The following is a 144,179-nucleotide window of genomic DNA, read 5'->3' as shown; positions in this document are numbered from 1 at the left end:
CCAAAAGTTAATTAAAAGTCAAGTCTCGGGATCAGCACATAGCAGAGTAGAGTAGTGGCATCTTGAATAGCGCACACGGCAATTGGCTGTGTCAGTTATTTATATGATGTCAGGCGGGGCAAAAGCAATTTGCGATGACAAAATAAGTGCACTGTGCACTGTCAGCCAGAGGCCACAATAACAAATGATATGCTAAAGTCACAGAACTGCAGAAGGTGCACCCAAAACCGTTACATGTATCCTTCAACTATCCCACAACAGCTGCAAATTGAGAATAACACCAATTGCTGGACTATCGGATTGCCTGCGTATTTTATTGCGAAATTTCGTTACTCTATTGTTATTTTATTAAAATTTATTTCAATCGCAATATAATTTTTTTATATTTATTAAAAGTTTCATTTTAACACTTTCTTAAAAGGATCCAGGATACAGTTAAAATTCCTTATATTTGTTAAAGATTGGTCTTATTTTTATTTGTAAAGATCATCCTTTAATCTTTAATCCTTGTATTGCCTCTATAATATGTGATAAACAAATTTGATGCATTTAAACCTTCGACTTCCAATGCTACTTTTAAATATTTAAAATTTATTGTTCATTATTTTGAACTATGCCACATTTTATGTGTAGAGTTTGTTATCTATCATATTTTAAATTTCTAATGCAATTTGGAATTTTTGTTAATTTCAATTTATTGCTCTATATAGTTGAAGTTTTATACTTTCAATACTACTTTGTGTTTTGATTGCAATTTAAGTTAACTCGGTTTTTTAATAATTTACAGGGTATCATAACTAACTGCAGTTGGTTGAGGAACCCCTCTGGCTTGCAAGTCATCAGCGGAGCAGTCATCAGACAGACAGACGCTGCATGTGGCTCTCATTAATTCCATTTCCATTGCCTGTTGCCTTTTGCCTCTTGCAGTTTGCTTGTTGCCTGTTGCCCGTTCTCAGTTACCCGTTGCTGTTGCTGTGGGTGCATTTTTGCTGGCTGAATGCAAGGTGAATGCATAAATCATATAAAACTATGGTCATATTTTAAAGATCGTGCAAAACCGAATACACCACACTCGAACATGAATTGACTTTATGCCGTACATTTTTTACTCAATATTTTCTGCAATTTGCTGCACGAATGCAATCAAAAACAATTTTTTACGGCTTAAAAGTCGCATTTATTCGCCTCGAATAAGAGACATCTGCTGCAATATTGTTTGAACGTGGGAAAAGTGTAGTTGTGGCCTATCAGCAAAAATAGACAGCCTGTTTGTTGTCAATGAAAAGAAACCCGTTTGGGCTGCGAATCATTTGTACGGGTTCAGGAATTTAATAGAGACCATTATTTCCGTAGCCTTGTTATGCAGTACGTACATGGAAAAGATGCCATATTACCTTCAGGATTTTGAGCTTGCTGCTCGAAATTCAATAGAATATTACTTAGATCTGTAGGGTTATTACAGTGAGGTTCCTTATAAATTATATGGAATGACCAAATTTTTTGAAATTTTAACAGGTGGGTCAAGTGTGACATTTTAAATGCGGAAAATAAAAGGTTTAATAAAATGAATATTTCAATAGTCTGCTGAAAGTTAACATGAGAGAAAGAGACAACTATTCAAAACTGTAATAGTCTGTGGATGCATCTCAAATTTCCTTCGACGATTGATAAATGTTTCTTCTGGTTTTGGTAGACTGGCATTTTTGTTTATTAATAATAACATAAATACCACGAATATTAAATTTAGAGCGAAGTTAGCTTTTTTCACAAATTCTTTTTCTTAGATTAATATCAAAACAAAATGTTGAGGAATCAATTTTAAATAAATTAAAAGGCACGCAAAATGTTTATTATAATAAATATGAACAAAGTCTTTGAGTTGTACATATTTATCTAAGCGATCTCTTAGAAAATTGGCCAAACAGACAGAAAATTAGTGTTGTGTTAAGATAGCCCAAAAAGCAAAAAGGAAATTGTAGTGTTAATAGGTATAGTACGTTAATTTAAAAGATGTACTTTATCGAGCCAAGAAAAAACTATAAAATATGGATTAAATATAATATTATAGTACGTTAAAAACCTTGACCTCATTTTTAGAACTGTTGACGGAAATAAAAAAGGTTTATTAACTTTGTCTATCTATAATCTTCATTTGTTATGACGACAATTTTCCATGTTTTCCTTTACTTTTCACTGATAAAAATTTAACATTTCGGATTCAAAATTTCATATGAAGCCTAGTTAACTTAGTACACGGCAGCGGAAAACTGTTTAAAATATCAGTGCAACATGTCACGAATTTTGTGGCAGGACCTCGCAGACTCCAGCGGATTGTGTTTGTTGTTCCGGTGTGCAACATTTTGTTTTGTTTTAATTGCTAAACATTGTCAAAACAGATTTGTTTGGGCCGGCGGCAAAACGAACTGCGTTGACAGCATTATTAGTTGGGAGCTGAACAAGTCCACGTAAACCGAATGAGGGGAAACGTTTCGTCTTTTTCCTTGGCCACCGCATAAAATATTCACGTTGGTGAAATATTTTTAACAAACCATAATAAACAAATTTGTCGCACTAATTTAAAGTTGCATTTCATGCTCGAGTGTAAGGGGTTTCACTCTAATGCATAATTAAAACTAAATATATTTAATAAATTTAATTATTTAAAGTTTGTACTTGTGAAATGAGCTATTACAAACAAGAGCAGAATTGCTGCCTAATCAGCACATTAATTGAAGCACAGCAAATAAGACTTATTAATATTTCGAATACACTGTAAAACTAAAGTAGAAAAAATTTAAATTAATGCATAGAAAATTATATTAAAAATAATTACATTTGGAAGAAAGATAAATTTGCGTGTAATTATAATAATTAAATTCCCTGAGTTCCCATTTATTATTTGGCATTGGTTATTATTTTTCTTAAGTTGCCAGAGCGTGTAATCTGAAGCACACTGTTCTGAGCGCAATAATCATACGCCATGTTGTCCCCTTTTGCCGTCAACTGCTTATGTGAGATTTTCAATTTGTTTTGTTTTACACACATTTACACACACACACATACATATACACTGACGTACATGCGAGCACACAAATAGAAATAAAAATGGCAAGTTTTGCTTGCTCTGCCATCGCCATTTGGAGTTAAACTTTATATATTTAGCTATAGTAACGGTTATCATAGCCAGCGGGTCGGAGAAGGTCGTCTCTTTGGTGCTCGGTGCTTTCATCAACAGCAAAACGCGACTCTGCCATGTTGCCGGGCGTGTGCTGCTTGGCTGCTTAGATGCTGGGCTGCTTGCTGACTGTTACAGTTGGCCTTAATAACAACACTTGTCGTAATATCATTTTTATGCCCGGGGTGGGGCTGGTCGGGGTCCAAATCGTTTTTATGACACGCACCAGGCGCTCCCTTCGTCACTCTGTCTTTCTCTCTCTCCTACTCTCTCTCTTTCTCTTTCTTTCTCTGTCTATGTGGGTGAGATAAAGAATTGATTTTATAGCGTCAAACATGCGATTATGAAAGAGAAGCAGAGGGACCGAAGACGTCAAAGGGTGTCACCTAGAACAATGCGGGTGTCAGGGCAATAAAAACTTTGCACAGCTTTTTCTATTTTCTGTTTTCTCGTTTTCTCATTTCTCTTGTGTTTTTGGGGCTACATCTCCTAACTATTCCATGGCAGCTTAGTGCTGATCCAAGTAAAAATCCTACATACGCATTTATATTATTAATACCCGAAAAAAGCAACAAATAAACAACAAAGTAACAAACACTTTTCCGACTCTTGGGCAATAGCAATAAAATGATATTTATGACAAGTGCCACAATTGACCCGGGGAACTCTTCAGTTCTTGTTGTTGTGCTGTGGCAGCTATGGCAGCTATGAGCTGGACTATTTTACATAAATCAACTAAATACACTCTGTCGCGCAGCTGACTAATTACCAACTGTAGCTGTTGCTGCAAAAAAAAGTTACCAAAGTCAATTAAAACTTGTGGTTGCCCGAGCACCTGCAAAAACCAAATTGCAAATGTTGTTATTTTTTTAAGCAACAGAAAAAAATGCACTCAAATTAGTTGAGGTGGAAGCTGTAGGCAATGCTTAGAATTTCACTCTAATTTCGTTCTGCTTTGGAATATTTCAGGTGGTTTTATGATTATGTTTTCCATTCCTCCCTTTTATAACCATAACTCAACGCACATTTGCAATCACTGGCAAACAATATTGATAGTAATAAGGATTAGAGCAGAAAGAGGAGAGAAGCCAGCGACAAATGACAGATTAGCGCAAATATTTATTTTAATGTCTGACATGGCAACGTTGCGTTAACTGTGTCCACACACATATACACACAACGTCAGCAAAGGATCTGGGTTTGTCAGGATGCTACACGGTTTATTATGTTTGAGCTGCGCACTTGAATACCCTGGGCAATTGGCTATGCTGTCGGAGTTAGCTGTTGGAGCTGCGGGCTGTGCTCGGGTTGCCCGGGTTGCCTGGTTGCCGCTTCAGTGCTTATATTGCCCATTAAACACAAAGTCATAATGAGCAGTCGTCGGTTGCGGAAATGGGTTAAAATAACTATAATAACTATGTGAAACGTGTAGCGTGAAGCGTGTTTAGCTCCGTGCGGCATGTAGCTTATGTTATAAAAGTAAACAGTCAACAAATGGTGATAAAAAACTGCATTTATCAGCTCCAACTGGCTGAGAGGGTCGCACGACCAGTCTAAAAGGGTGAACACTCTAAAATTGATACGCAGCCAAGGGCTGAAATTGTTACTGTTGTCTGCTCTATTGTACGTTTTAGTTTCTCAACTCTCGGCAATTATAACAATAGCTGAGCTGAGCTCAACTAAAAGTTAATGACAGTTTTTGCTTTTGTTTCCGACAAGGTTATTGCAGGACATTGAAGCTTTGCCGTTCGATAGTTTGATATGCATCCGAAAGTTTGCTGTTTGTTTTTGTTTATGAAATTGACAGTTCATATGTAAACCAGCACATAACACTTATTGTTTTCTTTGCATTTTAGAGTGTTTATTTATGCACACATATTTCCTATTGAGCAGCGTCTTCTGCCATAAAATTGGCTTATGATAACTCAACATTATGGCTGAATAAAGCCTCTGCTCGCGGTCTAGAACTTATGGGCTTTCAATGGCATTTGTAATTAGGCGCAGATATCAGTAATCTTCATTAAATATGAGCAGCAATTATTGTGGCAGTCGAAACTAATTATGCGTGTGTGTAGGTGTGTGCTTAAAGAGACATAATGACATATTTATATGTTAATAAGAGAGCAGCATACGCGTATATGGGAGCAGCATTATATTCGACAAATGCTTGACTTAATTATCGCAACAGATTTGGGAGCAGGAGCTGTAGATACAGGATTGCAGCGAGAGCATAAAGAGAAACTTATCAAGGCTTAATTTTTTTTCTTTTTTTTGGTGTGTTGCCTAAATCAGAGCACAAAAGTTAAGTAGGTAAAGATCGGGAGTTGGCTTTGCCCTTTATGCAAGCCAAACAGAAACTGCTTACGAAACAAAAAAGTCAAACAGGGAGCGACAGCAGTTTCTGTTGAACTTGCCATAGATTTGACTTCGTGCCTTCTTTCCACAGACTTTGTCTTTTGCGCTAGCTAGAGATGTAGCTGTTGCTGTTGCTGTTTTGTGTACAATTTGGCAAAGTTTTTGCCTAAGTCACTTTCATGCGGGGGCTGCGCTTGGTTACTGGATAGGAGGAGGAGGCGTGGCAGGGATCGAGCCTTGAATTAATTATACATGCAGGTCACGTAAATATGATTGTCATGCCAGCAGACGATGGCAGATTGACCAAGAGACGAAATGAAACCTTCGTAGGCACTTCAAACACACCATTGACTCAATGCCTCAATGCTCCATTGCCCCACTGCTTCATGTGCCCCATTGCTCAATTGCTCCATTGCTCCACTGCTCCTTTGCCGGATTGGCATCATTGCCATGGCATTGCCTAGATAAACTTAAGGACTTAAGCGGCTTGCATGTTTTGCCTCACAGCTTAGAGCAGTTCAGTTGAGAGCAGCTTTTTCCTTCCCCCATATACTCGTATGCAGCAGTGATTGAGGCGCAAAACTTTACTTCAAATCCCTCAAACTAAAAGTATTTAGCTAATAAATTATACAAAAATTGAAACAAATTCCTTAAGCATTTGAGTGGTAAATCAGAACTTCAAGTTTCTTTTGCTGTCCGCCGCCCGCTTGCAAATTAATATTTAATTATGGTAGCCGGAACTTCCTGTATACCTCGAAAGGCCTTTCACATGCAACCATATATACATAGATGTTAAACTGGCTACCAAATTGCATTTGTAGTGCAAAAGAATTTGTACAAAAGGCTTTTATGGAAATTGCAGTAAATGTGGCAATTATTAGATGCGAAAATGGAACATGAACGGAGGCCCGCAGGATGCGGCGAATGAGGAACAACAAACTTTAATTAGCAGAGTAAATGCAGCATGCAAAACGTGTTGCTACATACTCCATTATTGCGTACTCGTATACGTAAAACTCTGCACACTCTGCAACATGTTGCAAGCCCAAATACCAAGCAAATTGTTGCTCATTAGGAATTGAGCTGCATTTTTAAATACAAACTCATGCTGCACAGTGTTGAGTAAGGTGTAACCTGTAATAATTAATAGTCAACAATTGCAATATCAACAGCAGCTACTAAGCGAGTTTGTAGTAAATATCAAGACCAAGTTGTCGCAACAAGGCCAAACACTTTGAGCTAAGTGTGAGAGAGCGAGAGACTCGACGGAGCGAGAGAAAGTGAGAAAAAGTTGGAGAGTCAACAAGGAGTGCCTCAGAGATATGTTGACATTGCAGCTGCAAGTGTTTGCAGTTAAATTTGCTTATAAAATTTGTGTAGACCTTACATAACATGGATACGACGGAGTATATTCATATTTATTGCGCATACGCCACATGGTCCCAAGCTCATTTCACACACATTAAAACTCATTACATTTGCCACTGGGGAGCAAATTTTAATTTCCTGCCATGCAAAACAAAACAGCAACAGCAACAACAACAAAAACAACAACAGTAACAAAAAACAGCAACAGAAACATTTCCCAAACTGACTTAAAGGGAGCAACAACTGGCAGCAAGGAATTCGGGTGTGGAATATATTTTTCGGGGATCCAGAGTCAAGTGGCCAGAAATGGCAACCACAGCAAGCGGCGGTTAAGGAATTCAAATAAAGTTCATGTCCTCGTCATTCTCACACTCACACTTACACACACGCATACACATCCTGGCACACGTATACAAATGCGTAACAGTCACGTTATAATTGATAGACAGTCGCAAAACGTGTGCGGCGCCTGAAAGTTGACAGGCCTTTTTTTATAAACTTTTCCAGTGAGTTAGGGTCGGAGAAAGGAGAAGGAGGTGGAGACGGCGATGAAGGTGAAGTCAGAGTCAGAGACCGTCTGCCTGTTTTGTTAATAAAAACGCAAACACAAATGAGCGTGCGTAAAAAAATTCAATTATGGCACCCGAGTTGTGACAGCCAGGCAGTAGGAAGTAGGCATCAGGCAGTGAGAAGAAGCAGCGATGAAGGAGGAGGAGGCGGCGAATTAAATAAACTTGCAGGTAAGTATGCTACATAAAAAGCAAAGCTGGCGAAGGTGCGGAACGTGCAGTTGCCCCAGAAGTGAACAATGACAGTTATGCGTAATTTCGCAGTCCTACTCCGAGACTCCTTTACTCCACCTTTGTGCGTAAGTGTGTGTATGTCCTATGTAAACATTGAGATGGTCTCACATTTTTCAGTATTGTGTACCGCATGACAATGCGGTTGCAGCCTTTATCACCAAGAGGGAGAGAGCGTGCACTTTATTTGTTTAATTAATGTTTCCCTGCGCACTGCAAAGTGTCTGCTCATCTGTCGTTCAACTTATCTCGCTTTCCCTTTGATGCTGCCTGTCTGACGTTGTCCTGCCGCGCTGTCTGTTTGTTATAGGCAAATAGACACTTGACATAAACATAGCTGAGTTGAAAACTTGATTAAATGTGCCGCAGCGACAACGCCAGTCAGTGTCCTTTCAGAAGCTGCTCGGCTGTCATGGTGCGTGTGGCCACCAACTGACAGTTGCCACCTTGACGCATACCATTTCCTGGCAGCTAAGTGTCACTCGGTAAATAAGCAAGTTGTACATGACGAGATGCTGTATGCAGTTGCATCATCATTAAGCTACTTCCAGCAGCTGTAAACCACGATAAGAAGCTGCTTCAATTGAAAAAGTGCTTCGTATTTCAGTAATTGATTCGCCATATAAATGTATATTAAAAATAGGATTTTGTTCTTGATTTTAAATGTTTATTCAATAAAATATTTTCGCTTATAAATAGCCACAATAAGTATTTTAAGAAAAAGGAAGTAAATTAGGTTAAAAAGTCATGTTAGCTTCCCGCTCAATACGTCTTCAATAAAAGCACAAAAGTGCGGTATAATCGTAGGAATGTACCAATAGCTATAATTGGTATATCGATATACTATTATATTCAAAATATACCATAGAGTTTTTTAGAATATGTAAACCAAATCAACTATGACCCCTTCATTACACCTCGGGTATAAAAATAGTACTATCAAATCGATCAATGTATGGATTTTAGGTAAAACACATTTTTTGGTTTTGGTTTTATACACATACATTTTAAACCTTTTTATGGGATATTCAATGCAATATATTCTATTTGTTTTTTTTTTGTTTTATTCATATGTAGTGAAATCATCTCCTATGTTATACAATTACAGTTCTATATCAATTTGTACTTAAAAAAAAAACAAAGAAGTTGCTATAAAAAAGCTTAAAACCCCAATTGAAATATATATATGTACATAGATACGAAGAAGGAGTCTTCTTTTTGTATCACGCCTGATTAAAACGTCAATCCTTTCTTTTTAATTGACCTTAAGTTTTTCATAGATTACTTCTTAATTTTAAAATCAAGATCGTATGATTTGCTTTTTTAAATTTCCATAGAACTTGAGAATCAATCATTTTAATGAAGCTCTTTTGAATATTTTAAGCTAGCTAGCAATATTTGTATTTCGTTATGGAGAAACAAATATGAATACAGAAATGCCACAAGTAGTGAGAACAGCAATAAGCATAACCAGGCCAGAGACGATGGCAACGGCAACGGCAAAACGGGCTACAAAAACAACAAGTGCGTGAGAACTTGAGCCATCAACAAGCCCATTTAAAACTAATTATGCCACGACGTGCTGACGTCGGCTGTGCTCAGATTTAATGGCAATGGCGTTAGCATTTTATTTACTACATTTAACTGCATAATGCGAATGCCGCCACCGTCGTCGACTGCTTCCGCCTCCCCTCGCTCTACATATATCTATCTCTGTCCCCCTCTCTGGTTTAGTGTTAGTGCCAGGCAAGCATTTTCCATGCACTTAACATGCACACATTGCCTTGGCCACACACACTTATACACACCCACTCACTGGCACACACACACATGCATGTACGCCTCAATCTAACCAAAACTACTTAAAACGAAAAGTAGGCAGTTGAGAATGAGTTGGAGACTCTGACGGAGAATGAGTCGCTCAGTGTCTCCAACTACTTCTTTGGGTGTCTGTCGCATTCCCAGTCTAAGTCTCAGTCCCAGTCTTTGGTTAAGACTCGTATGTCCTGGCGTTCTGTTTAATGGGTAATTACACAGCACAGCAGCCGTTTAATACGACTACAGCACTATAAGTATATGTTGAGTGTGTGTGTTGAAACTGCATCTACATATACACACTTGTATGTAGATGCTGTGAAATTGCACTCGAGTCGACTCCTTTCAAGTATCGTCTATGCTTGCAATACGAGCCTCAAGTGGCTGGCTCACAAAGTGCAGACAGGTTAGTTAAGAGTTTATTTTAAATGATATTTATTTATAATGTTGTCTTGGTTACAAACCCAGTAAAATCTCATTTAAGTTGCAGATTACTTTGAATTTATATATGTAAGCATTTGTGTGTGTATGTCGACTGGGTTGGGATGCATGTTGTATGGTAATTTGTGCCAGCCATAAATTCAACTACGAATATATGCCCTGCATTCATGCTGACTGCTTTATTGCTGGCCATGTTGTTTGTGCCATGGTAAATTTTGATGAAATTAGTTGCTGCAGATTGCAGAAGCAATGCATACTTAAGCTCTTTGACTCACTCATCTGCAGAAAGAATGGAATTTTCGGAATGTGTCAATTTGTATACCCGCAATCCGTAGGGTAGTAGAGTATTATTATTTTCGTAAAGTATATATTTACATATATCTGTAGAGTTCTAGTCGTTGTTACACGTGGGACAAGTCTTTGGTTTTTGCCACGCCCACTTCCAAAAAAACAGCTGCTGATGTCGGGTCTTAGTTGCTCTGGTTGACAATTTGGTATATTTTGAATGTAGTAGTATATTAATATACCAAATATTGTTATCGGTATAATTTATTGTTTTTTAATTGAATATTAATTTATTATATAATATTATCACGATGTTTTGCTTTTATTAGAAGTTGGTAGCAAGTACTTCACAGTCCAGCACACTCGATGGTAGCTTTCTAATATTTTTCATATACTCTTTCAAAAGATGTCAGCATTAAATTTAATTAAATTCTTAAATTTCATGGCCATAGGTTAAAAATCCACTTAATGTCGACTAAAAGCTTAAATTAAAATGAAATTACCCAAAAATTGGGGAACAGTGTTGTTATTCAAGTAGTAGATAAAAATATATATTGTGGAATGTGTTCATTAAGTGGCACTAATTTCTCTGCTCTTCATGCGCAATTATAATTTTTAATTTTTTGTTGTCAGTTCTGAAATAAAAATGTCAAATTGGTTTGGCGAGGTCAAAGGTCCTAAAGCAAATATTGCTGACTGCTCCCCCGATTGTGCAGTTGCCCCAAAATCTACTTAATAAATTTTGTTGGAAAATGAAAATGTGTAACTTGAGGATGAACACTGACAGCACCTGTGTCCACTGCCTCACTACCTCACTGCCGGTGCTGCTGGCTGAGCACGTGTTCTTCATGAAGTTGGTCAACAAAGTTGCCCATTTGTAGCTGGGACTTTGACGCCCAGGGCGCTCATAACGTTGGGCATTCGTCGGTGGCATTGGGCGGCGCCTGTGACTGGCCACTCGCACATTATTAGCACCCCAACAACCTGAAGCGCAATAAATAACATGCTGTGCTGCATGTTTCGTACCATTGACCGCTTCCCACTCCCTTACTCCATCCATCACATTTATGTTTCGTTGACTTTTGTCTCATGTCCAAAGGCGAACACTTCGCAGAGTTTATGATGTTACGTGGAAATTGTAGAAACTTCCAACTTCCATTTCCCAAAGTGAATAGTACGATTTTTAGGGCTTTTTCCCCATCTGATTCTGGGAAAATCTAATCTAATGTTTTCAAAATACATTTATTAGTAGAGCAAGATTTGTATTATTTATTAATATGTTTAGTATTGAACTATACATTAAAACTTCAGCAAAACGTATAATTAGTGCTAATATTTTTATACGAAAAACTTTAATTTTAATAAAATTTTACATTTTTGTTCTCATATTATACCGTTTTCTCATGGATGAAAGTTGCATTTTTTTATTTTTATTCTTTTATTTAGGGATTATTCGAACTTTATTTAAGGCTTTTGATGCTTCATCATCGATAATCAACCAATTATTTTGTAACTTTGTCAACAATCATTTACCATCGTATATCTAAAACTTTTATTAGGGTTGTGTACATATACCAAAAAGATTTAAAATCACGTTTGGAATCCCGTAGAGTCTCTGAGATCAAGATGTGGCATACAAAGAGAGTGGCAGAAGTACATGTCTACGTCGTCTTCGCTGATCAATAATATTCATGTGGTCAGAGATGCTTCCTTTAGTTTGTAATATATAGTACATATTATGTGGGCACACAAAAAGAAACCCCTCTATAAAAAGATAGTAAATTTTGGAATAGAAAGGATTTTGGGCTACTCACATTGGAAGTGTGTCAGACCAAGAATTTTTGAGGCGATCTGTTTAGGATGTGAAGTCACTGCAAGATGTCTACTAAACAAGAAACTTTTATATTAAGGTAACAGCAAGAAAATTAAGGGCGCTATCGGACTTGTCTCTTGAGTTCGCTGTTATATAAGAATACATTTTTTTCTAATAGTTTTTATAGTAAATACAGAAAACGATTTGGGATATAGGAAACTGATAAAGCTTATGAGAAAACACAGAGGTTCTTAACAAGAGCAACATCAATTTTGAGTCGGCTTTTGAATTTAAATTGTCGGTTCGCAATCTTTATTTTGTACCATAATTGAGGAGTCAACTAGTATCTTTTATTAATTCCAAATATTCTCTACATTTTAAGGCCGCTCTGTTAAATTTGAAATCTAATCTACGTTACATATAATGCATTGTTTAATATTAAAGCCGCATTACACTAGGTAATTAAAAAAAATTAAAAAAAAGTATTAACTTCAAAACATGTATTAGTTTAGCTTAGTTTATTAATAGCAATATCAAAACTTCATTTAAATCAAATTTGTGTTGAGTACAAGGATCGAGATTAGTTTGCCATGTTGTCTAATATATTAACACTTTTCCTACACAGTGTATAAAAAGTGAAAAAGAATCCCATGCTGATTCATGTTTTTCATTTTGCTTTCTGTGGATATTGGCGTGGGCGTGTCTGTGTGTGTTACGAGTATTTTCCCTTTAGCCGCAAAATTGCGTGACCCGTTTGTCTGGCTAAGCTCGAATCAAATGGAAAGCCAGCAATATGACATTTCAATTTTCATCAACAATGGGAAAACAGCCGCAGAGACACCTGCACATCGACAGACAGACCCACAATAACCTCGACAACAGCAACATCAACAGAGGCAACAACAGGCTCGAAATCGGCATCGACAACGACAACGACATCGACAGAGACAGCGACAGCGACATCGACGCACTTTTAATACAATACAAACGCAATAATATCGGATTTCCGTTTCCGCATCCGTTACGCAGCGTAGTTTACAGTTGCCAGTTTTACTTTGGACTCACAGTCGCATGTCAAGCATCCAGGGTTATTTGCAGGGATTTCTTCTCTCTTCGGTTATTTTTTGTCCCCTTTCCACACACAATACAATACAATTCGTTGTTGTTGGATGGCTGAATCAGAAGCAGAAGCAGCAGCAACAGGAACAGGAGGAACGGCAGCTATGGAAAAACAATTTACAGCTCACTTGCTTTCTGGCTGGCACTTTAAGCCCGCCAAAGCAATAAAAACTTGTTGGCCAAGTCTGTAACATATGAAATAGTGTGAAAACCTTTCATACTCTTGCCATGACAAACAACACACACACACACAACCTGCAGTCGATGCATGTTGACAATGACGGCAATCTGCGCGACGTTCAAGCGACTCAGAACTTTGAGTCCTGCATCGGAAATTGTCGCGCAAAGTGCAATAAATTTCTTCTATTCTTGCCGCCTCACGCCTTGGCCTGGACATCAAAAAACCCTTTGAACCATAATGGATATTGATTGAAAACTTTGATTGATTTTCATCTCTCTCTCTCTCTCTCTCTATGTGTCTACATTTGAGTCTAAGTTATGAGTCAGCTCAGCTCCCAATCTTGGCTAAACAAACAGAAATTTAATCTAGTTTACGTATAGTTTTATGAAATTTTGAGTCATGAGTTTAACTTTTTTACAATTTATATTTATACGATATTCACATATTCTTTAATTTTGTAATTTGCTAACAATATCAATTTAAAATCTAAAATAAAATAATTTTAATACATTACTTGTAAACCTTTTAATATTTTCATAAATAAATTAACATTCTTGTAATACGTAAGTTCAAATGACAACAAAACTAAAAGACTAAGATTCAAGTTATTTTTAATTACATATTATTTTATAAATCGCGAGTTATTTTAATCGTTAATCTCGTTTAATTGCTGCAATTGAAATTGATAAAATTTGCACAAGGTAAACGACAGTGCAAATATGCAGCAACCGCAGCCAAATTTGATACTGTGCGGCAACTAATAATGCTCGGAGCTGTTCGCTATGCAAAAATCAACTCAATTACAAATATCGGTGGCTGCTGTGGTGTCCAGAGTAGTAAACAATACGACGCAAACGGCCGCAATATTCTATGGTCGGGATGCGGGTTACATGCTCGCTGTTTGGTTGCCAGTCCAGCGAAACCCAAAACCGAATGAGTTTGCCCCCAAATGCACCACACACACACACATAACATACAATATATAAAATGTTTTTTAATTGTTTTACATTGGCATTCGGTGAGTGAAGGTGTGCATGTAGGGAATGGTGGCTTTTGTATGTGTGGTACAGCAAATATATACTCGGATGCATGAGGAGAGAATTCGAGTGAGATTTAATTTTATTCGGTTTCAAAAACGGCAACAATTTCCATATGCCGCAATTGCATTTATCTCCATGTTGTTACTTTTTGCCCAATGCTATGCTGTGGTTCGTGCTGATTGTTATTGCAAGGGGAGACAATGCACTGATTTCAATACATATCACAACACACAATTCGCCAAGTGTTCCACGAATAATATGTAGAAATGGACACAAAGTTCTGAGCCCGTTTAATCTCTTAAGGCAACCAATTGACTTTTGTTCTTGGTTTATTGCGAACTTTTTAGCGCTCGAATGGATCGCTTGGCCAAGTTTTTTTTATTGTTAATAAATTTTGTTTATTTTCAATAAGCAAATAAAAGCCAAGCACATAAAAACTGTGCGCAACTAACATTAAATGTGTGTCCCAAACTTGTTGTTGTGAGTGGAGCGGAGTGGAGTTAATGCTACAAAATAAACGATATAAATGACAAAGTTTTGTGTGAGCTTTGCTGTTGTTTTGTTGATTTTTATGGCATTAATTTGTTTAATGCACAAAGGTGGCGGGGTAGAGCTAAGGCTTGACTAAATATTTAAATGAAAGCAACGACATATTCGCATAGATATGTGGCAAAAGTTTTGTCCTATCAGTTGCACAAATTCACAACCACACACACACACAAGAAGATGGAATGAAGTTGTTCCCCCTAAGAGAAAACAAATATAAAATGCGTATACGTGATGCTTTTGTTTCCATGCGTTAAATCAGCATATAATCCGAGAGTATTTCCAATCTTATACACACACAAACACCCCAATGCTCAATCTCTGGGTCACGCAACGAACACACACAGATACACTCATCTACACACGATGTCAAACAAACTTAAAAACATAAAAAAAGCGAACCCCACACACACTCACACACATACGCTGACAATTTGCAAGTTGCTTAAGGTATACGAGTTTATACAAGAGTGTGGCAAAGTTTTGCGCCACGCTTTGGAGCCGCCACTGAAAGGCAACTAAGACGCACATTCGTATCTGCTTATGGGCCGTCAATCTAAGCCCCAAAATCTTGTCGTTGTCATGTCGTATAAATTAAATGTGTTTATATTAAATGTAAAAAACACAAAACAAAATATAAGCAAACGTCTCGACTCGTCTCGGATTCTCGGCTCCTGTTTGTGTTACGAGTCCTTTTGATAACGAAAATATCAGTTGCTTGTTTCTTTTTACTGTTGTTTTGATTTTTTGGCATTATGTATTATAATAAGTTGCAGTCGCTCAGCTGCTGCCAAACTGGGGGAGAGCGAAAACCGAGGACATCTTTGATAAATATTGACATGTTAGAGGTTTTGTTTTCTCGATGTCTGCCTCTGGAAGTGGACAAGGATGTGTGAGACAAATGCTGACACGCCAATCAGCTGAGATCAGCTAGCATTTCGGTATGGATTGAAATTGACTGTCGTGTTTATTTTACGCTGACAGTAAGTGACATCTCCTGTGTGGGTTTTACAATCAGAACGGTGTGCTTAGACGACGGTCGTATTGATGTAATAACTGATACTATATGATAAATGTGACAGAGATGAGCACACTACAGGTGTGAATTTAAAGATCCAAATAGTAGAAATAGTAGATAGTATTTTTAATATGTTCTTTAAGATGTAAGCTCATTTTCTTGCAGGTTGTGAAATAATTAATTATTGCCGCTTACACACTGCGTATACGTAATGTGTGTGTAATGTAAAACGAACCTGGCGAACGCTGTCAAAGTTGGCGCACATGTTGCGCACAAAGGCGGAAAATTCATGAAGTGAAACATTTTTCGCATTGCGTATTAAGCATTTCTTCGTTTAAAATTATTTATGATGGAATAATCCCTGGGGAAGCCTTATTCCCAATTGATTGATGGATCTAAAGAGCCAAAGGGACATATATCTGGCAGCTGATAATAACATTATACATTAAAGTTACGCAATCTATTTTAAACCCTTTTTGCAATCCGCAGCATTAAATGTTTCCGGTTTGCGTAATGAAATCACATTGCGAAACAATCAGCGACATTTCGACGTTTTGGTGACTGACCCAATCGCAATGTTGAAAGTAATGCCGCCTGTCAAAGATGCGCTGAAATTGAAATATCAACGAGTGGATGACTGCTGTGAGTGGTTGTGAAAATTTCAAATTATGCGTGCAGAAGGGAGAAGAGTGAGTGGCGAAGGGCAAAGGGAAGCAGCGATGGCCGCAAAATGTTAGCCGCATGCAGCGAACCGGAAGGAAGCCTATGACCAAAATGCCGCTTCCGCCTGCCGTGTTTCATGTCCGGTTGTGTTTGTTTCAAATGCTGTCGCTAAATTTATAACTCTAACGCTGACTCTGCCATCCATTGTCGTCGCCTGCTGTTGATGTTCATGATGGAAATTGTATCTCGCAGCGTTTTGTGGCACGCACTTTGCGAGCTGTGGCACCGCCAGAAGTCACCGTCATCGTCATCGTCATCGCCATCTCTGGCTCATCGTTGGCTCTGGATCACATGCATATTTAATGCGCTGCCGGCAGTAGCAGTTTTTGGCCATTTCACGTTGTTGGTATTAGCAGCATATTTCGCTTTTGGGTCACTTCCAGCAGCTGTCGACGACATATGCAATTGTAGCTGGTTGACCCGTTACACCCCAAAGCTGAGAACCGACTGAGAACTTGGCAAGCAAGAAAGTTTCTCATTGCAGTTCAGTGCAGAGAGAGAGAGATTTGCACTAAAACCACTTTGTGGTGACGCCAAAACTTCTAGCCAAGTTAAAAACTATTGTCATTCTGTTAAGTGGTCACATTTAACACTTGGGGCGCTGACTCGAAGCTGCTACTGAGCAAAAGACATACGAGTGTAGAGAAAAATAAACAAAAAATAAATAAAGGGGAAAGAACTAGAGAAGCAATGAGTTATGTGGCATGGCTTGCAATTTTGTTGTCTGATAAATGAGCACTGCGGTGTGGCGGGTGAGTTTCCCTCCTTTCGGGTATGTCGAGTATTTTGCTACTGCACAACATCAGCATGTAAAGCATATGTTCAATACTTACACATAGTGTGAAATTTGCAATTGAAACTGAGTTTAAGGTATGAAAATTTGGTCATTCTTCGACTTTATAATATACAGATTGACTTGCTTCCATCGCATTCCCTGCTAGCTGTCCACTTAAAATAACTTGCCATTCCCATGCTCCAACGTTTCTTTTTCGTCTCAACTTAACTTCATTTAAGTACTTCATCTGAAGTCGACCTGACGCACAAGCTCTGAAGTCTGAGAAGTCTGCTGTCAGCAACGTTCTGTACGTCATTGGTCGAACGTAACGTCAGGAGTTTCAGGACTTGATGAAGTGCCGAACGGTTGGAGCTGTCATTGCTTGCTGCCTTTCCTCATGCCTGACACGGGTAAGCAGCCCTTCCAATTGAAATTTAACATTGCTCCTTATTTTCCTTTTCTTTCTGCGCTTTCACTCTGCTGACTTGTTTTCTTGCTACTTTGCTCGAGTGGGTAATTAAAAAGAACGCACTCCACTTGCTTTCATATTGCTATATTTCTTTCTATTTCTTTTTGTTTATTTATTTCGTATTTAAAATATAATAAATAATTAAAAAAAAAATAAGAATTTAAGTAAATGATAGGAATTTAACGAAAACTATATTTATTTAGAATTAGAAATTAAATTCAAAATTGGCACTGAAATGTAAATTTTTAATCATTTCGTTGTGCTAACAAAATTAACTCTTCAGCTTAAAATTGAGCTTCGATTACCGAGGCTTTCGGCCTAAACAAATAGCAGCTAAGCCGCTAAGAAATTTTTTCTTTGCACTCCTGATTTTTTATCCCGTTTGTCAGGCAAAACAAATATTAATTTTCGCTTCAAACCAGCTCATTTCACGCTTAAATGACAGTTAAGAGGTTGAGAATCAAACAAAACTGAATGTTGAATTTAAAATTCAACTAAAGACGCTAACAAAAATGACTTAAGCGGAACGAAGTCAGAATACTCTTTGAATAAAAGTTGTTTAATTATACAATAATATATTCAGCTTAAAAAAATGTGTTCCTTAATAAGCTGCACATGTATTAAGTATTCACAGGACATTGCTCGCATTCCTGATGCCCACACACACACACTCAGTTAACCGATTGTGCCATCAAAGGGAATACATTGCGCGTGGCCAAAATGGTCAGGAAGTCCAAGTGCCAACGGAAACTTTTAATTGTTTCTGCTGTTGCTTTTGCGCTTCCGTTTCTTGCCAACAAACGATGTGAGGCAAAAAGAATAACTCGAATTGGTATGAAGCTAAAGCTGAGGAAAAACAAAAAGCCACATAATGTAAAAAAATCCAGCACACAAAAACTGAAGGGAATGGGAAGCGGAGCAATCTACCTCACATTGCACATTGTCGAGTTGCCTTTGGGTTATTTGGCTACTTCTTTTTCTTTAGCCAGCGAACGAAAGAACGACGCGCATGTCGTTCCGGCTTTCTTAACTTTATCGTTGTCCAAAGTCCTTGGCCATTGTCGTTGGTTAACCGGTTGCCGGTTTTTGCTTGGCGCTTAACTTGACAGCTGCAGGGGATGACTGGGCTCTGCATTGCTCTGTGTGCTGGTTGTGGGCTGTGTGAGGGGAAGCTTGCACTTTACGAGGTTATTAAAAATCTCATTATCATTGTCGTTGCGGCGTAAATTTTAATTGTCCGTTAAAAATGTCCCTTTTTTGCAGCTCCTTGTGGCTTTCCGAAATCAATTTAAACTTGTTTGACCAACTTGATTAGATTGAAATGAATTTGCGTAATGCGGCCACTGTCTCTCTCTTTTGTCTCTATTTCTGCTCTGCGGTTTATTTGTCCACTCTACTTGAAGTTAGGTTTAAGTTGCAAGCGCGATGTACATTCAAAGAGCATATCATGAACCTTTATGTATATGAGAGTTTGCTTGTATACATATCTACATGCAAGTGCGTCCCCAAAAGTGTGGCAATGTCTTCGTCCCAGCGGCGTTTTGCATGTTAAGCATGTGAATAATGCAAATTGTTCGCACACACATTCATCTATATCCGTTCATGTCCATCCAACCATCAGGTATCTAGCTGTGGGATTTGTTGAGCCCGCAGCTTACGTCTGCTTCGATTTTCCCAGCTGCACACGTCTTAAGCAAAGACAATGGCTCATAGCAGCGCTCAGCACAAAACTGATCGTTAAATTTACCCAGATAATGCGTAATAAAGCGGAGTGAAACATAAAAATATACTATTTTTCGAACATTTAAAGTCTTATTATATTTTAACGATTAGAAGGAATTAAGTTGCTTTAGTTAACGCTTTTAGTTATTATGGAAAAGCATTTTCCATGCCTCATTTATTCAATGAGATTGAAGCATTTTCCCCTTACTTATTATCGAATAAAGTCTGTCCTTATTTAAATCTGAGCTTTAAATAGAATATTATACTTAATGCCTCTTTAAGTTGAAATCTCTTAAATACTTGGCAACAACAAGTTAACAAAACTCTTTAAGTCCAAGCTCCAAAGTCATTAGTCAATTTTCATAGAGACAACAAGGCTGTGGAACCCTTCGTCTTTGTCTTCTCCTTCGCCTTTTCCCTTTTTTCCCTCTTTACCAACCAGCAAAGTCACGAAGCTGAGCTTTTTGAACTGATTTGTTGGGCCTAGACAACAAAAGAGGCAAACTCGACTTGAACCAACAACATTGGGAGCAGCAGCAGCATCATCCACTTGGGCACAAAATAATCCTTAATTACACATTGGAAGCACGTAAATGTAATTTTTTGTACACTTCTCGCTGGCATTGTGTCCATGTTTTTGGCCTGCCCTAAACGAGCATAGGGAAAATTATGTTAAGACACGATTTGGTGATTGGCCTTCTGAGCATAATAAGAGCAAGCGACGTCTGTGCAGCAGCAGCAGCAGCAAAGGCAGAGAGCGACTTTACTGATTGGCTGACTTTGTGGCTTAGTCCGCCATAAATGATTGTTGCCTTTGGTGATTTTGAAGGACAATGCCACGGAATGGCTTAAGCCCGATTGTTTCATTCTTCTTGTTGTCCCGCCCCGAAATTTGTAAGTGGTTATAGCTTATGGGTTATGGTCCGCTTGTTGGAAGACGATTGTTGCTACAATTTTGTACGCACGGGATTTTGCTAATTTGTGCTCATTTTGTAATACTTGGAATTTCTCTTATGGCCACTCGGATTGCTCGATAAATGTCTAACATACGTTATTTATTTGTTGTCTAGGTAGTTAATAGATACATTTTAAATAATATATTACATAAATGATTATTATACGAATTTACATTAATCTATTTAAATTATTTAAATGTCACATCCGATTATGCTATTACTTTTTAAATGATAAAAATTTTACACATGTAAATAACGAAGAAAAGATAAGATAATAATATAATTTATCAATTTAGTTTCAGATATAATCTTTATAAGTATTTAAAACATTATTTGCTTGTTGTCTGGACAGTTAATATATCATTACTCTGTATATTAATCAAAGTAAATGACTAAAATGTCTTAATTGACGTTATTTTAACTTTTTTTATTCAGCTGAAACTTGACATATTTTAACTGTGTTTAATACTCAATTATTGCAAAATAGTATTAAAGGTTTGATCTTTGGTATACATAATAACTACTACAATCTTTTTCACAATCACAAATTTAAAAAAGAATAATTTTAAATGACCAAGAGGCGCAGCTTTTCTTAAATGGTTTACCATTTAGTATATACAGTATTTAGTATATATAGTATATTTTGCTACTTGTGCTATATTCTGAATAGGGTAGTATATTATGTGGTAAATTTTGTTCGCTATAGTATATTTTGAGTCTGGTAGTAAATCGATATACAAAATATAACCATTGATATATTTTTAGTAATTTCCCAATAAATTGATTTGGTATATTTTAATGATTAGTCTTTAGTTGTTTATAATTTACATTTAACATTTTAATACCTTATTCGACATTTAATGTCGAACAAATATATGTATATCTTTAACATGCCAATAGCTTAAGTTGTGGTCTGGCATCCGAAAGAGTATTGTGTGTTGCAGGCAGACACGCCCATATTTATGCAGCTGCCCCATGTTGCAAATTGCGATTGCTGCTGCAAGCGGTTTGTGTGCGCACTGTGTACGCGTTGTATGCGTATCATCAAAACAGAAATCATATTTCCTTTTTTTCCGTCGGTTGGTTGGTATTTTATGATTGTTTAAAAAAAATGCAGCTTCCATGTATTTTTAAGGTGGTGTGCCGTATCCTGAATGTTTTCTTAGTAAATTAACTTTAATTAAAGTAGCTGGTAAAAAGAAAATTAAAATCTGCATCACGGGAAAGTTAGAGCGCGAAATCGTGTCCATACAACATTCTCTCACTTTCCACACTTTAACTTTCTGTGTGTACCCAACGGATTTCTGTAGTTTTTTCTTTGTGCGTTGAATATGAAAATCAATATGCGTATGGGAATTGCATATTCAAAGCGCATGCAAATGGAAAATTTGAGTTATGGTATTGAGTAAGAAAGGAGGGCTTGAGCGGGGCATTTGTGTTATGGAAAATGCATTGCTATTGTTTGCAAACCAAATTCCACATGCTGAGTTAGAAATTAGGAGAACTAGCTAAAAATGCATGCGGTTTTCTTTTGTTGTTGCTGCTGTTGCTGTCGCTGTATGAAAATTGAATTTCAAATGATTTAAACAACATTTATTTGTACACGGTCTACTCTACATACACATGTGTTGGCAAAAGTATGTGACTGGTTGCTGAATTGATAAACCTTCAATTAACTGAGTATGCCAATAGTGACAATTGTATGTATTTCGAGTGTCCTCGCTTCGAAATCGAAATGAATTTGCGTTGTACCCCGCTATTATTGAATTAATTCGTTATAGAAAATTCATGACAATAAAATGTGAGTAATGAAAACATTCGCAAAAACCTCACAAGCACATAGCACACAGCACATACCACACAATTGCACAATGGTCGCACGCCAAATTAGCAAACATTTGTCTATGAATTGCAAGTTGAAAACAAACATTTATATTTTTAAAATACAAAAATATAAAGCGAAAGACTGGCGTACATATTCTTGTGTGTACGGTCGCATAATGCTACCTATTTGCTGAGCGAAATTGGCCAATCGACTGCGCTGTTGGACGCCGAACAGTGTCGTCCTTTGAGTGTTTTCGCTGCAAAAATGTCAACTTTTAAAAACAGATTCATAACTCGAAAGATAGATAAATTATCAAGAGCTTTAAAATTCCGTCCTACGGGTTAATTTTTTTTATGATGTATTTTTTTCTTTTGGTTTCATACTTTCGTTAAAGTTTGTTTAATAATTATTGTTTTAATTTGCGTAAACATCTTATTAAATTTACTCAAAATAAGGTCCCTTTTTGGTTAACCATTTCAATTTTTTGTAAGAAAAGTAATTATTATGCTGAATTTCTTATTTTAGTTTATACATGTAAATTGTTTTTGAGCCATTCACAAATAATCAACAATTATGTATTCATTAAAATCAACGAAATGAAAATGTTCACCTTCAAAGCAATTTTTTTATTTGTTAATTTGTTAAAGCTCCATTTCGACTTGCTGTCCAATAATAGCATATTTAAAATCCAACAAACGGAATTTAAAGGCATCAAACTAAAAATGATTAATAATCGAAGTAGAACGCTGAACAATCCTTACAACAATAAATCGCACAAACGATCTAATCCATTGAACAAAAATTATCGAACGAACTTATTCATTTAATTCCAACAATGTTTACACAACACTATTGCATAATATTTGTATATTTACATATATTCTTAACTAATTCATCATCAGCAGAACCTAAATACACACGATCAATTATCTGCATAACGCGATTTTAAGAGACTTTTATAATATTTCAACCACATTTTATCTGTGGACTCTACTGTGACCCGTTTCATTGAGCGCTTAAGCGTGGGCTCAGCGTCCGTGTTTCTCCTTTTTGAATGTGTTTGTGTGTATGCGGTCTGTTGTCAATGTGCATAATACCGTTATCGCACAGTTACAGTATAGGGCTCAGACTTTCCCTGCGAGAAATTCAGGCAAAGAAGAATGCAGGGTCAAGTATATAAAGTGGAGCACCCAAAAGTATACTACGGTATTTTTCTTTTGGAAAACGTAAGTTTCTCTGTCAATGCATATGAATATTAATGAACTTAAATTAATTAATTTTAAGCGCAAAATTAAAGTTAATTTTAAATTACAAGTTTTGGTTGTTATTAATATTTATGTAGGTTTACTTTGAAAAATATCAAACCAATATTTCATTTATTTTCAGAAGATTGCTGCTTACACTTTTGCCCATTAAATGCTTATTTAAGTAAAAGTTTTATGATTACTTTGAAGACTTTAATATAAATATGAAATCAATGTGACCTTTAATAATTGCGCAAGATATGTTGACGGAAATTCAGCTGAAGTCTAGCAATCGAAAATACCCACACACAAAACATCAAAGTCAAATATTTATTTTCGCCATTCAGGCCGAAGTCAAAGCAAAAGTTGTGGCCAAAAATATAAAAGCGAGAAAAACGTCAACCGCCAAGCGCCATAATAAAGCTCAAAATAAAATCAATTACGCTCGATTAACTGAAATAGTTACATAAATTACAAATAACCAAGGCAGAATGAAACGGCGGACTAGTCGAAGCCAATGCCAACGCCATTGTCGAAGTTGGGACAGCACAATTGAAGCGCGAAATCCACAAGAGGACGCGCAACATTTTGTGGCATACTCGTAATGACAATTTCCAACTAGACAGCCAAATGAAACACATTCATACAATCGTTGAGAAAAAGAAGACTAGAAAGAGTGGCAAGAGCTGAGAGAGAGAGAGAGAGAGAAATCGTAGAGGATGAAGCGGCCGCGTAGAGATAACTATTAACATTATATAAGTAAGAAAAATTTCCGATTATTTTCCGCAACATAAAACAAAAGACAACAAACAGTACGAGGAGCACACTGAAGACGAAACCTTTGCCACTGTCTTCTCATATATAGCATAAACAAGGCGTGTGGAAATAAGGAAAAGGGAGCACGAGGTCGCTGGGGAAGGAAAAATAATAAATAATACCATTTGATGCTCAAAGCGAAGACAACGCATTTAAAATGAGCGCATTTGCACGCTTGTAGCATAGTTGCTTCCACAGCCCCACCACGTAATCAAAATAAACCCCACCCAACGCCCTCCCGTCTTGCTCCATCTCATTTCGAAACCTTTAAGCCACCCTCGAAATTTGCGGTTCAAACTCAGTTCCTTTGCTGTGGCTCTTCGCTCTTTGTGGCTGTTGCTGCTGCTGCTGTTGTTGTTTGCAACTTTACGCGCAATTAATCTAAAATAAATTCGTTTATAATTTGACAACAACAGCAGCAAAAGCAAAAGCAAAAAACAAAGAACGAACCCAGCAAAAGAAAAATTCAACTACTGCGATAATTTTGCTGCTTTAAAATAATCAAATGTCAAAGTTTTCCATTCAAGGTCTAAGCAAGCGTTCAGCTAGCCGCCAAAAAAAATTCAATTGCTGAGACCAATAAACGATGCCACAACACACATACACACACAAGATACTATGATAGGAACAACAATAACTAACTCCTGTTGCAGTCTATCTCTTTCGTTTTTTGTAAGCTGAGGAAAATTGTATGAGTTTGCTATTGCTATAGAGTCTGTCAGCACTTGGTTCAGGTTCAGGTTCAGGTTCAGGTCAACAAAGCAAATTCGTTTGAAATTGAAAGAGTCGACGAAATTTCTGCGAGTACAGCTGCCTCGGGGAGTTATTTTCGTCTCTGCTCTTGTTGTTTTTGTTGTTGTCGTTGTTGTAGCTCGTAAATTATTATTTAATGACAAACGAAATTGAAAATAAATTTAAAGCTAATAACCAATGAAATAAATGCGATAAATTGTATATTGTGTGGCAGTGTTAAGTTTAGGGAACGAAGTTCAATTGCAACAGGTTGCTCGTAATTGACGAAAGAATAACGATAGAAATTATTTATTTCATTTTTATTGCGTGATATATTATTGTACCTGAAGATATAAAGGAAATAATTGATATGCCGTTTTCCGATACCAATTTATACAAAGATTTAAATGTGCTTATATTTAATATATTATTTTTGTTAAACTGATAATTAATACTTTTATTTTAAAATATATTGAAGAATGAATAGCATGAGAAATTGTTTATAGGTTTTTATGTGTGGTAAAGAAATTCACCTTAAGATAATAAACTAGATTTAATAAATTATTAAGAATGTAGGCAATAATATATTTTATAAAACTTTTTAAATTAGATAATTTCAAACACATTTTTAAAAATGAAAATGTAAATTTAGTTCCCTCATAAAAAATATAAGAATGGTAAATTAAATAATATATTTACTTTTTATTGATTCTAGTTTGTCGTATCTAAAAGGAAACAAGTAAACTAACCAAATTAAAACCATCACATATACTAAGCAAGTAAGAAAGTTACAGTCGAGTGTGCTCGACTGTGAGATACCAGCTACCCATTTTTAATAAAAATACTAAAAATACTAAAAATATACCAAATAGTATGTTTGGTATATCGATATAGTACACCATTCAAAATATACCATAGACGGCACCATGGACCCGATTGTCGGCCAAAGCAACTAAGAGCCCTAGTTAGTAGGCGTTTTTGCCCATACAAAAGTATTTCTTTAATAACTTCCACAATTTTTATCTGATCGCAACCAAATTTTCAGGAATCATAACTACTATAGTAATTATTGTATATATAATATGTGCAACTCTAGCTTTAAAATACGATTTTTTTGATTTGCGGGGGCAGAAGTGGGCGTGGCTAAAATTTAAAACAAACTTGATCTGCGTGCAAACATAACAAATGCTGTCGAAATTAGAGCTCTATCTCTTATAGTCTCTGAGATCCAGTGTTTCATACAGACAGACAGACGGGCAGACACACAGACGGACAGACGGACATGGCTAGATCGTCTAGGCTGTTGACGCTGATCAAGAATATATATACTTTATAGGGTCGGAGATGCCTCGTTCTTCCTGTTACATACATTTCCTGCCGACACAAACTTATAATACCCTTCAACCCTATGGGTAGTGGGTATGAAAAGATACGATAGGTTATATTTGGTTTATTGATATTACTACATTCTAAATATATAGAATAGAGTGCAAAATATAACTGATTTTTAGCCAAAGCAACTAAGAATCGTAGTAAATGGGCGTTTTTGCCAAACAAAAGTTGTTTTTTTTTATAGCGAGCTCCTTTCGGCATTGATTTCAAAACTATTTTGTTCCTTTTGAGGGATACTTTACTTGACCGATCGATTTTTTTTTTGGAAACGTGGAAAAAATGATTTGATGAATTTAATATTGTTGTGTTTGATGATGATGGTTTTTCGTCAACATGTAACGCCTTTTTACTTCACAAATAAACCCACATATTATTTGCATCTACGTATACTTAATGTGCATTATAAACAAGTGTGGCAATATATGAACATCAATATGTCTGAATCGCGCTCGAATTTGGCCCTAGGTAGTCTTTTCCCGTCTGATTGAGTCTGTCAAGTAGCGTCTGGCATGCGGCTGCTGCTGCCCCTGGGCGGCTACACAAATAAGGCGCAACAAGCGCAACTTGTAGCCATTCAAGAGGGCCGCCCCAAAAAAACGGGCAGACACGTGTACCAGGCGCAACAGCGTAAACAGAAGTTGAAAAGAGAATTCGGCATTAGCCAAGAAGAACAACAACTTCAAAATGCCCAAGCGTCGACTGACTCCCAACGCTACGTGTGAACAAACGCACAAAGTCGGTCAGCGCACGCGGGGGGAAAACGAAGTTGGCGAAGATGAAGATGGGGATGGAGCGTAGTACTTGCCAAGGATGTTGCGCCATATTAGCGCCGCGTGTCGGATAATTTATGAAATGGCGTCGTCGGCCGCAGCAGGCGGATAGCTGGTAACAGGTCGCAAAGGTAGCTGAGGTAGCACTTGGCAGAAGGCAGTTGGCAGCAGTCAGTTCCGATGCGGGAGCGTCCTCTGACTCCGACTCCGATTCTGACTCTGACTGTGGCTCTACCTGGCTGGCTGTAAATATCTTTAAAAGGCGCTGTTAAAACAAATTACTGTCTGGTTGCTGTTTTTGGGGTCCCCAATGCCGCCACAATGCGTGTCCTGTACCGTAACCGTGTCGGGGCTTTGTGTATGCTGCTCCTCGCCTTCTTGAATTGAAGCGTAGCAAGGGCACAAACACACACAGACGGAGACAGAAACAGAGGAAACAAATCTGCTTCGTTCGGTGTGCTGGGGCACGCACAAACGAAAGTTATTAAGCGAATTTCTCAGGCAACATGGCATGAAAATTCCCGCGAGAATATTCGACACCCACGCGGCCGAACTTCCTTGTTCCCCATGTTGTGTATACGCACAGTTTGCTCTTGGATGTTGGCTTCGCAAGCTGCCGAAGTCCGTATCTAATTTTTTCCCTCTTTTGGCTGGGTTAAGAGACAAACAGATAGACTGATTGGCAGGCACACGGGGGGATAGGCTGACAGCTACTTGACAGTATTGCCAATATCATTTTAAAGTTATCGCATATGCAACTTTAACTTCAGATTCTTTTTCCAGGGGTTCATGGTGGTGGTTTATACGTTTTGTGGCCATGCATAGATGAACTTCGGTATAAATTGCAAATAGACTGATGAAGTCTCGGTGTCAGCAACTTGGTTGTCAAGCTGAAGATGTGCTCGACAATGTGGAGTTCATTAAAGTTAAAGATATTGAAGCTGCTCTGCGGCTGGCAATTGAGTGGTGGAGGGAGGGAAGGGGCATGGGCTCAGCCCAATAAACTTAATGCAAATTACAAATTTGTGCCAAAAATTAAGTTAAATTATGCCACAGTCAACGAGAGCGACGACGACAACAGTAGCAGCAACGGCAGCAGCAGCAGCAACAAAAGCCCATGCCCAATAAAGAATACCACAAATTGCGCTGAGCCCTGAGAGCAACGCCCAGCTAACGGTCGTCTCCTGAAACCGGAGCAACAACAGCAGGAGGCGCCAAGGCAAGAGGATGAGCAGAGAAGCAGAGGAGCTGAAGCTACCTTCGTGCCGCGTAGACAAAGAAAGTACAACATTTTTTGTGCTGGGCGCACAAATTGAAAATGAAAAGTCAGAACTTGAAAATGATAATCAACGTCAACAAATTTAGCCGAAAGGAGGCGTGTGGCGGCAGCCTCAACATGGAACATGGAACAAGAAGCGGAGGCAGTCTGTATAATGATCTAATAAATTTCATTACCGCAGTGAGCAATTTTTGCATTTGGTGAAGCAAGAAGTTGAAAGTGAAGATGGGGATGGAGCTGGGGATGGAACAGAATAGCTGCTAGCTACTACATACGTTTACTTATTGGAAGTGGCATGTATGAAGGCGGTACACGCATGTTATGCTCGTATCCTTGTTTCCCTAGGTAAGCTTTAAGCAACCCCTATCCTTGTCAGGTGCTTAAACTTTGCCAGATGCTCACTTGAGGCACCTCCAAATTGGCAGCAGCAAAGCTCGCGAGTGTCGCTGCTCTGCACTCTTCAAACTTGTGAACTCGAATCCAGTCATCGACCCACTTGGATCAGCCACAGCTTCAGCTTCAGCTATAGCTAACGCTTTTGCCAATGCCGGAAAGACGCAAAAAAGTATGCTGCATATGTCAGCACTTTCTTCCTCTTCGCTACATTTTTTTCTTCCTTTTTTTTTGGCATTGGGATTTGAAGTTGTTTTTGGCGCTTGCCATTTGCCATTGCCATTTGCCTGTGAATGTTTTGTGTTTATTTTAGTTATTTGGTTTATTGCGGAAATTTGTAAATTTGCTAAAGGGGTTATTCTTCGTGTAGAAACACGACCCTGTTGACTGTGGACAGGAGACAAGGTTATAAGGAAGGAAGGAAAGAGTTAACAATATTGATATATGTAGAGTATATAAGCATTCAACTGGGCTGCAAGGCAACGATCCAATTGCTACATGTTTATCGATACTTATTCAATTCAAATTCTATTCTACTTTCACATTCTGAAAAGTCTCTGGGTTATTCAAATTTTGTGTGACGTTGTAGAAAACATAAATTCTCATGGCATAGATTTAAAATATGCTTTAGGCAGCACTAAACGATTTTACTTAAGCAAGTATTTTTTCATAAAACGCAATATATTCTTCAAAATCATTATTATATTTTGTTTAATTGCAATTTATTGTCTTAAAACATATTCATTAAATTCAAAATTTAGTTAATTTAGATTTAAAAACACAATTATTCAATTCACATTCTATTCTATTTTAAGATTCTAAAGGATCTCTGGGTTAGTTATCTTTGATTTGATTACTGCAAAATATTTTCATGAGATAAATTTAAAATATTTATCAAACAGCATTAAATAAGTTAACTTAAACAAAGTAATGTTTCCTTAAATGGAAACGTTCTTCAAAACCATTGTTATATTTTGTTTAATGGCGTATTTTTTTTCATTGACTTCAAGCTAATTCTTTAAGAGAGAATGAGGAAATGTAATATTTACGTTAAAAATTCTTATACAATTCGTGTTCAAATTCTTCTTTCATTCACTTAAAAAGCCTTCGAGTTATTAACATTTCAAATTGTAATAGGGTAAATTTAATAACTTTATTTAATACAAAATATGTGCCACTAAAATTAATATGTTCTTCAATATTATAATTTTAATTTGTTTAATTTCTTTTGATTCGATATAGGTTGGAATATCTTAAAAGGTTAACTGTAATATCACAATTTTTATTAAACTGCATTAATTAGGTTTTATTCCATTTACATTAAACATAAACATATAATTTGAAATTTAACTATTTAAAATATAATTATCATTAAAAAATTATTTAATTTTCTTATTTACTTACGGCAATTGAGTAAGTCTTAATGAATTTGAAGTTTTCACATTTGTTACACTAATTAAAAAAAAAGCTTAGCAAATAATAACATCAATTCGAAGGACATCTACGACGACGAGTGTTCTGTTGTAGTAGAAAAGTTGGGTGTATAGATCATAGCTTACCCGCAGCCATTAGGAGGGTTCATAAATAAACTGTAGAGACACAACCCCTGGCGGCAGCAATTACGTATACTAACGCACCATTTGGCATTTTGCTCGTAAGTAAGTGGAAGACAGCAGTCGGCAGTAGGCGTGGGGTCAGCAGCCATAAATAATGCCACTTAATTGTTTTACAAAGCATAATTTTATCCTTTCGTAAATCCAGTGTTTTACAAACGTTTTCCCAGAAAAGAACAGAAAACGAAAAGCGGCAAAAAATTGGTAAGTGGAAAGAGGGAAACGGCGCCTTTTTCTTTTGCCGCACCAGCTTAAATATGAATTAATGGCCAATAAAGATAATCTTTTACACATTCGCGTACGCAGCGCATTAAAAGTTAAATTTATGTAGACCCTCCCTGCCGATTTCGATTCCTTTTTTTTCTTTTCCATTTTTCTGCACAGCCAGCAAATTTTACGTTTCTGCAATGCAATGTGACGCTGGAAAAGTGGTTAAACTTCTGGTACAAAGATTAGTTGAGTTTCCTTTTAGGAATCCTGGCCAAGTTCCTCTTTCAAATGCCAAATGAAGTGTGTACACCTCGTGCACACACTTGGAATTAACAGAAATCTCAGCTGACGCTGTCTGCGAAGTGATTATCTGTGGCCCAGCTGACCCAATCACTCCCAAAGCCAAAGCTAAACCAAGCCAGGCAGTGTGTATCATTTGCTGCATATTCAATTTTATTGCGTATACGCAGCGTGGCCGCAGGCAAAATCTACAAAAAAATGCTCATTAATATTTCATGTTTAGTGCAAATTATTCAAAACAATGCGGACCACGATGAACGCGAACAGCATCAACAAAACGTCCCGTCGTTGGCTTAGTCCTGTCTATCCAGTGGATATCCTGCGGCCACAGCGCGTGACAGCCAAAAGTCAACGCTTAAGTGCTAGGCCCTTGGGTCGCTCAATCTCTCACTGTGTATGTGTGTGTTTGTGTGTGTGGGATGATTTGCCGGTCGCTGTATCAATATTTGTGTTAATCTGTCATTTTTCGTCGTTTATGAGTATTTGAATTTGTTGCAGTGGCAACTGTGGTGTTCTGGCTGTGGCCATGAAATTTTCATGAGACTTCTGGCACTCTCTCTCCCTCGTTTCTTCTGTTGCCCCTGTCGAGTGTTTGCGGAAATGTGATGATTATTGGTTGTACAAATAGAAGTTCCTGTATTGACACAGTTGCGTTCGAGAGCCTGGCTGCGAGAGTCAGCTTCAATTGAGTCATCTGCAAAAATGCGAGAGTCGAGAGAAGCAGAAATATTTTTATTCGTAATTTCGTTCTAAATCCTTCAAATGTTACCATAAACTGGCGACAATAGGCCAAAATCTGGACCACTTATTACGCCCAATTGGCCTCGGAATAATGCGACAGTATAATGCAACATTAAAATATTTCGCACATTAATTTTGGGCCGTTCTCTTGACCAGACAGCAGAATGCCAAGATGCCAAAAACCCAAAAATTGCTACAAGAAATTTGCGTTCGGCCCACACAACAACTGGACTGGAAAACGAAAAAAGGAAAAAAAATATAGAAATAACAACAATTTTCATAAAGCAAAACATTTATTATATTTGGCAAATGGAGTGTGCTCTCCCTATATGTAGATATGCGTGTGTGTAAGGTCCCCTTCATAGACGAAACTATTCTGAATTATATGAGAAAACTGTTCACATTCTCTTTTTGTTATCTGTGTTTTTTTCGTTGTTGCTGCTGTATTTGACCAAATTAAAAAGGGTTGTGCTTGCACACATAAAAGAAATTTTGGTGCTTGCTGCTGAGGAGACAAATTTGCATATTTTTAATATTTTTTAGCCAGACAGACAATGGGACAGACAGACAGACGGATTGTAAAAGCAAAATTTATGTGAGTGCGTTTGAAACACTTAAGCAAATTATATTTGAGTGGGCGAATGGTGAGTGGCAACTGGAAGCTTCATTGTTGAAATTGTTTTCTATTTTGCGCAAAATGCAAATTTCTTACGCTTATTGGTCTAAATTTGGGTTCAATCAAACGCATTGCTCGTCTTGTCTGGCTGAGAAACTTGAATCGAGAGAAGTCTAATAAGAAATCTTCAGTATAATTAATTCATGTTGACGCTTGTTTTACAATGTAGCATACATATACATATACACAGATAAACCACTGATTGCATAAACGCTCTAAATAAGGTTTATATCTTAACTTAAAAATGTGTAAAATGCTTTAAATTCTTTCAGAATTATATATTTTACATTTATTATTTAAAAAAAAGAGTTCTTCAATGATTTACAAATTAAGCAAGAGTGATTTTGTATTTCATTTGGCTATTTAATTATAATACTAATAAGAAATTTTAAGTTGATTGATTGATTGATTCTATAAATGCTCTAAATATGGTTTTGCAAGTTTTGTTTGTATAACGTAACAAAAATATAAGTTCATTACATATATTTAAAACTTAATCGATTATGTATATTAAATTTAGAAGCTAATATTGACAATCAAATATTATATAAAGTTTGGATTTTAACTAAAAATGTGTAAAATGCTTTGAATTCCTTTATAGGTAACATATTTATTATTTTGACTGAAAAAATCAAAATGTAATTTAAAAATAGTTCATCAACGAGTTACGAATAATAAAAAAAGAAATATTTTGTTTGTATATTTTCGTGTGGCAATAAAGTAATAAATATCCAAAATATTAACTGCATAAGTGCGCAATCTGTAAACTGAATATTTGCCGCAATTAAAAAGCGCATTGAAAATGCAACAGTGAGGAAAAAAAGAGGCGCTTAAATATTTAAAAGGCATACAAATTTGGTTTTTGCTTTCTTTTGAGGCATTGCCTCTACTGCATGTCGCCATAGTTTTTGTGGCCAATAAACAAAAATTATTGTGCTCAAATAAGCGTAAATGCATGTAAATGGCAAATGGTTGATGTTGGCTGTTGTTGTTCTCCTTGTGGGTTGATTGGTTGGATGTTGTTGTTGTTGTTGCTGGTTGGTTGCATTGTTGCCAAAAGTGTTGAGCTGCGTTGCGTTGAAATGAGAATCTCCATTATGAGGAGAAACATGAGGATGATGGCGATGACGATGACGACAACGACAACGATGACGAGTATGAAGAGTGCAGCAGAGCAGCAACTGTTAAGCTGACGCCGACATCGCATATTATGCGAGAAATGAAATGAAATGGAAGTTGCGACTGCTGCACACGTTTTATTGGTATGAGCACACGAATGATTTGACAACAAATCCGAAAATCGAACTCCTCCATCATCCTTCTTCGCAACCAAAAAGAAACAAAAAACAGAGAACAGAGACGTGAAATCGGAGCGCAGTAGTGAGAAAAAAGGCAAAGCCACAAATCTACATATAAAAACGTTCGCAATGAATTTTTATAACCACCAAACAGGCACACAGGCAAATTAAATCAATCGAATTGAATGCAGTCGACGTCACAATTCAAATGGAAAATGTTATAAATCGAATGCAAGTGTAGACGGAGAGAGGAAGGGGTTGGAGGGGTTGCAAAACTGACGCCAGCTATCATTCAGACTGGCAATCATTTGTCGGCTTTGTCTGTCTTTTTTATACCCTCTGATCTTAACTCACTTTTTACGGCTTGTCAACACTTTGTTAGCAAAGGGGAAAACCATCTCAACTTTTGACCGTTTGCGGAGAAACTCAATTAAGCTGCTTGATTAATGGTGAGAGCAGCGACCGAAGACTTAAAGATACTTTCATTGAAGGTCTCGAAAGTATTAGAAGTCAAATAAATGATAATTATTACTTAGACTTTTAAATGACAGACTTTTGGACAACCTATTATACAACACAATTAAGAAATTTTATTCATATATATTCTTACTTTAAATTTTCTTTTTGATTAAAAGAATCACATTCTAAATAAAATTTATTTAGTACTTGGAATTTTCTGCTTTAAAATACGTCAAAAATGGAAATCTTGAAGTTAGAAATCACATCTTGATTTTAAGAACATTTTATATAAGGCCAAGTTTTTATTAGTAAGAGAAAAATATCTTATACGCTACAAGATATATAAAATCTGTATATGAACTTTGATAGATTCAAAAATTTTTGTAACCTAAATATAGTATGTTAGGTAATATTTAGAATTTTTAAGATTTAAGTTTTAATAAATTAATCTAAATGTGGTCTTTAAAAACAGAATTTTTAAGATAAATCCTCTTGATCTTAGACACCGATATTTTTCAGTGTATACATTCTTACTTTAAATTTAATTTGTAATTAAAACAATCACCTCATTAAGTTTGGATACTCATTGCTTTACATACAAGTTGGACCCACAAATACAAATACCATGTCCATAAACATTTCTAATTAACTGTAATGCGAACAACGTAACGTAACAATGACATCAATCATCAATCATCAATCATGCATTATGGCTGCCAGCAATGGAACTAAATTTAATTTGTAATTTGTAATTTTATTAGACGCGCTGACAAAGCAAATGCAAGTTTTTGAGACAAGGATGTGTCCATTAACGCCAGGAGCAGTCCTGTTCCTGGCTGCCTGTCTGCCTGTCTGTGAGTCTCTGTGTGTGTATTGATTGCTTGAGAGGCAGAGTCTAATTCAATTAATCAATTCATTAGAATATGGCGACGCATTTACCGCCTTGGCTGTCTGACGTCACAGAAACGCAAAACTAATAAACCTAATTTTTTAATGACAACTTAATGCATAATCATTAACTCGCCTTCGGTTAATGCAAGTACTTCCTCATCTCTTCATTTATACCCCATCTCAATTTGCTACACAGCTGCTCTGCCTGCCTAGCAAATGGCTTGTAAAAAAAATCATTTACTTTTTGATAGGCTCCCGCGACGCAGCGCAATAATAATTTTTATGTTCGACCAGGGACTACGCCTAGAAATGAGACTCGAATGTACTGTTTTTAGGGCTTCGTCTCCCAATAGGCACTTATTTGGCAGCCAGTACAACCGACCAATTCAAGTGGTCGCCTGTGCTCTGCTCTGCTGCCCCAATTCTGTTTATTGATGTCCCACTGTGGCCACTGACCATTACTTCTGCAGTTATTGTTGTCAATTTGTGGCAAAAAGTTTGTTGCTACAAATATACCCAACGATATATCTCTGCAATATTTTGAGCAAATATGAATTTTGAATACACACAGTATTTTCAAATATAGCATCAATTCGCAATCAATTAGTTGTCGTATTGACTAGGTCACTACGTTAGTTGCAGAAGCGTTGCGAAACTCAATTTATGGGATATGCAGAAAAGTCTGAAAGGAAGATGGACAAGTGAAAATAAGTAAGAACGCTTCAGGAGTGTTCTGAACTGTGAGATACCCGTTGCCTATTGTGTGCAGATGTACCAAAGGATGTTTTTGGTATATTAATACTCAAAAATATACCGAAGGATGTATTTGATATATTGATACTCAAAATATACCATAGATTCCAATATCTACCAGATTGTCAGCCAATACAAGTACACCCGTAGTAAGAAAGCGAAAAAGGTGTTCATACAGATGGACGGACGGACAGACCGAATATGGCTGTTGACGCTGATTATAATAAATAGGGTCGGAGATGCCAAAACGTTATAACACCCGTTTTCTCTATGGATAACATGTACAATGAAGTCAACACTACAATTAACCATGAGACCACAATTGAACGACTCGCTTCCAATCAGTCGCAGCTGTGAATGCCCCAAATAAGTTGAAAGATTCCGTTTGAATGCCTCAGAAAAGGTTGCATAATGAACAACATCAAGCGACAGAAACTTTTTGCTGAATAAACCAACAACTAGCAACAATTTAACAGCACAGCCAGATAATTAATATGTGTAAGCAGGTCGATGTTTGTGTCGCCATCTCGCTCTCTAATTAATTAATTAATACATGCCGCAAAATGCCAGCTAATAAATTAGGCTACTACCAGGTGAGTCCAAAAGGCAGCAGCAGAAAAAAATCACACGAATCTGCGTCCAAAAATTGGCCTCAGCTTTGGCTTTTAGCTCTCTCACACACTTCTTCGTGCCAGTGCGTGGGTGTGTGTTTGTGTGTGAGTCAAATTTATGGCCAGGTCCTGTGACATTTGAGCTCACATCCTTCGTCAGCTTTTGGGGCGCAATGTGGGCGTGACCATTCGCCATTCACCCAGCTCGCAGATATGTATGTACGTATGATGACATTTTAAAGTCTCTCGATGCCTTAACATTTTGGCATTGCCTTTAATGGGCTTAACGAGCATCCGCTCTCAATTCAACAGCAAAACGTTAATGAGAGCGGCAACAACAACGGCAACAGCAAAGGCTACAGCATCAAGCATATTGAATGACAGCGCCAAATTAAAGGCCCACAAATTGGATGGGGCCGATCGTATGACAAATGCTACCCACCAAAAACAAGCCAAGCCAAGCCAAGCCACCTGAACAGCAGTCGATGTTCGCTGTTATTGCAACACTGCGAACAGCTGATTGACCTCGGGCCGCGGCAAGGACATCGTCTAATTAAATTTTGTTAAGGCCACTTTACAAGCGAACATTCTGTAGGTACCCGAGTTTTAATGCTGCTCTCCGCTCTGGTCTTTCTTTTTTTCCTCTTTGCTCGCAGTTCAGTTTACCGCAATTACAGCAATTAACACTAAGCAATTAAAAGCAACAACAATGCAAATTACGTGCTGCCTGCAACGAGTGTGCGAAATGCAACAACAACAAAAAAAAAAACACAAAAACATCACGATAGTAAAATATACTAAAATAAAATAAAACTGCAGCACAATTAATGAAAACATGGCGAACTTTAAATGCTCTTGTTAAGGTGGTTTTCAAGTGTTTAATTCAACAACAACTTTTTTATGTTAATTTTAATTCGATACAAAAATAACACGATATTTGTAGTCCGCATTTTGTGTTTCATTAATCAGATAATTCAATCCACATAAGTGAGCGAATATTTTATTATTATCAATTATTTTTTAATTTTATTTGGAAGTTAAACACGAAATAGTATTCATAAGACTCTTTCATGTTTTTCCAAATTGATTTATATCTTTTAAGTATCTCAGTATTCCAAACAAATATTTAATTTTCATAATTACAGAATTGAACAATACTTGTAAATTCATAATAAATGGCATCAAATTTGCTTGTAAACTTTAAATAATTTCTCCCTTAAGGAATATGTTCTAATAGAACATATAATAGTCGATTTGAACTGTGTAATATTCCCACTTCGTGCCAAGTGTATTGCAACAAATAAACAACGTACTATTCGCAGCATCAGAGGGAACCTCTGGCACTGTCGGAAGCCGTGCGCTGCAATTTAAATATTGCCGGCAGAAGCAGATGGACTGAGGGACAGACGGACGAATGAACGGACAGACGGAGGGACAGATAGACGGACGGACAGCCGTGCGGACTGGCGGACAATCGTGTGGCTCAAAGCGACTCCGATGCCATTTGCTGTTGCCGGCGTTAGTGCCCGCTTTGGCGGTCGCTGCGTTAAATGCGGACCACAAAATGCAGCGCATAGAAGCACTAATTAAGTTAAACATAGACACATGCAAACAGACTGGCGGCATACGCACACACACACACACACACACTTGGATACACACACAGAGAGTACATCCGCACTCAGACAGAGTTGTACGTGCTCGTTGCTCAATAATTAACTAGCAACATGCACGCAAATGTTATCCACCCTCGCAATCCCCCATGTCATCCCCATATCCCCATCCCCATCCCCACTTCCCCCTAATGTTTGTTTACCGAGCTGTCGTCTAAAGACGCCAGTCGACATTGCACTTGAAAACAAACTCAACCGATGACACACTTTAGTATTCTTATGTGTATGATATATTATATGTTTACTTTATACGATGTGTATAAAATTAAATCAAAATTTTATTTAAATCTCTGTGGCTAGCCGTAAACTCTTAAAACCCAAAAGCAAATAACTCTTGGTTGAAAATTGTAATCATAGAATATTTCAAAGCTACTATCCAAGAGTATAATTTCAATTCATTAATTGCAACAAATGTATTTAAGCAAAAATTATTATTTATTTTGTAGTCTCTTCATTTATTATACAACTCTTAAGCTAAGTTATCGTTACTCACACTACTCAATATTTAAATGAGCTAATCATTACATACTACACAACACTTCAAATTAATTATAACTACGCAATAAAGAAAATATCGATAAGTGAAGGAGGGAATTATACAATCGATAATATCGAATCAAATGTGTGTGATCGACGCTGGAAGAACAATGTGAAATAAATATAACGACGAGAAATATATTAGATTTGCTCCTTCTACAATTTTTGGAATTTCAAAAATAATTTTGAAGTAATTTCTTAGTCAATATGATTTTATTATGTCTTATTTATTTACCTGTAATTGAAATTACTTTTAATTTTATTAAATCTTTTGTTAATCTTGTAATTTTGTATAGGAAAAATATTTATCATAATGTGTTTAGAGTTGTTTTAATTTAAATTATTCTGTAGTTTGAACTAATTAATAGTTACCTAATCAACAGTTTATTATGTACGAAAATGTACATATGTCGTGGAGCACAGTTAGTATATTAAGTTTAAAATTATACGATCTTTGAATTAAGTGGACCTTTAGAGTATTAGAAGCCACGGTTGCCATTGAAAAAATGTACCAATTTTGTCCAAAAATTTTTTCACGAAAAATTTTTTGATCTCACAAATTCACAATATACATATAACTGTTTACGTTGTGATGACCTTACATTGACGCATATATATTTTCTCAATTAACAAATCGACTGTATGCGATATATTCCAGTGTTAGTCATGGTTCAATTTCTAACTTATACAAAACTTGTGTCTGGTGGAACAGAGCCATTTGTTAAAATAATATGTGTGAACATAAAATTTTATGAAAAATTTAAATACTAAACCTGGCATATTGAAAATGTACCAAATGAAAAAAGTTATCCAATGTACCAACGCATAAAAAATGTACTAGTTTTGGTATATTTGTACCGTGTTAGAAGCTAAAAATGTTGCCAGTGTTAAGAAACGATTAAGTAAAGAGAAAACCTAACTAACATTGTGTTGGTAAATTCGGTAATGGCGAGTTCCAAAGTTCGGAGTCCGAACGAGAAAGCTATATGGGCTGAGCAGAAAAACGGTCTCGAGACTTAACTCGACTCGATACGCTCTACAATAAAAATAATAAATATTCAAAAACTATAATAACCATTGCTATCCTACATGTATGTATAGTATTACTTATCCTACTACTACTACTACAATGAATTCCTTTCTTAATAGATTCATCATAGTACTATTTTAACAAAACGATTTAATCAGTATCAATATATTTGGTTCTTTCGATCCTTTAGATATAAGTGATGAACATTATAATGCTTAAACATAGTAAAAGTGACGTATTTTATGTATTTAAAGAATTCAATTATTTACAATTTTTAAACCCATATCGGTCATTAAAGAATAATCTAGATAAGCTTTACTAAGCCAAGTTATGCCAGGTGTGCCATCTGCATTGATATTTGATATTGTATTTATTAAAATAAAATTTACAGCGTTTCTTTATTGCCTGTCGTCGAATGGTTTGCATAGAATGTTGAGTTGCAAATAGATGTTGTTATTTCCTGAAAATGTATTTCATATTCAATAGTTATTGGCTGTAAATACGCGTATCAGCGTTTAAGTGTATCAGAGTATCATCAGTATCAGTGTATTAGTGTGTATTCAAAATAGCCAGGACCAATAAAAGGCGTCGAAACGTGTTGGGGCATATAAAAAGTTGCCACAATATGACAGGCCATTCAATAACTGTGTATCTATGGGGGCAGTAAACAGCCACAAGCACACACATAAAAATGCAACAAAACCAAAAACAATAGCAACAACAGCAAAGCACAAATAAATGAAATGAAAACTAAAACAATGTTATGAAAAATGTGGAAAAGAGTTGGCCAGTCATAAATATGTATGGCTGAAAATAGTAGTAAAAGAATGGGACTGGGATTGGGTTTTTGCGTATTGGAATAGCAGATATATAAATCGCTTGCCAGCTAAGCAAAATGTCAGAGCTATAAATATCATAAAAAAATATATTATTATGAGAGTGTGTGTGGGAGTGTGTGTGTGCGTTGCTTTCAAATTGTGTGCTAAGAGCACTCGAAACAGCCCAAAGCCAACACCAGTTACCAGTTACCCAGACAAAGCCCCAATGCAGCCCACACAAAAAACGGGGGGAAAGGAAAGAAGGGGGAAAGAATTTTAATACACGCAATAAAATTAGAACAAAATACGCAGTAAAACTAAATTGAAAAGAAAATCGTTATGGTTGACACAAACAAAACCCAAAAAGGAGAAGAAAGTATCCAAACGCGCGTTTCAAGCGCGTTAAGCAAAGCGCGTTTTAGTGCCAACAACAATAATAATACAATCCATATTCGCCCGCTCGCTGGCAAAACACAAACACTCACTCATCTCTGAGGAGAACACCCCACAAAAATACATTTTATTCGCGTGTTGTTCGCTCGCCAACTTTTTGCACAGTTTTGCTTGCCTTTTTCTATCTTTTTGTGCAGATTTTTAAATATTTTTTCATACGTTCTGGATCACATACAAAAAAAAAAAAAAAAAAAAAAGAAATTCAGAAAACTTCTCGGTTTTCCAATAATTTGATGTTGCGAACTTGTTTGGCATGTGTGTGTTTGTGTGTGTGTGTGTGCGTATGCTTGTTAGCTGCTCTACATATTTCATAAAAAGCAAACAAGCGGCAACAACAACAGAAACAACAACTCGCATATGGGGGCGCTCAGAGAAGTAAAAGAAAAACCTAAGCAGTTTTCATGCTTTGCAAGGGTCGCGAACTGTTGGCAGCAGTTTGTAAAATATATTTTTATTGCTATTGCACACACACACACAAACACAATCACACATGGCCATAACAGCAATACCGATGACTCCTTTCGAGCATTGCTTGTTGTTATTGTCGTTGTTGTGTCGGGTTGGCAATGCGACTTGGCCGCCTCTATACCCTTTGACTCCAGCTATTAGAAACTCTGACAAAAAGCAGCAACAGCAGCGAAGGGTATAACAATAACCACACAACGAAAAAAACAGAATGTACTACCATGCTTTTTGTCATATTTCTCCAGCTAGCCATCACACTTGTTCTCTCACACACACACACAAGCAACAGTAGCTCACACACAATTGCACATTGGCTGCTTATGGAGCAGCATCAGCAGTAAATGGAAGCAGCAGCAATAGCGACAACAGCAGCAACAGCAACAGCAGCAGCGGTTGCAGGAGGCAGCCAGGAGTGCCAGGAAAAGAGCAGGCAACGCATGTTGCGTATGCGGCTAGTAGTTGTACACTACACAAAAACACTTTCATTACTGCAACAACAAAAAGCCAACTCGCACACAGTGGTGCAAGACACATTGCATAGATTTGATACACTGCTTTAACTTACACATATTTGAACTAAGTCAATTAAATGTATTTTAACATACATTTCAGTTTCAGTCCAGTTCAGTTTTAGTTGCCAGTTAAAGCTTGGTTTTAATTTCCCTAATTTTTATTGATTTTTTGAGACTAACATTTTTAATTTAAATGTTATGACTATATACATTATATAATCTCAAATTCTAGATTTCTATTGTAGATCAATTTTCTTACTTAATTTTTTCGAATATTAAACATTTAAACATATATGATTATAGTTATAAAAAGAAAATTCATATTTTGAGATAGATATATTAAAGAATGTAATTCTTATGAATTATAAATAATAAAAATATATCATGTCTGAATATCAATACTTATTTATGGTATTACAAAAAAAAATTATATATAAATTAGATGAATTGAAATTAAAATTTGCAGGCTGAAAATAAACAAATAACAAAATAATCATCAATTTTTCTGCATTTTAATACAATGAAAAATACTAAAATTAAATTAAATTGTTAAATTCTTATCTATTAGACACTGAGTATTTAATTTCAGTCTATAGTATTTAGACTTAACTACTATTTACGATTTGAGCTTTCTTATTTCAATTGAAGATACATAATTCTCGAATTTAAATTCCATCACAACTTATTTTGAATATTTTTTTGCTTTCTCTGACCACTGTTGCTGGGCACAGACTGGACTACTTAGTACAACATCGTACATTTAGTTGGTGTTATTTCATGCGCAAAAGTCGCTGCGTGTTGTGTTTGCTATTAAAAATGACAGCAGCTGTGTGTCTGTGTGTGTGTGTGTATGAGTGCTGCAGCTGTGAAATAAAGAGAGGCGGACACACACACAGCCAAATGCAAAGGAACGCACACAAACACATGGCGGCATTGCAAAAACACGCTTTTAACACCGAAATGAACTTGTTCGCCATGTTTATGAGCTGATAAAAAACAGTTGACCAACATTTGTCGCTCTGTTTTCACATAGCCAGGGCAGCTTTAAGATATGTCGTTGCCTGGCTTTTAAGTTGCCAAACAAATATAATGCAGGTCTACAAGGTGGCTAATTACCGCTGTTAAGCTGCTACTTGAACCAATTGACTGGCAGGCTGCCTGTCTAGCTGACTAGCTGCGAGTGGGTGGTGAGCTCCTGTCTGATATGGCCTACTTAACAGCATGCTCTTAACATTTCCTTACACCTTAATGGGCAAGCCATAAAAAAGCTTTACATTGTTTCATAAAATTTGGCACAGTTGTGCACATGTTAAACAGAGTAACTCTTTGCGAAGAGCAGAAAGCTGTCAAGAGCGGAGAGTTCCTCTGTTAACACTCTGTTAAAGTAACGTGCTGATAGTTGAATAAAATATTTGTATTATGTTAGCTCAGCAATTTATGTTTTAAACGGGATTTACAATTTTGCCATATCAGTTGAATAATAAAAAATAATTTGAATTAATCAAATCAAATACTTTACGATATTATTTAGTACAATGAACTGCATTGTACGTGGCATTCCTTATTAGACGCACCTGCATTGATTGACAGTCAGGCGGCAGATGTGCAATAGGTGTGCAGTTGATTCACATTATAGAACATTAATGTAAATTAATTAATGTGGATATTGGAAAACTGTTTCTACGAGCAAACAAATTTTATATTTAATAAAAATAATTCACAAACATTTTATGATTTTGATGTGATTATATGAATTGCGATTATTAATCTGTAAAGTTAACGTTTTGATAGAAGAAACGAAAATAAAATACACATAAAGCAATAAATATTATTGCTAGTCAACTATGAATTGTTTTATGTACCATTTAATATTATATTTAATAATAAACGAACATAGTAATAGCTGTTTTCGTCGAATATTTTTAGAACATCAATCAGCTGATTTTTAGTACAGGATGCGTGAGAGAGCATGCGGAGAGCAGTGGGCTTGCGAGAGCAAAAGCACACACGATGCCGAAGGCTATTGAGAAATGTAAACAAGTTGAGAGCGTGCTATAAATTACTGAGAGTTTCTCGCATTTCTTATATTAAATTCAGAATTAATTTTTATTAAAGTTATGACTAAGAAACAACTACAACTTAGCTGTAGAAAGGCACTAGGTGACGATTTATATTTTACTTTCTTTACGCCTCAAAGCTTGCTATAAATCGAGTGCCTGCGGCTGCTGTATAACAGAGTTCTGTTAAGCGACTGTTAACAGTCCAATAACAGCATCCAACGGACAAGTGATGCGTGAGCTGCTGCGCTCGGCTCGCTCTTCGGCTATTTCGCTCTCCCAGTCGACTCGCTCATTGGCGGTGCGCTTTCTGCACTCGGGCACTCGGCACACTCGGGATGCTGCCATCGTTTCGGCTGTGACCAATTTTTTTGGCCGCTCTGCTCTGTGTGTACCATAAAAGTGATTTCAGTGAGAGTTTGCGATCCCGCGGGTACGGTCGAAACTGACGGGATTTTTGATTTGCTTCGCCGTTACGTGTTTCCGTTTCGCGATTCGCGTTCTGTGCGATACGTTGTTTAAAACACACACACAACAACCACCACAAAATAAAATAAAAAATAGATAAATAGAAATATTATTATGAAAATATGTAGTGTGTTTTCGTTTAATTTTATGAAATGTGAAAAGCAACATGAGAATGTGGCTATCGAAATTGCGCATACGCCGCGTTGATTACATTTGAGCCAGAAAAACCCCCCTCAAAAAAAAGGAAGCGAAATTCCCAAAACGCGTTCAATGAAAACGAAAACTGAATACGCGCTGCGCTGCGTTTTTTGGGTGTGATTATTGTCGCGTGTGTGTCGCGTAATCTCAGCACGTTACTAGCTGGCAAATGTAAGCAGACGATTTGTTGTAAGCGACAACCAATTTGTTGTCATTGTCACAGTCGTTGTTGTTGCTGCTGATTTTGTTGCTGTTGCTGTTTGTTGTTCATGCTAAATTTACAAATCAACGTTTGTCGACTGTCGACTAGCGTCTGTTCGTTTGCGGCACGTTCACAGCCGATCCAATACGATCTGAGTGTGTGGGCCTCCCACGCCGGAATCGTTCGCAATGAAAATCATTTTCATGGAAAACACAAAACGAATGCCACCGAGCACTGTGCACTGAGCACTGAAAATGCGAATCTCAGCATCGTCGTCGTCGTCGTCGTTGTCGTCTGGATTACTTGGCAGTTATCGTGTATACCGCCAAGGTATACTATATACGTGAGAGGCTCTGCGTGTGTGTGTTTCTGTGTCAACCGGCACGATGAAACGATTTTCTCTATTGCTCTCGACTATTTAGATTTCATTCTGTTAGGTTAGCTGAAATAGTTTTTTTTGCATGCCTTTGTTGTTTGCTCCCCATACAAATTGCACAAAATGTGTTATTGTTGTGAATTCCATTTGTATTTGAGGGAAGGGGAAATGTGCCTTATGCAACCTGCATTAGCATTCGCATTAACACGCTTTCTTTTCCATGCGAGCATTGTCAACTCGACTCTGTATAGCAGCATCAAGTGCTAAATTGCTGGCATTGAAAAATTCAGCAAGCAACTGTCAACTATAATCAAATTTAGAAATACTTTAGGCAAGCTGAAAGTGTTGAGTGTTGATGCACATTTGTTCAATTGTTAAATTGCTGAAGTGTGCGTGTAATTTCATTACACGAAGGCACTTGAATTGTCACATAAGGCAGCGGCTATGAATTCGAGATAAACTGATTAAGATAAGTTTATTCGAGGAAGTGGTTAATAGAAATCGCATTGATTTAAACTGCATTAAGTTGAGTAGAACAACGTTTTAATTAAATCAATTTAAATGGAAATTTTATTATAAAAAAGGAAATGCAATCACTTACTTATGTAAACAAATAAATAAATAGTAGAAATAAGTATTTAATTTTTGCATGGATTAATTCATTTATAACAACATTATTACCATTAATTATGTATTAAGTATGCTTTTGTTGTAATTCAATTATTTCAAGTAGAGCACGTTCGATTTTTGATTAATATATAATACAACACACATAATTTTAATAAATTTAATTGAAAAAAAAAACTACAAACATTGTGAAACTTAATTTAATATCAATCATTTATATGTAATAAAATAAATTATAAATACTAGAAACACAAATTTATATCATAAAAAAGTAAATTATACTCTGATGGATCAATTTCATTATAAAATCATTAAATTCATCGTTAATGTATTAAGTATTCTACTTATTTCATGCACAGCACGTTCGACTTTTGTTTAAAAATTTCTAAAAGTGTATGATTTGAAATTTGATAAATCCTTTTAGTATTGCTATATTTCAATAATTGACATTGCATGAAATTAAATTGATTTCCTTTGTTATTAATTTATTCATTTGCAAATATGAGTTGCTTTGGGACATGACACATAAAATAAATGCAATCAATCCGGTTTCTCCTGCCAATTAGTCCCAAGCTGAAGCGCTAATGAATTATTAAAAAGCAACTAAACCCATTTTCGACACAATTAATTTGAATGCAGCAATCAATTGAATGTAAGCAATAACCACAAAAAGCCTTTGGTGTTGCACTGAAAAACACATTTGAGAATGAGTTTGAAATTAAAGTGCATTTATTGTGCATTTGAATGCACAATTTACATTGCGGCCAGAGTGAAATCGAAACCAAAGCAGACAATTGAAAGCAATTGCTATTAAATGTGCTTAGCTTCAGGCCTATCCAATGTCCAATGTAAATGGTTTATGGGTCAACTGTTATGTTATATTTAGATGCTGCAAGGTCATTAGATCTGACGTGAACTGAGTTGGCATGCAAAATACTAGAGAGAGAGTGTGTTTTAGTCCTGGCACCTGGCATCAAAGTATGCTACGAAATTAGCATTGGGCCAACACAACAGCTGTGCACGACGATGATGATGCCAAGTGTTGAACGCTCTGATTGCTGTCATTGCTGCCATTGCCACTGCGGTTGCTGCTCCCTCTGCTGCTTGCCCGCCTCTGGGAATTTTAGTATTCATAAAAATGTACTTGAACACACACACACACCAACCGAGTGGAGAATGAGATGCAGAGGCAGAGGCAGACGCAGTCATGCATGGATTTTTATAGGCTCACTTAGCGCACATAAACCGCAAAAAAAAATAAAAGGGAATGGCGCCGACTCTGACGCTCAGCCAGGTACGACAACGAGCTGTGCTCACGGCTAAGCTAAAGGGCTCTTCAGTACACTCTCTCTCACACACACTCACACACACGTTGGTGCAGAATATTGCTAGCTTTCAGTATACCATAATAATATTGTAACTTTGCACTTCAAATTGCATTTTAATGCAAACACACTTCATTACATTACATTGCAACAAGAAAAACAACGACGGAAATGGAAAAAACGTCGACACACTTTGCAGCAGCTGTAGCCGGGAAATACACACACATCGATATACACACACACATCAACACACTTATATTCTAACATATATTGGCAAGTTTGTAAATTGAAGTGCACGTCGATAGAGAAAACTGGCACAACGTACTCGCTACTCGATGTCAGGTTACGTATACGCCGAGTTACGCGGCCAACAACTCATACTCATATTAGCTAATGTAGCAAAAGTTTTTTGCACATCATCATTATTGCAGTTCGTTCACTATGTGAAGAAAATAAACTTCATAATAATATATTTTGGCTTTAATAACAGAAATTGTCGATTCGAAGGACAAATTCGTTGCAAGCAGTTCAAAAATATCTATAAGGGTTATTCAGATTAAATATTTCATATTAAAATAAAAAGGAAATACTGATTTCCACAAAGGTTGCCAGTACTACAAAGGTACTCAATAAAATTAAATAGGGGTTATTATTATTATGTTATTATATTATTATTATTATTTTTATTATGCTAGATCGTGTCTTTCATAGTTAATAATAAAAAGCAAAGAATCCAAATATTGTATTCAAAATTTCATATTTAATAATAAAATGTAAAGAAGGGCTACGAAAAACAAAATGAATTGCAAGTACTCCCCAAATATTGGATTCAGTAAAGAAAGAAGAAAAACTGAATACTAATATCAAATTTCTTGCTAGTATTAACTAAAAATCGAGTAGTGCTATTTATATTTAATATTTCATATTAAATTTTAATTAAAAATATGGCATTAAGAATGAAACCAAATATCAAAGTAATTAATAGTACCAAATTAGTTGCAAGTATTTAATAAATAAATAAAAATATAAATTTCGATTTTATATTTCATATCTTAGTGAATAATATAAAATTAAGCAAATTAGTTTTCAGCACTTCATAAACATACATATATAGGGACTTTTTCATTTAGAATCTATGTTAGTGAAATAAATTACTTTGTACTTTTTTTTTGCTAAGACTCCCTAAAAATCGAATGGTGATATTTATATTTAATATTTCACATCATGTTTTAGTTACTCATATAAAAAAGAAGAAATTGTTAATAACAAATTAGTTGCCAGTATTTAATAAAGAGGTAAAAATATAAATTTAGATATAATATTTCATATCTAAGTTAATACTAAAACTAAATATAAATAGGGACTATTTTGATTTAAAATTTGATATAGTTAAGTTAAGTTAAAAAATAAATTAAAGAAGAAATTTAGAATTCCAAATTGGTTGCCAGTACTCAATAAATATCCATGTGATTTATTTGATATCAAAAACAGAAGAAAAAGTTTAAAACTCATATTTCATTTGATCAATTAATTGAAATTTCGTTATTTAATTTTCCATTTGACTTTCAATACAACTCAGAAATTATTAAATCGCCATCGCCATGTGGTGACAGAAATTTCCAAATTGAATAAAATTTATCTAAGAGCTATGTCCGAATATTTGACATGCCGTTGCTAGTTTTAACGCAAAGCTCTCCCCTTAGCACTTTATAACAGTGAATATTTGAAAGGCAACAGAATTTATAAAATTCGACAAATTTTGCGAATATCAGAGCGAATATATTCGATGTGAAGCATGTTTTATTTTCTGCTCTATTTAGTAAATATTTGATGTGAAAGATTTTCAAAAATATTTACATTAATCGCTTAACTACGATTGATATTTTTTCTGGTCCGCATTGAAATGGAAATCCATTTACAGTCACCATTTCAGTTGCCGCAGCGACCAAAAAGCGGGGCAATCAGGCAACGGGGCGTATGATAAATAAACATATAAGGATTTATTATGCCCCCCTCACTTGGCATTCGCCACTCGCCACTTGCAAAAATATTATTAAATTTAAACATTTTTCAATACGCTCTATTCTCTCTCTGACAGTTTGTGGTTGCCAGAGTCACAGTCGAGTCGGCCAGTTTAATAAAATTTTATTTATGATCTATGTGCGGCACGACTGCAAAAAAAAAAGAAGAACGAAACAACAAATATAAAATAGAGATACACAAATAGTACATGTTGAAATGGGGCGAGTTTGTCAACGACAGCGACAGCAACAGCAACCGAGACGAGGCGGTGGCGGTGGCAAAATAAAATTAGTGCGCCGAGCTAAAAGCATTGGCAGCAATGGAGACGTGGCCGATAAAACAGAGCAAGTCAATATATCATAAAAGCACGTCGAACTGCCACGAATGTCGCGCAAAATGGCGACACAGCCTCTGAGCTGAGTCTCTGGCTGTGTCTCTGTATGTGTGTGTGTGTGTGTGTGTGTCTGCGTGTAAAGTAGAAACATGAACGTATACAGTTTCCGATTTCCGTTTTCCTGTTTATCGTTTATTGAGTTTTTTGCTACGTAAAAGTAAAAGCATTTGCGAGTGCTCCGCCCGCGCGACACGAGTCGACTGACTCGCTTTTGCCGTTAGATGAAACACGACAGAAAAACAAACGCAAAATCTAAAGAGAAATTTGCACTCGTTAGGTCTTTGGCGTTTCTTCTACTTCTACTACTACTTCACTCTCTGTCTCTGTCTCAGTCTCAGTCTCAGCTTTTGCTTTTGCTTCTATTTGTGCTGCTTTTGCTTGCTACAGGCTGTCGTCATATTGAACTTTGATGCTGGCACGTTCTGTGCGCTTCCTTGGCTCCTTTTAAAGATCTCCACGCGCGCATACTTGGGCACATGTTTTACCATTCTTTTAGCTCTGCTTTGCTTCTTCGTCTGCGTCTTTCTTCATCCTTCGTCCCTCAATTCCTCGAACGTTGCCAGTTGTTCTTCGTTCTCTGTTCTCCGTGTGTTGTTAGTCATTTATATGGGCACCATAAATTATAACAAATATGTACGCAAGCGGCATTTTAAATGATTTCCCACAACTCTCCTCCCACTCCACTCCCCATTCCCCACTCGTGAGCTTGTCACTGGGTCTCTCCACCCAAAGAGCCACCACGACCTGGACCCAAGTTATAAATATACTTTAATTAAAAGCGCTTCAGTGTGAGTGCAATATGTTGTAAAATATTGAGGCAATGTCTACCATTTGGTACGTGTTGCTGTTGCTGTTGATGCTCTTGACGAGTCGTTTGGGCCTCTGATTTGTTGCTGTCTAGGCGGAAAAGTCGTATGTGCTCTCCGGCTCGAGATAAACAACTTCCTGTTGAGGCTGGTTGTGTGTTGCGTAATGAGCTGGGGATCTAGATTGCATCTTAATTATTAACTCCATATATCAAAGCTCTTTAATATCATATGTATGTGTTGAATATCTATATACTATTCCATATATACGAAATTGACTTAATTATTTACATTCTAATTGGCAATCATAAATTCTGTTTTAAATACTATTTTCTACTGCTCAAATCAATTATCATTTTACTTAACCGGCAAATTGATTAGACTGTAATTTCCACTGACAATTTCAGCAGAAAAATGCAAATGAAAAACCTTTTTATGCGAAATCACACAATTTAGCATAATTTGTGAACTTGTTTCGCAACTGCAAAACATAAATTAACAATTTTAGCCACATAAATAACGTACGCATATAACTGTAATAAATATAAAACAAACAAATTAACCCAATAAAATTCGTAAAAATCACATAAATCTCGATGCATGTATTTGGGGGCCTTTACACAAATTTGTGTCGACCGAAAAATAAAGGCAATTAAATAAATTTCAACACAACAATAGCAACAGAAACAGCAACAACAACAACGACAACAAAAACAATTGCAATTGCATCGATTGCAGCTGCAATTATACGAAAATGGCAACGTACTTTCGTACTTTATTTATTGACATGTCAACAATTTGCTGCATCCCCTTTTTAACACAACGTTCCACCTTTATACTCTTTTTGCAGCAGCCTCTGCGAAAATCTGTAAACGGACACAACTGAAAATGCCAAATTAAATCAAATTAATATATGCACAAATAAGCCACGTTAACAACAACGACAACAACAACAATAGCAACAAATGCTTCGAGTGCTGTGCGTGTGTATAAAACTGTAGAGCAGCCCCGAAAGTAGGCAACTGCCAAACACACTCAGCCACCCACACACACACATACACACATCTACACCCACACACACATATTCTCATACATTCGGCCTCTCGTCATTGGCATTCTCGAACTGCTGAAGCTGCCAGCACTTCAGACACAAGCCGCACTCTCTTGCATCGAAACACACACACACAAACACGCGCACCCATACACACATACACATCAACACACACAGAATCAAAGAGCGAGGCAATCAACATGCGCCTGTCTGTCAGCTGCCTGTTGTCTCTGTTGCTGTGCCTCCTCCTGTCCACATTCAATGGCCATGCGGCGGCAGCAACACGTGCTCGTGTCAGCTCCTCGACGACAATGACGCGCAACATTGAGGAGGAGAATGGTAAGTTAACTAATTTTCTTTTCAACTCTTTATCGAACACAACTTAAATAAGATAGCTGCAAATTTCAAATAAATGTGAGCAATCATTCAACCGAAAATAAGTTTCAAAGTTGTTGCATAAGAACTTAAATGGATTTTATATTTACAATTACTATAAATCACACAATTTTCTGAGAGCTTTACATATTTAAGCACAATTTGTAAATTGTAATTCAAAATATAATTTGCAATTATTGCTTAGAAAATAAAATTAAAATCTATTTAGGTGCAATGAAGCTTAAGAATTTATCAATCGAAAAAGAGGGAAAATAAATATGAAAGCAGTAAAATGTATTTTTTTTTTTATGAAAGCAATTATTTCATTCTTTCCCACTTCGTACAGGGTATCTCAAATTAAACAAAATTTGTATATAATTGCAATTATTGCTCAGAATATAAAATTAAAGTCAAAAATCAAAGAAGCTTAAGATTTTATCAATTGAATAAGAAAGAAAAAACAAATAAGAAACTATTGCAAATTGATTAAAGGTTATTTCTGTATTTTCTACTGCGTACTACAGAGTATCTCAAATTCATTAAATTTCCCAAATAATTAGCAATTAATGCCTGAAATGTGTTTGAAAATATAATTAAAATCTATTTAGCTTAAATGAAGCCTAAGATTTTATCAAGTGAAAGAAAAGACAAGTAAGAAAGTATTTCTTACTTTTGTACTTCGTACAGGGTATCTCAAATTCAGCAAATTGCCTAGGAAAATTCTTCTTTTTTTTATTCATTCGCAGTGCTGCCAAAAATTGATTGCGCCTGGCGGCAAATACTGCTCCACTTTTTCCACTTTTCACCCTTGTGGCTGTGTGTGTGAAATTTAATTTAAAGTGAAAAGTTTGACTGCCGTTAAGCCAGCCGACATACATATACACGATTGTATGTATGTATAAGTGTACGTGTGTGTGTGTATGTTTGTGCAACTTTTATTCAATCAGCATAAAGTTTATTGTGTGTGAAGAATATGCCTACCGCCTTTGTGGCTGTCAAAGTGACGCTTTTGTTGCTGCTTTATTCAATAAATGAAATTTCTGGTTTATTTTGACAAAGTTTATGTGCAAATTTAATACAGTTTAAATTATGCGAAATTGATTTTCATGGCTGTTTGTTGCAAATGCCGAGCTAAGCTCCAAAATACAGCTGCCAAAAAATGTGCAAAATCTTTGGTAATCGCCTAATGCTTCCTCCAATTCCATTCGCATCGAATCGAATCGAATCGTGTCGAGGCAAAGCAAAATAAACAACATCAACATCAACGTCAACATGAAGCTAAAGCTGTAGAAGAAAACTTACTTTGAACGCCTGTTAATGGTCAGCAGCAGCTGTTGGCATCGCAATTCGATGGCTTTTAGGGCTTGTTATTCTGTGTTTTTGGCCTGAGTTATTATTGTGGCGGGGACCAAGATCACTTGCCAGCTGCTGGTCAGCAAGCGAAACTTTCACTCTGGCAGGACTGGGCTGGGCATATAATAATATGTTGCTAATAAATAAGCCAACTAAAAGGAGGGCAGCTGAAGGACGCAGCATATTTTTGTGTTATGCTAAGAAAGTTTTGCAAACTTTGTGCTATTTTTTGTTTTTCCAAGCAACCGAAAGTTGGTAAACAAATTGAACAATATGCGCGGCTATTGGGCAGCCGCATAAACATTGTGCAAAGTCGGGCAAGTTTATGGAGAATGCACCTTGAAGCACCGCTAATTGTGCTGTGAAACATTAAAATTGAAGCCTAATTTAACGGGCGAACATTGAACTTGTTCTTTTCATACACTGCGTATACGTAATCACGCTAGAAGCGTATTAGGCGACTTAATATTTCACTTTACTGATGCTCGTTTGAGCTGTCCAACATGACGTATGAGTTGTATGAACACATTCCATATGCGCCATATGGGCAGTTGCAAACTAATTTAGAGGCCAAACAAGTTCGGACCCAAAAACCAACTCTCGACTGCACACTTGAGCTACAGCTACAGCCACAACCAGAGCCAAAGCCAAAGCCACAGCCACTTGACTCAAGTCAAGCGACGGCCACATCCAGAGCCACAGTCATAGCTAAAGCATGCAATCGTCCATCTGAAGGACTAACGCCTACAGCCAGACTCTAGTAGCTTGAGCAACGCTTTAGTGCCAAAGTTGGTAACAGTCGAAAACTCTGCTGCGTTCTACATATTTATAAAATACATAGTGAGAGGGAGGCAATGGGGTAGATGTTTTAATAAATTTAGATTTTATATGTTTTCAATTGAATCTCCTCGTTGTTTTTGTTGTTGTTGTTGTTACTGTTGCTGGCGATGGCGATGGGGCAGAAACTTTTCACTTTGGCATTTCAATGTTTTCGAAGTTAACTGCAAGCCAAAAACCGCCACGCCTCATACAAAAACCACTTCCTTTTGCCAGTACAGCGAGAGCGAGTATTTATCGCATTTCTATGAAAACAACGTACTCAAAATTTTCTTCAAAAACTTTCAAATTATGTTTGGGCTTCTGCTCGCTCTGTTCGTTGGGCCTTTGCCTGGTTTGCTCGATTTGTTGTTGTCTGTTTTTGGGGGGCAAAAGTTTGCCATTTGTTGCGGCTACGCAGCTTTATAAATGCTTATTTAGAGGCAAATCTGATGAGCTAAGTTCCACCATCGTTCCAGCTCTCCTTTTCTTCTCTCTACCCTAAGTCCTTTTACTTAGCATTGAGAAACTTGGCCTGGATAGACATGGGATATAGATATCATGCGAGAAGTACTATACTCGATGAGTTACTGCAAACTGCTGCAGTTTGGCCACAGGGGCAAGTTGTTTGCTAAGCGGTTGCATAGTGCAAAAGTTTTTGAGGATTTAATGGGGAGAATCCCAAGATTTTACAAGTGTAAAGCATGCAAGTTGAGTTCCGTCCAACTTCACGAAGCGTATGGGGCGTATGTGTAATGTGAAAGCATTTGATTACAGCATTAAACTATGTTGGAATTCAAATACAAATAAAATGGATTTTCCATTATATTTTAGAGATCCAACTTTTTCGCTTTAGTTTTCAACTATTTCTAAGTTCTTATTTTCGGTTATTCGCATATTACTTGATTACAATTCTATTTTATTTTCATTTTCCTTTGAATTTGTTTTTGTTTGATTTTGCTTTAATTTGTTTTTCTTTTTGATTTTACAGCTTTATTAAATCTATTGGCCGGTAAGTTCTGTGTTTATTTTTGAAAGCCATTTGCAAAAACAGTCTGCTCATCCCACACATACGAACGTGCATATACTTTTAGCCCATTTACATAGCACAAAAGGCCCAAAACAATTTTCAAACATTTAACGAACATTTTGTGTGCACCAGAGACATCAAAATATTATTGATGCTCGGACACAACCCAAACAATTTGCACACAAAATTGACCAAACCAAATAGATGCCACAAAGACAACAACAAGATAGAATGAAAGATGCTGCCACGCCCCCTACAACATATAACAATAGCCGCACGCCCAAAGTCAAAGTCAAGGAATGAATAAAGGAAAAGGAAGCGCTGCTTTTAACCAGGGGTTTACCCCAAAACAAAAATCAGCTTAGTAATGAAAGATATCAAAAGCAAAAGCAAAAGCCAACAGCTTCGACATGAAATCGAAGCGACTTGCTGGAAACAATCCCCAAAACAACTTTTAGTCGGTCAAAAGCGATGAGCAACAATGGACAACGTCCCATCTCGTTCCATTTGGTAACCTCTCTTTGCCATTCACCTCCACTATTCGCTCCACTTTCTTCGCTCGTCGCTTTCTCTATCTCTCTCTTGCTGCAGCTATCTCACTCCGTCTATCTATCCATCCATCTTGCTCCCGCTTGTCTCTCTGTCTGTCTGTCTGTCTACCAGTGTCTGTGTGTAGTTTTCGCTGCTGGCCAAAAACTTTCGCCACTGATTCGACTTGAAAGGCAAAAATTCCTTCGCTGCTTAAGTCGGTGCCTTACCAGCCTCTGGGGCGGCATTTTTTTGGGCCAAGTTTCCTGCCTTGTGTAAGCGAACCAAACGAAAGAAATGAAAAAAAAATATATAGAAAGCTGAAAGGAAAAATAAACTGACAGCGCGTTGAATGACAACGGCAAGGAAAAGTCGCCGTTGCGAGGAGTTTGTCAACATTTTTCTTGCGCCTCGCATACTCGAAATACACACACTCTTGAAGCTTGTTGTGCTTGTGCTTTTCGCATTGGATTTTCGAGTAGGCTATTTAGGGTCCAAGCCGATAGCTGGACAGCATCGAAACCAAAACCAAGACCTGACATACTCCACTTCAAACGCAGTCTGCTGCCTGTTGTTGTGATTTCTTGCTGTTTGCCGAGGACATTGTACTTGTTTGTCCTGCCATGGCCCATATAACCAAAATACGCATAACCGAAGTACACACACACATACACACACATTTACACATACATACACTCACCACAACCACAGCGGACGCGTCTGAAGGCGCGCTCATACTTATTCATTTCATGGCTTTACAAGGACATTTATCATTTTCGTAAGTAGACGTCGCGTACGTCACAAAAAGGCAGCCACCATCCGGCCACGCCCCGTAGCAGCCCATCGTTGATTTCTATATTTCATTTCATGGCAAAAATGCCAACAACCGAGAGAGCGAGAGAGAGTGAGAAAAAACATTGAAATTTCACCCAAAATGTTAAATAGAATTCATTTTGCTTAGTTTCAGATTTGCGGTTCTTATACATATTCAGTTTGCCGCTTTCTTTCTCTATCTCTCTCTCTAGCCTGACTGTTGTTGATATTCATGACGTTCTTTTTTCATTTCTTTTTTTTTCTGTTGTCCCCTTGTATTATTCTTGTATATGAATTTCTGCGGCCGTTTTAGCCAAGAAACGAATCGTGGCAAAAGTGCCGAATGCCGGGGCAAAAAAGTGGAAATTTTAAGCCTACTTGAATTTATTTGCGCTCATTAAGTCTGACAGCTGAGATGAGTTCATTTCTTATATAGCCACTTGAGTCGACTGATTGCCAGACAGTTAAAGAGTTCAACTCTTGCTGCTTATAAATACACTTCAAAGGATATTGAAGCGCAACATTCTTAATATGCAACAATATTTCCAGCGCCTTAAAGCAACTCACTAATGAACAAATAAAGCTTAACGCATCTTAGCCATAGAATGAAAATTCATGAAAAAAGCAAAAGTAATAAGCGTAGGTCCTAATAAATCACCGCCAGAAGAGAAATAATCCAAATAGCAGGCACAAATAAAGCCGAGCCAATGCAAATGGAATGACAAAACAGTTTTGCATGGGAATAACATGTTTGACTTATGAAATGCTCTGAGTGAAATGCCACACAAAACGAATGCCCTGAGCCACAGCAAAGCAACGCACAAAAAAAAAAACACAATACACAAAAATTTTAATTCAAACAAAATTCCTTACGCACTGAAAATACTCTCCTGTCCTCACCATCAAGCTTCATAAATTGTATTTGTCGCTGTAAATTCCAAAGCAAATTTAATGCTTGGCAATAAAACGAAATATGCATAAAACATTGAATTCATGCAAGCAACTTTAATTATTGTCATATTTAGTTTTAAGAAATTGAATGAATGATTTTAATAGTTGCTAAATTTATATAAATTCTGTGAGCTACATGTTGTATAATAATTTTCTTTGTCATATTTAGTTTTGAATTTAATGAATGCTTTAAATAATTGGTAAATTTTTAAATTCTGTGAGCTACATTATGTGTAAATAATGTGCTTTGTATTGTTCTAATAATTTTTCATTTATAAAATAATCTTATAAAATGTATAAAGCTGAAAATTATTTTTAATTCACTTTTCATTTAAAGCATATTGAAGCTTGATTGAAATATTTCAAATACATAATAATTATTGTGCTGAATTTTGCATAAAGAGACTGACCTGGTTTGTCTCAGAGTTATTTGCATTATGCAAGCTTTATGACAAACTCCTAATGCTCAACAAAAACTAACAAAAGGCCACAGCAAGTGTGTAAGTGTGTGTGTGAGTGTGTCACATAAAGTCAACAAGAGAAATCAAACAACTTGGTTCAGTTTTGCAGCTGTACAGCCAGCTCCTGCAGCCAGGACCATTGCTGTTCAGAGTTTATTGTCGCTGGACTGTGAAAGAGAAAATCAGTTTCCAGCTGCCCGTTGTCCGTTGCCAGTTGCCAGTTGCCAACTGGCTACTATTATGCTTTGTTAATCGGCTTAGGCATTTTTGCCTGCCTTACGCTCTGCGTGACGATTTACTAGACAAAACCAGAAGCTCAGACAAACAAGGCTGTTGTGACTGGAGCGTTGTCAAGGGGGAAGTGACCGCCCCTTTCCCTTCCCCGTTTCCCTCTCTCCCAGCTGAAGAGATTGTTGTGTGGCCTAGGCAGATTGTCTGCAGTCTCTGCATTTGTTCATTTGTCGCACGCGCCATAAACTCAAACCACAAGACGCAGTCAGACTCTGAGATGGAGATGAAGCTCCACCTGAGCTGGGCGAAGCACTCTGATGAGTTGGCTTTGTTTTTGCGCTCCCTCCAAATTTGCGGGATTTTGCGGACTGTGTCTTGCCTCATTTGGCTGCCAGCTTAGTACAATTCTCCCACTACCCACTCACTCTTCTCAGCCAGCCTAAACAAATCCCATTCCTGACCCGCTCTGATGCTCCTCTCCCTTGTGGTCTGGGCACAAAAAATCGTTTTGTGTGTTTTCGTTAGCATTCCGTGTGGAATTTGATACTTGATTATTTGTTGCCGCCCTCAAGCGTGCATAATATATCAAAGCAGCGTCAACGTCGACTCGTCAACTCGACGAAGGCCTTCGAGTTAGACTCTGCTGCTGAATCGGAATCGGAATCAGAGCTCAACTCCTACTCCTCGCGTTTCTCGTTTCGTCCTTTGTGGAGAACTCAACTCCAAATGCCACTCAACATGTGTAGACGTCATGTGTCGGCATTCAGACATTCATTCACAGATATTCTGAGGCGGGCAGTCGTCGTGCTCTCTCTGTTTTTAGTTACATTTTAGTGTCGGTCGCATAATAAATAAATAAATAAACAGTTGCGGCCTTTTACCTGTGCCTGCAGGCTCTTCAGTTGCTCTCGTGCGTGCTTTCGACTTCGTTGCGTATGCTAAAGACTCCACAAAAGTTTCTTCAATTCTTCTTTTTTGTTCTCCCCATATTTTTTCTTTTCTTTGCTTTAGCAAAATCAAAATCTCTTCAACATAAAGTTGGGATTTATTTTGGCCGCGTGAAAAATGCAAAAGTTTTCCATTAATCTTTAGCACTTCTCACTGCTGTTCCAATGGATTTGCATACTTAGACTTTCTACTGACTTTATAAACAGCTGAATACATAAATATTCTGACACACAACACTTGACCAAAAGTTATTATACAAGCTGGCTCATCTAAATTCGAATTAAAATTAATATTTTTAATATCAAATATGGAGTTTATTAAATGAAAAATAATCCTCGATCTGGTTAAACTATATTTTCTAATTAGATTTATTTATGAATAATACTTTAAGAATAAGCTGCTAAAGTCAGTAGCACTTAACTCTAGAATATGAATTTGTGCCAATGTTTTATGGCAAAGAACAACCATCAATTTGTGTTAACTAAATTTTTCACTTATTTAAAACAAACAAAAAACTTTTTGCCATCACACTCTCACATACGATGCTTGGCAAGAGAACATGTCAAAATTAAAAATTGGCAACAAAAACTTTTCATATATAACACAAGCCACAAACAATGTAGAGTAAAATGGGGAGAAGCAAATTTTCGTTTATAAAATGTGAGTAAACCAAAATGAAGGTAATATATAAATAAGTATGTTGATAAAAGTCTAAGCAGCCGAGAAATAATAAGAGATGTTAGATAATATTCTTGTAGCAGATATAATTTGATTGATTTAAGCAGTTTGCTTGCTACACATTGCCAATTAGTGCCGTTAAAGCCTCAATTGTAAGCCTAGCAATTTGCAAGCACAGTAATCATAAATGTTAAGTCGTGGGCAGCTCAACAAATACATTAGATACACACACACACAGGTAGGAGAGAAGCTAAAGAGAGCAAGAGAGAGTGAGAGGAGAAAAAGCTGAGTGCTGGGCATCGCCTTAAGGGCTTAAGTTTGAAAGCCCTAGGATTCGATGGCAAAGTTCTCTTCTGCTGTCTGTGTCTGTGTCTGTGACTGGCAACCATAACTTGCAATTGCAAGTACTAAGCCTAGCTGTCTAACACACATATACACACATATACGGGCAAGCCGCACACACTCATACATTCACATTTACACCGAGAAAGCGCTGCACTCTCGCATGCATAACAATTTGCAGGCAGTGTAAGGCTTTTGCAAATGTTATGCAACATTTAAGGCCATTTTCATACAAAATTTAAATTAAAATTCGACACTGACTAACCGACTGACTGACGAACTGGCGAAGTAAGGCACACACACACAGTCTTTGATGTGGCAATTTTGTTGCATACTTTTCGGCATTGCATATGCATGCTATGGTAGATGTCTGTTCATGTGAGTTCATTCTCCTCATCTCGTCTCTCACATTGTTCTTGCACTTTTCTAATTAGAAAGAACAGAGAACGTTGGGTGTTGAACGAAAAGCGTACGTACGCCTTTTTCTCTCCTCTTCCTGTCATAACAAAAAGTTAATTAAACATGTAATTGTTGCCATAGAGCAGAAAGCAAGGATTTTACAATACAATGACAGCGTTTCAATTCCCTTTCTTTCTTTCTTGCACTCGCATTCGTACTAGAGTAGCTTCGGGTGCATTGGCTTCGCGGTGTCGTTGGACAGCGACTGCTATTAAATACTTAAATCATTTATGCAAATAGTCACGTCATTTAATGTCACTGCTTCTACACGTTCGCCGATAGTTGGGCGCGTAAAGTGTTGCTTTCAGCTCGAAATTTGATTAACATTGCAGCGCGACGAAACCCTTTTCACTATGCGCCAGACGTGCGCCATCAATGCAGCGAGTTCCGGCAGTCGGCTGAGACTGAGGCTTGTGCTAATGGCAATTAGAAACGCGGTCGGGCAGCGAACAGTAGTTGAGTGGAGTGGTGCAGTAAAGTGGAGTGGAATGGTGGGAGAGAGCAAATGTGTGACACAAGGAACTACTCGAAAAGCACAGCGCAGTGCCACTCGAATCAACCGCCTGCTGCCAGCTGCCAGTTGCCAGCTGCCAACATCGAGCCAACAACCAGCGGGCACTTCAAAGCACAATAACAATTTTACAATTAAATTTCGCTTTTATTTCCCATGCCAGATATTGTGGCATTCAGCTTTGTTATTGTAGCCGTACTTGTAGTTGTAGTTTTAGCTGTTACACTTGTAGTTGTAGTACCCCTCCTCGCTCCCCCTTCTTCGACTCTCTTCCCCTCATCCTTTGCATGCTCTCTTTATTTTATTGCTTCAAATTGTTTGTAGCCATTTCGCATTTGTGCCGCCCGGTTGCGCATCAGCGACGTAGAAACATTTAACTTTCTGCAACAAGGAAAAAAATTTATATATACCATATAAAAAAAAAGAATTTGTAAGCATTTCGCAGCAAGTAAAACCAACTACACTTAAAAAAGTAGAGCCAAAAACAGCAACGGCGACGACAGCAACAAAAAAAAAGTTGTCAACTCGCCTCCACATGGGACGGCAATAGCCAACAAAGCAGCTTCGACTTCAGCTTCTCTCTCTCTAACTCAACTCTGTCGAGTTTCGCGCACTTTTACGGCGCACTATTTTGCCCAGGACATCGGACTGCGGACAGAGTACAGAATACTATATTGTCAAAGGGGCAAGTGGGCACATGAAATGGCCAAAAGAAAAGCAAAAAACTAAAAGCACATTTCAGCTTGAACTCCCACAGCAATCCAAAACCAAAATGAAATTGCCAACGTGAAATCGTACAAAAATGCAGGCAGGACGCCAGGCAGGACGCAAAGCAAAGGCTGAAGGACCATGAACGGGCGGTGCCAAAGGGTCGCTGCTGGGTCGAAGTTGTCGTGCGTTTGCCGGCTGTTAAACTGTAAAGTAAACGTACAAAATGTTAAATCAAAGCTAAACAAAAGAGGCGTAACAGGCAAACGTTCCACAGACCACGAGAGACACAAAGAGACAGAGACCGAGAGAGAGAAAGAAAAAGAGAGAGTGTATAGTAGACCGGTAGTCAGTAGCTTAAGGTACTGTCAAACAGGACACTGAGGCGTGAGCAAGTCCTGCAGCTAGTTCTGGAGCTTAGCAAGTGACTGCTGAACGAGTGCTGCAAGTCAAGTTTGTTTGCTACTTAACCAAGTGTTGAGTGGCACGTTTTGGGCGTTGGGTTACTAGTATTTAGTGGCTGCTCTCGAGATAAAATTAAGATGAACACCTTAAACAAAGTTCATATACAGAGTAGAGCTACCTTCAAAATTATGAGAATTAATTAAACATATCAAGAGATAAATTTAATACTACAATAAAAGTTTTAATTTTCATATATTAATTTTAGTTGATAGTTTCTTGCCCAATAAATATTAAATGAAATTAATTACTGGTTGAATATAACCTTGAGTATATTGACCTTAATTGACATTCAAAAAAAAAAAAAAATATGTATAGGCAACAGACTTATTCATTTTGTTTGAATTTGGAGTTCTTATGAATTTTTTAATGGACATTAAGTCAAGTCGTGAATAATTAATGCCGGTTCATTATGAAATTGTGCAACAAATAATAAATCGATTAAGCAAATATTTGTCAGCACTAAAATGATGTATTTTTCATAGTTTCCTTTTGCGCGTTTTCCATTTTATTTATTTCAGTTTTGTTGTTGTTGCTGTTGCTAAAGTTTTCCACAGCCATATGCATTTGTGTGCCATCCATTTTAATATTTCAACAGAACCAGAAATGACGTTGTAAAACCGACGCGGCTATATGTCAAATATGCCGCACACTCACACACAAATCCATGCATATGTATACATATATGTACGTGTGTGTGAGTGTGTTATGCTCTGGTTTTTTAAATTTGCATGTAAATTCCATTGCACGAACATGAAAATGTATTTTGGTTTTGCTCTGGGATCTGGACGCGTTGCTACTGCATTTTAATAAATTTATGATTTTATTCGTTTTTTTATTTTTTTTTCTGTTGTTGTTGTTGTTGTTACTCCCGTTTTTCTCCTTCTCTCCGCTATGGGAGAATATATGTCAGGCGCTTGACAATTTTGTTGAAGCTGGAGGAGAAAAAAAAAACAAACTCCAAACGCCCATAAATAAGGCGTGCATTTTACGTTGTATTTGGTAGTATGAGATTTATAAATGTTTTTGCCAAATCGACAGAAATTTCGTTGGCAACGATCGTCTGCCACACTTTATTGACAAAATGAAAAAATAATTGAAATATTTGCCAATCAACGGAGCCAAAGATAAGACACAAACGCTCACTGAATTCCCAGGAATTCCCAATAGCTGTCTGCGGCACGTTAATAAGCTCTCTGCCGGTATCCATTGCCATTGCCATTGCCATTGCCAACGTCTCTGCACCCTCATCCCTATCCTCCCACACTCAAACCCGCATTTATGTGTAACACACACACACACACACGTATATATATATTTATGCCAAGAACTTGGACATTATTGTCTTAGTCCTGCGTCCTGTCCTGTGTATGTCGTGTCGTGTATCTCGACTCCGCTGTCAGACCGTGTTGCCCGTCCGGGGACGGGCTGTCGATTATCGAGTCGAGATTATTAACCTGTCAGTTTATCGCTTTATCCTGCCAGCAATACAAGCAACTTGAAAGCTTGTCCCTGTTGCCTTTGTTATTGCGCGCAGTGTCAGCCGCAGTGCAAATACTGTTAAATATATACTTTTTGTCGTAATACTTGTATTAAAGTGCAAGACGAACGAAAGCATGCACTTAATTGCAAATCAGTTACACAACTATTTTAATGAAAAGAGAGAATATTTGAAGGGCCTCTATTATAAAGTTTGAATTGATTATGTAATGTAATTAAGGTGTTTTTTGTTCTTATTTGTTTTGCTAAAATTAACTCGAAACTTTCTTAAAATAATTATACGTTTAGAATAGTATTTATGTTGTGCCTGCAATACAAATTGTATACGAATATAAAGTAGAAAATTATTTAAGGCAGAAAAGCAAGAAAGTGACAGTACAAGAAAGTTAAAGTACTCGATTAAAAGCAAATTACCAAATGAATATAGTCCAAAAATACTAAAATATACTTAAACCTTTATATATAAGCCATAAAGAACAAAACATACCTGATTAAAACGTGACATCTGGTACGATCAGACAGCCTAAGATAGCCTCGCCTGTTGATTTTGATTAAGAATATATATACTTAATGACGTCTTAGATGGCTTCTTCTGCTTCCTCCTTCTTTTGGCATGAGGTTATAATATTATACTTATCCACTCTATGCATAGCGTGTATAAAAATTCGAAATTATTTCTTTGAATATTACTAAATATGTGTACTATGATTACAAAAATATGAAGCTTTAGCCTGGGCAAATACTCATCACTAGATTTAAGTCAATTTATAAATGTAATTCTTTGTATATTATGAAAAGCAATGTGCATTTTCCCTGCGATTCCCACGGCGCTTTTGAATAATGTCGCACTTTCAATCATATAATTTACATTCACTGATGACAGTCGCCGCCTACGTTTGGCAAATGTATATTTCTCGCAATTTTGCGAAACGTCGAGCGAGTTTTTACAAATGTATCTATCATATATCAAAGCTGCCAGAAGGTGCAACTTTGCCATGTGCTGCTAAAATAAAGTGAAATATGATATTAACTGAGGTGTCTGTGTCTGTGTACCGAATGCCGCGCAGTAGAGATTGGGTTAATTTTCAATATATGACAAAATAATGATTCAAACTTGGGTTGAATGCGATTTAAGAGTGCGCAGACACTTGTGGGATAATAAAAAAAGACAGCGGGTAAATGAATTTTATGGCACGCCTCAAAGTATGCACTTAAAAATTGCAACTATTTGCTTTTAGTGCTGGACCCACGCTATTAAAGAGCACTCGATGTGAGTCAACAGCGGCAGCAGGCAGCAGCATTATTTTGTAGGCCGGTTGGTAAACAAAATGCTGTACACCGGACGAGAGAGCACAAGACAAGAAGACAGACGAACGGGCCGGACCGGACACCAAATGCAATTTGAGTGAACTGTTGTTGGGTCTCGCTTGCCTGAGCAACAACACGAACATGTTGATGGTGGTTCTGTCGGGGATTTTGCTAGACCACACACAAATTTTGCATGTGACGGAGACCGCAGCACTGTTGGTTGTGCCGTTGGATGAACGGACGGACGTACAGACCGAGAGAGAGAGAGAGAGATAGGACAAAAATGGAACAGGATAGAATAGAAGACCCCATAGTTTGTTGTTTCGCCTTGTAGTTGTCGTAAAAAGCCAAAAATGGGTTATATATTCTAGGCAGACACAAAAGCTGCGTTGACAAGGACGCCACCTACAACAACGGCAAACAACAGTTGAACTCTGGCACCCCGAGTCCGGGCCAAGTGGTTGCCGAGTTGCTGAAGGGTGCAGGGAAACCATCAACTATCACAAAGTCATGCCACTTTTGAATGCTATGTGCGGTGCATGGGCAACAAAATGGAACCTAAAACTGGACGAAGCTGGGCGCAAAAAATGTACTTAAAAATTTGCATAATATTCGATGCAGCAGCCTGTGGGCTGAGCATAGTTTTTGAGGCCGCCACTGTCTGTGCACGGCTGTGAAAAATGCTCATAAATAAATGAACATGGCATAGCCCAGTTGCAGTTTCCTTCTAGCCGGTTCAGTTTTCATCTCTGTCTGGGCATGAGTCATGTCACTGCCCCAGCATGGCCGCCATTTACGACTGCGACGCGTTGGCACAGCACAAAATAACATGAAATAAATAATAACTTTTTGCCAACGACTTTTCCATCGCCATAGCTCTGACTGTGCCTCTGCCTCGGTCGTTGTCTCTGTCTCTGCCTGTGGATGCGACTGTGCGGCGAAATTCGCATTGTAGTTGGCCGTTGAGTTAATTAAAATTTAAAAGCAGCCACTCGTGCGGCAATTGCAATTGCCATGTACAACTTGTGCGACTGTTACCATTATTGTTACGACCCAGCTGTTATGGCCCAACTGAAATGACGTTGAAATCAACAGCGATACAGCGCGTTGCGTTGTGGTTGCAGCCAGTTGCGAAATATATTCATTTATTCCAGTCGATGTCAAACTCTGTGTCAACTCGAAAATATTATGAAATTTTAGATAATTGTACATAAAACTCATTTACTCTAAATACTATAAAATTGCACATAAGTTAAATATTTTGAGGCTGCCTATTTGGATGTTTTGCAAATTAAAGTGGTTTGCAAATCGCACATTTTGCCATTCACTATTCAGTGTGTGCGTAATAATACAAATACTAAATGCTGTCAATTGATATAATTTCACTATCGATAACAAATATCGCAAGAATTCATTGCACACTTGATTTCTTGCGACATACAGAACCCTCTAGTGTTGACACTGCATAATTATATGAATAGATTTCTAATAAATTCATTTAAAGTGGATGTACATAACTAAGGTAAACCAAACCGATTTAGAGCATATTAAAGGGATACTAACTCAATTCTCTATAGGTTTCGAATTATTTACCCACATCAAGCTAAAGATATCGTAATAATAAATATACTAAGAAATGCCAATATATATAATTTAATGATCGATATTTTCATGCGACCTACAGCGCCCTCTATTGTTGAATCAGTTTATTATTCTGCATAGAAGATAGAAGACAGACATTAATTATATGAATAGAATTGTAATAAATTCAGTTAAAGTGAAGGTACATAACTAAGGTAAACCAAACTGATTTAGAGCTTATTAAAGGGTCCTACTCAATTCCCCATAGGTTTCGAATTATTTACCCTAATAAGTCAATTCTTTCCAGGTCTCTGCCTACCCACATCAAACTCAAGATATTGCGGATTTTATTTTATTTGTTTTGGTATTATATTTGTTTTTTTAGATGCTTAATTTCAATGCGGTAGTAGCACACAATCAAATGTGCTCGGCCAGACGTATTAAAATCAAATCGAAATTAGGCACACAGAAACCATTAATCTTTTGTGCGCTTCTCTTCTCCCCACCCCGCCGACGCGGACTGTTCGTTGCCACTCAATCCACAAATGTGCGCATTATCAGCGCTTAAACATAAGGCCAAAGCGAAATATGGAAACAAGCTAATCTCCCAATTGCAATCTCTACAAATACGAATCCCATATGTGAGAGTGTGCGTGAACGATACACACACACACACACATATAGAGACGCACGAAATTATTTATTTTAAATTGCAAAATTGTCTGTGGCTAAATCGTTTTGCAGCCATGGATGGCTTCCTCATTGCGACTCCCACACATACACGATGAGTATGCCTGCATTTTTGTGTGATTTCATTTTTCGGCAGGCCACAACAAAACACAGTCGTTTATGGCTTTTATGTGGTTTTATTTACTGACTGTTTTTGTTGCTGTTGCTTCTGCTCCTGCTGCTTCAGCTTCTGCTGTTGCTGCGTTTTTAATTTGATGTTTATCAATTTTGGTTTTGCTCTGGCTACTCCCACATACCCACACATACTCATACACGATATACACACTCACACAAAGCAGTGAGGAAATTCTTGAAGGAGGACGCACAAAAGTATGCTAGGTTAAATTTTCATTGTCAATTACACGAATGCTTGTTAGCTGTCTAATGTGTGTCAAATGTGATGGTAGGCCACGCCCCCCAGCAGGCGAACCCAACACAAAGCAACAAAGCAACAAACACAAAACAAAATAAATAAAAAATGCGAGTCTAAATAGGGAAAATTCACCCCCTTTTGGGTTGCTTGTCAGTAGTTCGCCTCAAATGTCATTGAGATTAAATTTTGCGTGAAAGTAGCGTTTTAAAAATGTATAAATGTGTGTGTGAGTTGGAGTCTGAGTCTGAGTGTGGGTGTGAGCTCGCGCGTAACAGCGGCAATTGTGTAGCTGCTGTTGTTATTTTTATTGTTGTTGCTGGCATTAAAAGCAAAGGGCGCGACTGAAGCAACAGTCGCCTGGCTAAAGCTTAAGACGTGCTATATATTGTAGTCTACTTCGGGGCGCGCTCACAGGCAGCTTTATGAGACACACATAAACAGACACACACACACACACAACCGTACGCACTCACACACATTAAGACACACAGCACGTGACAGCTGCGTCTCGCAATGGGCTTAGTTTGGGGCAGGTGAGCTCTGAGCTCAAAGCCAACGGCTCTGTCATTGCCACTAGCTCTGGCTCTGGCTCTGACTGTGGCTCAGTCCACGGCTTTGTACTTTCCTTTGTATTGTACTATACACACACACACAGCTTCACACATTTCACATTGTGTTCTGTGGACCAGCTATGACGCACTTTAGTTGTTTTAAACAATTGTTTGTTTGCCCTGCTTGTTTTTGGCCTGTCGTAGTGCCTTTGGATTTGATTCTTTGTCCGCTCCCACGTGATTTCAAAGCGTTTTTCTTTTTGTGAATCTGTTTTGAGTCCCTCTCTGTGTCTGTCTGCATTTTTTGGGTCTTATGTTTTTATCCTTTTTACATTTGTTTGCCTATATGGCGTTCCCTAACGTGTGTTTATTTGTTATTCGTTTGTACTACGTCTGCTCCTCTCCGCTTGCGATTAAATGAATGTTACGGATTTTGTGCCGCTTAACCTTATTTTCTTTCTGAAAGCTTCGCCCCCTCAAAAATATCGAATTGAAAACAATTCGTATTGATGTATGTTACGAAAATATTATTTAATATTATTGCCCATAAATCAAAGACTTTTCCCATACACTTTTAATTATCCACTTGTATTGAATGTATTTTGTGATTGCACAAAAGATTTTGCATTCCCAATTACGACTGTCTCGAACGGCTACTTAAAAGCTTTGAATGGGGATTTATTTTTAATTTGTCTAAACCAAATCGGATACATCAAAAGTGTTTTGTTTGCTAGGCAACCAGCATGAGGCACCTGGCATCAAGCACCAGGATAACTGGTATTTTGAGACTCTTTTTCAAAGATATTTGTTTGAAATTTTGTTGCTTTTGTGCTGTTGCTGCTGCTGTTGCCAGTTGTGAGTTACGAGTTGAGCTGAAATCAACGTACGGCACAGTAAATTGTGGGATATTACATATTTGATTGTCGGCTTGCCTTGTGCATTACATAATGCCATGGAGTTGGTTACAAAGCTGTATTTGTCAGACCTTTTTTGGTCGGTCCACGGCGGCTTTGTACCTTTTTGATAAGCATATTTACGCCCATTCTTTATACATATACTACATTGTTGATTTTTCCTGCTTCTTTCTCTCATACTACACGATGTTGTGCAGCCCTCACTCACTCAAAGGATGCGCAAACAGACGCATTGAAATGCCGTAAATCTCATATATACTGCATATATATATTTATACTATATATAGATGCCATATGAGTTTCCATTCACAGCTGTAAATGTCGGCCTTACATGGCCGCACATTGTGTTAGGTTGCGGCATGTTATTTTTTTGCCCCAACGCCCACCTGCCATGCCCCCAATCTACGTGCATTGTATGGCTAATAAAGCAAAAAAATAAAGGCTCGCCGCAAACATCAACGACAATAGCGGTAACTACTCGTATTGAGAAAAGAGATATTATATTTTTACTACAGACACAGGAGGTAGGAGGTGAGGGGACGATAGTTGATATCGGACGTTTTAAGCGCTGCGCACAATGCGTCTCTCTTCGTATACACATCCACATTCACAATACGCTTTTTCGCACCTAAGCAACCACAACAAGAATATCAACAACAGCAACAACAACACGAACAACAACTATTCGTCGTATATATATTTATAACAATGACTCTGGCCGAGCATGTCAACTGCCCCACAATGCCCATGGACGACGAGCCAAACAATGGCTCTGTTGTACTGTGTGCTACTCGCAAATCTGTATAAATATTTATTAAAACGAAACACAGAAGGAAAATTGGCTAAGGCTGCGAATGCCGGCATCAAGGTAGTTCAAATGTCAGCTAGATGAAAATTTAAGTCAATTGAGTTGAGCTGCAACTTAATGTAATGAATGGAATACCTTACAAAACTTAAGAAAGCAACTATTCATACACACATATTAGATGTCGAATAAATAATGCCGAAAACAAGCATAAAACATACTATTAAAAACTAATCTCAAAGAGAATCACATTTGAAACAAAAATAATTCAAATATATAATCGGATATTTTAAAAGTAATATAATAATTTACAAATTAAGCTAGTAAGAAAGCTACAGTTGAGTGTGCTCGACTGTGAGCTAAAGCTAAAAGCTAAATAGTATTCAAACAATATTTATTCATTTTAAAATATAATATACCAAATTAAAATAAAGCACAAAAGGAATATTTTAGGTATATTCGTATGGTACAATATACCATAGAGTTTAAAATATACCCGCTTGTCAGACAAAGCAAATTAGACCCGTTGTTAATAAACATTTTTATTCATATAGTACAAAAGTATTTCGTTAATAACCTTCTACCTTACGAGTGGCGGTTATATTATATAACATAATTGAGTACGAAAACATTACATTGACCTTCATTACAAATTATTATATCTTATTTCTTTGTCGCTCGATTTGAGATTCGAAAACTCAAGAAATAATGTCAGCCGAAAAGCTTTAAGAATTATGGAATTTATTCGGTAGTTTTGTAGAATTCGGTTGAGTTGAGTACTGACCTATATGAAAATGTGAATCATGTCCATTATTTTTTTAATTTCTGAGAATTAAATCTTCATACAGACAGTTAAATAGCCAGACGTGACTCCGCTGTTGATATTATATTATCAAATATATATATATATATATATATATATATATATATATATATATATATAAATTTCTTTCAGTTAAGCAAATTTCTTCTTCATCATTTCTTCTATTTTTTTTTAAAGTAAAAAGGTCAACAAATATACCAGTTATTTTTAGCAAAATTTATTTCCGTTACAAGTAATATATCATTTATAATGCAAACTGCAAACATATAATAAGTGCGGATAAAAATAGTTATTAAAAGTTAAAGGTCAATATGTGCTTGTACGTAAATAAAAGTGTTTATTAATAGCCAAGTGCTTGTGACCTTTTCGGCTGTACATACGCATAATATGCTGTCGTACAAATATGGCTCGCCGAAAAAGTAGAGTGCGAGTATAATAAAAAGCCAACAGAAAATGCCATCAAAGGCCATTTTGTGTGCGCCTAAAGCGAACGCCACTCCACTCATTGAGCGCAAATGTTGCGCTGTTGAAAAACGCGTCACGACACGCATACAAATGTGACACAGGCACTTACATTCACACACACACAAACACATATACAGAGAGAAAGTAGCACGCACAGCGGAAGTGTGCTCTGACGACATTAGCGCCATTTTGTCGTAATTAATGTGCGCCATATTAGTTGCTATTTGGCCATTTCTCACACACAAGCACATCGTATAGCAGCAGAATGGAACACAGAGCACGAGAGAGAGAGAGTTGGGGTAAAACTTTTGCAATTTTAGTTGAAGAATTTTGTGTTCAGCAGCTGTTGCGAGGCGGGGAAAATATGAAGGGAACGAGCCTGATAGCATTGTGCGTGTAGGTGCGTGCTTGTATGTGTGTGTGTGTGTGTGTGTGTCTAGACATTCATCTTTGGGCGGCTCACAAACAGCACAGCACATTTAGGGACTTCTTTTTATGCCAGGCATACATAATTAGCTGCGTTCGGGGGCTGCTTAAAGTCAAATACAAAATAAAACTCTGTGTACATGGTCATGCTGATGCTTTCGCTTCGTCCTTGAAACGTGTATCAAATTTGGACCACAATCCAAACAAAAGTATCGCGAGGGTTGTAACTGAAACTAAACTGTGAAGTTAGCATTTCATGGTTTGAATTTTACATGCGACTCTCGCCCAGGCAAATCCATTTATTGGCGTTGTCTAGCGTTGCTTTTATTCCACTGCCGTTAGCTTTATAGTATACCGTTAGTTAGTCAGTTAGTCGATCGTTGTGGGTGTACGCGCTAGTGTGTGTGTGTGTGTGTGTGTGGATTGCTAATAGGCTGCGGTAAAGTCCTCGCTTTGCCTCTGTATATTTAAATGATTTGCTGCTAATGCGTCTGTTTATGTTTTATGTTGATGTTGGTTGTCCGGCGCTGCCTCAACAGCGCTTTATGTTTGCTCTGGGTATTTGTGAGCTTCCATATATGTATGTGTGTGTGTGAGAGCATGTGCGTGTATTTGTGTGTGTATTTGTGTATGTGCCTATTTGACTTTATGCAATATTTATTTGCGGCACACACACACACATACATGAACACCACAGTGTTTATATTTCAGTAAACACATCAAGAGAGTCACCAGCACCACAAGCAACAACATCCACAGCAGCAACAACAACGACAACAACAGCAACAACAACAATAATAATAACATGGGTCACACATGTGCGTGGTGCGCATTTAATTTCTATAGCGGAAGTTGACTAGACAGTCGACTGCGTCGCTCAGATTGGTTTGTCTATCAGCATGTGGGTTCACTGTTTGCTTTCCCTCGTTTTCTCTTTTTTTTTTGTGTTGCCCGGCTTTTCATGTGTGTTAATATTTGCTAATGGCCCGAGGAGGTCAGATCGAAATGCAAACGACGAGCTCGGCAAAATGTCACCAACAAATGAACGTAGTATTGAACTCTTTTAACATTTTGCAGGGATTAAAATATACCTGCAATGAAGCGTGTTATGAATCATAACTTAAGCTTAACGAAGATTAACCAATTCACATTCACAAATCCAATACGAAACTTTTACTTTAAGTTCTATCGAGCTTTGAAGACCCTTTTTAAACAGCCGATTTTCTAATATATCATCGATTCGCTTCAATTTATTCCATTATGCATTAAAAGATAGATACCATTAAAAAAGCGTGTTATGAATCATAACTTAAGCTTAACAAATATTATAAACTATTTAAACTAATTCACAAATAAAATACGAAACTTTAACTTTAAGTTCTATCGAACTTTACAGACCCTTTTTAAACTGCCGATTTTCTAATATTATTGGAAAGTGTCCCATTGATTCGCTTCAATTTATTGACACATATTATTCCAAATGGCAAAAAAAATATGTTGCACGTCAGAATGCGACGGTTTATGGTAGACGCCAGCTCTATCCGGAGGCGCCACGCCTGTCATAAATCACACGGCAGAAAACCCCAAAAGAAAACTACTTAAAGCACCATTACAACAAATTTAAAGCAATTTGGAACTTGGACAAGCCCGCATCGAAAAGTTCGGCCAAAAAAGCGGGCAAAAGTGGAGAATGAAAACAAAAAATAAAACGAGAAGAAAAAAAAACAAATGTTTTGGACACTTTATTATGCGCATTATTCACTGTTGCAATGGTTTATCCTTTTTGCCAAACGAACCCGGGGCTCTCGCTCTCTGTTGTGCTGGCAATTTCTAGTCCATTAACTTTACCCAAAGGTCTACTCAAGAAAAACGCTTGAAGAAATCATTTTTGCTAAAATTATATATATAAATGTCAGGCGAAAGGCCAGGACGCCGGAAATGGTCAAGCCCCAAGCTCGAAACAGAGTCCCAACTTCAAGTGTGTCGCTTGTTGAACGTTCGTTCCCCTCTCTTTGTGAAGAGTCCTTTTCCAATGGGCAACCCGTATTAGCTTTGCATTAAGGTTAAAAGTGGCAGCTCAGCGATTTAAATGTAAATGCCTCGAAGTAGGCAAAGTAATACATTCAATTCATTCTATATACATACATATATATATTTTGTGCACTGATTAACTGCCATTATGTTTGACTGTGTGTATGTACATTATGAATCCTTATCAAGCACTCACTCAGCTCAGTTCATTGGCGTGTGAAATGCAGCCGTAACCTCATTTCGCAGCAGGAGCAAACAAACAAGCAAGCAGAGAAACCCCAACGTAACCATTCAGGCCTATCATGTGTAAAATTAGCTTATTTTGTAGCGCCCACATGGAAAACCTGCCCAGTTACTTGCTCCTTGCTCTGCTTTGCACAAACACACACACAGCCGCTGGGCATAAAATAGATTGAGATTGCTATGCAATGTCCGTTGCTGCTGCCGCTTGCCGCTTGCATAATTCTCGTTGCACTTAATGCAATTTTTATGCTGCCTGGCATTAACTCAACATCAACATCCACATCAGCATCAGAGTCAAAGTCACTGGGAGTAGGACACACTTATTTCTTTTGCCTGTTGGCGTATTAAATTTATATGGGAATTGCGCTCGACAGCCTCCATATGGAGAGAAGCCTCCAAGAGAGATTCTTTTGAGAGAGCGTTTGACTTGCTGCCAAGCATAAATTTTGCAAAACTCAACAAATAACCCGACGGGCGTTTTGTGTGCAGCTCTACAAAAACCTAACTGCACTGCACTTCTCCGTTTGCAGAGACTGTTGTTGGTCACTGTCAGGGCTTACACTAGAATTTCTTTTTTTCGGCTCTGGTCTTTCACAAATTTATTTTGTGGGCGTGTAGTTTTCAATTTGGCAGCCAAACTGCCTGCCAAGGGCATATGTTATGCGAGTGTGCTATGTGTTTGTTTGACAAAATCAATATAAATACATTTACGACTACATACAAGGGCAGTAGCTGCACACAAAGGTTGACCTGGCCGGGAACTTTCTGCTGAGTCAACGGCGCGAGAGTGAAGCCACAAAAGAAATGCTAATTTATTGACAACAAAAGATGTTTCCGGATAACCCACACAACTGTTTTCTTTGCTTTCTGAATGAGTTGGCTTTATTATTAAGCAAGCAGCAAATATTTAATAGTTGTTGGAATTTCTTTAAGCGAATATATAAATGTATATTTAATATATAATTTTCAGCAATATTTTCTGTCGTCAGATAAATAGAATAATGCATATTTAATGCTTTATTTGAATTACTTTTCTTTAAATAAAATATTATTTATGCAAATAGAAATTTACGTACTAAATGCTCTTTGATGTAATATAGAATTTATTTTATCAATAGAAGCGCATAATTTTAGCAAAAATTCAACACAGCATTTTAATCTTAATTGATGTTAAAAACTATTTTAAAATTTATGTTTTTATATTTTCAACATTAAGTCACGAATTTTGGAAACTTTCTTGTTTTCATGACCTAAGAAAGTTAAGCAAGAATTTGTGAAATCGCATTAAATTGCATTAGTTTTATAATTTTCGAAGCCCGCACTTTGGCAGCAACTCGCACAGGATGAAGAGTGAAAAGAAAATAAGAAAGAGAAGAAGAAGAAGTGCGTATGTTAATTCAATGAAGCTGTGACACATGACAAACTGCAGCAGCGCTACTCGCAGCCCGATTGCATTAGGTTGCCGGCACAACGTGACGTATACGCATTGTCGTGTGTGTGCACTTTACTTTGGCTGTCTCATGAGCAGCTTTTACTAACGCCCGCCGCCATCTTTGCCGACTTCCACCCTTCTCGAGTCTCTGCATGCACATACAGATGTATGTAAGTACGTGCCTGGCATGGGATCCATATGAGCTGTAAAGTGTTTGACCTATTTTTAGTGCATGTATAAAAGTGCAGGTTGCTGTACAGTTTTTAAATGCATAGTGCTTTATTTGTGCAAGTTTATTGCAACAAAAATGATAAAAGAAGAAGAAGAAGAAGAAGCAAAGGGTAAATCAGAGAATGGTTTGCATACACAAACTTACATATTGAAGGTGCATATTTTGCTTCTGTTCATGAATTACTTCAGTATTTAATATCGGTTTAGTGCTATTCTGTCTGCCCAGTGACACACTTAAACGCAGCACTTTCTCCCTTCTCTCTCTAAGTAGTAGTCGAGGTGGGTAGATATAAATTTGCTGAGCGTTGGCTGATGTTGAAGTTGCATACTTTCGAGTGCCATTCAATGAAGTATGCATGCCCCTCTCTTCCACCTGAACATAACCCAGCACCCCCATCTTCCATCTTTGTCTCTCGATGTCGTCCACTTATTTATGCATTCATGCGCACTTTTTCTGTTACTGCTGCCACCGCCTCCCTTGGCGCTGTTGTTGTAGTGCATTTTAATTTCGTTTGCATATGACAAGCAACGCACAGTTCAGGCACCGGAATCCAGTGCAAGTTTCTCATTCATTTGCCTCTCCTCCTCCTCCTCCTCTATTTAAATATGCACAGTAGTACCGATGCCATCCACCCACAGACGCTGCCATCTGTCGCTTGAATGCAAAATAAAATAAAACCAAAAAATCCATCGAAATCATCAAATGGATTTATGAAGTGCATCATGTCGTGCGTAGAGTTTAAACACACACACACGAGAGAATAATTCAACTTAAAAATCATTAAATGATAATACTCACATATGTATGTGAGAGTGCGAATACAAATAAAAACACGAATACTACTCGAGAGTGTGTGAATATGAATACTTCGTAATTTTCTGCAAACATTCATGGCCAGCTGTCGACCGTTTCTTCATCTTCAATTTCACTGATAAATGTGTTCAATGGCATTCTGCGCAAATTACATTCAATTAAAAATCTGTTTGAAGTTGAAAGTTTATTAATTCAATATCAATTTACACAAAAAGTTCAATTTTAATTGCATTGATTTGAGTCATTAGCAAAAAGTTTATTCTCGTATCACATTTCGTATGCTTTAACTTTACTTTATTATCGTACAATTTATTTGCGTAGCAGTATTTAAGAAGTTGTTTTGTATTTTCATTTCACATTTTTATTGCTTGTTGACTAATGCTTGTCTTGGGCAGCGTCGTTTTGCCTTATTGTTAACCCCAATAAAAAAGCGAAACAAATTAATGAAACATAAGTCAAACCGGCAGTCAAACAGCAAACAAATATAAAATGCCAATCAAATTCTCGTATCTCGCCTGATGATGCCAGACAAACCGGCAACAATCCGATCCTGAAATGTTTCGTTTCCCCCATCCAAACAAAATGGCGTTTGGCCTGTTTCCCGTCCACTTCAAAGGCGTCGCAACGTTGCACAGTCAATTTGCGTTCGAGATTTATAACCGGTACAATGCGCTGCCTATAGAAACAGTTTTCCCTCCGTCTCACCCTAGCTCACTCTTGGCTTCACTCATGCCGGTTAACGCTTCACTGGCGACGTGTCCTTGAAAAGGACCCGTTGAAGCTGGTTCGTCGGATGGTTTTTGGTTCGGCTCGACGGGCCGCTTGCCATAAATATTTTTTGCTCGATCAAGTGTACTAATTTAATGTGTTGCCATGGCTATATGCTGAATCGATGACTCGACTGACTCGACTGACTTCGACTCCGGGCGCTATCAACGCTGGCAGGACATTCAAAACAAGATTTATGACAGGCGTGCGCCAGCCATCCAGCCAGCCTCGAGGTTGGGGCAAGTTGTAAGTTCGAACGGGTGGCGAGCAGAGAGGCAGAGAGGGGAGTGGGCAGAGACAGTAACAATAAAATGAAATCAACGTTACGAAACAAGAGAAATGACAACGTTGCTAAATGGTCTTATCTGCAGAACACTACGAGTACGTGTGTGCGGGGGCGTTTGTGGAGAGAATCGTGAGGGGTACAAGGGGAGGCAAAGTTTTTTTGATTGTCTGCGCTCTGCGCTACAAAAATGAAACTCGACTTGAGCATTTTTAGGTCGCAAATTTGATTAATGTTATGCCGCTGTGACGTGACGAACGAGAGTCGTGATTTGGTGCAGCGATTTATATTGTATCCCATCAGCAACAAGCGGACTTTGCAGCACAACAATGTCTAAAAGTCTATAATGACAATGGTTGAATGATGATCCCAAAAGCAGCGGACAAGAAATGTGGAGGTGGGGGAAGGTGGGAAATTGAGATTAATTAAACATGCAAAGTGGATATTTAAACCAGAATTAAATAAAAATAACTACGTGAAATCTTTCTTTCTTTCTTTCTTTAATTTTTTTATTTCCACTCAGTTCTCTCTGGCTTTTGTGCTTGAAAAACAATGCCCAGGTGTATAGTAGAGTAGTTCTCTTAAGACTGTGACACCTTCATTGTAGTTGTCAGAAATTGCCTGCTGCTCATCCTGCTGCCTGTTCGCTGCTGCCCACGCCACGCATCTTGTGTTAATTATATGTCCTGTGCAAGTTTGTGCGCATTTGTCTTTATTATAGGTCGGTTCACCTCTTGCCTTGTGCCTGGCTACCTGGCAACGGCAACAGCAACAGCAAAGGCAAAGGCAACAAGGCCATCTGCCTGTCGCCTTTATTATCATTGTTACGCTTCTGTTGTTGCCATTGCCGTAGCTGTCGCTCATTGCTTTTGTTTTTCTGCACTGACATTCAGGCAAACACACAAACAGAAGAAGCAGCCAGAGGCAGCATCATAAGCCATAAGCGCCCCCACAAGCAGTGGCATAACTTTCGAGATCCAACAATACATCATGTATGCAAAATGATGTATGCATGTAAATGGCAGCGGAGAGTAGACGAGTGTGAGGCAGGGTTGGGGATGCTGATGCTGATGGTGATGGTGATGGGGAACAAGTGTTGCGAATTAGGCCAAGGAGAAGCATTAATAAACGCATTTAGTGGCACATGCGGCGTATGCGCAACGCCAAAGAAAGGACTACACGCATACACTTACGCACATACACACACAGACGCACAGAGCGTAAGCTTAGATAATAGCACAAACAGGATGATGATGTGGGCGACACATGCAGGCTTATAATTTGCACGTGGCACTGTGGCAAGTCCCCAACCCAACCCAACCTAACCCAACCCAGCCCCAGTTCAGCCCTTTCCTCCCACTCCTCAGGCTGTACTTATTGTGTCACTGAGCTTGACATACTTTCCACTTAGGCTGCCTTCACTTTTATATGTGTGTGGGTGTAAATGCGGTGTCTTGCAAGTTTATCATTTGCAGTCTTAGTTATGCATGTTGCTCCGTTTGCTACGTTTGCTGCGACGCCAGCAACAGCATCTATGTAGACTGAAAGTCATCCGCAGTCCCATTTCCATCCCCATCACTATCCTTTCTCTGCGTTGTTGACTCTCGAGTTGCTTGCTCAGTTCTCGAGCGACTTAAGGCGAAGCGACATTAGTCGTAATATGTCAGGCTGTTACTTTTACTTGCCTAGTTTTAAGTCTTTTATCTAAGCAGCACGCTGCACACTTTTCATTGCATATCTTGAGGCGCTCTGAATTCAGTTTGCCGCATGTCACGTTTGTAGTTCATTTGCGCTTGTTGCTTACGCTCGCTTGTCACAAACTTTGCCACGCTATGTAATCCTCTCACTCTCCACAACTAAACCATTATAATCAATGTTTATAGGCCAACACACACACACACAAGCACAAATCAAGTATACGCCCCGTTGCTGTTGCTCTTGCTATTGCCTTTCCCGCTGGCGCATAATTAACGTATAAATTACGAATAGTGTGACGTTAATAATTCGGCGTTAATAGAATTTCCCGCTTTTCCGGCCATTTTCATTTGTTTATTCGCACGCACAGCAGCAGCTGCCTCGCTGACCCAAATGGCTAAACGCCTGACTGCCTAAATTATCGATAATCAATGGATTTGGCTTTTATTGTATGTTATTTACCCGCTGCCCGCACATTCACACACACACACACACATACGCATAGGCGGACATTGCTCATACGCCCCATTGTGCGCATTGTTTGCGTGGAAATAAAAGTTTATCTAAATAATACAAACATTAATTTTGAGCTTAAATGCATTTGTGACATTTCTATTGTTTCATTACCTGTTTCAACTAGAATAGAAAAACCTGCCGCTGCCGAGGAAAATTTAATTAAACACTTAACGCCCTTTGGGGTGGAACACGAGTTGTCCAATTACGGCTGGCAAACCCTTTTGAGTTGTTTATTAAAATGCTCGACACATGCTCATTAAAAACAACTCAAAAGTCATGTTCGACCCGGCCCAACTCGGCCTGGGATGCTGCTGTCAGACATTTTGTAAGCATTTAACTGCAAAATCATGCGACAAACTATAAACCAACAGAACCACAGACGACTACGAACAGCGCCCACAGTACATAAACCCATCTGCCGCCCTTCCGCATACATGTGTCTGTGCCACAGAAAGAGAGAGAGAGAGAGGCGTGTCCGACAACTGGGAAACAACTAATGAGACACAGACATAGTGCGAATGTGAGTGCAGGAAAAGTTGTCTTTGGGCATTCAACATTCCGCTTTCCACATTCCACATTCGAATGCCAAATACAAATAAATAGACATTAAAAAAGCGAGACAACAGTAATAAACAGTTGAGAAAGCAGCCCAACAACAACAACAACAACAGCAGCAGCAACAGCAACAGCCAATGGAGACCCAACAAATGGCACAAAATTGCAGAGGTTGACGTTTAATTTGCCACTTTTATTAACAGCGCTCATATTAGGGACTCATTTATCAGTCCGCCGGTTTGCTCCAAAAAAGCAAAAATGAAACACACACACAAACACCGACACCAACACCGTTAGAAGCAACACACATAGACACAGTGAACATAGAGTACAAAGCTTGGATGGGGGCTCAGCCCCCAGTCCCAACATGAGACTGTGTAACAGTTGTGGGAATTATTTAATTTAGACACTGCGCCAGACCTCTTGCAATGCCAATGGCCATTGGAGACTGGGAGGCTTAGCAGCATAAGGCACAATGGTCGAAATATCACAATTAAACCGAAATAAAATGCAATGAGAAGACCTAAAATACCTGTGAAATAAATGTATAATTTGTGGGGGGAAGCTACAGCATGGAATTATACAAAATATTTTAACTCATTGATAAAGTAAAATGTTATATGAGTAGGTGAAATAATAAAACATAAACGAATTATAATCGAGTGTGAAAAACAAAACAGAGAACAGTGGTAATTATATTTAAATAAAATGTTTTACTGTTTATTTAATTTAATTGAAATGTTTTGCTCTTCAAAGTTTTGTTTTTCACAGTTACATTAAAGTGATTTATTTTTACGAGTATTTCCAGTTTTTGTTTGATTTTACCTAATTAATTATGAAATTGCAGACAATAATGTGAATTCAAAATAAATTAAATTTATTCACAAGTACACCTAATATTTGATTTAGTTCAATGGCTTAATTTCTAGGAATTATTTCTAATAATTTTGTAACATTGGATGTTGCTTGATAATATCAGTTTACAACAAGTTTTCTTTTTGATTAATTAAAAGTATTGAAAACCATCTGAATTTTCTTCCTCAATAGAAATGATCTACATTTGTTTTTATAGAAATTGAAAATGTTAATTGTGTTTTATACATTTAGTAGATATTTTTATAGAATTCACTAATTTGTATTGTCCATTGTATGCTCTGTTGAATATCTGGTGCTGGCTAGGGAGCTGCTGTTTAACTGCCAAGTTTTTTGCACTCTCATTCCGACGCCAAGAGCAGAGTGCAGAGCCGAGTAGAACCGAAGAGAAAAGAGCATTCGAGAGACGGGCAGAGCGGTGCTCGAGCGTTCCTAAGCTATTGCTTTGGGCAGAGAGCTAGCTAAATTAATGACAATGACTGTGAGCGCTAGTCAGGGAATGAGAAGTGGAAATGGCATTGCGATTGGGGAGGGAAATGAAAGTTGGGGGATGGATGCTTTGGCGTCATGTACCCACTGATTGTTCTGTGCTGTGTTGTTGCCACTTTGTTTTTGGTTGCTCCATTCGTTGTTGCTATTATTATTGTTTGTTGTATTTTTGCACTGACACATGACAGAGCGTTTCATTTGTTCGTGCGGAGGCATGACAAGGAAGTCGACTCGAATGCCTGGCAACATTGGAGCCAAGTGCTTGCGCCATGGATTGCATTGTAAAAACGCAGGGCAAAAGTCTGGCAAAACTCCGAGCTGTTGAGATAAATTATGTGTAATCGTGCGGCTGGGAAATATATTTCTACGATATATGAAGTTATGAAGTGTCGGCGGCAATTGCAACTCCAAACGGTCCCGATTTAATTGAGTTCCGTGTTTCGGTCTGACTAAGAAGAGGTCATGTGCGTAACCATTTAGCAGCAGGCATTAGACTCGACACGCCACAAATACTTGGCCATCAGATATACACGCACACACACACACATGCTGCTTAAAGCGGTTAACGCGTCGCTTATAAGCACATTTTCCAATCCCAAGCATTTGCTGCTCAGCCATTCAACCAATAGCCATGGGCATATGTAATTGAGCTCCATGCACGTACACCAACAAGTAGACAGACAGACGGAAAGAGAGACAGATAGACAAACATACAGTCGGACAGTCGGACAGATAGATACATAGATGGGCATTCATCACGGACAGCTGATGAGCCAAGTTTGTATTCAAGTGCATGTTGCTGACTAATTTGCCGGACAGCCTCATAAATGGATCGCGGTTGCTCGGGGGGCAATCTAATGCCCATCTAATTTGACTGGCACAGCACAGGTCGAGCAATTGAGTTTGCGGTTTCCACGTTTTAACAGCTAATCAACATGGGCTTAAAATAGCGAGAACAGCTCTCGATGAGCCAGTTGAATGTAAATAGAAAATTAATGCAAACCAGCAATGCAATCCCTTCAAATACAAGATAATACTACAGGATAACTCCATAATGATTTAGCATCACATTTAGTTACAACCATAGTTCTTGAGAGTAATGTTTCATATAATTAATTAATAAAGATGGTCTTTAGTCATGTTTATAGGCAATTAATGTAAAATAACTCAGCGATCTATTAAATATTATATAAGTAATACTCCAAGATGATTTAGCGATGCATTTAGTTACGATTTCTCTTCTTAAGATTAACGCTTCAAAATATTAATTAACATCAATGTGGAATATCTTCAGAATTGTTTGGGTACAATTGATTAATTAGTAGTTTTTCGCTTTAAGAATAATATTTATTAATAATTTAATAAATTAGCTTTAGAAAATACACAAATTACCTACAATATTCCTGATAAAGAATGAATGTCAGATATCTAAGCAAACTATTCTTTACAAAATTAAACAGCAGGATGGTTTAGCATTAGAGTTCGATATGATTGTTTTACATAATACATATAGTAAATAGAGAGATGTTAGGAATAATGTTTCCTAACAAAAAAGGTTTTAATAATGCCACAATTTATTAAAACTATAATGAAATAATAATAGAAATCATTTTTGAGGCTCTTTTGGACTTTAGCCTGCTGGCTTAATTGTACATCTTCGCAACGTATTTCTTCTTAATTTCACAACTTTAAACTGAGTAGTACAACTGTTTAGACTTCTCGCCAACGACAACGAATTACTCTTTTTCTTTTGTAACTATCTATAAAACAGCTTACGTGCATTTAATAAATAATAAATAATAATCACAATCGATTATTTACAATCCTGTTTATAAAAAAATAAAGTAAATATCTCAACTATCCTATTCCAACTATTAAATTTAATATTTTACTCTTTATAAATCTATTTAGTTATAATTCATGTATATAATAAATTCTTATAAATCATTTTTTAAATTAACCTCAAAAGCGATTCCGTCCAATCATGTTTTAAGAAAATGAATGCGAAATCGCTTTGATAAACCAATTCAATACAAGATCATATTTCCCGATGATTTAGTATCATGTTTCATCATTATTTCAGAACACGATACTCAATAGTATGGCCCGAGATAAGTTCCTCTTACTTCATTGGAAGTATATGGAAGGACACTTAACATGGCACAGGAATATCAGAAAGAAATCAAATACTTAACTGATTGGTGGTAACAATTGTTGCATGCGAACATAAAAAGTCGTCTCAGTTTTATAGTCAGAAGAAGTAACACATCGTAAATGGAGCACAACACACACTAAATGAAATATTTATGTGCGTCCCCCCGCCCCTTAGTTGCATATACATTTCTGAGTAGTACATATAGTACATGTGTGTGTGTGTGTGTGGGTGTGCAGTGCACATATTTGCTATACATTACGCACACATTTCGCTTTTGTTGTGCTCTTGTGTGTGTGCGTTTGTTTTTGTTTGCTTTGCTCGCCGGCATTTTCTTTCTTTGCTGTTCTTAACCCATTCCAAGCAGAAATGTGTTGCGGTCTGGTTTTATTTTATTTGAGCAGAAATAAAAAAAAAACCCTGCTGCATACTTTGCTGCGCACTTTGAGGCCAGCGGCAGTTTTCTCTCCTCGTCTCCGTCTCTCTATCTCTCTCTGTCTACATCCGTCCGCTTCTGCTACTGATTCTGTTTCTCATATATTTTTAATATATTAGCTAGCAAAATATTATATTATCCACATTTATATGTATGCGAAGGCTGCTTTTATATGTGCATGTAAATTTTATTTGTTTTTTACGAGCGCATAAATCAAAGAAAATTGTTTTTTATATATGCGATGTACGATGCTTATATGAAAAATATATGCGCTCCCTTTTCGACGCTTGGCTATTCCATATTTTATAGTATGAATATGCTGGTCGACCTTTTTCGTTTCGTTTTGCCAACAGCATTATTTGGCAAAAGAGTTGCATGCCGCATGGAATTCCAGTTGATTTGTGCACAAGAAAAAAAAACTCACTCACAATATTGAAAGCCACCATAAAAGTGCAGACAACCAACAGTTAATTAAAAACCATATTTGCTACTGCATTCGGTCGGATCAATTTTGAAATGTTGAAATCTGTGCGGCCCACTTCAATCTCGGCAAATATAAAATCAATGTACAAACAAATAAATATATACACAGCAGATATGTGTGTACAAAACAAACGCCTTGGGGCCTAATTTTTATTTCCAATTTGATGCCCTGCGTTGCTTTTTGCTGTTTTCCCTCATTTTTTTGCGAAACTGATTTCATTAATTTCTAATGCTATCAAAAAATATACAAACAACAGCTTCGGGCTATATGCACAGCCAGAAAATACATCAATGAGCATGGACTGCGAACAAAAAAAAAAATTATATTATATATTTGGACCGAAATACTATACATACTTACGTATACAGCAAAAAAGGGAGCAATAAATATTCGCAAGGCAAAAGGCAGACAACAAAAAGGCACACAGAAGAGGGCCAACAAAAAAAAGTGATTTTAAACAATAAAACAAAAAAATTACAAAGCGCTTGGACGAAATACAGATAAAAAATAAGTCATCAGTGAAAATAAAATAAGAAATAATACAAAGCGAAAGACTTTTGATGAAATTTTCATTTGGAAATTCCTTGCGTAGCAATTAAGTCAAAATGCTACTTATAAGTCCCTCTCCCTTTCTCGCTGAGACAATGCTCAGTGATGATTTGTTGTGCTCTTTATGGTAGAGCCTTTCTTTTGCTCGGCATTTTGGCTTTTCACACAGCAAATTCATTTAACAGTCTAATTTGTGCATTCTTATAAAAGGCGACTTTCGGTCTAATTTGTTTATGTGTTGCGCTCTTTAATAAAAGATTCTTTGGAATCTTGAATTCACTTGAATTTTTGCGAAAGCTCGAAAAAATTGGCAGAGCAAATGCGTTTATGTAATTATTTTTACGTGAGATTCTCGGACGCCTTTTATTCTCACACACACTTTCGCAGTCTCTTCTTTATTCTCAGTCTCAGCCTCATTCTCATTAAATTCATTGGGTTATCTTGGGTTTACCTTTTGGACTGAACTAAACGCTGGCTCCGCATTTCGTCGCCGAGTCAGCAACTGCAAACGCATTATCCGATGCCATTCACAGATAAAAGTAAAAGCAGCGACACGAAAACGAGCATTACTTCAATGAACTGGTTACAGAAACTCACACACACACACACAACGCTTTTTTGGCACCCCTTTTTTATGCAACAATCTAGAAAGAAGCTGGCCAAAATCAGAGGACAGAGCACAAAGAGCCATCGGTAATGGCCAAAGGAGGCGACACCGAATACGAGACGTTGATCAGAGGCCCGCATAAAAGCCACTTGAAATGCAGACTGGCCTCTCCCAAAAGTCTGTGTTGCCTCTTTAAGTATCTATAAAAAGGAAAATGTTTATAGAAAAAGCGCTCCACTGACTTGATTTGTGCATTAAAGATATGTGTTTATATAGCATGTCTGTTCCTTTTTTTTTACATACTCCTCATCGTACCTGCCTCCTCCTCCGCAACTCGAATTGTGCCTTTTTAGCTGGTGACATAAAATGTAGGAAATATGCCCAGGCAAAAGCCAAACGACTCGCATAGTAGATACTTATGGACTTGACATTATAGATACACATACTCGTAATGTTATGCGAAAGGGTAACAGAGCCACAATGGCCACTAAAACTTGACAGTTAAGAGCTTTTGGGGCCATGGTTAATAGCAGTAGTTTCCTACTTCAGTTCGAGTCAATGTGTCTCCAACTAAGTTTTTAGTGCAGCTTATGCTGCTGACATCTGTATTCATATTCGTCGTAAATATGTTTTTTCAAGAATTTGGAAATTTTAATTTTATTTCTTTTGCTGCGTAATTAAAATCATTCAATCGCAACGTCAACAGCTGACTCAGTTCCAGGACTGGAATGGGAGGAGGAGGCGGAGGAGAGGACCTCAGTGGATTACAACGAAATTAAATTAAATACAAAAATAATTTGCTCAAAATCAGGCAGACATTGAGCAAATGATTTTTGTTTCTCTGTTCTCCGTTATCCGCCTGGCCGAGAAAAGCACTTTCAATAATTGCCACTTTGGCGCACATTAAAGTCAACTTACCCAACGATTGACTACTGCATGAGCCCCGCCCACAGCCCGCCCCTTCTTGCTCTCGCTCTGATGTCCCTACATAAGGCATAATCATTATCGTTACAGTTTATTGCACATTAAAAGTGCGCCAAGGCGACCAACTCGGCCGAAGCGGCACGGCCCCTTTACTTTTATGCCGTGGCCGAAGCCAAGAACAGCAGCAACAACAACAAGAACAACACTTGGCAGCCTTACATAAAGCAAATGGCTATAAAGCGAAACAAGGATGCTGAAAAAAATAAAGAGCAAGTCTTGACCGTCGTAGACCGTAATTGTCGCCATGTTCACAGAGTTCCAGGATACCGCCTTTTGTTCGAATTTACACATGAATAGTTGTAGACCTCCCGCCAGGCGATAGACAGTTTAAATTTAATTTAATTGTAGATGAATTTTGGTGCTTAAGCCGGGTCGAGTCGAGTGGAGTCCTTTCTTTGATTTCACGTTCAATTGTACTCGAATTTTTATTTTTATTTGATTTTTATTTCACATTTTTACTTCTGATTTTATGACATGGTTTTATAGCACCTTCGGGAGAGACGCGAACGTTAACAATTAGCACGCCCTTGACTTGAATATGATTTAGAATTTTGCCAGTATTTACGCTTATTTGAATTTTATGCTAGAGAAATGCCTTGGGAGAGAGACTTTGACATAAATATCAGCTGTTTAAGGGGTTAACAATCCCATGGTGTTTTATTTTATGGCTCATGATTCTGATGCGAGCAAATTATGCAAATGATTTGCATTTAGCTGAAGCAACATTTTTATTGTGTTTTTCTTGCTCTCAATTTTTACACTCTTCTTGTTATTATTTTATTTTCCAAATATTGACAAGATTTTTATTTAAATTATTATTGTCAGTTGTTGCCAATTCCGTTGCTTTGACTCTGAGTTTGACTTCAGTCTCCTTCCCTTCCACATTTCACTGTCTCTTCTTCTGCGCACATTTTTGTCAATTCGGCAAATGTTGCCATTGTCAACTGAACTTGCCATGCCACGTCCTGAGTCGCTTTTCTATTTTACTTTTTCATTTTTTCTCTCTTGCTTTTTCCTCTCTGCTGCTGTCAACTTTGTTACTGAGCAGTGCCACTAATATGAAAGCAAATTTGCATAATAATTTTTGCCAGCTATCTTCTTTTTTTTTGTGTTGGTCTCTTTAAAGTTGAAATTGTAATACAAATATGCAAGATTTGTCAACGTTGTTGCATTGTTTTCAATGTTTAATTAAATGTAATTACTTTAAATAGCAACTTTAATTAAATGCATTTAACACAGTTGTTCATTTTTTTGTTTGCATTGACAACTGCAGCTGTCACGGCAAAGAACAAAGTCAACTGTGTTTTGCGGTCGCTTCGTAGGATTCGAATGTCGGATGTGTGAAATGAATATAATTCAATTATAAGTAATTAAACAAAATGCACAAAAAAGTGAGTGTATAATTGAAAATGACAATACGAGAGCTGAAAACGCTTCTAATGATTTATGAAATGTTGCGTTTAATGGACTGTGTCTGGGCAATTAAAACGAAAACGTCACATGCATCGATACTTGAGCTCATTTATTTACACACCTTGGCGTGTTGTGTGTTCCTTCGATCGCTTGCCAATAAAAATAATTGGCTATAAATGCGCTAAAAGTCAAAACAACGCACGCCAATTGTTGAGCTCTGCTGCTGTAGATGGCATTGCTTTTAATTAATGAAAGCAACAGCAACAGCGGCGAGTGGCAAGTGGCAAGTGGCACTTTAAGTAACTCCCACACACGCTGCTATTTTATGACTTTGCTTGGCAGCTGTGAATGCCATCATCTAATGTGGCACTGCGAGTATTTATGCTACCTTTGCCTGTCGCGTTCGCAGTCGCTGCTTTCAAGTGCGTTGAGTTATAATTTTATGTGCCATTAATTTGCCACCGTAGACAACTTTTGCAGCCACACACACACACACATCTATTCACATATGTGCACACATTTAATGCATTTTAAGCATGCGTATGTGTGTATGAGACTGTCAGCTAATGAGCCTACTCTGTATTTAAGCCCTTCCTCTCTCTCTCTCTCTCGCTCTATCTGTATGTTAGTTGTAATGAGTTTTATTGTTGGTGTTACTCCGGCTGTTGTTGTTATGTCTGGGCCAATGTTGACAAGCCAAAACTTTAGCTATTTATAGTGTAGCACACAACGCGTTGTCGCTTTTAATGGCCACTTTGCTGTCGCGCTCTGCAATTAACGTTGATTGCATTTTTATAGGCCCCTTAAAAACAAACATAGTGTAGCACACAATTAGCTTAAAAACTGACCCTTTTTAGGAATTTAAGTAAACAAACTCGAAGGGAGAATCGAAATTTAATTAAACTATCCAAACAAAATACATTTTTGTATTATTATTCGAGTTGATTGCAAAATATGTTGCGTTTTCTTTTCCAATTAAATTCCAGCGCAATATTCATAGCATGCAACATTGTTCAGCTGCTGACTAAGAGTATACAGTTATCCACTTTTCAAATGAAATTTGAATACAAAATGGCTCTGTTTGCATATGAAAGAATTAATCAGAAAACCCGAATTGAATATTTGTAGCCATTGTACTTACTATATTTTGTGTGTGTGTGTATCACATGCAGTGCAATTAAATCGTCAAAATATTTGCACCCAACAGGCGATTCATCTGCATTCATTGGCATGCAATTTTCAAGAACATTCACTATTATAGTTTTCCTTTTATTGCCCCAATATTATTGCTTCATGTTCGCAGCATAAAATTGCCTGAGCACACAGTTATACACACTTTACTTTATATATGTATACGACGAGTGTGTGCGTGTAATAAACAGCAGACATCGGAGTACGTAAGGATATAGCTGTATGTCAGCGTGTGTGTGAATATCTCCTTCCTGGCGCGATGTGTGCATAAAGTTTGTTCTGCTTGCTTATTACTCGCATGCGAATATCCTTTTGGAGCTGCACTTCCTGAAGACCCCGGAATGGAGACGTTGCCTTGCCAGCTACTTAAAATTTACGATAGTCGCATGTCTGACGCGCTCTTCGCTCTGGCTTAAAGCTTAAACACAACTTCAGAGCCAACGAACGAACGAACGAATGAGTCGAATATTTAAACAGACCGAAATTCAATGCCATTGAAGTGCACTCGGAATATATTTGATATATTTGATGCAGATTAAGCAGAAAATTGTATCGAATTTCTCTGCTCATTGGTCGATTGATTTTTGTTGTTGGTGTCGTCGCTCAATTTACGTATAAATTGCGTTTGAGGCTGAGTGAAAATCTCTAATTAGCTAATTGCTCTAATTAAATGCTTTGCCAATGTCGGCATTTCGTTTTACTAAACGCAAGGATAATGTAAATTGCGCCAGCCACTCTCAGCACTTTCTATGTTTCCAGTATGTGTATGTGTGTGTGTGTGTGTGTGTGCCATCATCATCGGGACATCCATTATTGCGGTCGCCAGGCTGAAGCCTAATGGCAAATCGAACATATTTGCATATGAAATGAGCGAGAAATCGAAACATGGCGTCAGCCAGCCACGAGCTACAACGAAAAATCATGCGAAGCGATTTCCGGCAAATACATTATATGTGTGTTTGTGTGCGTGTGTGCGTGTGTATGCGTGGGTGCTGTGAGATAACCCGCATGTGACTTTGCTTAGTTAATATGCAAAATTGTAAGAGATCATAATAACTGTTTATGCTCATAATAAATTATGCGCTGACTTCTTCCGACTGATTTTTCAATTAAAATAAAGCACATAGCATACAACTTGTCGTATGAGTTATATTTTGTGTGATCTATTTTAAAGCGCAATTCAAAGAGGAAATTATATGTAACCCCAAAAGTCCGCGAACAGCCTTTTCTTCGGCTGAGTTTAATTACAAAATCAACGACGGCTGCCAAATGCAAGAAAAATACTTTACAAATTTTAATAACTTTGTTTGCCCGGGCAACAAGACCGAAATTGTTGAGCCTAAGAAATGCAAATTAGTTTACAAGTGATTTAAATAAGATACAAAAAGTGACGAGGGACCAGCAACAACAATGCACAGGAAAAAAACTGAATCGTGACCAAAAGGGCTGCTAACAACTTTTTAGGTGCGAGCGCAAATAAAGAAAACCATTTCTAAATGTTGTGAAAGTAATGTAAAAGTTCAAAAACGATGGCGAAATAAGAAATGCCGAAATGTATAATTAAAAAATAAATAAAATTAGGAATGAGATCACTTTCAAAGTTATTATTATTATGAGAATCAGCTGAGAATATAATTGTAATTTGATGTGCATCAAAAAGTCCTTAAGATTTAATTCACTTTTAAAATGGAGCAAAATCGCTCAAGAATATTGAAGAGTTGATGAGTTGTCTTAGCTTGATTGTAATCTCACACTTTAAGCAAAGCCCAGACAAAGGCAAATGCATTAATGATGCGAAATTTAAGAGCTGGCTAAAAATAACACAGGCAAATGCCAAGTGAAAGGAAATTGTAAAGAGCAAAGAGTCGGAAAATAAGCCAACCCCAAAAAACATAACTCAAAAACTGGCTGGCGCCCGAAAAGAAATCCACAAATGTAGGCAAAAACAAAAACCCTTAAAAGCATGCCCAGAACAAAACAGAGCAGAGGAAAAAAAAGAATAAGATAAAATTAGCATAAAAAAAGGATTTGCTCGCTAATTTCACTTTAATGTAAACGCGGCGACTGCGACGATGACGTCGCCGCCATTACATCACTTTTATCTCACGCTGTCCCCTACTCCCCCTCTCTATATATTTCTTCTTCCATTCGCCCGCTGTGCTGCCTTTGTCTTTTATTTATAGCATTATTAGTGGCACTAAGTAAAAGATCGCAGCATTTTTTCTTTGCCTTTCCACTTTTCATTCTCTACACTCAGTGCCTCAGTCACCCCTCATCACTTGCCACGACGCGACTTGCCACTTGCCACTTGGTGCCGTCTTAAGCGTTAGCTTTGGCTTTCACTTTGGGTTTAGCTCTAGTGATGGCTTTGGCCTGCCCCAATAACAAAGTGCTAATGCCCCACGCTAATTATGCATCATTTGTTCTTTTCTCTCTCTCTCTCTCTCTTTTTTTTCTCGTTGTGTACTTTTTCTTGTTTTTTGCTGCTGTCACATCAACTCATCATTGTGTCTCTCCTTTATTCTTATGCTTTCAGGTCCGCCCGTACTCTCGGAATCCATAATTGGCACCCTAGGACGACTGCCCTGCAATGTGACGCCGCCCATCTATGAGGATCGTGTTGCTTTGGTCATCTGGTACAAGGTTGGACTGAAAACTCCCATCTATAGGTGAGTACGAGAAAGTAGTTTAAAGATTAGAAATTAGAAATTAGAACGAACAAACAAATACTAACTAGTCAGTAAAGTTTTTATGCCAGCTACCCATAGGGTAGAAGAGTATTATAACTTGCGCCGGAAGAAAATATAACCCACAAATTGACAAAACTCGAATAACAAGCGTAATTTTGAAGATAAAGTTGGGGATTGTTATAAAGATAAAAACGATAGTTTAAATGATTACTAAGAATTTGTAGAAGTTATTAAAGAAATACTTTTGTATGCCAAATTACGCTTACTGCAATAGGGGCTAAACTGCTTTGACTGACAATCGTGTATATTTAGTACTCTTTGGTATATTTAATGAATATAGCCTTCGGTATATTTTCAGTATTTTTTGGTATAATTTACGAATATGCGAATGTGATTGCCATTTGATCATTAACTAATCCCTGTTCAATTGTTCAATTTTCATCTTTAGTTTTCTGTTGTTCAGCTGTTCACCATTGATCCTTAGTCCGTTCCTGTTCATACTATCCATTTTTAAAAAGTCGTTCTTTAGCGGACAATTGTCTTGCATTAAGTTATGGCTAGTTGAACTAATTTAGTAATTTATATTATTTTCTTTAAACGTGAAAATTGGAATTTAGTGTTTAATTTACATTTGTTTTGCTCCCTTCAAATTTCAAGTCAAAATACAAAGCTGGTAAGCTGGTATGAAATGATCTTTGTTCGAGAACTAACAACGATTTCGAGCAAGGAACGAAATAGAATGTTGGGAACAAAGTGCAATAAACAAATCGAATGACCTAGTTGTGTTATCAAAACTGAACGAACGAAAGGAACAGAAGATTAGAATACGGAAAGTCTATGTAAAGAAATATGACAATTGCTGCTTATAGAACTTCTTTCCCATTACAAATCAATCGAATATTTGTTTCTTTTGACAGTTCTGATTCAGCAGCAAAACATGTCAGTGTCACTCCCCTCATTTCTGTACTGCTTCTTCAATTTAAGCTTTTGTGTCAAGTGCAGAACCACCAAGCATCCCACAATAATTTCAACGACCACAGACACACACACACACATACTTGCACATGTAGAGGTCCATAAATAAACAAAATTGATTACCACAGACAAGTTTTACGTACTCAACCCTCTCGCAACCCTCTCAAACCCAGCAACTGGTTGAGCAGACAACGCTGAGGGAATTTCTGGGTTGGGTAAATGGAATCTGCACATGTCAGTTTGGTGTTTGTTTTTTTTTTGGGAATGGGTGAGAAGGGGGAGGTAGGAATGGCACTTTTTCATTTTGATTTAATGTCTGCTAATTAAGCAATTTTTTGCATGTTTTCTGGGGGGCTGCTCAACTGCAGCCATTAAATTAGCATAACTAGAAAATTATACACAGAGGCTGGGTGGCAATCAGGCAATCAAGAAGGTGATGGTCGGGGGAGAGTCAGACGAGCCTCTTTCTAAATTGAGTAAAGTTTTTTGGGGGCTCTCCATAGCTATGCAGAGAGGAAGGACGACCTGGAACCTCAAGGTTACATTTACAGCAGAAAAACTTTTTCAATTATTCATGTCGAACATTATGGCATTGTAGTTGTTGCCAGAGAGACTTTTGGGTTTTGTTTCTTATAGATACGAATATGTCTGCATACATCAAAGGAGCAAAACTTTAATTGGATTTGTTAGACTCGGACGCATACATGCGGTCGTCTCTCTCTGTCTTAATACTATATATGTATGTAGTATACTATATATTATATATCTATACGTATATATGTGAATGTGTCGAGACTCAAAGGGAGACGCTGATTAGCTGATTGCTAGTTAAGGCTGCCAAGCAGGCAGTCAACGCCATTGACATGCGGCTGAAACTAATTGAACTTCAGCACTTCAAGGACTTGCAAATGACTAGAGCGAAAATAGTAATTAGCGTTGCGTAACGACAGTTCAGGCAAGCCAACTTGCAGGCCACGCTTCAACTCTTGTTTGTAATTAAAAACCACTCAGCAAGTAAATTAATCATAAAACACAAAACTTGCCTTTTCCCAATGCCATTCCTATTCCCACTTTTTATACTACTATATATTCTTTTTTTGCCGGACCTGGCCAAATGCTGAAAATTTAATTTACTCCCAGCGAATGCGCATCATTGAGTCAGCTTGAAGTTGGCTGTCCGCAGCTGGCATTTCAATTTAGCATCGATGGATTCGAGTGCGATTTTTATTACCGACTGACATGTGAGCTGCCGAGTTGCGCGCTGCGAGCTGCCGAGTTGCTGCCTCATTATACCATCACATGCTGCGTATTACATAACACACACAGCACAATATGTCTGCAAATCAAAATTGAAATGCAATAAAACACAGACAAGCACTGGCAAGCTGTCAAAGAGCAACAGCATCAGCACCAGCACAGTGCCGAGAGTGGCAGCAAGTTTAATAACTCAGTTGCTTTTCGAGGGTTGCCATGGCACAATCTGAAACAATACTGCGGAAGCCGTGAGTTTTTGTATGCCAAAAATGGTTAGTAAACCATTTGCGCTGTGTACGCAACAGAAAACCAAAGTTAATCTCTTGTGCTCTTAACGAAAAAAACGTTGCATACTTTTAGGTCGAGTGTGTAATTCTTGACTTCATGCATTTCTATTGTTATCCTCCGCTGCAAGTTCCAAACAAAAACAAACTCGATTCCAATTGATTCTGAGAATTCGAAAAGAGAAGCGTTGCATATTACACAACACACAACCAGAACAGAAAAAGAAAACCTTTTGTGCTAATTGCGAAAAAAACATTAATGTAAATATTATCATTCCGCATTTCTGTTGTTAGTTACGTTATAAGTTCCAGTCATAAATTTATTCGATTTAAATTGATCCTGTGTACCCAAAAAGAGAAACCGTCCCATACCAATATCAAGCAACAGGAAAACGAAAATCATCTCTTGTGCTCTTGTGCTCGAAAAGTAAAGAAGAGAAGCACTGCGACATAAGGTTATAATTGGAATCATAAATTAAATATTCTTGACCCTAAGTAAAAATTTAAAGTCGAATTTTTCTGCTCACATAATCCTGGCTATACATTTATTCCCGTCTAAGAAAGATCAACAAAAAGTTGACGATAATACGCAACCTTGTGCAAACTTTTAAAGCCAATTGCCAAACATTCAGCAGAGGGAAAATAATAAAACTTTAACAACATTGATTGACCGCTGAAATGAGCTCATTATGGTAACTTTTCTAGCATCCACCGACAAATCCGAAAACAAAAGTAAAAACAAAAAAGTAAGGCAGAATTAATCAATAATCTACAATTACAAACTAAAACAATAAATTACGGCAATGTGATTGGTTTAAGGGAGAGAAAGGAGGGATTATTAATTCATTGCTGAACCCAATTACCCAGTTTCGAAAAAGTTGAACTCTAGGTGAGACAGAGAGAGAAAGACAGAGCAACGTTTTGGCAGCTTTAAATTTTGTTTTTTCTTTCCAACTACGTATATATGGAGTACATTTGGCTTTGCTTTTACTCGATGCTATATTTGTTTTCTTCGTTTTCAATTTCTTTCAGCGTCGATACACGCGACTCGAACTTTGCACAGGGGACCCACTGGTCGGATGAAACGTATCGGGAGCGGCTGTCCTTTTACGTGGAAGGACGTGCTGGCACGCTTACCATCAAGTCAACATCTGAGGACGACACCGGCGAGTATCGTTGTCGTGTCGACTTTCAAAAGAGCCCAACACGCAACTCCAAAGTGAATTTAACTGTCATAAGTAAGTATTGAGCACTCCACCATGCAACAGCAGCATCGCAGTGGCAGCTTTTGCTGTGGCAATGACATAGTGGCATAATTGAGCAGCTAATTTGTGCAACGACGTTCTCGTATCCTGGGGGCCAGCACTCAACTCTTGAGCAAACACATTAGTTACAAAATAAGACGCCAACTGTATGTTCTGCTTTCTGCTTACCATGCCAACCAAGTTTTTCTCAATTTTCTTCTGTCTTTTATTTCTTTTTTTTGGTAACTTTTCTTCAGTTTCGCAAACAGCTTTTAAAGGGCCAACTTGGCGAAAAGTTTCCACGTCCTTCGCTTTAAGCTGGATGAGTATAAAAAGTGCAGAGTGCAACTTCTGAATTGAATTTTTGCTATTTAAATGGTTTTCTTTCTATCATTCTGCTGCCGCTTTTACGACTGTGTCCACTTTTCTATTTGCTTTAGCCACTCTGTTTTTTTTTAAAGATTAAAACACTACCTTCGAAGCACGTTACAAAATGTAAATAATTAGCAATGAGTAATTCAAAATATAAAAATAGATTACGTTAAGAATACTATATACTCTGTTATTCTCATAATATATACTCAATTAAAATAAATTTAATTTGAAACTTTTACAAATATGAGATAATATTGATTCAAATTTCATGATGTCTCTTAAATATTTGCAGCTAACTGATTATTAATTTTATTGTATATTCGATTTAAAGAGAGTTTGACTGAAAACATGATAAGCAATTTAAAAATGAAATTTATTCTTATCGTTGTTAGCCCAAATATGGATTTCTTCAATATAAATTATATTGAAGAATGCTGTTCATTTAAAATTTGCGACCAGAAATAAGTTTTATGTTTTAAATTCACGTACACGTAGTTTAAGTGCATTAAACTGTCGGATTGCATTGAGAACCCACTTTTCTTAAACATTTGTTTGTGCCCTATTTTCAATGCCACCTGTGTGGCAAGAGGCAAGAAGGAACGCCGTGGCCGCAGCTTGCAATTTACCATTAAAATTTATATAGCTGGGAAAAGACGTTTAGCTGAAATCTACGGCCAGTTCTTGGTCTGGCAATAAAAATATTGTTGGTAAATAGTTGCTGCCGGCGCTGGCGCTGGCGTCGACGTTGACGTCGACCTGGCTGCTTCTGCTTCTGTTTCAGCTTCAGCTGCTAGATGAAGCGTTCAGAGGCATTGGGCAACAGGGCGTGGTTATGTTTTACAAACTTCTTGAGCATGTTGAACATGCAATGCTCTGCCAACTGTGATTGTGTGTGTCTCAGGGAGTTTGCCCTTCTCTGTCTTTGTGTGTGTGTGTGAATGTGTGACTGTGTGCGTATGTGCGTATGCGTGTGTGTTTGCGACATGTGAAGCGTAAAACCATGGCTGGATTTAGAACTTTATACGTCGGTTGGCAAAAAGTTTAAAGAAGATACGAGTATTAGATTAAAAGTTGCCACAGCCCTGGGTGGACAGTTTAGACAACTTGCCACTGCTAATGCGAGCGGTAACAAGACGCTGCGGGTCAACAGTAAAGGAATAGGGATAACGAAGCAGACTACATACAAAAGGGGAGCAGCAAAAGAAGAGAAGAGAAGAGCAGATGAGAAGACAAATGGTGAAAGCAGAAAATAAGAAGATGCCACTAAGTCCTGGACATGTTTTGCAAATTTGCCAGCAAATATGTTGAGCTAAGCGCCAACATAATAGCCATTGCACATAGCCCATTTTCTATTTTCTATCTGCCATTTTCCATTTTCCACTTGCCTTGGCCATCTAGCCAGCCAGCCAACAGCAGCGGCAGCAGCAGCAAGCATTACATGGAAAATGAAAATATTTTCAAGTGAATAATCGGAGCGTGGCGCGTGCCAGCCGAGCAAACAAGTCAAAATAGTGGCAAGTGGGCAAATAAAACAAGCGAATTTGCGAAAATTAAAAGTTTGCTCAACACGTCGCTGGAAATTTACGGCTTTATTTCGCCAGCAAGAACGAGCAAATCGTTCTTTTCCACCAAACCCAAGCTGCACTCGTGGTCAGATGAAACGAAGTAGAGGCGAGCAAAAAAATAGAGAAATTACAAGAAGCTCTGTTGAAATTTGAAGCCAGTAATCTTCAGGCTGCACCTGAGTCAGGACTCTAGTCCTTGAAATGCAACATGGCAGGCTGTCAGCCAGACTGCAGGCATCAGGCTACCGAGTCGTTTTCGTTCACGTTCTCTTTAATATTTGGACAGCTCTTAAGCCCAAGACCGTCGACGAAGTATGCAAATGAAATGCAATTTAAATATTGATTCAATAGCATATTCTGTTAATGCTCTTTTAATAAGCCAAAAAACTTTAGCATAATCTATTCGCAAACGCTGCTGCTGCAAATCTCTTGTTGAATTCAATTAACTTATTTTTTTTCACAGCTCCGCCCGAGTCAATCATCATACTGGACAGCAAGGGTGCCACCATCATGGATCACACTCTGGGCCCCTACAATGAGGGCTCCAGCGTGAACGTCACGTGCGTGGCCATTGGCGGTAAGTTCATCCTCGACACGTGCCTCCATCCAATATCCACAATCCACCATCCACCAACCATTTCCACATTGCGCTGTCAAACGAGTCGACAAGTGCACGAGTATTTTGCCAGAGTGTTGAAGCTGCTTTTTGTGTCTGACAATTAAAAGTGATGGGCAGGCAGGCAAGAGCAAAATGCAGACGAAAGATTTCGCATTTTATTTAATTTCACATTTTGCTGAAATGCTGTCGACTGCACGATCCAGCAAGCACCTACTACAAGCACACAGCGATAGATTCAGACAGAGAGCAGAGGCAAAAGCAAAACGCTTCCCAACAATGCCCATACAAATTGCATTGAGAGCACTTGAAAATTGCTAAAAGCCAAACAAGACAACAAATGAAATAGCGAAAGGCACTTGAGAGACACACACAAACACATAGAGACACATAGACATGAGTACACACGTGAGCACTGACATGTCCGCAGACATCGAGATTACAGTGAATCCTCTGTTGGTGGGACACTTACCTCTTGAATACTTTTCTTTGTCCAAAGGGAGTATCCGCTTAAAAGAATACTTACAACTGTTCTTTCAACTTTCAAATAGCAGTGCTTACGTCTTACGAAATATAACAGCTTAATTTACTTATTTTTAAATAATTCAACAATTTTATCATTTAGCAAATATGGATAGCATAACAAAACAAAGGATGCAATATGATGTTCTTTGAAATAGCAGTGTGTAAATAAAAAAAAAATTAAATTCAAAAAAAGCTAATAAATAAATTAATTATGAACTTAACGCATTTTTCAGAAAATTTCAAAACTGTTCGGTACTTTTTATGAAAAAACGGAAAACAGGCTATTTCAGTGTGCAGACAACGTTCAACTAACGAAAATGACTATGCTAAAAACCGTTATATAGTTTGGTGTCTGTCGCACTGCTATTTCAAGGTTCACAGCTGTACATTTTTATATTCATTTTTTATTTAAATAACAAAGGATTTAAGTAAATTTTTTTCAGGGTAGGATTTTAATGGCGTGATCCTGGGATTTTAATTTTTTTCATCTTCTCTTCATAATCTCAAATATTGGTTATAATTTTTTTTTCATTTACCTGTTAATAATTTCGTTAACTTAGTGAACGTTTGCTAAAAAATGTGTTCAAAAACTTCGAAAGCAGTAAACAATAAAAATGTAAATTAAGTCCATAAACTGACAGCTTGCAATTAGATAATAAAGCTCTCACTGTGCTAGGTTTCACTGTACTTGCAGTACAGAGACACAGTAAGAAGAGAGAGAGAGAGACACTTCTTGCACATAAACAAACAGTCAAAGACAGCATCTAAATCGCTGCCAGCAACTGGATGAAAAGAAGGGGATCGGAGCCTAAGAGACAGAGAGACTCAGAGAACGGGAACCAACAGACTAGGAGAATGGTACTCTGGTACTCCCAGTGGGTGTGCCAATTGGGTGGCAAGCTCAAGTCTAAGCTGTATAGCAAACATATCAGTTGCACACTCCACCAACCACCAACCATCATCCTCACAATCCTCAATCACCTCCCCTACTTTCCCTTATTCAGCTGCCCTCTAACCCGTTTATCAACCCGCACACAACACAATCACACTGAATGCACTCAATAATTGCGCTTCTTCTTCATCTGTTTGGTACGTTGCAGGTCGCCCCCAACCGAGGGTTACCTGGTGGCACGGCAATACAATGTTCAACAGCTCCGGCATGGGCAATCCGCTCTCGGAGCGACGTGTGGGCAATGTGCTATCGTTGGCCAAGCTCAAGCGCAAGAATCTTCACATGCAGCTGACGTGCCGAGCGGAGAATAATAATTTGACATCGCCAATTATCAGCAGCATCGTGCTCGACATGAACTGTGAGTACTGCAAATCTACTACCAGCAGCAGCAGCAGCAGAAGCAGCTAATTAATTCACTCACTCTTTGTCTCTCTGTTTCTCTGTGTCTATGTTTGCTGCTGCAGTGCGTCCGCTGATTGTTAAGCTACAGGGAGAGAATCGACCGCTTTCGGCTGAGAACTCTTATAAGCTCAGTTGCGATGTCATCGGCTCACGTCCAGCACCGACTGTTACATGGTGGAAGGGCAGCACGCCCATGAAGAATACGCAAGAGACGGTAAGAGCAGTACTTCCTCCAGGGTTTACAGGGTATGCACATGCAAATTTTGTAAGCTGGCAAGCTTGTTAAATCGTACCCAAGTCGAAGCCATCCCCACTCCAGTTGTAGCTACGGCAGACTCTCGAATGCTTTGTGGTAATTGAAGTTACTTCAACGGCAGTCACGTAGCTGCCTTCAATTAAAAGCTGAGCATGGAGGGAGTCCAGCTTTAACGACTGGCGATGGCTATGGCGATGGCGATGACGACGGCAAAGGCGATTGCACGTGCCACTTGGGGAAAAAGTCGAACGGAGATGCCCCGTTGGGTTTTGCCATCTTTGTCTCGCTCGGCAGCACACACACAAAGCTAAAGCCAAGCTAACGCTATTAACTGTTTCGCTATTTCTCAACACTCTGCAGGAAAAATCTGATGGTAATATGACCACATCGGTGCTGACATTCACGCCCACCATCGACGATCGGGGCAAGTTTCTCTCGTGCCGCGCCGAACAGGGCATGATACCAGAGTCTGGCATGGAGGATGGCTGGAAATTGGACATCTATCGTGAGTATTGTTTACATTCAGAACTCTTCACTTTGGCATTGCTTATTAATTGCGCAGTGGATAACATCAAAGTCACTTCAGTTCACTTTCTCTCTGTCTGTCTTTTTGATTTGCCATGTAAATTAGTCGACGCTTTGCCAATGCCAAGGTGGCGTATGTTTAATATTTAATTTCACTGCCAGCAACTTTTTAATGAAAACGAAAGGCTCACGAATATCGACTTTAAATACTTCCGTCAAAAGTGCTGCAAAAGGCAGCGGATATATATATATATATTATATATACTCATTTTTCTCTTGTTGGTGTATTTTTTTTGGTTGATTTTCTCTGTTTTTTTTGATTTTGTGTGCCAAGTTGTGGCAAGTTTGGCAAATTAATTTCCAGCGGCGGCTTGCAAAACTTTGGGCCAAACTTGCAAAACTTTTTAACCCGCCGCAAACACCGCAAGCAGCGAAGTCGACTGCGAAGCCATCTTTACGCTTTTACAGTTTTTCGACCTGTTTGCACAAAATTTAAATGCCAATCCGTTGCCGCCTCTGCTTCCGCCTGCGTCTCTTCCTCCTGCTCCATCAATGTGCCGCACATTGCTTCCGGTTCCTGTTTGCCTTTGGTGTGCGGTTTGGTTGCTTACCTTTTAACTTCCCCTCATCTTTTTCCATTTTTTCGTATTTTTGGTTTTTTGATGCTACAACTTCAGCTGATGCCCACTCTATTGAAACTCGTGCTCCATTGAGCAACCCTTTGGCCAGGCACTGGAACAAGGAGAATATCGGAGTGGGAGTGGGAGTGAGAATGGGACTGAGGCTGGGACTGGCTCTCGGCTTGTTTGCACAATTTGATAGATTGCTTAATAAGCTTAATTGATTCGCGCATTCCGCGAAGCAATTTTGATTTAATTAAGTTAAAATTTCACTTGTTTAATGCCCTTCCACTTTCTCACTCCATCGAAACAATCAAACACACAAAATCTCCAAGCTGGCCGCCCAGCACGTGTAGATATATTTTTGCACACTTGGCGCTTTCATAAATAAATTAAGCAAATAGAAAACAAGTGTACTGCGAACAAGCGCACAGTGTGCAGCGTAACCTAATTGCCTACAAGGAAACCCCGAGAGAAGATACACACACAAACACACACACACACAGTACGAGTATTTTCACAACTTAAATTGCCTAATTTGTGGGGCTTACAATATAATTACACCTTTGTGCGCGGCTTTTACTTTTGCGTTTGCTTTACTCGTTCGTTCTGTTTTATTATTCTGTTTTTTTTTTTCTTTGCTTTGCCTTTTTACGTGATTCACTTGTGCTTTTAATTTGCAGTCTACTCGGTTGCCCTGGCAGCGCTTTTACTTTCTTTTTCTACTTAAATATCCAATTATGATCTATCTTTTTTCTTTTTCATTCTTTGAATGCAGACATTCCCGTTGTCAGTTTGGAACTTGGCACAAACTCTTTGAATTCGACATTACGCGAAGGAGTCGATGTCTTCTTTGAGTGCAACATCAAATCGAATCCATGGATCTACAAAGTCAGCTGGCGCCACAACGTGAGTAGAAACTTTGCTTATAGAGAGGGATCGAAATATTGCTTGCAGCTAATTCAATACGATACCAATTTCAGAGCTCAGTTCGACATTTTGCCACAGGGCCCAGTTAATACAGCTTCCAAAAAAAAATAATAAAAATTGAAGACGCTTACGTTATTATTTTCATTATTTCCCATACATAAATTACCTTGAGGCCACACAACAAATCGAAAACCGCAGCTAGCACCCAAAATACGAGTATTCTCTGGCGTATATCCGTGTGTATGTGTGTGTGGAGTAGTGGGAGCCAACCCACATGCCACATAATTGTTGCATATTTTAGAGCTGACAGGCATTCACAAAAAATCCACACACACACACACACACACGCCTAGCTGTATATTGAAATTTATAGAATTTATTATTGAATTATTTAGCTGTAAAAGCACTTAACAATTTATGCAGCATCGGCCCTAAATTATGCAGCCACGCCCTCGATGTTGGGAGCAGGCAACAAGCGACATACACAGGATATATCCCGTTTGTGCCACAGGCACGTGTGTCTGTTTGTGTGTGTGTGTTGGGCAACATGAAAGTGTTATTAGCCTCAAATTAAATTTATTCCAGCGCGCAGTTAGCGCCAAATTGAATTTAACTCAATAAATTATTGAACATATCTAAAATTTATCGACGCATGCAAGTTTTCAATTTTATCATCGACTCCACAACCATATTCACATCGAAATCCAACTCTAACTCTTGCGCTAACACTTGCAGGGCAAAATTTTGGAGAGCAACCCCGCCGAAGGCATCGTGGTGGCCAATCAGAGCCTTGTCCTCCAGAACGCCAGCAGAGCCAGGACTGGCATTTACACGTGTGTCGGCAGCAATCGAGAGGGCGACGGCGAAAGCAATCCAGTCCAGTTGGACATACGCTGTGAGTATAAGAATATGTTATATATGTATGTATGTGAATAATATTTTAAAGGAGTACTACTGCTGAGTTAATCTGAAGTAATAAAATTATATGTGTACATGCACATACATATGTATATTGTGATCCATCTCGCAATCAACACTGTATTCATTTCACTAAGAAGAACTCCACAATTGCATCATTGCAAATTTCTTGAATACCCTATTTCAGCCAGGTGTATATGCATCAACATGCGGTTCTATAATAAAAGTGCTTACACCAAAGATGCATCACGCGAACCACATCTTGCTTTGACTAGGCTGCATCATTGAAAATTACCTTTAGGTAGAATCTTCCTCCGTAACATTTCAAAAGAGGCTGTGTGTAAGAGAGGGAACGCTAATGCCATGATACAATTATACATTATGTATAATTGTATCATGGCTAATGCTAACGCTTCAAATTTTAAAAGTGTGGCCGTATTTTGGCTAATATTTTCGTGTATTAATCGAAAAAATGCGATATCGATGGATATCACCTGATTACAAATTTTGACGCCTTCATATTGTTTCAAATTTACATGCAATTCTTAAATTCTCAAAAAAATGTCGACAAAATTAATGTAAATATGCATCGATATATTAAATGTTTAAAACAAAATTCGCCAAGACTATCAATTCGATCACATTGTATAGAAATATGAGCGTTACAGATGGAGTTGCTTATTATGATGTAAAATGGAAATAAGTAGAGTCAAATAATCAATAATAAATTAAATTTATATTAACTTAAACATTTGGAATTCCATGAGTGTCGGATAATTGATTAAATTGGTTATTTTCGATTGATTTGTTTCTATTGCTTTAGAAATTCTTTTTTTTAAGTTTGAGTTTCTATACTTTTTTACCCCTTAACGGCTGTTTGCTTGATGCAGTTTTGTTGTAAGCAGTTGCATCATAAAACCGCGTGATTGAAACAGAAGCATTTGGTCTAAATAGAGTATAAACAGCTATTTGAATGATTCATCTATGGTATAAACACTCGCAACACTTGCATCTTCAAGTCACTGTAATATTTTATAACCAATATTTTTGTATAACATTTCTTCACTTCCACATTCGCATTACGTATATTTTATAATATACTAACACTAAATTTATCGATAAGGACTTCGATGATTTCAAACTGATAATAAACTTTTGCAACAGCTAAATAATGCAAAGAGAAGACGTTAAGCATTTTAGTAACAAAAAAATAAAACAAAAGCTAAAATTTGTATACTGACTTCGACAACAATGTTTTGCTTTCTTAAACTTTTATCATAACTGTTGGTCAATAGCTAATTGATTAACTATCTGCCAATGTCCCAACGCTTTCTTACATAAATGAATTTATAATTCTAACTTGTATGCAAATGACTAACAAAGAAACTTGTTGCAGTTTTGTCAATGAAATGGCATTCACACTTTAGTTCAGTGGCTGACAGCAGTCACAATGCAATTATCACAAAGCCCAAGATACACAAAACTCCGATAGACATAGATACAAGTTTGTTTGTTGCAGATGCAACGTGTTGCGCTAGACAAATTGATGTTGTCATCCATAAAACAAACAAGAATCAAAAATAAGCAAATGCTCAACAAGCCAATCACACGACAATGGCAATGTAGCAACAAATTCTAATAAATTTTAAATAACTAGTCCGCAAATTGATTAAACAAAATGCTTTGTAAAATTTACACTGCCTACTTTTTCAGTGGACAACAAAGCTGTTGCATATTCACTGCAATACATATCTATATCCAACTGCCAAGTTAAGACTATACAAAAAAGTTGCCAGTTGCCAGTTGCCAGTTTGCTAGTTTGGAAATTGCCACTTGCTGCACGCCAAATTGAGCAAAACGAGTCAGACGTGGCAAACGAGGCAAATGAATCCTTTTGTTGTCTCCTGTTTCGTGTTTCGTATTCTTGTTCTTCTTGCTCGTGCTGCCATTTTAACACAAATTGAACTCAAGTCTCACAATGTTTTGCTTTAATTATGCAAATGCCTTGCCAATTTGCACAGACACGTACTCACTCTCCACTTTTCCTTCTCTGTTTTCTTTTTTTTATTTGGGACAGTTGCACCCGTGTGCCGTGCCAAACAGCGAACTACTTACAGTTCGGGCCGGCAGGAGACGGTTAAAGTTGCATGCGAAATCGATGCGAATCCCCCGGAGGCAACATACGTCTGGAAATTCAATGCAAGCCAAGGCGAGGTCGCCGATATACCAGCATCACTCGTCGCCGTCGACCGTGGACGCAGCGTGGCCCACTACACGCCCATGATGGAGAACGTAAGTATTGAGGCAGGCAGTTAGCCAACCATCCAACCATCCAGTCAACCAATCACTTCGACCCGTTCGCACAATGGCATCATATAAATCAGTCCAGTCCCACTTCCCAAGCGAGGACACATCATTTTCCAAACGAATTGCGGTTTTGAATTTTCAATTAAGGTTGAAAAGGTGTGTCGCCAAACGCCGCATTGCATGCATAAATTAAGTCAACGAAATGCCATTGCATTGTTACCCACACACATGCATTTATTCACACACACACACACAACCACACACACTCACTTCTTCCTTTTTGCAATTTACAGGACTATGGTACTCTGTTGTGCTGGGCCAGCAACGAAATTGGCGATCAAAGTGAACCCTGCGTATACACAATAACCCCAGCAGGTGAGTGCCAAACCAAACCAAAGCATACAGGAAAGAAGCTTGCTCCTTACTTCTCCTAGTTCGTATATCGTCCCTTCGCATCTCTTTTGCTATAACGTGACTCTGGCTCGCGTGTTTGCCCCTTTGCTTTCATATCCGTACAGAGACCACCACCCAAAATCCGCTTTAGATATGGGGAATGTTTGACTATCACATCCAACCATTAACACCTTAAATACAGTTTTTTACCATTTGTCTATTTTAAGAAATATATCATGAATTCTATATTTTAATATAGCCTGAATGGAGTTATCACTCTAACCAATTAAAGTACTCTCTTTTTACACTTTCCACTGTCCTACCTATTCATTATAAGATTAATTAATATAATATAGTCCAATGAACAATTAACAAACTGTTCAAATTATCGAACAAGTACTTTTTTAAACTGTCAGTTATCTTCTTAATCCTAGGGTATCGAATAGTCATCCTTAGCTCCTGCTACACGTTTCTGGCGTGTGTCTGCTTTCTGTTTTTGTTTATGTTTAGTTTTGGGAGGCAGATGGCAGCCCCGCTGTGCAGATTTGTTGATGACTTTGGCACTTTTGGTGCTTTGCTGGATTAGTCAAAAAGTTGTTTCTGCTACTGTTGCCACTGCTGCTGCTGCTGTTGCTGCTGTTGCTGCTTGTGTCGGATTTGCAGCTGGCATGAATTGATTTTGAAGTCACATTTCATGCAGCGTTGCAGCAGTAGCAGCAGCAGCAACAGTCAGAAAATCAGTCACGCGGCACGTGCAACTTTGGCAATTTGTTGCTTGACTGCTGAGCCAATGATAACCGGAATCTCCTTTAGTCACAATGCGAATTCGAATGAGAATGGGGGAATGCGAATGCGAATCTCAATCTGAATCTGAATTTGGAATCTAAATAAAAGTAAACAAAATGTTTTATTGTGTGCTTGGACAGGCGAACCGGATCCATTGCTAAACTGTACGCTGCTCAATCAGACATCGTCAGGCTTCCAAATCGAGTGCATCGAAGGCTTTGATGGTGGACTGCAGCAGGACTTTATCATGGAAGTTTATGTGAATGGCACAACACGCTATCCAAAAATTTACAAATCAAAGTGAGTAGACAGAAATCAGAAACTGAATCTCCTATCTATCTGAATCTGTAGCTGAATGTAGCTGAATCACACGCCGTGTGACTTTTGCATTACACAACAAAACTCAACGATCCGTGACAATGCCCACGGACACGAGGACATGAGGACACATGGCTCTGACTCTGAGTCTGAGTCTGGTCTTTGAATCCTCAAGTCCTCGTACGGCAAATGCTCATTTATCGTTCTCACATTCTCCATCTACTTCTCTGTGGTTTTTTCTTTGCGCTTGACGCTCCGTTCCGTTGTCTTTGGCCTGTGGAAAATTCAAATATCGATTCGACGCGCATTACATGGAAACATGGACACGAAAACGACGAAACGAAAACGTCGAAACGACAGGAAGCCGTACTTTGAGGTGAGCGGTCTGGTGCCCGGCATGGGATACAATGTCTTCCTCATTGCGCACAACAGCAAGGGTCGCAGCAATGCGACTATATTGCAGGTCTACACGCTGAAGGATCCCGAGAAGCAAACGGGTGAGTCACAAAAGGACAAACCGACCGACGGACGGACGGACGGACAACCGGCGGTCTCACAAAAAGCACTGCGGGTGCGTGTGAAGAGGCAAAATGGTTTTGCAATTTCATGCATGTCCTGCACTGCTGTCCAGGACTGACCATACATCCTGAGCTATCTGTAGGCTCTCTGTGTTTCTGTAGTCGCTCGCCTACAAATTAATTGCCACTGGTTTTGTGCCATGGCGGAATGCAGATACAATTACTCATGACTCTCTGGGCATGACGGTTTGATTTGTCTTTTAATTTGCTTTAAGTTTCTTTACTTTCGCTAACATTTCTTTTCCTAACGTTCGTTTTCTTTATTCTGTTTGTTTTTTTCTTTGCTTTTGGTTGCATGCTTTCAGTTAAAATAACATTTACCCAGACTTACCAAGCTCTTAAGCCTGCTTATGGCATAACAACAAAAACTAAGACACCAACTGCAACAATTATAACAGAGACAACCACAACATCAGCTAAACAACCAACAAGTGATTGTGTTTGCGATGAGGATGAGTTTATGAGCGTGGGCAACGGGGCGTATGATGAAGGTAGTGGCTACTTTCATCTTAACATATATCTTTAAATTATACTACTTGGTTTGCTATTTTTTATTTTCATTTGATTTTAAATAGCAGCTGATTTATTCATTCTATTATTTGAAAATGATTATTATTGTTTTTTTGTTTACTATTGCTTTTATATAAATCAATTATTTCTGTTATATTATTGTTGTGAAAAACTTCATATATCACTTTTATTATTTATAATTATTTTTTGTTTCAATTCCAAGTATTTGTGTTCACATATTTTTTAATATTTTGTATGTTTATTGTTATTATTGTTTTTTAGCACTTTATATTTCGTAAATATCACAATAAATAAAATTTGTAGCAACTCTTATATTATTATTTATTTTTATTTCTTTAGTTGAATTGTATATTTTTATTTTTTAAGCACTTTTTTTTGTATTATCACAATAAATACAATTTATAGCAAATTATTATCTTTATTTATTTTAATTTTGTAAGTGAATCTTTTTTTATTTTCGTTTTAAACTTATCGTAATTATATTTATTATTATTTTGTAATCACTTTATTTTAAAGCAAAATATATTTATTTATTTCTTTTCAATTTATTCATATTATTTCATATTACTTTGTTGCAAACTCTAAATTGTTTTAGTTTTCGTAATAATTGATAATTTATTCGACACGTTTTTAATACTGGTTTAAAACTATTTTTCAATGAATTCCTGGTGTTCCCCACACTTATTGGCTTTGTTGGTAACAATTTGGCAAAATTTCTATTAACACAAACAATATATAATTGAATTCGTTACGTTTTGCTCATATTGTTGTATAATTTAATATTATCTGTATTGTTATTTTATATTTAAAGCGTTTTTCAATTTTCTCACTAACTTTGCATATGATTTGAATAATTTGTTAACTTTAAATTTGCCTAACGAAGACAACACAACACACACAATATAAATCCGGACGAATTTGCGAGGAACTGTTTCTGGCTTTGTTGGCTTGCGACATGGCTACTAAAAATGCTCGACATGCCGCCGGCGGCTGAGACAAAAATTAGCAACCTTAACACTGAGCGGCTTACATGGGACCACACACACGTACTGGACACACATTCACACACATACAGAGGCACGTACACTCATACACATGCAGAGAGAGTAAGCTTCAAACACATGTGCAGCTCATTAAAGCAACACTAAATTCAAAGCACGTGCAGCAGGAACTGGGAAAACAACAACAGACAGACAGACAGACAGTCATAGCAAAGGGCCTGGGTGCTGTGTCCTGGTTCCGGGATCGGGAAACGGCAACAGAACGTAGTTAGCAGCTCATAAAACAATGCAAAAAAGGAAGAGAAAAAGAAGTAAGAGAGAGAGAGACAGAGTTAGAAGAGTGAGGGAAAACAAAAGGCAGAGCGAAAAATTTGCAATGCATTCTCGTAAAATTATTATAGCACTCATACACATGCACACACATACTATGAAATTTACTCTGGCTTTTTCTCACCATCTCCATTTGAACCCTTATCCACTTCCTTCGCCGGTCAGACTATTTGCCAGCCTATGCGCCCGTCATCGAGGACATCCGGCCATTCCTTGGCATACTGGCTGGCATTGTGGGCAGCATATTTCTGGTGGCCATCATCATTGCCGTTGTGGTGCGTGTTCGCGGCTCGTCTGGGCGCGATCGCAATAATTACTCGCATCCGGGCAATGGCGGCAGCAGCAGCAGCACAGCGAATGGCAACGGCAACCTCGGCATTCTTGGCAGCAACAACAATGGCAGCTTGGGCATCGGTACGTTGGCCCACAATGGTGGCCAATCAGTGCAGGATATGCATCGCATTGGCCGGGAGACGTGTCATGTGACGAGCAGCCTCGACAGCATTGATAAAAATCCCGACATAATACCACAAGGTGAGTGAGAGAGAGACTGAGTCTCAGTCCCGTGCCCTTGACAATTGGCCAACTTACAAATTGCCATCGCAATTTCCCTTTCGCACACAGATGGGCACGATGTGGACGACGAGTGGACGACAAAGGGACATGGTCGTGCCTATGCAACGGCAGCGTTGGCTGAACAAAATGCGGTGATTGCGTCCACAACATACGATCACATTATGCCCACGTATGCGGTGGTCGATAAAAAGAATGGTCCTCCGACAGCGCATGGTCCGTACATACAGTATAATACGCTTATACCCGTTAGCAAAATGGGCGCTTATGCCAATCAGCAACAGCAGCAGCATCAGCAACAGCAGCAGCAGCAACATCAGCAACAACATCAGCAGCAGCAGCACCAACAGCAACAGAAGGTGAGTTATGCCCGGCTGAGCTCTAATCCGCACTTAGCCGGCAGTCAAACATTTAACCTTTTACAAGATGGTTGCCATGGCCAACTTGGCAGCCATCTTAATTTATAGCCACGACAGGTGGCCAATAAATGGAGTGGGCAACCACTCGAGTGTCCAGTAGCCAGTCGCCAGTTGTAGAGTAGCCAGTGAGCATATGGCTGGGAAGAGGTTTCCATTGCTACGTCGGCAAACGTTGTTAGCCTTCCCATTTCTGCGCATATTTTTGGTTAAGTGGTTTTTATGGCCGGCAAACAGTTCATTATTTAAGCCGCAATTGATGGGTGCTTTTGCTGGTGTTTACCGGTTAGCTAAATAAACCAAAACCAGATAAAGATATGCCATGTCCAGTAAATTAACAAGAAAGTTTATTTAAGTCAGCAACTGATAAACTGATAAACTGATAAACGTATGAAAAAAAAGTGAGAAAGCTACAATCGAGTGTGCTCGACTGCGAGATACCCTTAATCCATTTTTACTACAAGTAAAAAATTTCGGTTTTATTCTTAGTATATATTATATAGGGCCATATTTTGTATATTAATAAAGTACTACTTTCAAAATATACCATAGTGGTGAAAAGCAGAACCCTATTGCAGTGAACGATATTGATCATACAAATGTATTTCTTAAATAATTTCTACAACTAAAATCTCAGGAATTAAAAAAAGGGTATAAAAAGTAATTACAAAAAAATACCCGCAAGTGAATTAGAGTCTTCAAAAAGTAAGGATGTTACAGTCAGAGCGAAATTTTTGTTAAAACATAGGAAATTAATATAAAAAATACTAAATTATGATAAGGCTATATTGATATACTATTACATTAAAAATATATCATAAAGTACAAAATATACCAGAATGTAGCAGTTAAATTACGTTTGATAGCCTCATTCCATCTACCGCGCAATTGCTGTTGGCGCAAAGTTATAATGCTCTTATACCCGCATATACAGTGCGTATAAAAAGTTTATATATTAAAGTTAATAATAAGAACGTTTATCGAACACCTCAGGAAGCCGGTTATTGCCATTAGCGAACACTTTGGTTTGCTTTCAATTAGCTTTCACTGCATTTTTAACTCTTAAGCTGACACCCTTCATAAACGGACTAAAATTGTTGTATGTGCCTGAACGAATTGTTATCATAAACCGAAAAATATTTCCAAAGCTCTTTTACTTGAAGACAAAGTAACTTGGTTATCAACTGCTTAATGATAAATAAAACAATAAATATTTTGCATATCAGACCAAAACAATTAGTTAACAGCTAAGAGCCTTGAATTTTAATTTCAAAGCGAATATCAACTATTCAAACTAAACTTTTTTGCGCTCCTAATGCGATTCTAGAGGCAACACCTACAACAAGCAGAGGAGAAACAAGCATGTTAGCATTGAGTGTAAATTCAAAAAGAATGCCAGACAAAAAAGCTTTGCGGGTTAAATCGGTGAAGGTCGCACAGATAAATAGAAAACAACGAGCGTAAAACGAGGCGTGGCAATGTGGCAGCCACAGCAACAGCAGCAGCAGTAGAAGCAGCACTTGCAACAGCAAAACCAACATAATTTGAAAATCATTTAAGTAGAAATTTTCTGTGTGTATGCGACGCCCACTAACAGCAGCAACAGCAATGGAAAGCAGCAGACAACCAACGAGAAGCAGCAGCAGCAGCAGCTGTAGCAATATAAATTTTCCATTTGCGAATTTAATAAAAATAAGTTGCAGGCGGACAGGAGCAACCGAAACCAGGGCCAGAGCTGAAACATCGCTAAGGAGCAAAACCTAGCAAAGGATCCGCGTATTTTCTATTCCGCTTCCGCTGTGTCTGTGTGTGTATGTGAATCTTGCTCTCATTGTTGCTGTTGTTGTTGTGGTTGTTGTTGTCGGTAGCTGGCAAACTCAAAATGCAATAAACGGCAAGTGTGCGCTGCAGCTCGACTCGACTGCAGCTGCTAACTGGAAGTGCTTGCTTCAAGAGGGTTTGCCAAGTGAAAGAGAAAGAGTGGAGTGCAGTGGATTGAAGAAGAAGGGGAACGTGGGAGAACTATTGGGGGCAGGCAGACACATTAAAAACAGGCGTTGCATGTGAGCACAGTGCACAAGGCACAAAGACAGTGGGCGTGGAAATGCCTACGACAGCAAAACATGCTGAGAGGTGTGAGGAAATAGCGAAAAACAAATGCGAAATTTCAGATTTAGTTGGGAAAGTCCGATTTAATAAGCTTATTTGTGTTTAAAGACAGCTCTTGCGCAAGGAAAGAGTGTATTTGATGTATTATTTGAAATGCTTATATTTATTTATCTATTTAAACCAACATTTCGTAATACTTTGCAGTCTTATACAGTTTCTACAAGATATATAGTGAAACAAAAGTTAATGCAAATTTTTATTAAACAAGCAAAATCTAAAGAGAAATCTTACTCAAAACATAGCTAAGCGTAAAGTACTATTTCAACTATCAATAAAATCGACCTTCCAAAGAGTCGTGTTAATTCAGTATTTTAATAATATTATTAAACCGCGATTGATTTATCTTAACGTAAATAAAAATACAGAAATAAAACTTAATACTAAGTTTGATTTAGTAAGCTCAATTCCGTTTAAAAAGTAATGGCAAAATTAAGAGAGCTCTTGTTCAAGCCATAGTTACATCTATTTAAAGAGCAATTTTACATATTTATTTGTATGTTATGTTTTATGAAAGTATGAAGAGAGATAAGAATATAAAACATAATTCAGTCGAGTACTTAGCTATGGTAGATTTAAAGACACAGCTCTTGTTCAACTGGCAACTTTGCAGTTACGCAACGAACTGAAAGTGATTGACTCAACAATCTATCTCACTCACTATATCTCGTTCTCACTCTGTCTCTCTCACTATCTATCTCGTTCAAACAGACTGAGCTCAGCTACAGCGAGTTTGCAGCCCCACTGGTGGGCAGCGCCGTCGGCGTCGGTGTCCAGCGCTTAACGCCCTATTGCAGCGCCACCTTGGGACGTCCAAGGCAATCGGAACTGAAGCGAGCCGAGCCAAACATCTACTCCCAGGTAAATGTTATGATGGATGATGATATTTTGGCTGACTGGCAGGCGGCCACGGCGTCCGGTAGCAGCTATGTGGCCGGCGCTGTGGTCGATAATGTGGGCGGCACCGGTGCAGGTCTCTTCATGCAGGGCTATGGGACGCGTGTGTAGCTGGCTTCTTATTACCGTAGCTGTGCTGTTTAGTTTTATGTTCTTTTTTTGTTTGTGTGTTTTAATTTCATTTTACAGTTGTATCTGTTGCTTTAATAAAAATCTTTTGTTGTTATTGCATTTGCCGAATGTGTGTTGCACTTTATTTATGGCCATTGCAGCTCCAAGATTTTTAATTGCATCTCCGAGCCTGGGTGCAAAATCAATTTCTCTCCAAATCCATAACTCATTTGCAGCTGACAAAACTATAAACTCAAGTCTGTGTTGCACACACACATACACACACACATTCACAGGCACAGAAAACGAGCATTGAAATTGCAAGTCCATTATTCGTCTTTCATTGACAGCAGGAAAAAAGAAAACTAAACCGTACATTACGCATACGCAGGGTAACACATCGATACTACAAACTTGTATACTGCAATGCACTAGGCATATGCAATTGACACCAACAGGACGTATACGCAATTTGAAATACTTTACAAACCATTGCAATTCGAGTACCGAAACGAAAAGTGCTTTGCATTGAGTTGATAATGTGACGCGAAAGACGAAGTTCATGTGAGTTTTCTACTAAATATTCCGAGCCTGGGTTAAGGTTCAATTAAAATTCACCCTTGGAGAAGTTCATGTAGACCTTTCAATTGCGCCTGCTTCTGTGGCTCTTTATCTGTGGCTTGCTTTGATTTCAACAATTATTGTAATGACTTGAGTTATGTTCGGACATTTGTAGTTGTGAATGCATGGATGTTATTCGAATCGCCTCTGCTCTTAAAATGCACTTAAGCAGTATGTGTATGTGGGTTGCTATGGCTGCCATTCTATGCTGGATGTGCCCACAGCAAACAACTTTTATGGGAACACAGAACAGAACAGAACAACAATAATAACATACAACCAGCAGGAATGCAGCACCAGCAGCAGCAGCAGCAGCAGCCATGGCAACCATTTACCTAATGACATTGTATGGCTTTATTGTCATTTATCGAAAAGTTGTACTCGTACACGACACAGTTTTCTGATTCTCTGACCAGCAGGCAAAAATGTTTGCCGTTGATTTCAGTTTGCAGCTTTCTGTTTTCAGTTTGCTGCTGCACATTTTTATGGCAATTATTTTAATTCGATTATATTTGTACTTTGTGTTCCTGTAGTTGTTCTTGTTTTACTTGTATTGTGTTTTATTTTGTTGTTGTTGTTTTGCTTCCCCAAGTTTTCCAACTGCGCTTTGTGGCAGAGTGTGTGTGTGTTTTTTTTAGTTAGTTGTTGGGTTTACATATGGAGTGGGAGATGCCTGCAATAAATAATTTAATCAGCTTTGACTTTTCTATTGAACAAAAGAGAATATTTACGACAGGCCAATTTTATTTTAGTATTTGATAGAGAGAAAATGCAATTAGAAAACGAAAACTTTTAATAATAGTTTCATGAGCACAAAAAGTTTAAAATTATCCCAGGATATTGAGAAACATTTACATTTCCAACTGATGAGTTCACTTTGCGTATTATTCGAGTTTAATTTGTATATTATTCATTTAATTATTGGAGTTCGTTGGTGTTTTGACTGCGATCTGCAGCAGTCATTTTTAATTTATTTAACGTTGAAAATTAATTTCATTAAAAGCACGTTGAGAGCATTAAGATAACAACATAAATTCTGACCGAACATTTCCACACACATTTGTGGGTAAGCGTTATAAATACTCTGCGCCCCTCACACACACAAATATTTGGACAAGTAACACACACTCACACACACACATACGCGTTCTCCCCAATGGGCAATTATTATTTTGCCGGGCAAAAGGGAGAGGAACGCTTCTGCTAAATAAGCATCAAGCGCAGCAGTGGAAACTATCTAACACCAACAACCACTACAACAACAACATAAGCAGCAGCAGCATAAAACTAACATCAACAACAATTACAACAACAAAAGTGGCGGAGCCAACCACCTTGTTGGCGGTGGCTTTAATATACATTGGGCAGCCACACATGCGTACGCACACACACACACACACACACACATTCACAAGCTCAGGCAGATACAAGAGCTTCCACACAATCATAAATAGTCGCTTCCTCTTCCACACTCCTCCTCCTCTTCACTCCGCATTCCCCACCCAGAAAACATGAACATAGCGAATATATTAATTTGAGTGTGTAAGTCAACAAAGCAGCCACTGTAATTAGGGCCACACGGCCAGCGAGGGTTGCTCAACGAGCTATTCAAATTAATTCATAAATAAACACAAGTTAGAAGTAGTATAAATAGTATTTACTATAGACTATAAACAACTGTATACAGAAAATTTAACTAGATGAAAAGACAAAAATGTATGTGAACAACAAATATACCAACACATATAATATATTGCTAGACTCAAATTAAAGTAAATCAAATGCATTTGTTTTTAAAAATTTTGAAAATTCTTTATCTAGTTCAAAAAAGGAGTGAATTAACAAATGAGAAAATAGCGATAACAAATAAAGAACATATTTGCTTTATGGAGCCTTCTTCGACAAAGTTAGAATACCCTTTTACCCTTTAAGTATCTGGTATAAAAATGCATTTATTGTTTTTTAAATCAATATCAATTTTTCATTTTTAAAAGCATGTTTTAAAATATGTTTGACAATTTACTTTTTCCATATTGAATATTTTTTTGACTGAGTATAAAAATATATTTTTATTAAGAACACTCAAAAAGGAATTTATTTTTCTCCATATTAAATATTCAATAAAGCTGCATTTATATATAGAGCATTTAATAGGCATTTCCTTACTTAGTAATATTTTAAAATACATTAAATCAATTTTATTTTAAATATAGACCTGGTTAGCTAATTAACGAAGAATATTGTTAAAACTCAACATCTAAATATGCTCACAATATTGTACATATAATTCATTATACTTCCCTTACCTTCTCGCTCTCTCTCTTCTCTTCTCGCTCCCTCACTCTCTTTCTCTCGCTCTGCCTTCACATCGCCCACATGTATAGATCGATTTGGCACATCATCCAATGTACTCAACGAGTCCCATGTTCGGAACGAACAGCACCATCACCGGTGTCACTATGTCCCATCCATCACAATTGGCCACCTTCTCGCCGACGCCGCCGCCTCCCATATTTGCGCACAGCGTGGTCACCACTGGCGATGGGCTGCTGCAGCCAGTGACGTGCATGGGCCTGGTGGCCACATCTTCGGCAGCAGCAGCAGCGGCTGGCAATGGGCCCGTCCAGCAGCAGCATCAGCAGCAGCAGCAGGCAGCGACAACCGGCGGAAACGGAAGCATCGTTGGCGTTAACGTTGGCGTGGGAGTTGGAATGGGCCTTTATGGCAGCGATGTGGTAAGTGTCAGTTTGATGTACTTCTAGTTCACGTTGGGTCCAATGTTGCCGAAAAGTCGTTGCTTGGTTGCTGGGTGCTGGCTGCTGCATGTTGATAGCAGCAGACGCAGACCAGTGAAGGCAAGTCGTCGCTTAATGTCCAAAACGTTAAAAGCATCAATATGCAAAGTGGACTTGTGGGTGAGGTGGTAAAAAGTAGTGGCAAACATTTATCTTGGGCAACATCCAGTCGAATATCCTTTGTGCTTTTCATATAAATTGCAGCCACTGGGGCAGAAAATGGATTTTTGCGGTTGGTCTGATAACTACTCAAGGGATTGTTGAATAATATGCGTTATGTGTCAAGTACTTACCTTCAACACTTTACCTAACTTTCAACTAAGAAATAAAGTGCTAATTAGCTTTATCCTAACAGATTTGCAAACAATGGTTTAGCTTTAAAGCTGAAAAAAGATAAGCAACTTAAGCTGCTTATGCAATCAATATATACTTAATTTTAATAGACAAAGACATTGCTTTAATAACTTATCAAATTAAGAGTCTGCCAGTTAAACTTTCATTTCAAGCACCACTTGATCCTTGATAGTTTAAATATTAAACTCAAATTTAACGGATAAAGTTCAAAGCGGTAAATGACCTCGCAATGTGCATAAAAATGACAGCCGCAGTATAATAAAAATAAAAAAAATATAAAAAACAATCGTCGCTTGCTGTGTGGTTGTACTCTTCTGTCTCTGTCACTCTCATTGTCTCTGTCATTTGCTCTATAAATATGCCATTATGTGTACATTTGGCGAAGCGCATAGCTCTCGTCCTGGCGACTGCTGCAGGCTCAGACACTGTCGCTGTCATTGCATTGTCCTTATTTCTTGCCTGCCTGCCTGCCTGATGCCTGAAAATTCGCATTACACGAACTTGCACTCTGTCGCTGTCTCTGTCTCTGACTCCGTATCCGTCTCCATCGCTCCCATTCTCGGGAATGCGTTTTTTCTGCAACAGTTTCATGCTAAAGGACACTGCGGTGTGGCAACTTTTGACTCTAATGATTGCAATTATTATGGCCCGCAAAAAGAGACCAACAACAGCAACTGAATTTAAAATGTTTTTTTTTGCGCTCTGCCATTGGCTTTTTCTTCAACGCTGGATGAGTTGTTGCTCCACTCTTCTCTATGTGTCTGTGTGTCTGTGTGTGTGTCCCGTGAGGTTTTGAAAAATGCAAGCCAAAAGGCAGCAAGGCGTACAAAGCCAACCAAAAAAAAACACAACCCAAAACCAAAACCAGCACCCGATTGGGATGTAGACGAAGAAGGGATTTCGCAGCTGGAACTGGATCTGGAACTGGCAGCTGTATGTGACTGTTGCGGTGTTGCCTGGGGAGTTGGCGACCAGCAAATGGTTAGATTTGGCACAGCGGTACAGCGAACGCAACCAAATAACACGCATTCGCCCCGTTATCCCAGTCAGCCAGACAGCCAACTGGCTTTCCCTTCCCAGTGCAGACCGGCGATGAGACGCATTCGCGGGTAATGCGAATTCGTAATAGCTCCGGGTACTCAAATAATGCGCGCCTCGTTAATTTTAAAGCAGAGCTCTTTACTGTTTCATGTTCTCGGCCATGGCCCACGCCACTTAGCTGTCTGTTATTCCATTTCACATTTCGCATTTTACCATTTTAGCATTTTCCTTTTTTATTTCGTCGCTTTTATTGCTAGCAACTTGTCATTGTGTGCGTACAATACTCATTCTCTATGGATTTGTTATTTATTATTATAGCAAGGGTATTCTATATTTTATATGGCGTAATGAAAGACAATTTAAGAAACTCGTCGTAGTTGCCATCTCATAAATTGTTTTCTCATTTCCCGTTTACTTTTTTTCGTCTCATTCGGACAGGCCAAGCCACAGCTTTTAAAGACCGTGCCCGAGGAGCTGCATCATCAACTGAATGGCGAAGAAGTGCTCATTACCCAGGATCGCAATCATGGAACGGGAACGCGATTTTGACGCTAAATGAAAAAGTAGAGCCAACGATATAAGCCAGAAACAAATCAAAACCGAAAGAAAACAAAATAAAACCAAAAATACTAATAATAAAGATTCAGAGGAAAGAAAAGGGGATTGGGGATTGAGATTGGACAAAACCTAGTGAAAATTGACTATAAGTTATGTGATGTGCGCGGAAAGAATTTAAATCTGAAATCAAACTGTCGCCAAAGCATTTAGGGGGAATTAGATGATGAACAGATGAACAGGTAAAAGGCAAAACAGGGGCGGGGAGGGGTGCATAAAATGAAAGCATTGCGCACTGAAGAAATGTCTAGCACTTTTTAAAGCAGCAAAAAACGAAAACAAAAACGATGAGAAATGCGCAAAATAATGTATAGAATTTCAAATAATAAACTATGCAAAGTGAAATGTTTAAGGAATGCGAACTAAACGCAGAGAGGAAAACGGAAAACACACTGAGAAAACTATGAAGAAATTTTCCATTAATTTTAAGCTCCCGTGTAAAAAAAATTGAATACTTACCATTTAGAGCTCTAATTAATATTCAATCCATTTAAATGATAATTACCTTAGCTGTACGATGTGAACACTGGAATGAATTGTTAATGTATTTTTAAATAACAGCTTTAAGCGTCAGAATCTAGAAACTTTTAGCTAATTAAAATTGAGAAGTGAGTGGAAGGGGAAAGTGTAATAGAGAGAAAGAGTGGAAATGAATATGAAATTGATTATTGTTGTTAATTTATGTTTGTGTTTATAAGTAAAACGAAAACCCCCAAAGGACATTAACATTTAGCTTGATCTTAAGGCATAAATACAATTTATTACAAATAAATCAAATTCGTCTAATCCTAAGGCTCACTTAGCATAGCGAAACGGAAATGTAATTACCAGATTTGTCAGAGAAAAAAAAACACACACACACATAAAGAATTTAAAAGCAAGCTCAAATAAGTGAACTTAATAATAAATGGTTAACTTAACAGAAATTAATTCAATTTAGCATCGCAATGATTGCATTTTATACGTAACACACACAGGCGAAGGAAATCTTCCAAGTGGGTAAAAACAAAAGTGAAAAATGAAAATAAAGGGCAATGGGAAATCTAAAATCTACACTTAACTCTTAAACACATAAATACTAACAATAAATGGTAAATACTGAAATTAATACGAATATAAGCAACTGCATGTAAAATATTTAACTGAAATGCATTCTTGAAAGAGATGTACTTAGTGTTAAGCCAAAATTTATATAATAAAATACAAAAAATAGTTAATAAATTTAATTTAATAAAATGTATTATTAAAAAATATTACAACTCAGCATTTTTATTCATTGTTTTTCCTGATATTCACACTTTATTTTAGGAGTTTATTGACCTGGAATTTCATTTCATTTTAACAAATAGTTAACACATTTAATTTAATAATATATATTATTAAAAATACTACATTATGCTATAAATACTCATTCCGTTTCCTATTAATTTCACCTTTTTTTTTGCGGTTCACTGACGGGCCATTTGATTGTAATAAAATACGAAAAGTAGTTAACATATTTCATTGAAAAAATTATTAAAGAGTATTATATTATGGTATTTTGAATCATTATTTTTCCTAATAAAATATCAAAAATAGTTAATAAAGGAATATTAAATTTTTTCATTCTATTTGCTAGTTGTGATTACATATTTAGGGTGTTCATTGACCTGAATAATTAAATAATAATTAAAAAAATAGTTCATAAATTTTATTTCATACAATATTGAAATTCATTCGTTATTTCGGGGTTCATTGTTTTGCAATTTTATTTTAATAAAATACAAATAATAGCTAATAAATATAATTAAATAAAATGTAATATTAAAAAATATTATAACTTGATATTTTAATTCATTCCTTTTTCTTGGTGTTACATCTTTTTTGGAGAGGTTCATTGACCTGCAATTTGAACCGAGCTGAGCACAGCTGTCGATGACAAACATTTTCGGGACATCAGCGGCGGAACGCTGCAATTTGATGTCCACAAACATTTTGCTAACTGTGGGCGGTGGCAAACGCCCAATGGGCGTTGTTAGTATGCCTTAAGTGTGCTTCCCATGTGTGCCCATCTGAATGTGTGGGTGTAACGTGTATATGTGTGTGTGTGTGTGTGTGAGTGTGTCTGTTTGGCGTGTGCCTTGTTGCAAACGCCAAATATTGACAGGGCGCGTGTACAAACACACGGAAACGGAAGTCAAGCTGAGCGACACGACCACAATGACAACAAGTACAACAATGAGAACAAGTACAGCGACAACGACAACGTCAACCAGCAACCAGCAACGAGCAACGACAACCTACAAACGACAACGACAACAACGTTGCCGATACATCGTTCAAAAATTGTCAGCCATGTAAATTTTGTATGCGAAAGCACTTAACACCATTTTCGCTTAAGCAGTGCAAACAGTCGAGGAGGAGGACTCAACTAAACAGAAGGATAGTGGCGTTTGCCAGAGGGACAACAGCAGCGGCAGAAACTACCAGGTGCAGACAGCAGACAGGACTTCGCTAGCTCCTGCTGCTCCTGTAACTCCTGCAGCCTCTGGGCCATATCAGAGACATCATTTATGACCTGTGCTGAGCCTACATGGAAAGCAAATTATGCAAATTTCGCACGACGCAGCACAGCGTCGATGACTTGTAAATTTTGGTTCGTTTGGCAGTTCGTAGTCCATAGATGGCAAGATATGCCAAAAGGTAAACAGGACAAGCTAAAAGCCATGGGATAGATGCAAATATTTGGCACACGATATGAATTCCAGCACTTACGCCTCAAGCAACCGCAAGCATGGCAGCAAAATCAAATTAATTCGGTCACATGTCAAAAGGTAAAGCCGCAGACCACAGGATGCCGCAGCATAGAGGACGACGACGACGACGACGACGACGACGACGAATAGAATGTAACACGCCACGCTAAATGGAAATTAATTAATCAAAATTCGCTACATAAATTATAAATTAAAAGGCCGTCGTCTGTATAACATCGTTGTTGTTGCTGTCGCTGCTAGTGTTGCCTTAAGCGTCATCAATCAAGAGGCAATTAAGCGAGATAAAAGTATCACATTCTCTCTCTAGAAATTTTTATTTATTATTCTATTCTATTATTCCGAACGAGCAAACGAGCCTGATGACATAAAAATAGCATTCAATTGTATTCTAAATCACAAATAAATATTTCAAATGAATTGCAATGTGATTTTTATTCAGGTTTTATGACCTCGCCCGAATCACACTCGCACAGACACACACACACACAAAGTGCTGAAATATTTTTCCGTTTTTATGGCAACAAAATATAAAGTGCAGAACAATACAATTTTTATACCTAACGCAAAATCGACGTCCAGAAGGGAATGAACAATTGCTGCAGTTGACCCTTTCCGCTTTCCCGTGAAAAGCAACAAAATAACAAGAAAGCTTCAGACGAGTCTGCTCAACTGTGAGACACCCGCTACACAATTTCAATAAAACTAAAACTGTGCGGTATTATTCTTAATATATAGCGAATGATAAACTCCGGCTTATTTTCAATAAAAGCATAACTCTTAAAACTACGTAAATATACCGAAAATATACTAACAAACAGACCAAAAGGATGTATTTGGTATATTGATGAACTACTGCACATTTTGAATAAATACGATATTATTCCTAAAATATTCTATATCAATATTCAAATATATATATTGGTATATTAAAGAACTACTAAAACATAACGTATATGTATACAGTATACCAGATTATAGGATCGTAGATGCCTCTTTCCGCCTGTTATATAAATTTCCCGTAGGCAAAAAGTTATAATACCCTTCTTCACTACGGGCAGTTGGTATAAAAAAAAATAATTTATTGAAAATGGACTCTCTGCGTATACGTATTTTAATGGAAAAATAATTAAATTAGCAATGCAAATTTTTTTGTGGTTTCATTCATATTTTCCGAACGTTCACTGACCCTCTGAAATATACTCAATAATATGTTAGTTCGTCAATTATCTTGTAGTTGTCTGTAAAGACTTTTTATGAACGAAATAAAATGCATGCTTCACTTACTTATAGTCATCAACACACTTTTTCTTTAGTTAAAGAAAAGTACAAAAGTACGATTTGAGCTGCCGCCGCAATGCAGTTGCAGTTGCATTTTGTGGTTGATTTTTATTAGACGAATTACAATTGTTCTCCCTCTCTCTCTCTCTCTCTCTGTCTGGCTTTGCTTTGGTTGGATCTAACGATGATAAATGGCAAACAGAGTTCGTTTACAATTGTGTAATTGTTAGAGCGCATTGGCAAAAGTTTTCATGTATTTATGCAACATTTGCTTTTAATTGATTGTTAAAAATGACAAACGACTTTTGGCTGCTCGCGCATGCCGCTGTGTGATTTATGCGATTGTCGAGCTAATAAAACGGCTCGAAAGTGTCTGAAATATAAAAAATAAACGTCATGCAATTAAGCGCATTTCTTCCTTCTTTTTTGTCTCTGCACACTTAAGCCGCCATTAATGCGACTTCATGGTGTTCTCATGTCCTTTGCTGCGCTCTCTGTCCATTCACATGTCTGACTCGATGTCTGTCAGCCATTCTGTTGAGCACACTGCAGCTGGCTGATTTATAAGCCAACACTTACAACTGAAACGACAACAACAGCGACCACGACCACGAGAACGACGACGGCAACGACAACGACAACAACGCGAGCAATTGCGAGTTGACCACTGAAATTTTCTTACCACTCTGATTTATTTACATTTAAGCAATTTCATCGCCCCAGCACATTGAGATAGTCAAGAGGGGGGGCAGCTGACAGTGGCCAGAGACAGAGAAAGAGAACAGGGGCCATTGGACAAACGCCATCCGGAAATGCACAGCATTGCAAGCGGAAATTGGCAAGCAGTTGAGCCAAAAGGGTGCATCCTCCATCCTTCACCCTCCACCCTCCAGCTCCAACTCCATCCGACTCGCGTCTGCTGCCACCAGACAAGATTAATGTAGCTGCTTTTATTGTTCGGCCAGTTTGGTCACTCGCCGACCGTTTTGTACAATTTATTGTAAATAAAAAGGGCAGAAGTGCGCGAAAATAAAATGAAATTGAGGCTGCCCAGCTCAACTGACCAGCTCTTTAATAAGAAAAGGTTAAGCACAGGATAGTCAATAAAGGTAAGTGTTAGGAAATAACATAAGACCATAAGAGGTCATTAAACTTATCAATATAAACCACGAACGAATTATAAATAATAAAAGGTCCCGAAAATGTGTTCATTAAACATAGTTTAAGAATTATCTGTTATTAAAAACACAAAACATAAACTGACAAGAAAATATGAAATACTTTTAAGTAGCTATGACGAACATTCCTTTGATAAATAAATAAATAAAATTCTTTGATTTACAATAAAAGATAGATGAACATTAATTGAACTCCTTTCTCTGCATGAAAATATATTTAATATGATACAAAATATATGAGTAAATAATGTTGATACGAATATGATACGAAATATGAGAATATATATATATATATAATTCCCTCCTTTCTCTTTGTTCTTATTCGATCGATGAGAAAAGCAATAATTATTATGGATTAACCAAAAAGTCGTAGAATGCACCTTTCTTATCGATCGAGTTATTAAACAAAGAGAAATAAAGGAAGATTTTTATGCTCTCTTGCTTTCGCTCATATATATACTTAAAAATAAAAAACATTTTATGAAATCATATAATATAAATAAATGAGGAGTTTGTATTTTAGTGCTCTAAAAAATCGTGTAGCCTTCTTTCTAGTTATAGTTTTGACAAACTTAATTGCTGTGTACTACGACCTACATTATCAAATGTAAACTTTGTATCAATATAATTAAATAATAATCTTAATCAATACTGCGTTTCTTCGATTTCCATTATAAATATTTTGAGTGTGGTGTGTTTTCGAAACAAACACATTATCAGCCAAAACAAACTAAAAAATTAAAGACAATTGCTTAAATATACCATGACAAAAGTTGAATTAATTTGAAATGGTATATTTAATAACAAGAATCGATCGTATATAATATATTAGATGTTTTTTAATAGAACTTTTGTCTCTGAATAGGAATATATTCGTTGGTATATTTTTGCTAAGCATTTACAGTAATGTTGATTTGTCTGACAACCACAAACTGATTTGAAAAGCACACCACGCAGAAGGACGTTGATGCTTTTAGGCACCGCAAAACTGAATTGCCAGTTAAATAAACAGTCAGCCACAAGGCAGCATATAATGTGCAACAAATCTACGCAAATTTCATGCAAACAAATCCATTTTAATACGACTGCACACACACACTTAGACACACGGACACGTGCACACACGCACTGACAATCAAAGATGGGAAAGAGAATAATGGGAATGGGGGCCACATACATGTTGGGAGGCAACACCTTTGTGACACACGCAGCAGGCAGCAAACAACATTCAAAGGTTAAATAAATTGCCAGGCGTCGTTTGCCGTGAGGCAAACATATGCCCAGCGCCGGCAGCCATAAATATTTGGGATACCGAACCGAAAAAAAGGGTTAAGTAAGGACGAGAGACAAATGTGACGCACATTTACATAGAAAGTACCTGGCGGTGCACATTTCCTGTCTTTTAGCTCCGGTCACCCCGCCCTGCTTCTGTCCCTGCTCCTGCCCCGGCTTCTGATCCACACTTTCCGGTTAATATGGCGGCGTCAAAACAACATTAAACATGGACCGAACGAAGCTCGAACGCACGCCGGCAACCGGAAGTGAATATAACACGCACTGCGTATACGTAATGCTCTTACAACATAAAATTTGAAAAGCGACGAACGGTAATACGGAACTGTGGAGTCCCGTTTTGGGTTGCCCTTTTATGCCCCATATCATACACCCACACACACACACACACACTTACGAGTGTATGTGCCCCACAGTTTGCAAATTATTTTTTTAGTACCTTTATTCAATGCGCATTAGGCGCGCACTCAACTTCGGATTTGGGTTTTTGGAATCGGGACTGTTTTTGCTCTCTGCTTACGCGGATTTAAATCGTAAATAAATCGTAAAGATGCGGGTGGCATGTGACGAGGTTTCCTTCTCTCCCAGGAATTGCCATTGACAGTTCTTTGTGTCTCTCTGACACACACAACAGAAAAAAAGAAAAAGAAAACTAACTAATGTGGCCCTTTTAATTTATGTTGAATTTTTTACATCTCTTGCGTGCAAACAGGGATATTCACGCAGTGTTTGGGGTGCGATGATTAGGTTCCCAAAGAGATGGCAATTTATATACATGCGAGTGAACACAAATGAAATAAAGCTCACAACACGTGTGCGACGAAAGTATACGAAAGGAGTCTGGGTTGAACAAATGTGTTTGAAGATTAACTCATTCACATATTTACTTACAGCATTGAGGCATTTACGTTGCAGACCAATAAAATACATAAAACTAATGCTGGATTGATTAATAGCTGCTGCTATTTAAATGATTAGTTTATGAGTAATTGATATTTCTGCATTCATTGTCGAATTATCGAGAAGAATAGATTATTCTTTTGAAGGCAAAAATTCTATGGAAACTTCCATTGATCTCTTGCATAAATTTAATTTAAATTGAGTTTTTTCACATTTATTTCTTTTTAATGAAACTAGTCAAATAACGCTCCATTAAATCTAAATTACTAATTGTTATTTATATTACCATAATTATCACTTTTGTACAACATTTAAATTAGTTTGCTTGTCTGCGTGGTTATTATTAAAACTTTCCTGACAGTCTCCACACCACATAGTAGTTATTATATTGTCAGTCAATTGGCTAATTTGTTCTATAAAATTCATTTGGCATTTTCATTATTTTGATTGAATGCCTATAACAAACCTGCGGACCGACAAAACGGTAGCCGCAGCAGCTCGCTGACTGATTATATTGTAAATAAATGCAAATTGCATTTATTATTATTTTGTTGTTGTGGTTATTTTTTCTGCTTAACGCTTGATGGAAAACTAATAAACATAACTCGCGTTTTAGCATGAATAATATTAAATTTCACGAAGGTGAAATGGCGCATTGTAATATTTGTAATTTGGTTTATTAAAAGTGCTTCATAATTAATAAATTGCGCATCGTTTTCACATTTCACACATACTCGCAGTCGTAATCGCAAACGCACTCGAAACAATAACTGCCAGGTCATGCGGAGATGAGGTCCAGCTAACCAGACATTGCGGTTGACTACACAAATCAAATAACTACATTTGCATTTACATACATAGTATCTGCCAATTAATATTATTCAAATTTAATTAGGGTTTTTTCACTCTGTTAATAAACAATGCATTGACGCATCGAAAAACAAGTAAGAAAGCAATAGTCGAGGCTGCTTGACTGTGAGATACCCACTATCCATTTATAGTAAATGCAAAACTGTGCGGTATTATTCTTAAAATATGCAAAATTAATATACCTAATAAATACTAAAATATGACAAAGGCTATGTTGGCATATTGATACACTATTACATTGAAAATACATCCATAGAATACAAAATATGCGAGATTAAAAATAAACCAAATTAATATAATTAAAAAATACTGAAATATACAGAAGGCTATACTTGGTATATCGATTCACTATTGCATTCAAAACACACCGTAGAGTACAAAATATACCAGATTGAAAGATATTGAATGTAAATATACTAAATAGATTGAATAGATTATTCTACAGACACAAAGTTATATATACTCTATGGGTAGCAGGTATAATGAATACACATACTTATAAAAGATTGCCATCAATACTATAAATGATATTCTAATTGAATTGATATTAAATTTTCCCACACCAATTGGTCAGATTAATGCCTCAAAATTGCTGCTTAAGATGCTTAATTTAATTCATCAGATGTCTAAAAATACATAAGAAGATTTAAATAAAGTTCTGCCCTTTAACGGAGTTGACTTTAAATGGCTAATTAATCGTCGACTCCTCTGTAATTTGGCGAACTTGAAGTGCCAGCAACAGTTAAGTTGTGTTAGCCGCGCAAAATTACAGCTTGTGTTGTCGTTGTCGTTGTCTTAACTCTATAATTAGCCAAAACGAAAATGTTTTCGCAATTATGAAAATTTGCATAAAATATTCGATCTTACTCTGAACTCTTATTCTCCATGCGGTTGAAAGCGAATGCGAAATTTTGAACTGGCCCACGCTGCGTATGCGTAACGAGAGCAAAGGCAAATTATACAGCTCAAAAATACTCTGAATGGGTGTGCCAATTGTAGTAGGAGCTAACTTTTTGATGGCCAGCAGCAGCACTAATTGGTTTTTGATTTCGCTTTTTGGACATGGCCTAAATCGCTTTAGATAGTTAGTTAGCGGGGGGAAAATGCGAGGATATGCCTACAATTTGTGAAAGTTTAAGCTCGACAAAATTAACCCTTAAGTGCATTTCAAGCTCTTAAGGTATTCGAGAGTTTTAGATTTTCACTCCTCGCTCTCAGCTCTCTGCTGTGCGCAATGCTTGAGTGTGTGTTTGTGTGCTTTGTAAAGTTGACTACGCTAATATGTCACTTTGTCGTGGCAAAAGTTAACTTTGCCAAGTCAGCCAACCAGCCTCGCCCACTGGCATCGCCTGCACTTTGGTTTTGCACTCAACTGTGTTTTTTAATACCCTGTACTATTAAAAATGATAATAAAGTTGCTACTACTTGTTACTGAAATATTTCAAATATATAATAATATATAAAAAATTAATTCAAATAATAATACAATAATATAATATATATAACAACTTTCCTCCTTTGCATTGCTGGGTATCTGCTATCTATCAATCGCGTCTGCTTGTTTGGCTTGCGATTGCTTGGTGCATGCATGTATAAGCATGTGTGAAACCAAAAACCAAGCCAACATCGTCACACAGACACAGAGCGAGAGGTGAAACGTAAGTGTTTGAGAGTGTGAGTAAGAGCAGAGAAAAGAGGATAGAGCGAGACAGAGAGAGAGACACTCACTGGGTTGCGGTTGTTGGCCCGATGCTCAAACCTATGCTGGGCTCTTACCTGTGTTCTGCCTCTGCACGTTTCGGCATTAAATTTGCACTAACACAAATTGTCGCTTACTCGTACATAGAACGCTACACAGAGCTAAAAACTAGAACCACCAGGTGTATGTATAAGTGTGTATGCACGTGTGTGTGTGTGTGTGTGTGCTCGTCGCCCATCTTAAAAGCCATCGCACAAAGACAACATATAAATTGAATTGTTGGCAAGCCAAACGACACGAAATGAAATGAAATTTCAAGAAAATGTCGCTGATTTGAAGTTAGTGTCATTGCAGGCTTTGAAAATGAAGGTGCCCACAAGAACTGAGAGAGAATAGAAGATGTCACGAAAAGAGACAAAGAAAGCAAGAGAGAGAGAGAGAGAGGGAGAGAGGAGACTTCAAAGACACATGCTAGACATAATTACAGTCGACTGGAAATACGTAAGAATTTAATGTGTCAAATACAATTTGCGGTTGCCTCAATTATTTCTTTCATTGCACATTAAATATAGAGCAGAGCAGATGAAGTTTACTTTCACATTTCATGCGTTATTGCATTTGTCAAATTATAAATTGCAATTCAAATCAAGTTCGTCATTTCAACACACATTCTACGAGTATGTGTAAAATAATTATGCTCAAATCCAAGATGTTTTGGAATTAGATTTGTGTATTCGTGCCATATTACATGTATATTTTTGCCTTTTGATTAATATCATATGAAAGACAATAATTATTATGGCTGCAAGCTTTTCTCTATTGTGCTAAGCATTTTCATTGAACTTATTGATTTACCTGTGTGCATTTCGCTCTGCTCGCAAAGCGGATAACTTTATTGTTGAGCCACATAATTATTTCCAACACAGCTGAAATTTCCTAAGCTTTAGAAATAAATTTAATTGAATTAATAATAATATAAATTCAAGTTTCAGTTTACGCCTTGCACATTGTCCCAATTAAATTGTGGCGAAATTTATCATCGTGCTTTCCTTTTGTGCTAGTTTTAATGTGTTGAGGAAATGTGACACAATAAACCATAAGAAATGCACTCAACACGCATTTTTAGAGAAACCAAATAAATTTGTCGCCTCATTTTTGATTTAATACAGCATTCAAAATAGTTTTTACTTGTTTTTATAGTTTCCAAATTTATTTATCGATACGATATTATTTTGAATACTGAAATTGAGCATTTATTCATGTTTTTTACGTTTTCTGCTGGCACATAGTTCTTTATTATTTTACCATTCAATTTCAATCAGAGTATTAGCCCTCTTTAGATAGTTGTAAAAGTTTGTACAAAGTGAACAATTGGCTTCAGTTGTTAAATGAATTTTCATAATTTATTACTTTGCGCCTCTGGCGGTATGCAACACTTTCAATTCCGCAATTGCAATTGCAACATCAACTTGACGCCAGCTGAGAATCGTTTATTTTGTTGGTCTTTAAACGAGGATGCAAAACAAGGAGTATGTTTATTTATTTTTCATGATTTCACACAGATACAGGCACACGCACTCACACCATCACTTATAGAATTCTGGCACCTTTTTGATTATAATTTACGAGTAAATGTTGTTGCACTGAAATTTGTAAACTTTTACTTTAGCCGAGAGCTAAGGCGAGAGAGGAGAGCAGAGTGGAAGAGTGAAGGGAAAAGCAGCCGCACAACTTCTTCATATTGCAAACACATTTGTGCCGTGTGCTCGACTGCCAAAAGGTGCAAAGCAGGTGAGTGTGAGTGTTCCTGTGTGTGTGTGTGTGTGTTAGTGTGAGTGTGGTAAAAGTAACTTTTAAAAGCCAAGCAAAAAGTTGTGTTGTTGCTGCTGCTGCTTCTGGCGAAGCTGCACGTTGTTGGTCCTTTTTGTGAGGTTGCAGCCGAAAAGTTTTGCTACATTTTATTAGAATTTAAAATACATGCAGACGCCATAAATTTTATGAGCTGATGCGACAAGCGAAAGTTGCAGCAGCTTGCTGCGCGTTACTACTGCTGCTGTCGAATGTCGATGCTGCTGGTGCCGTTGCTGTGCTTAATGCGTCGACTGCTGCATAATTTATGCTCATTAAGCGCAAATGCAATGCTGACCCACATAGGCAATTGACTGCACTTACACGGCCCGACAAAGTAGCCAGCAGGCGAGTCGAACTCAGTGCCACTTCAGTATAGTTCAGCAGCATCTGAATCAGCCAAGCGCCCATTCCCTCTCTCGCTCTCACTCGTTCTCCCTCCGGCTGGCAAACGGATTCACGCTGGAATAAATGCCTTTTACTGTTTTGGTATGCAAACTTTTTCGCACTCAAATTGCAGCAGCAGCAGCAGCCAGAAACAACAGCAAAAATAAAAAAAGAGTAAAAGAGAGAGAGAGAGAAGGCGAACACTGTAACTTTCACACATTCAGAGAGGGGATGGCTCAGATTGGTGGAAGGATCTTGTTGTTGCTGGCTCCGACTGCCTGGTTGCACATTTGAATGCCTCAAATTGTTTGCTGTTTTGTTGCTGCTGTATTGTTTGAAGCCCAGCCACGATGAGGGACGTAAAAGCAGCCTCCTCTCCTTCCCTCGCTCTCTCGGTCACTCTACTATTTGATTCTTCCTCTTTTTTTTTGTCACTGTGACAGGAAAGGAGATGCCGCCGCCGCTACTTTCTCCTTTGGCGACGCTGCCGAATGAATTGCAATGAAATTTTGAGGCAACGTTTCTTCCATTTTTGGTTTTTTTGCATACAGCATTTTTGTCAGAGACTATAACGATGGCAACGAGTTGGAACTGGCTCAGTTGCTCAGTTGTTTGGCATAGAAGAGCGAGAGGGTAGGAAGTATTTGTTGTTGGCTTCTGACTGGCTGCTGGTTAGATGGCTGGCTGGCTGGCTGAGTTGTCCTGCTGCCCTGCTGGCTGGCTGGCTGACTAGTAAAGGCAACGGCAACAGCAACGGCAACGCCTGCCAGCAGTCGTCAGTCACAACTTTTGTCGTGGCTTGGCTGGCAGCCAAAGCGAATAGTTTCTATGTCCTGTGGCCACAACTGTCGTGGGGTATGATGTGCTAGATAAGTTCAATCTTTGAAGTAAAAATGCTTATTTTAAAAGTAAATATGCAAATTTAGTGAATCTCTTAAATTTATTCCTTTTCGATCATTCACTACAAACTGGTCCTCGTTTATCGGCGAGCTGCCAACCATTCCTTAATACATGGTGCTGCCAACTCAAGCAAGCCATAGCATGACTTCTTAAACTATCGATGATGACACACATTTATCGGCGAGCTGACAGCTGACTATCGCATATGTGCTTAAATTATCGATATATTCATTAATTCTTCTTCAAACCTTTCCACATTCCACAAGTTTGCGAACTCAAGTGAATTGTCGTATGAGAGCTTAAATGATATATCAACTTCTTAATATTAATACCTCGTAAAGTGTTATTATATATATTATCTAATTGCAATAAGATCCTTCATGACTTATCCTGACTTTACATTTCCTAGAGTATTGTCTAGCCTAGCATTACAACATTCAAACAACACTCTTGCTTGTGCTTTTCCTTTGCTTCAAACGGAAGTTTGGTTTTAGAAATCGAGCGACGCAATAGACAAACCGACGACAGACGCCCTTATTCTTAACCGCTTGGTTTGGTTTGTTCTCTGCTCTGCTGTGCTGAGCTCTACTGTGCGGGGCTGGATGGAACATCGCATCGCAATAGTCGGCAGCATACGTTGGACTTTGGGTGGAATTCATTAAAGTCGACAACTCTCATATGTGCGTGCAAGTGGCAGCAGCAGCAGCAGCAATGAATTTTGGAGGCCAGTCCCTGCTAATTTTCCAGAGATTGAGTAGCCCCCACTCCCTGTCTCTCTTACTCTTTCAATCTCGTGAAGCGAAGAGAAGGAAGCCCACATTCTTTGCCTTCGTTTTGCAGTTCGTGTGTTCGCTTTTATTTGGGGGTCTGTTTTGTAAGTTATTAACATGACTTTATTAACACTCAATTTGCGGTCGTTGGCCGTTCGGGGCGCACTTGCATTTTATTTGCACACAAAACATAGCGAAGCGTAAAAACAGCAATACTACTACGAGTGTACAGCACAGCAAGAGCAAAAGAAAATAGCCAAAAGGCAACTGAAAACTGTAACAACAGCAGCAGCAGCAGCAACAGAAATAAGCAACAAATTTAAATACAAGTACGCAACAACCCAAAAAATGCAATAAAAAAAACACACACACAAAACAAAAAAAAAAAAGGAAATGGAAAATTATAGACACTCTGGGCATTTGTTTAAAGAACCCAACACCAACACCACAGAACATTGGTCGGACTCTGACTCTTCTGCACATAGAGAACTGCGGACTACCAACATGATGCGGTTGCAGTCTATACACTCATTCCCAACCTATTCCCCCTCCCATTCCCAGCTGCCCATCTACTGCCTCATTGCTGACTGGTTATTACACTTTCGTTTGTTGCCATTGCGTTTTTTTGTTGCTCCACTCTGCTCTGCTCTGCAGGTAATGTTACCAGACCACAAAGTGACAATCCAAACCAAAAGTGTCAACTCTGCTGACAAATCAAAATTTCTTTTATTCACGTAATCTTTGTTGACTATTGCGCAACTACTGAATAATGATGTTGATAGTACAATATGTGCATAATATATAATCCTTTTCTTATGTACATAACTGACACGGCTTCTATGGAATTATTGAAGACATTAAACTTTAGTTGTGTCAAAAATGTACGAAGAGATTAGAATTTTCTTGTAGAAATTTAGTTCTAAATTTTTGCATCACATATTTTTATTAAATATTGTTATATTTATAAAATAATACTTATATAGTTACAGTTATATTTATACTTATACTTATAGTTTTCTAAGTATTTTTTAAACTATTTTTAATATTATTGTAAGGTTTCTTCAGTGAATTGAAGCAAGTTACAGAGCCTTAGATGTCAAAATAATATGAATATAATCAGCATTAAGCATATCTTTGTTTATAAATAATTATATATTAAAGCAATATTATTTCAAGCAAGTTTTGTTTAGATTATTTTTGTTCTGATTACTTTCAAGCGAAAAAAGTGGCTAACAGAGCTCCTAATAATAATAAAGTATTTAATTTAACAAGTAAGAAAGTTACAGTCGAGTGTGCTCGACTGTGAGATACCCGCTACCAATTTTTAATAAAGGCAAAATATTGCGGTAACATTTTCAAAATATACCAAAAATACTAAAAAAATACTAAAAATACCAAATGGTATATTTGGTATAACGTTATATTATCACATTCAAAACATACCATAGACAACACAATATACCAGATTGTCAGCCAAAGCAACTAAGACCCCTAGTAAGTAGCCGTTTTTGCCCATACAAAAGAATTTCTTTAATATGTTATCTGCGACAATTTTGATCTGATCGCAACCAAATTTTCAGGAATCAGAATTACTATTGTTATTATTGTATATATTAAAACTCGATTCTAGCTTTAAAATTACGTTTGTTACTGGCTGCGTGCAAATATAACAAATGCTGTCGAAAAAAAGTATAGCTCTATCTCTTATAGTGTCTGAGATCCAGTCTTTCATGTGGACAAACGGTCAGACGACAGACGGACGTGACTAGATCGTCTCGGCTGTTGACGCTGATCAAGAATATATATACTTTATAGGGTGGGAGATGCCTCCTTCTACGTGTTACATAACATACATACATTTCCTGCCGGCACAAAGTTAGAATACTTTTCTATCCTATGAGTAACTGGTATAAAAAAATTGGTAAAGCTTGTTAATATGTATTTATTAAATTTGTTTGCACATTAAATAAAAGTTAATACAAGTTAGACGCTTCCTTTTCAATTTTTCTAAGCTAAAAATTAAACGATTAGATTTAGTTGTATTTTTTATTATTAATTTTATTACCGGAAAAACCTCCAAATATTTGTATTAATTTACTTCGTGAATACGTTTTTTGCTCCCCACTTAAAGCAGGAAAAACTCTCTTGGTCGAGTCCAAAATGTGTTTTGAAATCAACTAAATGGAGTTATTATATTAACTATGAAATCAAAACAATTTGATCAAAAAGTCAAATTGTTTGCATCACTGAGCAACTTGAGATACAAATTGAGCATATTCTTATTAACTAACTGATACATCAATACGAACACGATGAAGTCGCAGCTTTTTTACATTTTCGTTTTTAAAAAGCGCCCTATAATTGCATTTACAGAAAAGTTTTATACAGGTTTGCGCCACGTCAAAGCAATCAAAGTTAAACACTTGACTTTGTCGTTGTCGTTGTTGAGCTTTCATTGCATTTTTACGTTAATTACACAGCAACAAGGACAAAACAGGAAATGAATGCAGCCTCAGATGATGGCCAGCACAATCAGCACCTGTCAGCCAGCTTTTGCAGTGTTCGGTATTCAGTGTCCATCCATTAGAGAGAGAGAGAGAAATTTTAAAGTGCCTAAAAGGCATCAAAGCAGCGCAAAAACTAATTGCAACTACACAAACAGAGCAAAGCAGCAACAATTATACACAAAATTGAGGGTAAAAAACTTTATTAATTGGAAAAATGCCCTCGCCAGGCTGCGGAAATAGTTGAAATTGAGACTAAAATGCCTCAGGGGCTGGAATGCGGTGCGGTGCGGTGCTGAGGTGGAAGCGAGTGGGTTGGAGAGATGCAAAAGTTGACAACTTCATTTGCAACGTTGGTGCGACGTTGTTGTCTCATTCCTCTTTTCGTTTCCCCCCCCTTGTTGTTGTTGGCAGCACTCTTCGTCCATCGCCCGCTTTTGCCATTGTTCAGGCGCTCGCACCTACTTAACTTTTAATTAAAGCAAACAAAAGCCAAGGCGAAGCGAGGCGTGGTCTCTGAGTGGGTGTGGCATGGGGCAAGAGGCAAGAGGCACAAGCACAAGCACAAGCACGGCAGCAGTTGTGCCGCCTCAGAGAAATATCAAATGACGCCAAGTGACAAAAACCGTAAAACGAAACGTGCAAATAAAATGTTGGCTGTAACAAAAGCTGTCGAAATTAAATGGGCCGCCAAAGCGGAGACGCTGAAAACTGAATGCTGACTCCTTAGCTAGGGGATAGAGGATGGAAGCTGGGGGGAAGGGGGATGGAGCAGCAGCTGGGGGATAGAGGACAGCGGAGAAGAAGGGATGTCATTGTCTTTTTTGAGCTTTTGCCTTTGATGTTTTCTTCCAAAATTTGCATATCATGATACGCTGCTAAGACGCAGACACAAAACTTACACACACTCTCATACTTAAACAAAGACTGCGAATGACACCGGCACTTTGAAGCTCCAAGATCAGCAGCGGCTTTCACTTCGACTGCTTACGAAATTTGCAAGAAAATTTAAATGCCAGCTCAAAGACAACCTCTGGCTCCCTTCTCTTTTTTTCTACCCTCCGAAAGTACGATAAGCGTGTGCTTAAAACTACAACAAGAACAAGATATAAAAACTTTAAATTACAAGTTGTCTGCAGCTAACTCAAGAGTGATGGTGAGGGGGCGAAAAAAAGGTGGAAAAAAATATAATACCAAACCGAAAGCCGATGTGTAATATGGAATAATGAAATTTGGCTTAATAAATATTTAATGCAATGTTATTAATAAAAACAAAAGCATTAAATAGCGTTGAAAAATCGAATAAATTGAAGCTTTGTTTTTCCATCGAGACTGAGCAACAAGCAATTAAGCTCAGCAAATAATTTAATTTATTAATTGAATCAACTACAAAAAAAAACTCCATAAATTGTTGAAATTGCAAATTATGAATATATATTTATAGTTTGTGTACACAATATATGTATGTGTGTATATATATAAGCAATTATATGCTAATGAGAGGCATTAATGTTGGCTAAAGTGCTAATAAGTTTAACAAAAACATTTATATATATATATAAATACATATATATTATTACTTTGGCAACAAAGCAAATAAAATACAAATAGTTAAGCATTAACTACACACCAAATACGAGTAAAGTGCAGCCAAAAAAAATGCTTTTTCAATATAAATAAGTACTAATCAAATATTGAACTGAAAACAATACATCAAGCGAATCAAAAGATTAATGTAATTATCCAATAAAATTTTAATTTGAAAACACAAAAATAATTAAAAATATAATACTATTTACACACATAGTAAATTGCAAGTATCAACTCACATCTGAAAATAAATGACTAAAAAAACCAATAGAAGGCCGAAATATTCTCTGTAACAGATTATACTAATTGGCATAGAATATATTTTATTAAGGTAAATGAATTTTTACACATTTTGGGAAAACTATTACGAAAACAATCAACTGCAATACTAAAAGAAAATGTGTAAGAAAAAAGCAAAACATTTAATATAAGATAATATAATATTTATCCCTTACAAATCAATTATTTTTAATCTTCATATGTTGCTTTTTATAATTTTAAAACTTTCCTTTCAGTCTTATGTTCAATAAACTAATGAGTTAGGACAGAAATATTCTGTGAAAAATGCAATAAATTTAAATATTCTTAAAATATGTTTTGCTCATTCTGTCTGAACCATTCCGACTTTGCTCGATTCCAAAAATATTAATTTTGCAAGTACAAAGGGCCTTGCTTCAAATACTTTAAATATCCTAATATGTCCTTAAATAATTAGAATGAATTTATTTTAACAAAGTCTCATACCCAATAGGTAATATGAAAATTTTTGAACTGTGGCAGAAATATTCTGTGTAAAATATACGAATTGGAATTCATTTAATTGAACTAAACGATCTTTCTCCTAGAATGTGTGAATTATTAGAACATAGTAACAAATAAATTAATGATTAATTAATTAATTCACTTTATAAATGTAATACCTTTTTTTTTACCGAATTAATGAATTGAGGCAAAAACATTATCTGTAAAATATTAGATTTTGAATAAATTTAATTATATTTAAGGATGTTTCTACCAGAATATGTGAATTATTTCGATTATAGTAATTTTTGAAGAACAACGTTTTTAATTCAAATACCGCAAGTAAATTAATTAATTAAAGATAATTAATGATAAACTTAATGAATACTTATATATTTTGAATATCTTCAATTCAACTAAGCCTCTCTCCATGTTTAATGTGTAATTTACAAATTATTGAATTGCTCTTCTGCAAATAGTATTTTTAAATATTATTTTTAAATATATTACGAATAAAATGTTCACACCCAGCATTATAAATATGCTTAGCACACAAATGTGTTATGTAGATACATATGTATTTGCACTCAAAGCACACAATTGACGCCACATTTTGTGTTATGTTATATTAATGAAAATTATAAAAATGTCAGACCTAAATGATTCGCAATGAAAATCATTTACAAATTGTGCGCACTAATACAACTGTCAGCGGCACGCTCGGATATATGTATAAACATACACTGTATAGATAAAAATATCTACGCATAAATCTGCTTGTGTTTGTGCATGCGAATATTACATTGTTGTAACCAAAAAAAAAAAGAAAAATCAAAAAAAATTTGTTGTTTGTTTGTCACAAAGAGATATAAAGGAACAACGTGTAAGTGGCAGCTATTGAGGGGGAGCAAAAGCACAAAAAAGAGAGGGAGAGAGAGTGCTGAGGAAGGAGGGCGAGCCAATGGAGTCACGGCCACGCTGCATGGAAATTAAATGGCGTGCCATTTCCGTGTCGTGACTGTCATTTCCGTTTCCTGTATTTATACAAATCACAAAGTAAGCCAAATACATGCCAGGCACGCAAGGCGACGCGACTTCTCTCTCTGTACTTGTATGTACTTGGGTGTATGTATTTGGATGTATGTGTATGTGTATGTGTGTGTGTGGGTGCAGGAGTTTTTTATGGCAACCGAAAAGTTAAAAATACCGAAAAACGACCATAAACTTTAAATGTCTTTATGAAGCCAACAACAATGAATGAAGCGAGCACATAAACTTAAAATGAAATGAAATCAAATAAACAAACGTGTAACGAAATAAAAATGAGCGAATCGTCGCGTCGAGTCGCCTGGGCCCAAGGACTGTCATGGGAGGCGTGATAAGAAGGGTACGGAGCATGGGGTGCATATAACAGGATATTAACGAAATGTCAACATGTTTGACAAAGTGAAAATTACACAAACAACAAGCAGACAGTTACAGCTTTCGACTACAGCAACAGTGCGACGACACAAATACCCAAAAAGTCGCGATGTGTGCGATGTGGGCGCATAAAAAAATGAGCCAAGAACCAGAGCATAAAAAAAACCACCGCCAAATAATAATAAAAAAAAAAACAGAAAAAACGAACCGCTTAATTAAATTGTTTGCGGGCATTAAAATGACAAAAATAACCAAAAAAAAAGAAAAAAAAACAAAAAACAGGGCGAAACAAAAGAGGCAGCGAAAGGCAACGCGAAATGAAAACTTGAGCTAAGGCGGGTCACAAGTGTCGCCAGTGTCGTTGTCAAGTGTCGCAATGAAGTCGCAGAGCGGATAGCAGAAAGTAGAGCGCAGAGCGAAAGAGCTAGAGAGAGAGGAAGAGAGAGGGGGAGGGTAAGTGGAGCGTGGTCTGTGGAATGTGGCAAGCGGCAGACGACATCATTGTAAAGGCGGATTAGCTGCTGACATTCAAGTGAATTGTAAGCGTGTCAAAGCATGGCGAAAGGATTAAACTAAAGATAATAACCGACACACACACATACACACATTTGCATGCCCAAATACCAAGAGAGCGTTGATGATGTTGTCAGCAAATAAAATTCTTGACTGCCTCGCTGCCTTTTTAAATTGTTAAAGAGTTTAGTTTGTATACAGCTGAAATCCTAATTATTTTAATTTCAAATTTCTTTCTTTAATCAAAGATTTAATTATAAATGTTTATTATACAATAACAACAATATTAAAAATATTGATACTCAACAAATAATCTTATAAGGCACAGAAGATCAGTTGAAAAATAAGATCTAAGATCGTAATAAATTGAATAAATTTTACTTTAAATTAATTCATTACAATTAGACAAATTACAGACAAGACAGGTGGCTTGAGTCAAGTTTTTTTGTTCATTATAAACTGCTGTATCATTCCTGAAAAATTTGATGCGATCAGTTAAAAGTTGTGGAAGCTATTTCAAACTCGATTTCATAATGAAAACACTGCTGTTGCTGTCTAGTCTTAGTTATTTTGATTGATAATCTAGTATATTTCGCACTCTATGGTACATTTTGAATTTAATAGTATATACATATATGTGTTGCTTTTATTAAAAATGATTAGGGGTTATCTCATTGTCGAGCACACTCAACTGTAGCTTTCTTACATGTCAATCCTTGTTTCTATTACTAATGTTGATGATTTATTTTTAATTTCATAGTTTATATATATTTACATATATATAATATCATGCATATACCAAGTATGAGGTATATTTTAGTATTTTCGGTATGTTAATCTAGCATATTTTTAAAATAATACCGCATTGCTTTGCTCTTATTAAAAATGAGTAGCGGTAGCATAACGAGTCTAACTTGTTTTAATATCTTCATATTCACTTAGTTTTAGGGATCTGCTAAGAGTTTTTTGAAGAATTTGTATAGTTAGTGACATTGTCAAAACGTAATTAATCGTATAAGCATGAAAATTCACAAATTTGAATAATACAATTTTGCAAGTCATTTTGATACGTACATTGAAGTATTATTTTAAGAATTTACGGCTATTTCGGTAGAATTCAATGCAACAAAAAATTAAAAAAATAAAAATGACAAAATGTAAAAATAAATTCACAAGTTAAGAAAATGATTTGCGTAAGTTCAATAAAACCTTAATGTGGACGAAAATTCTTGTTTGATGTATGCATAAATAAATATACATACAATACTTATTATGTCGGGGTAATTTAAGTGTCACTTCTGAGAGAGACTGAAGAACACTCTTGACTGTCAGAGCGCGGAAAAATGAAATCAAGCAGCACTTAAGGACTTTTATTTTTTGTATGCCATCGTTGTAGTGAACGCGTGGAGTGAACGCACACGTTACACTTCTGTGTTGGGCGAGCGCTTTGTCATGCTATTTACATTAAATTCATATTAATAAAATTTATGTAATGCGATAAAGCGCCATCAGTGACATCGACAACAATAGCAACAACTGCAACAATGGCACAACGCCAGCTGAAAATTCTGTTGCATTCAATGAGATTTTAAAGCCAACAATATTGTGAATTCGAAATTTTGTTTGTGTGGCAAATTTAAGAGCTGAATACACATTTGTGTGCGTGTGTGTGTGTGTGTCTGTATCTGTTTTGTGTGCGTCCAATATTATGCAATTAATTGCATTGACAGCATTATGAAACCTTTGCGAACAATGCAAACTGACAGCTCCAATAAATGCCCAGAAACTGGACTGCGTTCGCACTAAGAGGAGAGGAAGAGCGCGGGGGGAGGAGCGGGCGACATTCAGGCGTGGCTTTGTCTGGATACCCAGACCACATGTTAATGGCCACTGTTGAGTGTTATTGTTGTTATAAAGTCATTGTTGTTGCCCAGCTGCAATTGTTGTTGTTGTCGCCAACAGCAATTGCAATTTAGTAGCAAAAAGCCTGGGCAAAGTGTTGCACTCGAGCAATTAACTCGACGTCCTCCCCCGCCCACTTCACCTATCCTATGTCGCCGCCGCCGTCAATTGCCCAAATGTCTCCTGGTCAGGTTTCGGCACTCACCCAGTCAGTCGCCACTCGACACTCGGCCAGTCGGAACTCGCACCACGCGGCGTATGCGCAATCAGTTAAAGCGCAAATATTTTATGAGCCATGCGGCAAACTGATTTGCATATTTGCCTGAATTTATAGCTGCGTTTTTGCAGCCCTCCATCCAAAACTGCTGCTGCTGGTATTTGTAATCAGCGTGACCAAAATTTGAATTCAAATGACAACATTTTCGCCGTGAGCTTGAAATGAAAACTTTTCTGTATGGGGAATTCAACAACGAAGTGAAGTGCAGAGAATGTTTGATCGCCGAATAAATAGTTAAAAATATCATATCAGAGATATCGCATTCTATTTTTTTATCGCACTTCTAATCCCTTTACATATTGCAGATGACCAGAAGATTTAAGCATTTGCCACAAGTGCTGTTCGATAAGTCTTTGTCGCAATGCAATACTAAGGGCTCGGGCAACTGCCTGTCAGTGTCCAGCTTTGTCTTTGATTGAATTAAATTGCCTTGCCATGTACGACTGACTGTTAGTGGCCCTGTGCTGCTTCCTGTTTCCGCTCGCTCCACGTTGTTGGCCAATGTACGCATTCATTCATTTTCATGTCCTGACAGTTGCCATTGTCGTCTCCACTCGAACGAACGTGTTAGGATTTCAAGTACTGGATACTGGCACTCTAAGCGTCCAACTCCCTTCTCCCATTCCCCATTCCCGCAAATCCCTTCAAGTTATTGGCCTGGCAGCATCAGCAGGGGAGCTTATGGATTGCGACGAATGGGTTTGGCGGGGGATTGGGGGAGAAAAGAGGGCGTATTGAAAATTAAAACCACATGCGATCATAAATAAAATGGCAAACCTGCAAGGGAATCGACAAAAATCGAGAAGGAAAAAACATTTAAAAACATTTTAAAAATTGGCACACAAAAAAATGCGAAGCCGCATAAAAATTGTTAAACGCCAAAAGCATCAGTAAAATTCCCCCTCTGCCCAACAAACCGAATGCAGCAGCAATTTGGCGCAGATATTGTTTAATTTATTGCATTTTACAGCGTGCCCGTCTTTTGCCTTTTGCTGTCCATGCTTTTTGTATTTGTTTGTGTTTATTTTGTTTTTTTGCGCTCGTCTTTTTGTTTTGTTGTTGGTGTTATAGTTAAGCTTGTTGTTCTTGTTGCTGTCAATGGCCAACAATAAAGCAAGGGAGTGGCTCGACTGGTTGGCTAGATGACTCTGCCAGGCAGCGAATGCAATTGGAGTCTGGTTTGGTCCGGGGTGTGAAGTGTGCTTCGAAGACAACGGGGGAAACGGAGGGGAGATCTGGCTGGCAGTTTAAGCCTTTTGACAAAAGCATTTTACGCGCTGTGGGGCAGCCTCAGTGTCGGTTGCTGGCTGCCTCACTGCCTCACTGCCTGACTGCTGCCTGGCTGGCTGTTTGAATTTTTATGAAACTGACAATACGACATCGATCATTGGGGCTTCACAGCACGCAGCATCGTAGCAAGGATATGGCGACGCGGATTTGGGTGGCACGATGCACTGTCAGGAATGGCAGCAGCCCTGTCAACATTCACCGCAGCCGCCAGCAGCCAGCAGCCATACACAGGACATTTGTTATTGTTTTTTCGGTCAGCAACCATTGCAGTTTTATATGGCCAGTAATTATTCGCACTCGCCTCGCTGCTGCAGTGCTGTTTGTCTTTCTTTTCTCTCTTTCTGTTCGCTTACCAAATTTTCCATTTCCCATTTCCCATGCTCGACATTTCACTTTATTTCGAGCTATGCATTTAATGCAGCTGCCGCTATGTGAAGGTTTATTGAATTTGCGTTTAATCATAAAACTAATAATGACAAGTTAATATTCAGCAATAAACCTAATCTACGCAGTGCCTTTTTTATTGCTATTTAATACACAATTTTCGCATTAAAAGCCTATATATAAATAGTATAAAGACTCTTGGTGCGAT

The 144,179-nt window shown here is 37.6% G+C and overlaps 1 protein-coding gene across 6 annotated transcripts; it reads left to right on the top strand.

The window, feature by feature from the left end:
• Positions 1 to 44,557: 44,557 nt before the first annotated feature.
• On the top strand, positions 44,558 to 120,479 carry LOC133844691 (nephrin). Of its 6 annotated transcripts, none has more exons than XM_062278784.1 (21): positions 44,558 to 44,986; positions 51,418 to 51,957; positions 55,154 to 55,174; positions 92,042 to 92,174; positions 95,741 to 95,946; positions 98,356 to 98,469; positions 100,134 to 100,343; positions 100,450 to 100,601; positions 101,004 to 101,148; positions 102,567 to 102,697; positions 103,454 to 103,613; positions 105,714 to 105,928; positions 106,237 to 106,318; positions 107,263 to 107,422; positions 107,801 to 107,937; positions 108,324 to 108,509; positions 110,046 to 110,414; positions 110,505 to 110,812; positions 113,747 to 114,037; positions 117,049 to 117,399; positions 119,293 to 120,479. In XM_062278784.1, exons 2-21 carry the CDS (start codon positions 51,819 to 51,821, stop codon positions 119,401 to 119,403), a joined length of 3,621 nt encoding a protein of 1,206 aa, XP_062134768.1. In that variant the 5' UTR covers positions 44,558 to 44,986; positions 51,418 to 51,818; the 3' UTR covers positions 119,404 to 120,479. The 6 variants fall into 6 exon arrangements, with proteins under 6 accessions (XP_062134768.1, XP_062134762.1, XP_062134763.1 ...); XM_062278778.1 differs by having other exon boundaries at positions 44,559 to 44,986; positions 113,747 to 113,896; XM_062278779.1 differs by lacking the exon at positions 55,154 to 55,174 and having other exon boundaries at positions 44,559 to 44,986; positions 113,747 to 113,896.
• Positions 120,480 to 144,179: the final 23,700 nt, after the last annotated feature.

Source organism: Drosophila sulfurigaster, chromosome 3, assembly GCF_023558435.1.
Source record: "Drosophila sulfurigaster albostrigata strain 15112-1811.04 chromosome 3, ASM2355843v2, whole genome shotgun sequence".
Classification (NCBI taxonomy): domain Eukaryota; kingdom Metazoa; phylum Arthropoda; class Insecta; order Diptera; family Drosophilidae; genus Drosophila; species Drosophila sulfurigaster.
Note: the sequence above shows the minus strand (reverse complement) of the source record. Positions and strands in the feature narration are given on the sequence as shown.

Excerpts from the sequence above, each read along its gene's own strand:
- LOC133844691 (XM_062278784.1), top strand. The coding sequence starts at position 51,819 with ATGCGCCTGTCTGTCAGCTGCCTGTTGTCTCTGTTGCTGTGCCTCCTC. Across the intron at positions 100,602-101,003 it reads TGAAGAATACGCAAGAGACG|GAAAAATCTGATGGTAATAT; the intron begins GTAAGAGCAGTA and ends AACACTCTGCAG. Across the intron at positions 105,929-106,236 it reads ACACGCCCATGATGGAGAAC|GACTATGGTACTCTGTTGTG; the intron begins GTAAGTATTGAG and ends TGCAATTTACAG.